This window comes from Pristiophorus japonicus, chromosome 9 (assembly GCF_044704955.1).
Source record: "Pristiophorus japonicus isolate sPriJap1 chromosome 9, sPriJap1.hap1, whole genome shotgun sequence".
Taxonomy (NCBI): Eukaryota; Metazoa; Chordata; class Chondrichthyes; family Pristiophoridae; genus Pristiophorus; species Pristiophorus japonicus.
This window is the reverse complement of record NC_091985.1, coordinates 111406051-111550229: the sequence shown is the minus strand read 5'-3', so window position 1 is coordinate 111550229 and position 144179 is coordinate 111406051. Positions and strand designations below refer to the sequence as shown.

At 45.7% G+C, this 144179-nt stretch overlaps 1 protein-coding gene across 2 annotated transcripts; it reads left to right on the top strand.

The window, feature by feature from the left end:
- Positions 1 to 44897: 44897 nt before the first annotated feature.
- LOC139272659 (radial spoke head protein 3 homolog) lies at positions 44898 to 141579 on the top strand. 2 transcript variants are annotated; one of them, XM_070888742.1, is made up of 9 exons: positions 44898 to 45143; positions 61230 to 61314; positions 65877 to 66018; positions 71558 to 71703; positions 81963 to 82166; positions 94359 to 94521; positions 97539 to 97625; positions 99398 to 99470; positions 141273 to 141579. In XM_070888742.1, exons 1-8 carry the CDS (start codon positions 45037 to 45039, stop codon positions 99454 to 99456), a joined length of 993 nt encoding a protein of 330 aa, XP_070744843.1. In that variant the 5' UTR covers positions 44898 to 45036; the 3' UTR covers positions 99457 to 99470; positions 141273 to 141579. The 2 variants fall into 2 exon arrangements, with proteins under 2 accessions (XP_070744843.1, XP_070744842.1); XM_070888741.1 differs by having other exon boundaries at positions 99398 to 99494.
- The last annotated feature ends 2600 nt before the right edge of the window (positions 141580 to 144179 follow it).

The window sequence follows — 144179 nt, the reverse complement described above, 5'->3', positions numbered from 1 at the left end:
ACATGCTAGTACCAAATGCTTACATGGATCAGACAACACAAGCAATTTGAGCATAACAAATTTCTAGCTTTTACAAAGGCATTTTCTTGGCTTTTACCCCATACCCATTCATCTCCTTTACACAGTAAATAGTGCAGTGGTTCTAACAATGTGCTAAGACCCGGTAAGAAGTTACCAAAGTAGGTCAGAAGTCCTAGAAACGACCGCAGCTCCGTCACCTGAACTCCACTTCAGGTGCCAGGAAAACACATTTCGAGCGTTTTAACCTGAGCTCCACACGATTTAGCCAATTAAGAACCTCCTCCAGGTTCTGCAGGTGCTCGATGGCTGAATGTAACAAAGATGTTATCCTGGAAGACCAAGGTGCACCAGACCGACTTCATTTAGCTTTCCATGTTCCTCTGGAATATCGCTGCGGCTGATCAAATCACAAACGGGCATCTGTTGTAAATGAAGAGACCTTTGTGTGTGTTGATGCAGATGAGGCCCTTCGATGATTCCTCCAGCTCCTGCGTCATGTAGGCCGAGGTCAAGTCCAGCTGCATGAACGTTTTTCCTCCCGCCAACGTTGCAAATAGGTCATCTGCCTTTGGTAGCGGGTATTTTGATCCTGCAGGGAGAAATGATTGATAGTTACTTTGTAATCACCACAGATTCTGACTGTGCCGTCTTCCTTGAGGACTGGAACAATCAGGCTGGCCCACTCGTTGAATTCGATCGGCGAAACGATGCCCTCTCGTTGCAGCCGGTCCAGCTCGATCTCCACCCTCTCTCTCATCATGTACAGTACTGCTCTCGCCTTGTGATGGATGGGTCGCGCCCCGGAATCGTGGATCTGCACTTTTGCTCCTTGGAACTTCCCGATGCCCGGTTCGAACAGCGAGGGGAACTTGTTTAGGATCTGGGCACATGAAGTGTTGTCGATGGATGAGAGTGCTCGGATGTCGTCCCAGTTCTAGCGTATCTTTCCCAGCCAGCTACTGTCGAGCAGCATGGGGCCATCGCCTGGTACCACCCAGAGTGGTAAATTGTGCACCGCTCCATTGTAGGAGACCTTTATGGTAGCACTGCCGATTACGGGAATCAGTTCCTTTGTGTACCTTCTCAGTTTAGTAGAATGGGAGTCAGGACTGGCCTTAAGGCCTTGCTGCACCACAATTTATCGAAAGCCTTTTTGCTCTATATGAACTGGCTTGTGCCCATGTCCAGCTCCATTGACACCGGGAGTCCATTTAATTCAACCTTCAGCATTATCGGGGGACACTTTGTGGTAAATGTGTATACCCCATATACCTCTGCCTCCTCAGCCTGAGGCTCTGGTTCGTCATGATCCGTCGTGGATCTGTCCTCCTCTGCAACATGGTGGTTTGCAGGATTAGCAGGGTTTGCAGCTTGCCTGCACATACGTTGGAGGTGTCCCATTGTTCCACAGCCCTTGCAAACCTTTGAAGCGGCATGAATGGAAACGATGATCACTCCTGCAGCACCGACAAGGTGTTAATGGCCTTGCATTCACCACCCTTGATGGTGGACTCTGAGACATCTGAGGCATGTGCTCCAAGTGTCCTTCAAATTCGCAATATCCTGCAAGGCGCCTTAGCTCGGCGACGTAGCTCGCCACTTCCTGGCCTTCAGACCTCTTGTACGTGTCGAACCTGTACCTCGCCATCAGAACGCTTTCATTCGGGTTTAGATGCTCCCAGACCATTGTGCACAAATCATCATACGACTTCTCTGTGGGTTTCGCTGGAGCGAGCAGATTTTTCATGAGGCCATATGTTGATGCCCCGCAAATGGTGAGGAGGATCGCCCTTCGTTTGGCAGTGTTCGCTTCTCCTTCCAGCTCGTTGGCCACGAAGTATTGGTTGAGTCGCTCCACGAAGGTTTCCCAATCATCTCCCTCCGAAAATTTCTCCAGGATGCCCACTGTTCTCTGCATCGTTGCAGTGGGGTTCATTATCTGTATCTCATCGCCAGTTGTTATGTCTTGAATAAAGAATCTGACCAGATACTGTGAGCTCAAAGTAAGGACTGTAGTCCTTTATTGCAGGTCTCTAAAGTGCCTCTCCAGCCTGTGTGGCCTCCTTATGTACAGGTGCTCCCACGGGATTGTGGGATCCCTTGGGACTCCAGGGGATGAGCCCTCTGGTGATTAAACAAGGTATTTACAGGTTTACATATATAACAGTAATGATGAAAGTTATAGCCAGATCCCATGTGTGGTGGCCCGGCATCGACTCAAATTTGGAGTGTTGCGTGCGCCAGTGCAACACTTGCTCTCAACTGAGCAATGCACCCAGGGAGGCACCGCTAAGTTTGTGGTCTTGGCCCTCCAAACCGTGGTCCAGGATCCACATTGACTTTGCTGGCCCGTTTCTAGGCAAAATGATTTTGGTTGTTTTTGATGCTTATTCAAAATGGATTGAATGTGTAATAATGTAATAATGTCTGTAAGCACGTCCAATACCACCATCGAAAGCCTACGAGCCATGTTTGCCACGTATGGCCTGCCTGATGTCCTTGTCAGCGACAATGGGCCGTGCTTTACCAGTACTGAATTCAAGGAATTCATGACCCGCAATGGGATCAAGCACATTACATCTGCCCTGTTCAAGCCCGCATCCAATGGCCAGGCAGAATGGGCAGTCCAAACCATCAAGCAAAGTTTGAAACATGTGTCGGAAGGCTCCCTGCAGATCTGCCTGTCCCGAGTCCTGCTCAGCTACCGCACCAGACCCCACTCGCTCACCGGGGTTCCCCCAGTCGAGCTACTCATGAAAAGGGCACTCAAAACAAGGCTCTCTCTAGTCCACCCTGATCTCCATGATCATGTCGAGGACAGATGGCGTCAACAAAGCATGTACCACGATCGCGCAAATTTGTCACGCGACATTGAAGTCAATGACCCTGTGTTTGTACTCAACTGTGGACATGGTCCCAAATGGCTTGCTGGCCAAAGAAGGGAGTAGGGTGTTTCAGGTCAAATTCACAAATGGACTAACGTGCAGAAAGCATTTGGACCAAACCAAACTGCGATTCACAGATAGCCACGAGCAACCCGAAGAGGACACCACCAGCTTTGACCCTCTCACACACACACAAGTGGCCACGGACATCACAGTTTACCACGAAGCTGAACTTACCATCCCCAGCAGTCCAGCTGCACATGCAACCCAGCGAAGAACCAACCAACTCACCTACACCTGCATTTGTACCGAGATGATCGACTAGGGATCGAAAGGCCCTAGATCGTCTCATCCTGTAAATAAATGTACTATTGACTTTGGGAGGGAGTGATGTTATGTATGCAACCCTATGTAACCAGCATTCTACCGCCACCAGAGGGCGTACCAGCAACCCTTGGGAGCACTGTATATAAGCAGGTCTCCCATGCTGTACAGGCATTCTGGAGTAGAATAAAGGAACTAAGGTCACACTTACTCACGTCTACAGTACTCAGTTTCACCAATCTGTTATGAACATAACAGCTTTAATATACATTGATTAATAACAGTATGGTTCTCATATAAGCGTTCTGCAGATCACATTAAATGGTAAACAATTAATACAACCTGATTCCTAGACCCAGAGTGATCAGTCCGGCTTTTGAGGCTACAGTTAACATGAATGGACTTCCAATTGTTCCAAGAGCACTCTAACTTTTGGAGGGAACAGGTTCCATTCTTATACTATTTGGCTGCCTTGGGCTGCACTAACATATAACAGTATGCCTCAGTGCACATTTGATAACGACACATTTGAGGTGTTTATCCCAAGTTCTAATCTTTTTAGCCTCCAACTCTGCCTTACAATCTTTGTTAATTCTACTATAATGCATTGGCCAATCTTTATCTTTTACTATGGCATGTGTTGTCGTAGCAACTCGTCCATTAACTAGATATGGGCCATCTCTTGACCTGGGCGTTTAGCATTTGTCTTTTGAGTTTCCAAACTGTGTTTATTCATACACAGAGACAAGATTCAATTTTTCCTTACCTCCACATTTGCTCTCTGGCTAAAATGCTAAAGCAAAGCATGCTGTGATACTTTGATCACTTAAACCATTTTAAAATATTCTAACTCTACAACTTATCCTCCCTTCCCCCAATTCACAGGAGCACTCCTTCCCTCTCATCATTTCACAATTCACAGGGAGACTCCTTCCGTCTCACCATTTTACAATTCACAGGGCACTCCTTCCATCTCACTATTTTACAATTCACAGGGGGACTCCTTCCGTCTCACCATTTTACAATTCACAGGGGGACTCCTTCCATCTCACTATTTTACAATTCACAGGGCACTCCTTCCGTCTCACCATTTTACAATTCACAGGGCACTCCTTCCATTTCACTATTTTACAATTCACAGGGGGACTCCTTCCGTCTCACCATTTTACAATTCACAGGGGGACTCCTTCCATCTCACTATTTTACAATTCACAGGGCACTCCTTCCATCTCATCATTTTACAATTCACAGAGTACTCCTTCTGTCTCACCATTTTACAATTCACAGGGCACTCCTTCCATCTCACTATTTTACAATTCACAGAGTACTCCTTCCGTCTCACCATTTTACAATTCACAGGGGGACTCCTTCCGTCTCACCATTTTACAATTCACAGGGCACTCCTTCCATCTCATCATTTCACAATTCACAGGAGCACTCCTTCCCTCTCATCATTTCACAATTCACAGGAGCACTCCTTCCGTCTCATCATTTCACAATTCACAGGAGCACTCCTTCCGTCTCATCATTTCACAATTCACAGGGGGACTCCTTCCGTCTCACTATTTTACAATTCACAGGGCACTCCTTCCATCTCACTATTTTACAATTCACAGGAGCACTCCTTCCCTCTCATCATTTCACAATTCACAGGAGCACTCCTTCCGTCTCACCATTTTACAATTCACAGGGCACTCCTTCCATCTCACTATTTTACAATTCACAGGAGCACTCCTTCCCTCTCATCATTTCACAATTCACAGGAGCACTCCTTCCCTCTCATCATTTCACAATTCACAGGGGGACTCCTTCTGTCTCACCATTTTACAATTCACAGGGGGACTCCTTCTGTCTCACTATTTTACAATTCACAGGGCACTCCTTCCATCTCACTATTTTACAATTCACAGGAGCACTCCTTCCCTCTCATCATTTCACAATTCACAGGAGCACTCCTTCCCTCTCATCATTTCACAATTCACAGGGCACTCCTTCCGTCTCACCATTTTACAATTCACAGGGGGACTCCTTCCGTCTCACTATTTTACAATTCACAGGGCACTCCTTCCGTCTCACCATTTTACAATTCACAGGGGGACTCCTTCCGTCTCACCATTTTACAATTCACAGGGCACTCCTTCCGTCTCACCATTTTACAATTCACAGGAGCACTCCTTCCGTCTCACTATTTTACAATTCACAGGGCACTCCTTCCGTCTCACCATTTCCCCAGTTGACAGGGACATTCCACCCCTCTCACCATTTATCAGTCTCTATCCTACTCCTCTTAGTTCATTTTGGCACTTTTCTCTCCTCCTTCCTTCAATTAACAACAGCACTATCCTCCCCCTCCCAGTTCACACCAGCACTCTCTTTCCTCTGCCAATTCACATTGGCACTCCTCCCTCTTCCTCCCCATTCAATTCCTGTAAATATTCCGCCCCCACCCCCACTCCTCAGTTTATGCTCTTATATTTTACTCTCTTCCTCAGTTTGTAGGAACAACATCACCTCAAAAGTCCCCTCCAAGTCATACAGCATCCTGACTTACACATTCATCATCGTTCAATCATCGTTCCTTCACCCAGCTCTACCTCACCACCACTTCTCTCAGCCTCTCCACTGTCTTTAAATTGTCAGACTGCTTGTCCAACATCCAGTTCTGGATGAGCAGAAATTCCCTCCAATTAAATATTGGGAAGACCGAAGCCATTGCCTTCGGTCCTCACTACAAACTGCGTTCCCTAGCCATCGACTCCATCCCTCTCCCTAGCATCTGTCTGAGGCTAAACCACACTGTTCGCAGCCTTGGTGTGATATTTGACTCTGAAATGAGCTTTCGACCAGATATCCACTGTCTAACAAAGACCACCTATTTCTACCTCCATAACATCGTCTGTCTCCACCCCGTCCTCAGCTCATCAGCTGCTGAAGCCCTCATCCATGCCTTTGTTACCTCTAGACTTGACTACTCAATCGCACTCATGGCTGGTCTCTCACGTTCTACCCTACCTAAACTTGAGGTCATCCATAAATCGTCTGCCTATGTCTAACTTGCACCAAGTCCTGTTCATCCATCACCCCTGTGCTCGCTGACGTGCATTGGCTCCCAATGTTAAGCAACGCTTCAAATTTTAACATTCTCCTCCTTGTTTTCAATCCCTCCATGGCTTCACCCCTCCCTATCTTTGTAATCTCCTCCAGCCCCACAACCTCCGAATGATGTCTGCGCTCCTCTAATTCTGGCCTCTTGAACATCCCTGATTTTAATCACTCAACCATTGGTGGCCATGCCTTCAGCTGCCGAGGGCATAGAAACATAGAAACATAGAAAATAGGTGCAGGAGTAGGCCATTCAGCCCTTCGAGCCTGCACCGCCATTCAATATGATCATGGCTGATCATGCAACTTCAGTACCTCACTCCCGCCCTCTCTCCATACCCCCTGATCCCCTTAGCTGTAAGGGCCACATCTAACTTCCTCTTGAATATATCCAACGAATTGGACTCAACAACTTTCTGTGGGAGAGAATTCCACAGGTTCACCACTCTCTGGGTGAAAAAGTTTCTCCTCATCTCAGTCCTATATGGCTTACCCCTTATCCTTAGACTGTGACCCCTGGTTCTGGACTTCCCCAACATCGGGAACATTCTTCCTGTATCTAACCTGTCCAGTCCCATCATAATTTTATATGTTTCTATGAGATCCTCTCTCATTTTTCTAAATTCCAGTGAGTATAAGCCTAGCCGATCCAGTCTTTCTTCATATGTCAGTCCTGCCATCCCGGGAATCAGTGTCTGGTGAACCTTCGCTGCACTCCCTCAATAGCAAGCATGTCCTTCCTCAGGTTAGGGGACCAAACCTACACATAATACTCAAGGTGTGGTCTCACCAAGGCCCTGTACAACTGCTCCTATACTCAAATCATCTCAAAAGCTCCGGAATTCCCTCAATAAACCACTCCGCCTCTCTACCACTCCTCCTTTAAGACACTCCTTAAATCCTACCTCTTTAACCAAACTTTTGTTCATTTACTCCTTATGTGTCAAATTTTGTTTTATAATATGCCTGTGAAGTGCCTTGGGACGTTTTACTGCGTTAAAGGTGCTATATAAATCCACGTTTCTTTCTGCCTCGCTCTTCTCTCTCCCACCAGACTTCTGCCGTCCAATGTTTCACACCAACAACACTTTGTGCTGCCCCGGTCATGTGACCCTCGTCATGCCACACTGACCATGTAATGTTCACCTGCAACACGACTGCTGCACATGCCCACCGCCGCATGCCGTTCGCTACAGATCCCATTACTCTCTCTCACCAGACTCTAGAGCTGACTCCCATTACTCTCTCTCACCAGACACTAGAACTAGTTCCCATTACTCTCTCGCTCTCTCTCACCAGACACTAAAGCTAGTTCCCATTACTCTCTCTCACCAGACACTAGAGCTAGTTCCCATTACTCTCTCTCACCAGACACTAGAGCTGGCTCCCATTATTCTCTCTCACCAGACACTAGAGTTAGTTCCCATTACTCTCTCTCACCAGACACTAGAGCTGGCTCCCATTACTCTCTCTTACCAGACACTAGAGCTAGTTCCCATTACTCTCTCTCTCTCTCTCACCAGACACTAAAGCTAGTTCCCATTACTCTCTCTCACCAGACACTAGAGCTAGTTCCCATTACTCTCTCTCACCAGACACTAGAGCTAGTTCCCATTACTCTCTCTCTCTCTCTCACCAGACACTAAAGCTGGTTCCCATTACTCTCTCTCTCTCACCAGACACTAAAGCTAGTTCCCATTACTCTCTCTCTCCAGACACTAGAGCTAGTTCCCATTACTCTCTCTCACCAGACACTAGAGCTAGTTCCCATTACTCTCTCTCACGAGACACTAGAGCTAGTTCCCATTACTCTCTCTCACGAGACACTAGAGCTAGTTCCCATTACTCTCTCTCACGAGACACTAGAGCTAGTTCCCATTACTCTCTCTCACGAGACACTAGAGCTAGTTCCCATTACTCTCTCTCACGAGACACTAGAGCTAGTTCCCATTACTCTCTCTCACGAGACACTAGAGCTAGTTCCCATTACTCTCTCTCACGAGACACTAGTGCAATCTCCCATTACTCTCTCCGACCTGACTTTACAGTTGATTCATACTACTTTTTACACCCAGGCTTTTGAGGAGGCTCTAAAAATTAAGCTGGTTCTTTTGAATATAATTGTTTTAAGTTTACTAAGAAGCTGATTAATGTACCCCAATATAACTAGGAAATAGTTCTGGATATCGTTTTATGTCATTTTCAGCAATTTAAAATCGAGTTACTCACAGATGGCAAATTGACACTATGATTAAACATGATTTTTTTTTGATAAACCCATTTTCAGCTGTATTAATCAAACTTTACCTAGTTACCATTCTTAAATATATCAAGGAATATTTTTAAAGCAATTTTTTTAGATCACTTTTTAAAACGCTGCCCAATTGCACTGGTTCGGTGGTAGATTTTCTGTTCGGCGATATGCAAATAGACTCGAGAGAAAAAAAATAATTTACAAAACAGGCACAATTTTGGGCACAATTTGCACCTGTTTTGTTGATTGCGCCCAAAGTGGAAACTCTAACCCTGTAGAAATTCGCCTCCGCCAAAAACGCCGGAAACGGGGCGCACCTTCTGCTTGTTGTAATTTTTCTCCACTGCAGCAGAGGTGCTGGCAATATTCGGCACTTAAACATTTTTTTTTCTCAGGGTGGATGTAGTTGCGGCTGAGGGGCAGAAGTGCCCTTGCAGCAGGTCGGCCTCCCCGATCATTGGTGCCGCATAATGATGTCAACTCGTTGCTGATGACATCAAGGTGACAGGACGTGCTACGTAGCGCTGATGCGTCACAATGTCTCTCCCCTTCAATTAAAGGGGAGAGCTGCTGCGAGCTCTGCATATTTTTAAGTTAGGTTCACTGGGCCACCAGGGAGGGTTTCGGCCGGGCCAGCAGCCTGCCACCCAAAAGGAGATGCCAGGCTGCCTGTTGGTGGCCCGGCCAAACCGGGGGTGCATAATTGTAGGCCTGATCTGGCAGCCGGCCGATAATAAAAAATAAAATGGCATTGCCGACAGTGTCACCTCCCCTTTAAGGGCGGCCGCACCGCCAACCAACAAGGAGTGCACCAACACAGAAAGCTATCAGGGGCACCGGCCGGCAGCAAAAGGGATATTTCCCACGGAGCAATTTTGGGAAGCAGTCGCCACCGGTCAGTGCACGCCACGGCGAGTAAATGGATAGAGCGGTCCCCTGCACTGCTCCGCCCCGATGAAGGGAAATTTGTAAAATGGCAGCCCCTCCACGGAGAGTTAACGGCCATTCCGCGTCGCCCCATGGCCACTGCTTTCAGGCGGCCAGAGGCCTTATCGGGAGGAGCAATTTTGGCCCTAATGTTTAATCATAGTTCTTCTGGGCAAAATCAAGGTTGTATAAATGATCAGATGTGTCATGATATTGACAAGCCTAACTATAGGGAGCAATCTACACCTTAGTCAAGACTGCAGTGTATATTTTGGACACGTTAACATCAGCTTTATAGCAATAGTAAATGTATCTTGACAATGTTAATATTTTCAAACATTGTGGAAATATTTCACTGAGACAACACTGCTTTGTTTTTTCTTGTAATATCTTGTTCAGGGTTATTTTATTTGTGTAGTTACATATTATTTTTAAAAATTGTTTATACATATGGGGGCACAAAATATAATTATTGATTTATTTGAGACTATAATCTTTTATTTATTGTTTTCAATTATTTTCCATAAAAGTCCAAGTTAGAAAGTACCAGAATTTTTCAATGACATTTTTGAACAGGGGAATGAACAATGGAAACCCCCCCTCAGTCCCAACTCCACCTCACCTATGTGTGCAACCATGGTGAGTCTGTTTCAGAGTTGTTAAATGACTGAAGAACAAATCTCCAGCAAATTATGCATGTCGAAAACATGCAGTTCATGTCATTTGTGCAGCAAACTCATAAAAAGCTCTTCTGTATAAGTTAGACTAACTAGGACATGCATTAACCAACACATCATCCAACTGTTGATTATCTCTGAATAAATGAAGATTACTGTGGAATGCCAATTTTATTTAGTGAATGAGGATCACTTGCATCACTAGGTTATGTAGCTAATAAATTAAAGCTGGGTTTTCTAATGAGATGAAAATGGTTTCCTGTTTATGAGTCATGTTTATCCCAGAAGTTTATAGACTATACACTTTTACCATTTTATATTTTTCAATAAATGTTTATGTATAAAGCATGTGCAAATTTCAGTACCAGAGTCTATGGCACTGAAAATGCATTAGGCCATCCAGTCCTATGACAGTTCCACCAAGAGCACAGCAGGAGGCCTGGGACTCCAAAACGCTAGATCTGGCCTACAGGGGTATTTTCTGGGATCCTAGGCCCCAAACTTGGTGGAAAGGATCGTTGAGATATCTAACAGTACTTTTGGCCGGAGTTTCATGGAAAAGTCCTGGAAAGACCGCCCGGCGGCAAAAAAACGACTTATGCTATGAATCTGGGCGGCAGCAGACGGGACCTCCCAACCTCGGTGCTAAAAGCAATCCTCAGCAAAGTACCGTCGAGGATTGAGTCGGGCCCCTGGAGGGGGGAACATAGAAAATAAAAAATTTCAAAAAAAAAAACACTGTAAAACCTTCAGGGGACCCGATCCACCTGAATCACTGGGAAAAAAAAGAAGTTTACTAAGCTTTTTTTGAAGCTCTTCATACTTATCGTTGAGATTAGACCTGCCTCCACGCGACGGTCCTTCCCCTTGCTGCAGCGGACTCCCTCCCTGACCAAACTGATAGCTCGGCGGGCTGGAGGACACTTACGTGAGTCGCGCACCAGCGGGCAGTTCCCAGCGGTCTTCCCTCCCCGCTGGCGGGAGGCCTCCACCAAACTCGCTCGGAGGGGAGACCGCCCAGAAAACTTGGCGGCAGTCGGCGGCAGCAGGTGCAAGCGGGCAGTGAGTCCACCAAGTTCGGTCCCTTTGTCTTGTGTAAGATCTTATAGAAACATTTAAAATAATGAAGGGGATAGACAGGATAGAGGCAGAGAGGTTGTTTCCACTGGTCGGGGAGACTAGAACTAGGGGGCACAGCCTCAAAATACAGGGGAGCCAATTTAAAACCGAGTTGAGAAGGAATTTTTTCTCCCAGAGGGTTGTGAATCTGTGGAATTCTCTGCCCAAGGAAACAGTTGAGGCTAGCTCATTGAATGTATTCAAGTCACAGATAGATAGATTTTTAACCAATAAGGGAATTAAGGGTTTATGGGGAGCGGGCAGGTAAGTGGAGCTGAGTCCACGGCCAGATCAGCCGTGATCTTGTTGGGTGGCGGAGCAGGCTCGAGGGGCTAGATGGCCTACTCCTGTTCCTAATTCTTATGTTCTTATTAATGTTGGGGAAGTCCAGAACCAGGGGTCACAGTCTAGGGATGGGGGGTGGGCCATTTGGGACCGAGATGAGGGGGGACTTCTTCACCCAGAAAGTGGTGAGCCTGTGGAATTCTCTGCCATGGAGGGTTGTTGAGGCCAGTTCACTAGGTGCATTCAAGAAGGAGTTAGATGTAGTCCTTACTACTAGGGGGATCAAGGGGTATGGCGATAAAGCAGGAATGGGGTACTGAAGTTGCATGTTCAGCCATGAACTCATTGAATGGCAGTGCAGGCTCGAAGGGCCGAATGGCCTACTACTGCACCTATTTTCTATGTTTCTATTAAGACTTCTATCTGCCCAAACATGGTCCTCTGCATCAAAAGAGGCAGTGCTGGGGAGTTCCTGCATTTTTAGTATAAGTGCAAACTGGTGTACATTTGGAGGTTGTTATGCCCAGTGAGATGAGGCATATCTCCTGAAGGGCACAAGTCAGCTCCACCAGATGGGGTGTACAAGCTTGGGGTTGGGGCCTGGACCTCCGAAGATCGGTGCAGACTTTTTTATTACAAATTTATAATGCAACCCCCGACACAGGGGCCAAGATCCTCCACTTTCTGGGGGAGGGGGGAACCAGCATACACCTCTCCTCTCTGAAGAGGGGCCTCCACAGATGCAAACTCACACCATGAAAGGCCCAATCGCAGAGGACTCTGCCCATGACCCTGCAAGTTTTAGCAAGGTCAGCAGCGGAGTTCTACAGCACATGCGGTCTGGGTGTAACTGCCGTGATTGTACCATGTTCAGGGCCTATCAATTTATATTTTATGCCCGTGGACATATGGAAGTTCTGAGGGAGGGGGAAAAGTTGGAAAGGGGACAGGAGGGAGCCATGGTGACAATACCTTACCACTGTTTCTGAGGATCCAGAGAGATCACAAAATCAGCAGATTCTGATGGTCAGTAACACTGAAAGGCTTTTTTTTCGGCTTCTCCCAACAAGATTGTCTAACTAGCTCAAAGTACAGAAAACAATACTTTCCATCTTAGTTTCTTTTTGGTTAATTTTGTGCTCATCATAGTTGAGGATTGTCAGTAGAGGTGAAAGGAACAGTTTTTGCTCATTTAAGCACTCACTATCGGCCTGAAGCACTCACAGAGTTGGCGATGTGGAGAAAAAGACCTCAATGCAGCGTTAGCTATCAAGGGACTTCTGAGCAGAAAAACAGCACAAAAAAAACCCAGCAGGTTGATAAGGTGGTCTTTATAAATAGGGCAATTGAATACTGTACTGTATGGAGAAAGAGTCAGACTGAATGCTGTGAGCTCAAAGTGTGACCTTAGTTTTTTATTGCAGGTCTCCAGAGTGGCTCTCCAACCTGTGCTCCCAAGGGATTATGGGATCCCTTGGGACTCCAGGGGATGAGCCCTCTGATGGCTGTACAGAGTAAATACAAATCCACATTTATAACAACACTCCCCACCCTCAAAGTCAATAGTGTAACTATTTACAATGTGAGCCAATCTGCGGCCCTTCTTGCCCTGGTTGATCGTCTCGGTGTGAAAGCTGGTGTTGTTGAATCATTTGCTGGGCCTTCGCTGGGCTGCTGTGCAGCTGGCCTTGCTGGGCTGCCTGGTGTGTTGGGCCCTGCAGGGCTGCTGTGGATGATGGGTTCTGCTTTGTGGTCAACCGTGGTGCTGGTTGCCACTGGTGTGTATGTTGGGGGATCAAAAAAGGTAGGGTCCAAGGTGGGTTGCTGAGGATAGTCCATGAATCTGAGTTTGATTTGGTCCAAGTGTTTCCGGTGAATGAGTCCATTTGAAAGTTTGACCTGAAACACCCTGCTCCCTCTTTGGCCACGACAGTGCCGGGAAACCACTTGGGACCTTGTCCACAATTGAATACAAATACAGGATCATTGATTTCAATCTCGCGTGACACATTTGTGTTATCATGGTATGCACTTTGTTGAAGCTGCCTGCTCTCTACCTGTTCATGTAGCACAGGGTGAACTAACGACAGCCTTGTCTTAAGTGCTCTTTTCATGAGCAGTTCAGCAGGTAGGATCCCAGTGAGTGAGTGGGGCCTTGTGCGGTAGTTATGCAGGACTCGGGATAGGCGAGTCTGCAGTGAGCCTTCAGTTACGCTCTTCAAGCCTTGCTTGATGGTTTGCACTGCTCTCTCTGCCTGACCATTGGACGCTGGTTTAAACGGGGCAGATGTGACATGTTTGGTCCTGTTATGGGTCATGAATTCTTTGAACTCAGCACTGGTAAAACATGGCCATTGTCGCTCACCAGGACATCGGGGAAGCCGCGTGTGGTAAACATGGCCCGCAGGCTTTCAGTAGTGGCAGCGGACGTGCTAGCCGACATTATCTCACATTCAATCAACTTGGAGTACGCGTCGACAACCGCAAGGAACATTTTACCCAAGAACGGGCCTGCATAGTTGACGTGTACCCGAGACCACGGTTTGGAGGGCCAAGACCATAAACTTAACGGCGCCTCCCTGGGTACATTGCTTAACTGCGGGCATGTATTACATCTGTGACCGCAAGACTCTAAGTCTGCAACAATACCGGGCCACCACACGTGGGATCTGGCTATCGCTTTCATCATTATGATGCCTGGGTGGGTACTGTGGAGGTCATTGATGAAGGTGTCTCTGTCCTTCTTGGGGACCACTACTCGATTGCCCCACAGAAAGCAGTCTGCCTGTATAGATATTTCATCTTTGCGCCACTGGAACGGCTTTATCTCTTCCTGCATTTCCATATGGGACACTGGACCAGCTCACGTGAAGCACACAGCTTTTGACCAGAGATAATAAGGAGTCCTGGCTTGTCTAGATTTTGAGCTGCCGGGCAGTGACGGGTGATTGCTCACTCTCAAATGCTTCCATAACCATGGCTAGATCTGCGGGCTGCACCATTTCCACCCCCGTGGTGGGCAATGGCATCCTACTGAGAGCATCGGCGCAGTTTTCTGTGCCTGGCCTGTGGCATATGGCATAGTTGTATGCGGACAACGTGAGTGGCCATCTCTGGATGCTGGCCGATGCGTTGGTATTTATCCCTTTATTCTCGGAAAACAGGGATATAAATGGCTTATGGTCAGTTTCCAATCGAATTTTAGCCCAAACAGGTATTGATGCATTTTCTTCACCCCATAGACACATGTTAACGCTTCTTTTTCAATCATGCTGTAGGCTCTCTCAGCCTTAGACAGACTCCTAGATGCATAAGCAACCGGTTGCAGTTTCCAGAAATCATTAGCTTGTTGCAATACACACCCGACGCCATATGATGACGCATCACATGCTAGTACCAAACGCTTACATGGATCATACAACACAAGCAATTTGTTTGAGCATATCAATTTTCTCGCTTTTACAAAGGCATTTTCTTGGCTTTTGCCCCAAACCCATTCGCCCCCTTTTCGTATTAGGACATGTAGTGGTTCCAGCAGTGTGCTGAGACCCGGTAAGAAGCTACCAAAGTAGTTCAAGAATCCCAGAAACGACCGCAGCTCCGTCATGTTCTGTGGCCTCGGTGTGTTCTCGATTGCCTCCGTCTTCACGTTGGTGGGCCTGATGCCGTCCAACTCCTTCCCAAGAACTCCACTTCAGGCACCAGGAAAATGCACTTTGAGCGTTTTAACCTGAGCCCCCTCCTCCAGGTTCTGCAGGTGCTCGACTGTGTTCCGACCTGTGACCAAGATGTCGTCCTGGAAGACCACGGTGTGCAGGACCGACTTCAGTAAACTTTCCATGTTTCTCTGGAATATCGCCGCCGCTGATCAGATTCCAAACAGGCATCTGTTATAAACAAAAAGACCTTTGTGCGTGTTGATGCAGGTGAGGGCCTTCGATGATTCCTCCAGTTCCTGCGTCATGTAGGCTGAAGTCAGATCCAGCTTCGTGAATGTCTTTCCTCCCGCCAGCTTTGCAAAGAGGTCGTCGGCCTTTGGTAGCGGGTATTGGTCCTGCAGGGAGAAACGATTGATAGTTACTTTATAATTGCCACAGATTTTGACGGTGCCTTCTCCTTTGAGGACTGAGACAATAGGACTGGCCCAAACGCTGAAATCAATCGGTGAAATGATGCCCTCTCTTTGCAGCCAGTCTAGCTCGATCTCTACCCTTTCTCTCATCATGTACGGTACTGCTCTCACCTTGTGATGGATGGGTCGTGCACCTGGAATTAGGTGGATCTGCACTTTTGCTCCTTGGAATTTCATGATGCCTGGTTTGAACAGCAAAGGAAATTTGTTTAAGACCTGGGCACACGAGGTGTCGTCAGCGGGCGATAGCGCTTGGACGTCGTCCCAGTTCCAGAGTATCTTTCCCAGCCAGCTCCTGCCGAGCAGCGTGGGACCACTGCCTGGTACCACCCAGAGTGGTAGCTTGTGCACCGCTCTATCGTAGGAGACCTTTACAGTAGCACTGCCAATTACAGGAATCAGTTCTTTCGTATAAGTTCTTACTTTTGTGCGAACTGGAGTTAAGACTGACCTTGAGGCCTTGTTGCACCACAACCTTTCAAAATTCTTCTTGCCCATGATAGACTGGCTCGCGCCCATGTCCAGCTCCATTGACACCGTGAGTCCATTTAGTTCAACATTCAGCATTATTGGGGAACAATTTGTGGTGAATGTGTGCACCCCATGTACCTCTGCCTCCTCGACCTGAGGCTCTGGTTCGTCGTGATCCTCCATGAATCTGTCCTCCTCTGCAACATGGTGGTTTGCAGGTTTAACAGGCTTTGCAGCTCTCCTGCACACTCGTTGGAGGTGTCCCATTGTTCCACAGCCCTTGCAAACGTACTCTTTGAATCGGCATGAATGGAAACGATGAGCACCCCCGCAGCGCCAACAAGGTGTTAATGGCCTTGCATTCATCACCCTTAATGGTGGACTCTGAGTCATCTGCGGACATGGAGCTGCAGGTATGTGTGACCTACCCTATACGTTACGATTCGAAAACAACATCACTTTGTTCACAGTACTTGTAGCAGCACTTGTGTGCTAAGAGATTTGCTTTGTATTGTTACTGGTGGCAATGAACGCCTGGGCTATCGCTATGGCCTTACTCAAAGTTGGGTTCGCTACAGTCAAAAGTTTGCGAAGTATGATTTCGTGGCCAATGCCAAGTACATAAAAGTCTCTGAGCATGTGCTCCAAATGTACTTCAAATTCGCAATGTCCTGCAAGACATCTTAGCTCGGCGACTAACTCGCCACTTCCTGGCCTTCAGACCTTTTGTAGGTGTAGAACCGGTACCTCGCCATCAGAATGCTTTCCTTCGGATTCAAATGCTCTCGGACCAGTGTGCACAAATCGTCGTAAGATTTCTCCGTGGGTTTCGCTGGAGTGAGCAGATTCTTCATGAGGCCATACGTTGGTGCCCCACAGACAGTGAGGAGGATCGCCCTTCGTTTGGCAGCGCTCTCTTCCCCATCTAGCTTGTTGGCCACGAAGTATTCGTCGAGTCGCTCCACAAAAGTTTCCCAATCATCTCCCTCCGAAAATTTCTCCAGGATGCCCACTGTTCTCTGCATCTTTGGGTTCGCTATCTGTATCTCGTCGCCAGTTGTAGTGCATGGAGAAAGAGTCAGACTGAACGCTGTGAGCTCAAAGTAAAGTGTGACCGTAGTCTTTTATTGCAGGTCTCCAGAGTGCCTCTCCAACCTGTGAAGCCTCCTTAAATACCTGTGCTCCCAAGGGATTATGGGATCCCTTGGGAGTCCAGGGGATGAGCCCTCTGGTGGCAATGCAGAGTAAATACAAGTCCACATGTATAACAAATACAAAAACAAGGAAGTCATGCTAAACCTTTACAAATCTCTGGTTAGGCCCCAGCTGGAGTATTCTGGACACCAAACTTTAGGAAGGAAGTCAAGGCCTTGGAGAGGGTGGAGAGGAGGTTTACCAGGATGATACAAAGGGGCCAAAATTCAGCTCCTCAAAAAGGCCACTTGCAGCCAGAAAGCGGTGGCCAAGTGGCGGAGTCGAGCAGCCGCCAACTTCTGGTCCAATGGCCGCCACGATCGAAATTTAGCTTGTGGATTTTTCTGGTGGTCTCCACTTCCGCCTCGCTGCTGCCGATCATCCGAAGCACATCATCAGAGCGTGCACCGCCGCTCTCACGCACCTCCATGGCACCTCCCGCGAAATTTAGATGAAAAAAATCATACATCCGCCGTGCGATGCCCTTGACAGCTTTATCTGTCATTGCACCTTCCTTTCACTGTGTGAGCCATGGCAGCACGGCGGCCTTTCAAGAGGAGAACATACTGCTGTGGCCGCCATGTTTCTTTTGCCGGACGACTTCCCGATTGGCTGGACAATTATGCCCCCGGGTTCAGCCGAGCCGCCAACAGGCAGCCTGGCACCCCCTCTTGAATGCCAGGCCGCTAGCCTGACCGAAACCTTCCCTGCTGGCCCAGTGGCCGAGCCTAAATAATTGCTGCTTCTTTCCCCTTTAAATGAGGAGAGAGTGTGGTGACGCACACGCGCACTGATGTCAGCACCACTCCGCCGCTGACTGACAGCGGCGGAAACTCTGTCCCAGCCCACTTCTGTCCCTCTAGAGTACTTATCGCCGCACTTCCACCCCCATTATGACCAACTTCCAGTCCGCTCCAAAAGAATTACCAAAGAGCTGAAAATGGATCAAGATGACGCGACAGTAAAAACATTTAGAAAACGGTATGTGCGCCAGGTTTCCGGCAGTGGTGAATTTTGTACCCCAAGGGATGAGGACTTCAGTTATGTGGAGAGATTGGAGAAGCTGGGGTTGTTCTCCTTCGAGAGAGAAGGTTAAGGTGAGACTTAGTAGAGGTATTCAAATTTATGAGGGGTTTTGGTAGAGCAAGTAGGGAGAAACTGTTTCCTCTGGCAAGTGGATTACTAACCAGGGGTCATAAATGTAACATAATTGGCAAAAGAACTAGAGGGGAAATTAGGAGAATTTTTTTCACACAGAGGGTTAAGATTTAAAACGCACTGAAAGGCTGATGGAAGCAGATTCCATGGGAACTTTCAAAGGGTAATTGGACATGTGCTTGAAGCGGATTCATTTTCAGAGTTATGGGGAAAAAGATGGGTGTGGGATTAAATTGAACAGTTCTTTCAAAGAATCGTCATAAGCTCACTCTGTGCTGTAAGATGCTATGAGAAAATTATTTAAAGAAGAAAAACAATTTAAAATAATCCTCCACTGCTATGACTCAAAACCTGCTAACCACCACGTGGCAGAGGAAGATCGGTCCATGGTGAATCAAAGCAATTTCGGGCCTCAGAGAGAGGAGGCAGATGCTGAAGTACATGGGGTGCACATATTTTCGACAAAATGTCCACCTATAATGCTAAATATAAAATTGAATGGCTTACCCGCAGCCATGGAAGTGGACACTGGCGCTAGCCAATCCATCATGAGTAAAAAGATGTTTGAGAGACTGTGGTGCAACAAGGCACTCAGACCAGCCCTGAGCCCCATCCACACGAAATTGAGAACGTACACCAAAGAGCTCACCACTGTCCTGGGCAGCGCCATGGTCAAGGTCACCTACAAGGACACGGTGCATGAACTGCCACTCTGGATTGTCCCGGGCGATGGCCCCACACTGCTTGGAAGGAGCTGCCTGGGCAAAATCCGCTGGAACTGGGATAACATCCGAGCGCTATCACATGTCGATGAGGCCTCATGTACCCAGGTTCTCAACAAATTTCTTTCCCTTTTTGAGCCAGGCATTGGAAACTTTTCCGGGGCGAAGGTGCGGATCCACTTGGTCCCAGAGGCACGACCCATTCACCACAAGGCGCGAGCGGTACCTCACATGATGAGGGAGAGAGTGGAAATCGAGCTGGCAGGCTGCAACGCGAGGGCATCATCTCCCCAGTGGAATTCAGCGAGTGGGCCAGCCCGATTGTTCCAGTACTCAAAAGTGATGGCACGGTCAGGATTTGCGGCGATTATAAAGTAACTATTAATCATTTCTCGCTACAGGACCAATACCCACTACCTAAGGCAGACGACCTATTTGCGACGCTGGCAGGAGGCAAGACATTCACCAAGCTCGACCTGACTTCGGCCTACATGACGCAGGAGCTGGCGGAGTCTTCGAAGGGTCTCACCTGCATCAACACGCACAAAGGACTGTTCATCTACAACAGATGCCCGTTTGGAATTCGGTCGGCTGCAGCGATCTTCCAGAGAAACATGGAGAGCCTACTCAAGTCGATACCACGCACAGTGGTTTTTCAGGACGACATATTGGTCACGGGTCGGGACACCGTCGAGCACCTACAAAACCTAGAGGAGGTCCTCCAGCGACTGGATTGCGTAGGGCTGCGGCTGAAGAGGTCAAAATTTGTCTTCATGGCAACAGAATTGGAGTTTTTGGGGAGAAAGATCGCGGCAGATGGCATTCGGCCCATAGATGCCAAGACAGAGGCTATCAGGAACGCGCCCAGGCCACAGAACGTCACGGAGCTGCGGTCGTTCCTGGGACTCTTCAATTATTTTGGTAACTTCCTACCAGGGTTAAGCACCCTCTTAGAAGCCCTACATGTGTTATTGCATAAAGGTGAGAACTGGGTATGGGGAAAAAAACAAGTAATTGCTTTTGAGAAAGCCAGAAACATTTTATGCTCCAACAAGCTGCTTGTATTGTATAACCCGTGTAAAAGACTTGTGCTAGCATGTGATACGTCGTCGTACAGAGTCGGGTGTGTATTACAACAAGCTAATGTTGCGGGGAAGGTGCAACCTGTCGCCTATACTCCAGGAGCTTGTCTAAGGCCGAGAGGGCCGACAGCATGATTGAGAAAAAGGCGTTAGTGTGTGTGTTCGGGATAAAGAAAATGCATCAGTACCTGTTTGGCCTCAAACTTGAGCTGGAAACTGATCACAAGCCCCTCATATCCCTGTTCGCTGAAAACAAGGGGATAAATACTAATGCCTCAGCCCGCATACAAAGGTGGGCACTTGCACTATCAGCATATAACTATACCATCCACCACAGGCCAGGCACCGAGAACTGTGCGGATGCTCTCAGTCGGTTACCATTGCCCACCACGGGGGTGGAAATGGCGCAGCCTGCAAACTTGTTGATGGTGGCGCAGCCCGCAGACTTGTTGATGTTCATGGAAGTGTTTGAAAATGATAAATCACCTGTCACGGCCCGCCAGATTAGGACTTGGACCAGCCAAGATCCTCTGCTGTCCCTAGTAAAAAACTGTGCACTGCATGGGAGCTGGGCCAGCATCCCTGTTAAAATGCAAGTGTTATGTATTGATGTGTGTATCGTCCTGGTACCTTAAATGTAATGTAAGCACAATACTACACCACAGAGGGCGCTGTGGTGGGAAACCTGGAAGTGCCCGCAACAGGTGCTATAAAAGGCTGACCACCACATCTGAGAGGCACTCTGGAGCTGAACAATAAAGGACGAAGGTCACAGCAGTTAGATTTACACCAGACCGTATGGAGTCAGTGATTTGTGTGCTACATACACCACAGCAAGAGCTAATCAAGCCGTTCCAGCGGCGAAAGGACGAGCTGTCCATTCAGGCAGACCGCCTATTGTGGGATAACCGCATAGTGCTACCCAAAAAGGGCAGGGAGACATTCATCTCGGATCTCCACAGCACACACCCAGGTATAGTAATGATGAAAGCGATAGCCAGATCCCACGTGTGGTCGCCCGGTATCAACTCTGACTTAAGAGTCCTGTGTACGGCAATGCAGCGTGTGTGCTCAGTTGAGCAACGCGCCCAGAGAGGCACCTCAAGTTTGTGGTCCTGGCTCTCCAGACCATGGTCGAGGATCCATGTTGACTATGCGGGCCCGTTTCTCGGTAAAATGTTCCTGGTGATGGTGGGTGCTTTTTCAAAATGGATTGAATGTGAAATAATGTCGGGAAGCACTGCCACCACCACCATTGAAAGCCTGAGGGCCATGTTTGCCACCCACGGTCTGCGTGACATACTCTTCAGTGACAACGGGCCATGTTTCATCAGTGCCGAATTTAATGACCCGCAATGGGATCAAACATGTCACCTCGGCCCCGTTTAAACCAGCCTCCAATCACACACGCTGCATGTCTCCCTGCCCTTTTTGGGTAGCACTACACGGTTATCCCACAACAGGCAGTCTGCCTGAATGGACAGCTCGTACTTTCGCCGCTGGAACGGCTTGATTAGCTCTTGCTGTGGTGTATGTAGCACACAAATCACTGACTCCATACGGTCTGGTGTAAATCTAATTGCTGTGACCTTCGTCCTTTATTGTTCAGCTCCAGAGTGCCTCTCAGGTTGGTGGTCAGCCTTTTGTAACGAGTCCGGGGTCGGAGGCCTATAAAAGGCCCAGCAGCAGCGAGAGGCGGCGGCAGTTGGTGAGGCACGAGTCCGGGGTCGGAGGCCTATAAAAGGCCCAGCGGCAGCGAGAGGCATACTTGTGCAGCTACAAGGAGAAGGCAAAAAAGAAGTAAAAAAAAAACAGAAAGGTGACATCACAGCCAATGGGGTAAGTGATTGGCTGGTGATTGGTGAGTAGTTTTTCTTTTTTCTCTTCTATAACAGTGAGTAAACTTTAGCATTGTTGTTGCCAATCGAAGGGTTGAGTCATGACAGGATAGCTCGGTCGGGTGTTATGCTCCTCCTGTACCATGTGGAAACTCAGGGACGACTCCAGTGTTCCTGACGACTATGTGTGCGGGAAGTGTATCCGCCTCCAGCTCCTGACGGACCGCGTTGCGGAGTTGGAGCTGAGGGTGGATTCACTCTGCAGCATCCACGATGCTGAGAATGACGTGAGTAGCACATGTAGCGAGTTGGTCTTACCACAGGAGAAGGGTCCACAGCCAGATAGGGAATGGAAGACCAGCAGGAAGAGCAGTGCAAGGAAGGTAGTGCAGGGGTCCCCTGCGGTCATCCCCCTGCAAAACAGATACACTGCTTTGAGTGCTGTTGAGGGGGATGACTCATCAGGGGAGGGCAGCAGCAGCCAAGTTCATGGCACCGTGGCTGGTTCTGTTGCACAGGAGGGCAGGAAAAAAAGTGGGAGAGCGATAGTGATAGGGGATTCAATTGTAAGGGGAATAGATAGGCGTTTCTGCGGCCGCAACCGACACTCCAGGATGGCATGTTGCCTCCCTGGTGCAAGGGTCAAGGATGTCTCTGAGCGGGTGCAGGACATTCTAAAAAGGGAGGGAGAACAGCCAGTTGTCGTGGTGCACATTGGTACCAACGACATCGGTAAAATAAAGGGATGAGGTCCTACGAAACGAATTTAAGGAGCTAGGAGCTAAATTAAAAAGTAGGACCTCAAAAGTAGTAATCTCGGGATTGCTACCAGTGCCACGTGCTAGTCAGAGTAGGAATCACAGGATAGCGCAGATGAATACGTGGCTTGAGCAGTGGTGCAGCAGGGAGGGATTCAAATTCCTGGGGCACTGGAACCGGTTCTGGGGGAGGTGGGACCAGTACAAAGCGGACGGTCTGCACCTGGGCAGGACCGGAACCAATGTCCTAGGGGGAGTGTTTGCTAGTGCTGTTGGGGAGGAGTTAAACTAATATGGCAGGGGGATGGGAACCAATGCAGGGAGACAGAGGGAAACAAAAAGGAGACAAAAGCAAAAGACAGAAAGGAGATGAGGAAAAGTGGAAGGCAGAGAAACCCAAGACAAAAAACAAAAAGGGCCACTGTACAGCAAAATTCTAAAAGGACAAAGGGTGTTAAAAAAACAAGCCTGAAGGCTTTGTGTCTTAATGCAAGGAATATCCGTAATAAGGTGGATGAATTAACTGTGCAAATAAATGTTAACAAATATGATGTGATTGGGATTACGGAGACGTGGCTCCAGGATGATCAGGGCTGGGAACTCAACATCCAGGGGTATTCAACATTCAGGAAGGATAGAATAAAAGGAAAAGGAGGTGGGGTAGCATTGCTGGTTAAAGAGGAGATTAATGCAATAGTTAGAATGGACACTAGCTTGGATGATGTGGAATCTATATGGGTAGAGCTGCAGAACACCAAAGGGCAAAAAACGTTAGTGGGAGTTGTGTACAGACCTCCAAACAGTAGTAGTGATGTTGGGGAGGGCATCAAACAGGAAATTAGGGGTGCATGCAATAAGGGTGCAGCAGTTATAATGGGTGACTTTAATATGCACATAAATTGGGCTAACCAAACTGGAAGCAATACGGTGGAGGAGGATTTCCTGGAGTGCATAAGGGATGGTTTTCTAGACCAATATGTCGAGGAACCAACTAGGGGAGAGGCCATCTTAGACTGGGTGTTGTGTAATGAGAGAGGATTAATTAGCAATCTCGTTGTGCGAGGCCCCTTGGGGAAGAGTGACCATAATATGGTGGAATTCTGCATTAGGATGGAAAATGAAACAGTTAATTCAGAGACCATGGTCCAGAACTTAAAGAAGGGTAACTTTGAAGTATGAGTTGTGAATTGGCTAGGATAGATTGGCGAATGATACTTAACGGGTTGACAGTGGATGGGCAATGGCAGACATTTAGAGACTGCATGGATGAACTAGAACAATTGTACATTCCTGTCTGTCGTAAAAATAAAAAAGGGAAGGTGGCTCAACCGTGGCTATCAGGAGAAATCAGGGATAGTATTAAAGCAAAGGAAGTGGCATACAAATTGGCCAGAAATAGCAGTGAACCCGGAGACTGGGAGAAATTTAGAACTCAGCAGAGGAGGACAAAAGGTTTGATTAGGGCAGGGAAAATGGAGTACGAGAAGAAACTTGCAGGGAACATTAAGACGGATTGCAAAAGTTTCTATAGATATGTAAAGAGAAAAAGGTTAGTAAAGACAAACGTAGGTCCCCTGCAGTCAGAATCAGGGGAAGTCATAACGGGAAACAAAGAAATGGCGGACCAATTGAACAAGCACTTTGGTTCGGTATTCACTAAGGAGGACACGAACAACCTTCCGGATATAAGAGGGGTCAGAGGGTCTAGTAAGGAGGAGGAACTGAGGGAAATCCTTATTAGTCGGGAAATTGTGTTGGGGAAATTAATGGGACTGAAGGCCGATAAATCCCCAGGGCCTGATGGACTGCATCCCAGAGTACTTAAGGAGGTGGCCTTGGAAATAGCGGATGCATTGACAGTCATTTTCCAACATTCCATTGACTCTGGATCAGTTCCTATCGAGTGGAGGGTAGCAAATGTAACCCCACTTTTTAAAAAAGGAGGGAGAGAGAAAACAGGGAATTATAGACCGGTCAGCCTGACATCGGTAGTGGGTAAGATGATGGAATCAATTATTAAGGATGTCATAGCAGCGCATTTGGAAAGAGGTGACATGATCGGTCCAAGTCAGCATGGATTTGTGAAAGGGAAATCATGCCTGACAAATCTTCTGGAATTTTTTGAGGATGTTTCCAGTCGAGTGGACAAGGGAGAACCAGTTGATGTGGTATATTTGGACTTTCAGAAGGCTTTCGACAAGGTCCCTCACAAGAGATTAATGTGCAAAGTTAAAGCACATGGGATTGGGGGTAGTGTGCTGACATGGATTGAGAACTGGTTGTCAGACAGGAAGCAAAGAGTAGGAGTAAATGGGTACTTTTCAGAATGGCAGGCGGTGACTAGTGTGGATTCTTTTCTCTCAATCTGGTTCAGTAAAATTACTGAGTCGAATACCTCTTGTGCTTTGAACAAAGCAGTCTTTATTTTACCGGCCGGCAAGACTTATCAGACAGAGGATATACATTCTCGATCGAGCGTACACACTCCCTACGGATAAGTGTCCTTACATTGTCAAGGCACAATGGTTATACATTTTCGGCAAAAGATAACAAGATAGGGCTAGAGTGACATCCCAGCTCAGCCCATCTCGTTTGATCCCTCCTTCCCTTTGTCCATTCATAAGCCAACCCAAGCATGGTCCGATTTTAAACAAAGACCTTCTGTCAATGTTTCAGGTTAATAACATGATTTAATACGACCTTGAGGTTTTTCTGCAAGCTGTGGGTTTTGTTTCAATATGTGTTAGTGTTGTAACATTTCGCAGTCTCGAGTCTGAGATGTCATGGCTATTCCTCCATGAATTGTTTGTTAGCTTATACTGTCCCTATACAATTCCCACGTTCTCAACTTCAATGTCTCTATACATTTTTAAACATTCACATTGGGGCCCCAGCTGTTTACACTGTACATTAATGATTTAGACGAGGGAATTAAATGTAGTATCTCCAAATTTGCGGATGACACTAAGTTAGGTGGCAGTGTGAGTTGCGAGGAGGATGCTGCAGAGTGACTTGGATAGGTTAGGTGAGTGGGCAAATGCATGGCAGATGAAGTATAATGTGGATAAATGTGAGGTTATCCACTTTGGTGGTAAAAACAGAGTGACAGACTATTATCTGAATGGTCAGATTAAGAAAAGGGGAGGTGCAACGAGACCTGGGTGTCTTGGTCCATCAGTCATTGAAGGTTGGCATGCAGGTACAGCAGGCGGTTAAGAAAGCAAATGGGATGTTGGCCTTCATAGCGAGGGGATTTGAGTACAGGGGCAGGGAGGTGTTGCTACAGTTGTACAGGGCATTGGTGAGGCCACACCTGGAGTATTGTGTACAGTTTTGGTCTCCTAACCTGAGGAAGGACATTCTTGCTATTAAGGGAGTTCACCAGACTGACAGACTGATTCCCGGGATGGCGGGACTGACCTATCAGGAAAGATTGGATCAACTGGGCTTGTATTCACTGGAGTTCAGAAGAATGAGAGGGGATCTCATAGAAACGTTTAAAATTCTGATGGGTTTAGACAGGTTAGATGCAGGAAGAATGTTCCCAAAGTTGGGGAAGTCCAGAACCAGGGGTCACAGTCTAAGGATAAGGGGTAAGCCATTTAAGACCGAGATGAGGAGGAACTTCTTCACCCAGAGAGTGGTGAACCTGTGGAATTCTCTGCCACAGAAAGTTGTTGAGGCCAATTCACTAAATATATTCAAAAAGTAGTTAGATGTAGTCCTTACTACTAAGGGGATCAAGGGGTGTGGTGAGAAAGTAGGAATGGGGTACTGAAGTTGCATGTTCAGCCATGAACTCATTGAATGGCAGTGCAGGCTAGAAGGGCCGAATGGCCTACTCCTGCACCTATTTTCTATGTTTCTATGTTTCTAATAGGCAGGCAGAGCGGGCAGTACAAACAATCAAACAGAGCCTTAAACGAGTCACAGAAGGCTCACTCCAAACCCGCCTGTCCCGAGTACTGCTCAGCTACCGCACGAGACCCCACTCGCTCACAGGGGTGCCCCCGACTGAGCTACTCACGAAAAGGACACTTAAAACCAGATTCTTGCTGGTTCACCCCAACCTGCATGATCAGGTAGAGAGCAGGCGGCAGCAACAAAATGTAAACGATGATAGAGCAGATGAATGTGTGGCTGGAGAGATGGTGCAGGAGAGAGGGCTTTAGTTTCCTGAGACATTGGGATCAGTTTTGGGGGAGGTGGGACCTGAACAGGCTCACCAGAGCCGGGACCAATATCCTCGGGAGGGACCGGGGGGGTGGGGGGAGGTTTGCTAGCACTCTTGGGGAGAGTTTAAACTAATTTGGCCAGGGAATGGGCACCAGGATGTAACATTAGAAAGGAGAAACATGGTGCACAAAGGATTGGGAGAGACAGATAGCACTAGAGTAAGAAATATTACAGTATTAGGTAGGGACAGTTCAAGAGACAATACAATAAGGTCTAAGATAGGTTTACAGTGCATGTATGTGAATGCACGGAGTGTGGGAAATAAGGTTGGTGAGCTGCAGGCGCAAATAGACACATATGATGTTGTGGTGGTAACATAGACGTAGCTCAAAAAAAGGCAGGATTGGTTACTAAATATTCCTGGATATTAGGGGGCCGAAATTGCTGGAAATTAGGGGCGAGCATCACGGGTCGGTAAGGACTCACCGCTCGGACGACGCGGAGGGATGACATTTTGAAATATGCCCTTCATTATTTTTGCAGTATTTATGGGACTGCCTCCGCTGTCTTCCCGCCCCGTTCGACACATGGCGACCCCGTACCGACTGGCAGCGAACCCTTTTCCGTCCCACGTGGGAATTTGCCCCGTGGGAACAGATCGGCCGCCGTTCGGTGCCCTCGACAGCTTTCCCTGGAGGGAAGCTTCTTATGGCTGAGCGGCGCATCCGTCCTTAAAGGGGTGGGTGCACTGCCGTGGCCGCCATTTTATTTTAATTGTCGGCCGACTACCAGGTCGGCTCGACAATGCTGGCCACGGGTTCGGCCGGGCCTCCAATAGGCAGCCTTGCACTCCCTCTTGGGTACCAGTCTTTGCCACTAAAGTGGCTGCAGAGTTCGCAGCGGCCCTCCCGTTTAACTGAAGAGGACGGACGTCGTGACGCGTCAGCGCAGCGCTGATGACTCGGAGCGATGACCGTTCCGACCCGCTTGCACTTCCGCCCCGCTGACGACAGCAACACTGCTCCGACCAGAGAAAATCAACAAAATCTTGAATTTCACCGGATTCTCCATGCCATGCATTGTGGTGGAGAGAACACTAATAAAACGGTAAGTGTGCCCCATTTGGGGCAGAGGGCAATTTTGGCCCCCAGATGTTTAGGAAAGATAGGGAAGGAAAGAAAGGAGGTGGGGTGGTAATATTGATTAAGGAGAATATTACAGTGCTGGAGAGAAAGGATGTCCTGGAGGAGTCAAGAACAATATCTATTTGGTTAGAGTTGAGAAACAACATAGGTGTATTCTACAGGCTGACAACTAGTGGAAAGGATATAGAGGAGCAAATTTACAGGGAAATTACTGAGAGGTGTAAGAACTACAGAGCAGTGATAATGGAGGACTTCAACTATCCTAATATAGCCCAGGATAGTAATAGTGTAAAGGGCAGAGAGGGTGAAGAATTTTTGAAGTGTGTTCAGGAGAACTTTCTTGATCAGTACGTTTCCAGTCCAATGAGGAAGGAAGCATTGCTGGATCTGGTTCTGGGAATGAGGTGGGTCAAGTAGAGCAAGTGTCAGTAGGGGAACATTTAGGGAACAGTGATCATAGTATCATAAGGTTTAGACTAGTTATGGAAAAGGATAGGGTGCAACCTAAAGTAAAAATACTTAATTACAGGAAGGCCAATTTCAGTGGGTTGAGAATGGCCCGGGTAAATTGGAATCAAAAATTGTCAGGCAAAACTGTAATTGAACGATGGGCTGCCTTTAAAGAGATGGTTCGGGTACAGTCGAGGTACATTCCCACGAGGGGAAAAGGTAGGGCAATGAATGTCAGAGCTCTTTTCGATGACGAAAGAGATAGAATAAGATAAAGCAGAAAAAAAGGTGCATGTGATAGATGTCAGGTTGAGAATGCAAGTGAGAACTAGGCTGAATACAGAACGTTCAGAAGTAAAAAAGGAAATAAGAGGGGCAAAGAGAGAGTATGAGAATAGACTGGCAGCTAACATAAAAAGGAATCCAAAAGTATTTTATAGGCATATAAATAATAAATGCGCAGTAAGAGGAGGGGTTGGGCCGATTAGGGACCAAAAATGGAAACCTACACTTGGAGGCAGTGGGCATGGCTGAGGCACTAAATGAGTAATTTGCAACTGTCTTCACCAAGGAAGAAGATGCTGCCAAAGTCATAGTGACTGGATGGGATAAAAATTGATAAAGAGGAGGTTCTAGTTGGGCTGGCTGGACTTAAATTAGTTCGTTCACCAGGACCGGATGGGATGCATCCTAGGATGCTGAGGGAAGTAAAGGTGGAAATTGTGGAAGTACTGGCCATAATCCTCCAATCCTCCTTACATACAGGGCTGGTGCCAGTCTCGCAGAGACCTGGTCCTCTTTGTTCCCCTGGAGTGCTATATCCATTCTATGTTTCTAACAGGTTGCAAGCATTTTCAAAAAAACATTAGCCTTTCCATTGTCATATTTAAATCATCAAAAACTAACACCATTCTAGCAATGAATTACAAATATAATAAAATCAATATGAAAAATGAGTAGCAGGAGCCACCTCCCGCGGCAGCACACTCTGATGGGTGCTACCAGTACCGGCTGCATCAGTTTTACTCACTCTCAGCTGGTCTGTGCATTCCAGTAATCTATTGCTGGCCAATGTGATTCTATGCTGTTTGTGTTTCACATTCACTACATGTAATTCTGTTATAATTGTCTTTCACACTCATTGGGGTTGATTTTCAGTTTTGGCGACTGACCGGAGGAGGGCACCAGCCGATCGCCCATACTCACGGCGAAGGGCCAGCAAGAAGTTGAGGCATTAGCACCAGGCCTCCTAATATGGGAGGTAAGAGTGTCAACCCCATTTAGTGGCCGTTACCACCCGGTTAATACCAGGTGATAGAAGTGAATGTTGACCCCATTATATGTAATTCTGCGACATGTTTGTGTTATTCTCTGTAGGCAATTTTGTTTGTCATTTAAGCTTATGTATGTAATTCTGTTTGTATCTGTTACAGTCTTAAATTAAAAAATCTATTTCTGGAAAAAAGTCAGTAAGTAAATTGCAACCTCCCACCTATTATAAAGATACTTTTCATGTAGGAAAAACCCAATAGAAATGCTCACACAAGATAGCTTCGCCTTAATGTATCACCCACTACTGTAATATTATAAGAACATAAGAACATAAGAATTGGACCAGGAGTAGGCCATACGGCCCCTCGAGCCTGCTCCGCCATTCAATAAGATCATGGCTGATCTGATCATGGACTCAGCTCCACTTCCCTGCTCGCTCCCCATAACCCCTTATCCCCATATCGTTTAAGAAACTGTCTATTTCTGTCTTAAATTTATTCAATGTCCCAGCTTCCACAGCTCTCTGAGGCAGCGAATTCCACAGATTTACAACCCTCAGAGAAGAAATTTCTCCTCATCTCTGTTTTAAATGGGCGGCCTCTTATTTGTAAGATCATGCCCTCCAGTTCTTGTCTCCCCCATCAGTGGAAACATCCTCTCTGCATCCACCTTGTCAAGCCCCGTCATAATCTTACATGTTTTGATAAGATCACCTCTCATTCTTCTGAATTCCAATGAGTAGAGGCCCAACCTACTCAACCTTTCCTCATAAGTCAACCCCCTCATCTTCGGAATCAACCTAGTGAACCTTCTTTGAACTGCCTCCAAAGCAAGTATATCCTTTTGTAAATATGGAAACCAAAACTGCATGCAGTATTCCAGGTGTGACCTCACCAATACCCTGTGTAGCTGTAGCAAGACTTCCCTGCTTTTATACTCCATCCCCTTTGCAATAAAGGCCAAGATTCCATTGGCCTTCCTGATCACTTGCTGTACCTGCATACTATCCTTTTGTGTTTCATGCACAAGTACCCCTAGGTCCTGCTTTACTGCAGCACTTTGCAATTTTTCTCCATTTAAATAATAACTTGCTCTTTGTTTTTTTCTGCCAAAGTGCATGACCTCACACTTTCCAACATTATACTCCATCTGCCAAATTTTTGCCCACTCACTTAGCCTGTCTATGTCCTTTTGCAGATTTTTTGTGTCCTCCTCACACATTGCTTTTCCTCCCATCTTTGTAATGTCAGCAAACTTGGCTACGTTACACTCGGTCCCTTCTTCGAAGTTATTTTTTATATTTATATTTATATTTATCATCTGTTTCTGCAGTAAATATTAATCCTATTTACTGAATGAAGAGTACAAATACAATTCATTTTCTAGATTGTAGCTTCAATTCTAGTTTTTTAATATTTATGTCTGTGGTTTATTCAGCTCTGGGTACATCCTGTACATTTCCCACAGTTGTTTTGCATCACATATTTCCATTAGTCAGAGGGGAAGGGGGCGAGAGACAAGTTACAGCTCACTTGGGGTATACAACTTCTTACTGTGAGTAATGCAAATTGTGAAAGCTTGCATGACTGCAGATGATTGTGTACATGCTACAGGGTCTGGATGGTCACAACTCTTTTTGGGGAGTACAAAATAAACATTAAATCAAGTGCCCCCCGATCTGGGGGACACTCCAAACATTTTTCGAGGCCCTTTTTTGTGTGTTTTTTTTTGTTTTTATTTTTATTTTTCTGGATGGTCACAGCTTTTGTGATGTCCATGATCTGTGCCAATTAATTCTGTTCTAATGCCGGTTAAGACTGCCCACGTATGCAAATTACTAGGTTTACAGATCTAATGTAGGTGGTTTTGAAAAGGACAGAAATAAGAGTACTGTTGCTTTTCAAATGCGTTGTCCAGTCATAGTAATTCCCCTTAATTATTCCCCACTGCACACTTCTCCTCAATTAGTTTGTGACAGAAAGAGCAAACACACTCACTACTCCATCTCATACTCTGGTTAACCACACCTGAGTGTTGAATTACTATGTTCATAAACATTGCCTCAGACATACAAGACGAGATACTTTCACTAAAGAGTTCAGCATTATGCTTTCCTCTGCATTGATTTCATAACAAGAACAGCAGTAATTTACTTGTGGCATTGTTTGGCAGTGAAGAGCTCCAGAACTCAATCAAAGGCCATTCTCCATCACCAAATGAGCAATGTCTCTTGTAGTTAGTAACAAGACTTATGTTTTTGCAAGAGTAAATATAACTCAGCCATTACAGCAGCTTATTGACTATAATTAATCCATTTATTATTTACAAGTATTGGTGCTTTTAGTAGATTTGGATTTATATAATGCCTTTCACGACCACCGGACGTCTCAAAGTGCTTTACAGCAAATTAAGTACTTTTAAAGTGTAGTCACTGTTGTAATGTAGGAAACGCGGCAGCCAATTTGCACACAGCAAGCTCCCACAAATAGCAATATGATAATGACCAGATAATCTGTTTTTTTTAAGTTGATTAGCTGCCTTCCTCTTCAGAGAACTTGATTTGATGGGTCGAATGGCCGGTTTGCATACTGTAACATTGCATGATTTTATGAAAACCATTATTTTAATGTGATCAGACTTTCATTTATGTAGAACATCATCGCCTCAAAACAACCAAGGTGGTTCAGTGTGTTTCAGCCAATGTCCCACGCTCCTTCATCACCATCCCTGGGTATGGCCTGTCCCACTGGCAGGGCAGACCCAACAGAAGGGGAGGCACTGTGGTATACAGTCGGGAGGCAGTGGCTCTGCGAGTCCTCAACATTGACTCCGGATCCCATGAAGTCTCATGGCTTCTGGTCAAGCATAGGCAAGGAAACCTCCTGCAGATTACCATCTATCACACTCCCACAGCTGATGAATCAGTACTCCTCCATGTTGAACACCACTTGGAAGAAACACTGGGGATAGCAAGGGCACAAAATGTACTCTGGGTGGGAGACTTCACTGTCCATCACCGAGTGGCTTGGTAGCACCACTACTGATCAACCTGGCCGAGTCCTGAAGGACATAGCTGCCAGACTGGGCCTGCAGCAGGTGATGAGAGAACCAACATGAGGGGAAAAACCTACTTAAACTCGTCCTCACTAATCTACATTTCGCAGATGAATCTGTCCATGACAGCATTGGTAGCAGTGACCACCAGAAAGAACTTGTGGAGACGAAGTCCCGTCTTCACACTGAGGATACCCTCCATCGTGATGTGCGGCACTCCCACCGTGCTAAATGGGATAGATTCAGAACAGATCTAGCAGCTCAAAATTGGGCATCCATGAGGTGCTGTGGGCCATCAGCAACAGAGAATTGTATTCCACCACAATCTGTAACCTCATGGCCTGGCATATCCCTCACTCTACCACTACCATCAAGCCAGGGGACCAATCCTGGTTCAATGAGGATTGCAAAAGAGCATGCCAGGAGCATCACCAGGCGTCCCTAAAAATGAGGTACCAACCTGGGGAAGCTGCAACACAGAACTATATGCAAGCTAAAAAGCTGAAGCAGCATGCTATAGACAGAGCTAAGCGATCCCACAATCAATTGATCAGATCAAAGCTCTGCAATCCTGCCACATCCAGTCGTGAATGGTGGTGAACAATTAAACAACTAACGGGAGGAGGAGGCTCCATGAACATCCCCATCCTCAATGACGGCAGAGCCCAGCATGTGAGTGCAAAAGACAAGGCTGAAGCATTTGCAACCATCTTCAGCTAGAAGTGGTCCCCACCATCACAGAAGTCAGTCTTCAGCCAATTCGATATACTCCACATGATATCAAGAAATGTTTCCACACGATATCAAGAAACGGCTGAACGCACTGGATACAGAAAAGACTATGGGCCCCAACACCATCCCGGCTGTCGTGCTGAAACCTTCTGCTCCAGAACTAGCCACGCCTCTAGCCAAGTTGTTCCAGTAGAGCTACAACTCTGGCATCTACCTGACAATGTGGAAAACTGCCCAGGTATGTCCTGTCCACAAAAAGCAGGACAAATCCAATATGTCCAATTACCGCCCCATCAATCTACTCTCAAACATCAGCAGAGTGATGGAAGGTGTCGTCAACCGTGCTATCAAGCAGCACTTACCAATAACCTGCTCACCGATGCTGCGCTAGGAGCACTCGGCTCCAGATCTCATTGCAGCTTTGGTCCAAACATGGACAAAAGAGCTGAATCCAGAGGTGACGTGAGAGTGACTGCCTTCGACATCAAGGCAGCATTTGACCGAATGTGGCATCAAGGAGCCCAAGTAAAATTGAAGTCAATGGAAATCAGGGGAAAAACTCTTCACTGGCTGGAGTCATACATAGCACAAAGAAAGATAGTTGTGGTTGTTGGAAGTCAATCATCTCAGTCCAGGACATCACTGCAGGAGTTCGTCTGAGCAGTATCCTAACTAGGCCCAACCATCTTCAACTGCTTCATCAATGACCTTCCCTCCATCATAAGGTCAGAAGTGGGGCTGTTTGCTGATGTTTGCACAGTGGTCAGTTCCATTTGCAACTCCTCAGATAATGAAGCAGTCTATGCCTGCACACAACAAAATCTGGACGACATTCAGGCTTGGGCTGATAAGTGGCAAGTGACATTCGCACCACACAAGTGCCAGACAATGTCTATCTCCAACAAGTGAGAGTCTAACCATCGCTGAATCCCCCATCATCAACATCCTGGGGGTCACCATTGAAACTTAACTGGACCAACCACATAAATACTGTGGCAACAAGAGCAGGTCAGAGGCTAGGTATTCTGTGGCGAGTGTCTCACCTCCTGACTCCCCAAAGCCTTTCCAACATCTACAAGGCACAAGTCAGGAGTGTGATGGAATACTCTCCACTTGCCTAGACGAGTACAGCTCCAACAACACTGAAGAAGCTCATTACCATCCAGGACAAATCAGCCTGGTTGATTGGCACCCCATCCACCACCTTCAACATTCACTCACTCCACCACCGGTGCACCGTGGCTGCAGTGTGTACCATCTACAAGATGCACTGCAGCAACTCACCAAGGGAGCATCTCCCAAACCTGCGACGTCTACCACCTAGAAGGACATGGGCAGCATGTGCATGGGAACAGCATCATCTCCACATTCCCCTCCAAGTCACACACCATCCTGACTTGGAAGTATATCGCCATTCCTTCAACGCCACTGGATCAAAATCCTGGAACTCCCTCCCTAACAGCACTGTGGGAGTACCTTCACTGCACGGAATCCAGCGATTCAAGAGGGCAGCTCACCACCACCTTCTTAAGGCCTTGCCAGCAACACACCCATCCCAGGAATGACTAAAATACATTTGTCCACCCCCTCCCCCAGTGTTTAACTGAGTCATGAAGATGAGGCTAGTCTCACGTTCAATATTCCAGCTCTGCTGAGATAGCTATCTCAACCAGGATGCATCCATATTGTTACAATTCATATAAGAACTCTAAGCAAAAGATGGAGAAAGAAAATCAGCCATGATTCCAGATCCTGATCGCTTCCAGTGACCCTCTGCATGTGCAGTAGCATCTGTGTAGATTATTGCTTATATTTTAAAGAAATGTGCAAAGATTTCCTCTGGTCAATATTTGTACAGAAATTGCAAAGGAGCTATTGACTATGTTTGAATTGAATGGAAACACAGACCTTTGCACATTGGTTTACGACATAGCTACAGGAAATCACCTGCCTGTGAGAACAGGACCAGGCTTGGCTGCAATGCCCTCCTTGAGTGAGTACCATGCCAAAACTCATTGACTAAGCTCAAACATGGACAATGGCCAGTTGACAAGATACTAGAGGATGGCCGGCACCCATGGGGCAGTAATCCCAAAAAACAGCATCACTTTCAGGAGTAAGAGTACACAACAGAAAATAATCTGCCTTTATTACTCGCAGCTCCTTTTCTCCAAGTCTCCCTCTGTGAATTCTATTGTTCATCACATTCACACCACAGGGTGAGTCAAGGTGTGAGCTGGGGGCAGGTGGCATCGGGTGCTAAAGGCCAGCTAGCTGTTGTACAGGGGTCCAGCATTGTTCCTGCTTCTGCTGCAGTGTCCGCAAATTCAGACCTTACAAGGCCTGCTGGCAAATGCAGATTGCTGTCTGAGAAGGACCATCCAACTGTGTCTGTGCAAATTACACTGCATGATCTGGGGAGTAGGGAGGAGTGTGGGCAGTTATATGTGGCCGATTGTCTCCACTGCTGCCTGCCATGGAGTTTATGGCAACTTCAGCAGCAACTCCAGTAATGCAGATCACAGGCACGGTAGGTAGAGCTCTGACAAATACTCGCAAGACTTGCTACAGAGGCTTTGGACATCAAACTTAAATATGCTCCCTTGCTTCAACATGTTGGGAGTTCAAATCAACGATTTCATAGCTGCCTTAAATTGTGTTCTCAGACAGATTGAGGACAAGTTGAGGGAGTGCCATGCCACAGTGGCAGGCCTGTAGTATGACTGGACCAGGCAGCTGGCTCTGAAGTCAACATCACATCTGGGACATGAAGCAAGTCTACACAAGTGACAGCAGAAATGCCAGAAAGCTGGTAGGACCAAAGAGCCATGAGAGCCTCAGACATGGCCGCCTCGATGCAGGGCACACTACACGGTGACTGTTGTGCCACAAGATTCCAAGCTGGCTGACAGTGAAGTCCTGCAGCCAACCAGCATATATACTCATTCCAAAAGAGAATCACTTGGAAGACGTGGTCATTTGAGTGTTACATAACATCCACAACCCACAAGCAAAAAGGGGAATGGCCATTGCAAAACACACTGACAACAGTCACGTACCACACAGTCAGTTGAATAAATCCACCACATGTGACTTCAAAAGTGTCTGTATCATTCAACTGAAAAAACTACGGATTGCAGGAAAAGATGGCACTTGAGGAATTGTCCAATAAACTATGTGGAAGATAGTGGTCTGGAAAAGTTAAGTTTGCGGATGTGGACTACCTGGCAACTGTGGCATTCAATGAGCTGGTGCTCCCTCATTATTTGAGACATCTTAAGTGCTATGTTTGAGATCCAGCCTAGTTGTGACATGAGCCTTACTGTTTCTGCACTCTGCTCCTGTCTGTGGTTAGCACAAGAATATCATTGAACATTGCTGCAGAGGATAACCTTGATCTCCCAGGAGACAGATTCCATTCCCTTTCAATAAAGCCGGGATAGACAATTGCCTTAGAATGAGGGCATCATGGACACTCCTGGGAAGCATGCATTCACCTGCATTGCTCTTCACTGGTGGTCACGTACCAGCTGGACAGAGAGATTAAAATCCTTTACAGTTCTTTGTTTTTATTCGTTCATGGGATATGGATATTGCTGGCAAGGCCAGCATTTATTGCCCATCCCTAATTGCCCTTGAGAAAATGGTGGTGAGCCGCCTTCTTGAACCGCTGCAGTCAGTGTGGTAAAGGTACTCCCACAGCTTTGTTAGGGAGGGAGTTCCAGGATTTTGACCCAGCGACAATGAAGAAATGGTGATATACTTACAAGTCAGGATGGTGTGTGACTTGGAGTGGAATATGGAGGTGATGGTGTTCTCATGCACCTGCTGCTCATGTCCTTCTAGGTGATGGAGGGCGTGGGTTTATTGAGGTGCTGCCGAAAAAGCCTTAGCGAGTTGCTACAGTGCATCTCCTCAGCTCCACTCAGCTCAGCCCCCTCCTCGCCCTCTCCGTTGAAACAAACGTCCCCTACAACTACTGACAGTCAATATTTGAATCTGAAGTACCTTGTTTATTTTGAGGCAATTTTCCGACTAGCAGGAAGACGAGCCAGGCGAGAGCCCATACTGCAAATCGCAGCATGTGCTGCGATGAATTTTCTGACCATTATTTTAAACAGTCAGAAAATCGGGTGCATCTAGAACTTCTGATATTCGCTTTCAGGGCCAATACCCTCACCAAGAGCACAATGTTAGAAAAAGGCCCCTTTAAAATCATCCTTTCCAATGTCTGTAGAAACAATTTCAGTACAGAAAATTAAGGGGTGATCTAATTGAGATGATTGGGTAGATAGAGAGAAATGATTTCCTCTGTTGGGGCACTCTAAAACAGAGGAGTCCAAAACAGGGAATCTTAAAATTGGAGCGAGGCCATTCAGGGGTGATGTCAGAAAGCACTTCTTCACACAAAGTACAGTGGAAGTCTGGAACTCTCTCCTCCAAAAAGCTGTTGAGGTCATTTTAAATTTCAAAACTGAGATTGATAGATTGTTGTTAGGCAAGAGTAATAAGTGTTGCAGAACCAAGATGGGTAGGTGGAGTTAAGATACAGATCAGCCATAATCTAATTGAATGTCAGAACAGGCTCGAGAGGCTGAATGGCCTACTTCTGTTCCTATATTCCTATGTTTTACATCAGTCACTCAATAGTAAATGCCATCTACAATGAGAACAGTGAACAAGCAGGGACTATTAATCATCTTTCAGGTGCGAGATTAAAGTGGTGTTATATCTGCCCTCTCAGATAGATGTGAGAGATCCAATATTTATCTTACAACCATTCATTTCAATGCTGTTTCTGAGAACATGCTGAGCACAGATTGGCTACCATAATTCCCTGCATTACATCAGTGACTACACTACAAAAGTATTTTTGTCTCCAGTTCTGACGAAGAGTCATCGACCTAAAACGTTAACTCTGCCTCCTCTCCACAAATGTTGCCTGACCTGCTGAGATTTCCAGCATTTTCTGTTTTTACTACAAAAGTACTTTATTGGTTGTGAAGCTCTTTGGGACGTCCTGAGGTCATGAAAGGCTTATATAAATGCAAGTTTGTTTGTTTATGTTACTGTTTCTAACTATCTCAGTCTGTGAAGATAACAGATTCATTCCTATTTTGAACCATTCCTGTAAGGGTTAATTCAGCAAACCTGTACACCCAGTGGAGAGTCACACTGAAGTGTTGTAGCCCTATCTCTGACTTGTTCTAAATGATTTAAATACAATCTATTGATTTTGTATTGCAGTTTTTGTATTAGACATTTTTTTTCAAGGAGCTACCAACCTTATTAAAATATATGTAAAGTTAACAATTTTAACCATGCTCACATTCTCCCCTCTGCTGGCAGAATGCAGTACTGTGACATAAGATATTTTAGCGAGGAACACAATCCCAAACAGTTTGAAGACTGATTTCAAGAACACTGGAGTTCACTGCGCTGCAGATTGGAAAGGTGGTTGTATACATGAGATTTCACACATAACGAGATGGATCAATGCCTGTCTATATGCAAATAAATTTCTGCATTTCATTTTCATAAAACACCAACAAATCATAACTGTTATAATATGTAGGGAATATACCAATCAGCAAGAAAGAAGCACCAATAAAAACCAATGTTTGTGAAGTTCAAAAAAACCATAGGGCCGATTTCAACTGCTGACGAATTTTCAGCCCATTGGCTCATTTCAGTGAGTTGAAAAGAGATCTGGCTCAGGTGGATTGCAAACAAAGATTGGCAGGTAAAACAGTTAGTGAGCAATGGCAGGCCATCAATAGTCTGATACAGACTAAACGTATTCCCATGAGAGAGAAAGGAAAGGCATCCAAAACTGGAGCTCCCTGGATGACAAAAGAAGTTGGACATTAACATCAAACAGAAAAAGGAAACTTATGATAAATGTCAGCTTCATAATACAGTAGAAAATCAAGCGGAATACAGACAGGCCGATTAGGGACCAAAAAGGAAATCTTCTTGGAAGGCACTTTGCTAAGTTACTAAATGAGTACTTTGCATCTGTCTTCACAAAAGAAGAGGATGCTGCCAATGTCCCAGTAAAGGAGGAGGGGCTAGAGAAATTTGATAGGTTTAAAAATAGCTAAAGAGGAGGTAGGCATTGCTCAAAGTAGAAAAATCACTCAGTCCGGATAAGATGCATCCTAGCTTGCTGAGGGAAGTAATGGTGGAAATAGCAAATGCTCTGGCCACAATCTTTCAATTCTCCTTGGATGTGGGAGTTGTGTTCATACTCTATTTGTTGGTTACACGAATCCTCATGAAACAGACATTTGGACCCTGTGGGGGCTATTCACGCCTGCTGTAAACATGCTGGTTTTGGATGCCATTTTGGGAGTTGCTATAAAGGACACAGTTAGTTACACTGCGCCCAAGTTTCCCCAGGAGTTGCTCCTTTTTTTTGGAGCAACTTGATTTTTCTGGACTATCTTTTAAGTTGCATTTCTAGCCATTTAATTTGCGCCAGTGTAAGTGAGTTAGTTAGTTTTTTTTTATATATATCATTTTTTTTTCCAAAAGAGGGCATTCCCACCCACTTACCCCTGATTTAGGCATTTGGCCAGCAAGTAGTTGCTCCAAACTAACTTAGGCCAGCGTATGTTGCCACTTCTGTCCGCACAGAAAAACCTTACCTAGAGTTAAGGAATCAGTGCAAGTAACTACATTTAAAGCACCACCAAGCACCAAACAAAGCACAAAAAGTAATAAGCAATTAATTAACAAATAAAATAGAAGGAACTCTGCACTTAAAGCACCAAGACCAAAGTAATAAGCAATCAATCAATCAATAAATAACAAATAAAAAAATAGAAAGAACCCTACACCTAAAGGACCAAGACCAAAGTAATAAGCAATAAATAACAAATAAAAAAATAGAAGGAACCCTGCACCTAAAGCACCAAAATCTATCAGTAAATAACAAATAAAAAATAGAAGTCCTACCTTAGGGGACGCAGTGGGCCACCGATGAGGGAGCCCATTTGGTCAGAGCTAGGGGCGGCGTGCTTCTGGCCCCTCCCACACAGCCTGCAGCGCACGTTTGCAGAAACGGCCTGCCAGGAGCTACTGCACATGCGTGCAGACTCTAGCGCGCATGTGCAGAGGTCCCGGCACTGTTTTCAGCGCCGGGACCTGGCTCCGCCCCCAATCCATTGGGCCATGCTGCGCCACGACTGAGGAGAGGCTGGGGAGTGGCCAGAATATGGACGTCTTTTTTCGGCGCGCTTGGAGGCGGACAAAAGCGGCGCGCCTCGAGTGAGGGCGCCAAAAAAACAGGTTAGGGAAACTCTAGCCCATTACTGCTGTTTCAGTTAGTCTGTTTATTTACGTACACAACAGGAGTGGTGCCAAAGGAAGAGTTTGCACATGTTACACACCTGTTGAAAAAGAATTACTGGCTAGTCAGTTTAACGTCAGTGGTGGGAATGCTTCTAGAGACCATCATCCGGAAAAAAAAGAATTTTCACTTTGAAACACATGGGTTAACAAATGATAGCCAACACAGATTTGTTAAAGGCAAATCATGTCTTATAACTTGATTGAGTTGTTCAATGGAATTGATGAAGGTATTGCACTTGATGTTGTGGTATAGAACTTTCAAAGGGCATTTGATAAAGTGCCACATAATAGACTTGTTAGCATAACTGAAACCCATGGGATTAAAGGGGCAGTGGCGGATTGGATTCAAAATTGGTTAAATGACAGAAAGCAGAGAGTAATGGTGAATGGTTCTGTTTCAGACTGGAGGGAAGTATTAGGACCACTGCTCTTTTTGATGTATATTAATGACCTGGACTTGGGTATACAACAGCAACAACTTGCATTTATACTTTATGTCTTTAACATAGTAAAATGTCCTAAGGCGCTTCACAGGAGCGATAATCAAACAAAATCTGACACCGAGCCACATAAGGAGATATTAGGACAGGTGGTCAAAGAGGTAGGTTTTAAGGAGCATCTAACAGGAGGAAGGAGTGGTAGAGAGGCAGATAGGTTTAGGGAATGAATTCCAGAGCTTTGGGCCTCTGAATACACAGCCAACAATGGTGAAGCGATAAAAATCAGGGGTATAATTTCAAATTTTCAGTTGACACAAAACTTGGAAATGAAGTAAACAGTGAGGATAGTAGCAGACTTGAGGAGGACATAGAGGTTGGTGAAATGGACAGACACATGGCAGATGAAATTTAACGCAGAGAATTGTGAAGTGCTGCATTTTGGGAGGAAGAATTAGGAGAGGCAATAGAAGTGATACCATTTTAAAGGGGGTGCAGGAACAAAGAGACCATGGGGTTCACATACACAAACCTTTGAAGGTGGCAGGACAAGTTGATATAGTTGTTAAAAAAGCATATTGGATCCTTGCTTTTATAAATAGAGGTATAGAGTATAAAGGCAAGAAAGTTATGCTAAACATTTTAAATCACTGGTTAGGCCCCAGCTGGAGAATCGTGTCCAATTCTGGGCACGGCACTTTAGGAAGGATGTCAACACCTTGGTAAGGGTGCAGAGGAGATTGACTAGAATTATAGCAGGGATGAGAGATTCAGTTATGTGTAGAGATGAGAGAAGCTGGGATTTTTCTCCTTAAAGCAGAGAAGTTTAAAAAGAGATTTACTAGAGGTGCTCAAAATTATGAGGGGTTTTGATAGAGTAAACAAGGAGAAACTGTTTCAACTGGCAGGAGGGTCGGTAGCCAGAGGATACAGATTTAAGGTAATTACAAAAGAACCAGAGGGGAGATGAAGAGATTTATCTTTTTATGTAGCAAGTTGTTATAATCTGGATTGCAGTTTAAACGGGTGGTGGAAGCAGATTCAATAATAACTTTCAAAATGGAATTGGCTATACACTTAAAAAGGAAAAATATGGTGGGCTATGAGGAAAAAGCAGTAGAGTGGGATAAATTCGAAAGCTCTTTCAAAGAGCCAGCACAGACACGATGGGCCAAATGGCTTCCTTCTATGCTGTATGATTCTATGAGGAAACAAACCTCTAGAAAATGTGGGGCAGGGACATGAATTATAGTGGTCTAATCGGGCTGGTGCATGTGAGATGTAGCACCCCCAGATGCACCTTATTGGGAAATACTGGGCGATGGCCTTATTAGCACAGTGCCCCCCCCCCCCCTGATGCGCTGCACTGCCCCCTATATTCCTGTCAGTTATGTACAAACTAACACAAGTAGCCTGCTGTGTGGGCAGGAGTTCACCTTGAAGATGAAGGCCCTGAAATACCCTGGAGGATCTCCCAATCATGTGCTGTAACTATGGTGCCGGGATCCCCCAAAAGATGGTAGGAAACTGGCATAACCAATTACGCTGGAAAATTGGGAGAATCCCCGCAGAACTTAAGGACCAACATTTATTTTATCGAGAATTCCAGGCAGGAATGGCAATGCGGGATTCAGCTGGATATCCCACAGCATACCATCCCCACCAGAGCCAGGAGATTCTACCATATTGGTTAACAAGGTAGAGCTGACACATAGTGCAATTAATCTTTCAAACCTAGAAATTACCATGAGCAATGTTATTATACTTCAGGGGAGCGTCTTAACTAGAAAAGATACATAGATGAATATAAAGATAAACAGATAAATAACAGAGGTTGATCAAAGTAGTGCAGTAGATGGACTTTTGGAAGGCATTTGACAAAGTGCCACACAGGAGGCTTATTAAGAAGATGGAAGCCCATGAAAGTAAGGAGAAATTGGCAGTATGAATACAAAGTTGGCTCAGTGGCAGGAAGCAAAGGGTGGTGGTGAATGGATGCTTTTCAGACTGGGAGGAGGTTTGCAGTGCTGTTCCCCAAGGGTCAATTTTGGGACCATTACACTTTGCAATTTTTATAAACGGCCGAGACTCAAGTATAGGGAGCAGCATTATAAAGTTTGCAGTGTGATACAAAACTTGGCAAAGTAATAGTTATTGATGAGGATAGCTATAGGTATCAGGATGACATAGGCAGGATGGTGAAATGGGCAGAAGCATGGCAGATGGAGTTCAAAGTGTGAAGTGATGCACTTTGGAAGGACTAATATAGGACAGTATATAAAATGATACGATTTTGAAAAATGTAGATGAGCAGAGATTGCCCCTTATAGTTATAGCTCCGTTAGCGACTCCGAGGGGATGTCAACAGGCGGATGTCAACGCCAACTTCGTGGGTCGCAAAGCTGGCGGACATCCACCGCCGAGGCGCCCCTTAAAGGGGAGCTCTTTAGCGCCCCGGCTGCCATCTTTATTTGTCGACCACCGGACATCCCAAAGCGCATTACAGCAAATGAAGTACTATTGGAGTGTAGTCATTGTAGTAATGTAGGAAATGTGGCAACCAATTTACACACAGCAAGCTCCCACAAACAGCAATGTGATAATGACCAGATAATCTGTTTTCGTTATGTTGAACTGAGGGATAAATATTGGCCAGGATCCCCTGTTCTTCGAAATAATGCTATGGGATATTTTACCCACCCAAAGAGGGCAGACAGGGCCTCGGTTTAACGTCTTATCCAAATGACAGCACCTCTGACAGTGCAACAATTCCCTCAACACTGCAGTGTCAGCCTAGATGTTTTTGTACTCAAGTCTCTGGATTAGACTTGAACCCACAACCTTCTAACTCAGAGGCGAGGGTGCTGCCCACTGAGCCACGGCTGACACCATTTTAAAAAGTAGATGCAGCAATGGGGGTTGGAGGATTGTTCTGGATGAATGAATTAAGATATGCCGAACGGCCTTCCTCATCATTATGTATCTTGTGCCATTGAAAATAGCCTGTGAATACCAAGGGAGGAGCGCTCTTTGAATCCAGCAACAACGGCTCAATGGTAAAGGGGAAAGGCCGCTGACATCCGGGAGATGGGCCGCAACCAACACAACAGTTGCTAGGGGCAACCAACACTTTACACCTCGAATGATTACATCACTGAGCCGGAAACTGAGGAGAACGAGCGAGGAAACCTGCCGCCAGCAACAAAACAGATGCACTGGGTGCCAAAGACCGGCGCGCGGGAGGCCGGGCGCCCTAGGGTGCCGGGGAGTGAAGGCCAGGACCGCGGGGTCATGCTGCTCTTACTTCTTTCTGTCCGCGGAAAATGGGAGGCCAGTGTGGGGTTCACGGGCGGAAGTGACGCGAGTGTGCATTAGCAACCGTTGCCAAGGCGCCGCGCGCGTGGCGGTTACTGTGGTTACGTGCGCGGGCGCCGCTGTCCAGCTCACTTCACTCCAGACTGCAAGATGGCCACCGTGTTACCGCAGCACGACACCAGCGACACCTACACCTTCTCCAGCCGCCCGAGAGCCCTGCAGGAGAGGAAGAAATACCGGCAGGAGCAGAATCAGCAGTGAGTAGGCCGGGGGAGAGGCAGGTGCAGTGTGGGGATGGAGATGGAAGAGGGGGGTGGTGCAGGAAGCTGATGGTGAGAGAGGGTGGTGGGGTGGGGGAGGAGGTGTGTGAGGAGGGGGTGAGGAGGAGATGGGGTGAGGAGTGGGAGAAGGAGGGGTCGCTGCGCACACTGATGATATCGCCGGGTGCGCAGTGGCCCGGGGCGTTCCCTCTGCCCCCTTCGGTCTTCCAAAGTTTAATGGGAATTTTGGCTTCTCCACAAGCAGTCTGACAACACAGGCAGTGGAGGGGTCAAAGGAGGTGGTGGTGAGGTAAAGTTGGGTGTCATCAGTGTACATGCATCTGGGTCCCTCATAAATTTTATACACCTCAATTAAACCCCTCCTCTGCTCCAAAGAAAACAACCCCAGCCTAACTAATCTTTCCTCATTGCTCATAATTCTCCAGTCCAGACAACATCCTCGTGAATCACCTCTGTATCCTCTTGCAATCACACATTTTCTGTAATGTGGTGACCAGAACTGTACGCAATACTCTAGCTGTGGCCTAGCTAGTGGTTTATACAGTTCTAGCTTAACCACCCTGCTCTATGCCTCTGTTAATAAAGGAAAACATTCAATGTGATTTCTTATCCACCTTATTTACCTGTCCTGCTACCTTCAGGGATCTGTGGACCTGCATTCCAAGGTCCCTCTGTTCCTCTACACTTAGAATCATAGAACAGTTACAGCACAGAAGGTGGCCATTTGGTCCATCGAGCCCGTGCTGACTTTCAGCTTGTCCCACTCCCCTGTCCTTTCCCCGTAGTCCTTTATTATTTTTCCTTCAGATACTTATCCAATTCCCTTTTGAAAGATGAGCTTAAATCTGTCTCCACTACTCTTTTCGGCAGTGATTCCAGATCTTAACAACTCGCTGCGTAAAAAAAAAATTTTCTTGCATCGCCTTTGGTTCTTTTGCCATCACCTTAAATCTGTAACCTCTGGTTCTCAACCCTTCTGCTAATGGGAACAGTTTCTACTCTGTCCAGACCCCTCATGATTTTGAACACCTCAATCAAATCTTCTCTACTCCAAGGAGAACAACCCCAGCTTCTCCAGTCTAACAATGTAACTGAAGTCCTTCATTCCTGGAATAATTCTCGTAAATCTTTTCTGCCCCTTCTCTAAGGCCTTCATATCCTTTCTGAAGTGTGGTGCTCAGAATTGGACTCAGTATTCCAGTTGGGGCTGAACCAGTGTTTTATACAGGTTCATCATAATTTCCACACTTTTGTACTCTATACCTCTATTTATGAAGCCTGGGATCCCGTAAGCCTGTTCAACTGCTTTCTCAACCTGCTCGGCCACCTTCAACGATTTATGCAAACATACACACAGGTCTCTCTGTTCGTGCATCCTCTTTAGGATTGCAACATTTAGTTTAAATGTCCTCTCCTCATTCTTTCACAAAAATGCATCACGTCACATTTTTTTTGAGTTAAATTTCATCTGCCACGTGTCCGATCATTTCACCAGCCTGTCTATGTCTTCCTGAAGTCTATCACTATCCTCCTCACTGTTCACTATACTTCCAAGTTTTATGTTATTTGCAAATTTTGAAATTGTGCCCTGTAAACCCATGTCCAAGTCATTAATATATATTAAGAAAAGCAGTGGTCCTAGAACCGACCCCTGGGGAACACCACTGTATACCTTCCTCCAGTCTGAAAAACAACCGTTCACCACTATTCTGTTTCCTGCCACTGTCCCTTTTATTCCATGGGCTTCAACTTTGCTGGCAAGCCTATTCTGTGGCACTTTGTTGAACATCTTTTGGAAATCCATGTACACTACATCAACCGCATTATCCTCATCAACTCTCTCTGCTACCTCATCAATAAACTCAATCAAGTTGGTTAAACACAATTTGCTTTTAACAAATCACTGTGACTATTTGCACTGTGGTTTTTCTGCGCCTGCGTCCTCTGGACTCCGCCCCTGAAGCCTCTCACACATGCACAGACTCCTTGGAACCGGAAGTGGGGCCCCGACGAGTCCACTGCTGCTAGATTTGTTTCCAGCCTTTGCATTATTGCAGCCTTCTGTGGGGAGAGAGAGAGAGAGAGAGAGAGGGTGGCAGGCTGGTGGGGGAAAGAGAGGGAGACATGGGGGTGGGGTGGGGGGCTGGGTGGGAAGAGACACCGGGCCGGGGGGGGGGGGGGGGGGGAGAGAGAGAGAGTGCCTTCTGAGTGTGGCTTATCCTCCAAGGGAACCAATCAGCAGTCAGGTCATGTGATAATGGCGAACCAATTAGCCAGAAACACAGTGCAAATAACTGGGTCCTTAACAAATCCATGCTGGCTTTCCTTAATTAATCCACCCCTAGCCAAGTGACTGTTAATTTTGTCCTTGATTACTGTTTCTAAAAGCTTCCCCACTATCTATGTTAAACTGACTGTCCTGTAGTTGCTGGGTTTATCATTACACCCTTTTTTGAGCAATGGTATAACATTTGCAATTCTCCAGTCCTCTGGCACCACCTCTGTATCTATGCAGGATTGGAATATTATGGTCAGTACCTCTGCGATTTCCGCCCTCAATTCCTTCAGCATCCTAGGATACATCCCATTCGATCCTGGTGATTTATCTACTTTAAGCACAGCCAGCCTTTCTTAATACCTGTTTATCAATTTTTATCCTTTCAAGTATCTCTACTACCACCTCCTTCACTATGTCTATGGCAGCATCCTCTTCCTTGGTGAAGACAGATGCAAAGTACTCGTTTAGATCTCCTTTTTGGTCCCTAATCGGCCTCACCCCATCTCTTACTACCCTTTTACTATTTATATGCATATAAAAGACTTTGGATTACCTTTTATGTTGGATGCCATTCTTTTCTCATACCCTCTCTTTGCCTCTCATTTTCTTTTTCACTTTTCCTCTGCCCTTTCTATATATAGGCTGATTCTCAGACGTATTTGCAACTTGACATCTGTCATATGCGTTCTTTTTTTGCTTCCTGTTGGTCAAACACTCGTCTACAATGACATCCAATATCTGCTGCTGTCAGACTGCACCTCCCCTGAAGAGTTGTAGACTGGCTTTAAGAACTGCAGGTTAGCTTTAATTGGTGCTAGACTCACACAAACGTGGACCCCCTGCTGAGCGTGCAGCCACTCAGCAGCACCTTTAGCGCTGGACTGCCGCCACCATCATTATAATTAGCGAGCAGCATATTGAACACATGTGGGTTCGTCGCGATTCCAGCGCCCATTTTTGGGGCCTTTCCAATTTTCTGGGGCCAAAATTGCCCCTTTCCTGAAGGTGGAAAGCGGCGGCCATGCTGCGGAGTGTAATGGTCGCCAGTATCAAAATTCCGCTCCCATGTTATCCCGCCGGTAACCCGCTCTCTTTCTCCCCCCCCCCCCCCGCCCCCACCACTGCCCTGTAGCTGCCAATCCGTGCTAAATGCACCTTGAGCGCTGCTGATGTACCCCCCTCCCAATGGCGAGATTCCGCCGTGAAAATCTTCGGCCTGCCGGATGATGCCAAAACAAGCTTTTTCATAAGAAATAGAAGCAGGAGTAGGCCATACGTCCCCTCGAGCCTGCTCCACCATTTAATACGATCATGGCTGATCTGATCATGGACTCTGGTCCACTTCCCTGCCCGCTCCCCATAACTCCTTATTCCCTTATTGGTTAAGAAACTGTCTATCTCTGTCTTAAATTTATTTAATGACCCAGCTTCCACAGCTCTCTGAGGCAGCAAATTCCACATATTTACAACCCTCTCAGAGAAGAAATTCCTCCTCATCTCAGTTTTAAATGGGCGGCCCCTTATTCTAAGATTATGCCCCTTAGTTCTAATCTCCCCTATCAGTGGAAACGTCCTCTCTGCATCCACCTTGTCAAGCCCCCTCATCTCGTTTCGATAAGATCATCTCTCATTCTTCTGAATTCCAATGAGTAGAGGCCCAACCTACTCAAGCTTTCCTCATAAGTCAACCGGAATCAACCGAGTGATTCTTCTCTGAACTGCCTCTAAAGCAAGTATATCCTTTCTTAAATATGGAGACATAAGCTGTATGCAGTATTCCAGGTGTGGCCTCACCAGTATCCTGTATAACTGTAGCAAGACTTCCCTGCTTTTATACTCCATCCCCTTTGCAATAAAGGCCAAAATTCCATTGGCATTCCTGATCACTTGCTGTACCTACATACTAACGTTTTGTGTTTCATGCACCAGGACCCTCAGGTCCCGCTGCACTGCAGCACTTTGCAATTTTTCTCCTTTTAAATAATAACTTTCTCTTCGATTTCTTTTTTCTGCCAAAGTGCATAACCTCACACTTTCCAACATTATACTCCATCTGCCAAATTTTTGCCCACTCACTTAGCCTGTATGTCCTTTTGCAGGTTTTTTGTGTCCTCCTCACACATTGCTTTTCCTCCCATCTTTGTATCGTCAGCAAACTTGGCTACGTTACACTTGGTCCCTTCAGCCAAGTTGTTAATATAGATTGTAAATAGTTGGGGTCCCAGCACTGATTCCGACAGCTCCCCACTAGTTACTGATTGCCAACCCGAGAATGAACCATTTATCCTGACTCTCTGCTTTCTGTTAGTGAGCCAATCCTCTGTCCATGCTAATATATTACCCCCAATCCCGTGAACTTTTATCTTATGCAATAACCTTTTATGTGGCACCTTGTCAAATGCCTTCTGGAAGTCCAAATACACCACATCCACTGGTTCCCCTTTATCCACCCTGTTCATTACATTCACAAAGAATTCCAGCAAATTTGTCAAACATAACTTGCTTTTCATAAATCCATGCTGATTCTGCCTGACTGAATTATGTTTTTCCAAATGTCTTGCTACTGCTTCTTTAATAATGGACTTCAACATTTTCCCAACCACAGATGTTAGGTTAACTGGTCTATAGTTTCCTGCTTTTCGTCTGCCTCCTTTTTTAAATAGGGGCATTACATTTGCAGTTTTCCAATCTGCTGGGACCTCCCCAGAATCAAGGGAAATTTAGTAAATTACAACCAATGCATCCACTATCCCTGCCACTACTTCTCTTAAGACCCTAGGGTGCAAGCCATCAGGTCATAGGGATTTATCCGCCTTTAACATAGAAACATAGGGCTCAAGTCTCGGCCTGAGTTGCTCCTATTTTTTTGGAGCAACTAGTTTAGAATGGAGCATCTTAGAAACTACAATTCTCAGCATTTAGTTTGCTTCAGTTCTAGTGAGTTAGAATAGTTTCATTTTAGAAGAGATTTTTTTTTCAAAAGAGGGCGTGTCCAGCAACTTACGCCTGTTTTGCAAGTTTAGGCAGTGAAAACTTACTCCAAACTAACTTAGAATGGAGTAAGTGTAGATTTTTGGACGCTCAGAAAAACCTTGCCTACACTTATAAATCAGGCGTAGGGAATGAAAGATGGGGGGGGGTGGCGGGGGCAGGGGGGAGGGAAGTTTACAAACAATAAACACTTCACTTTTACAAATAGAGAGCCATTATCAATAATAAATGATAAATAAATCAACCAATAAATCAATCCAAAAAAAAAATGAAATACAAAAAAAATAAATCAATAAATATAAGATTATTTCTACTCACCTACTGCAGCACCGGAAGCCCTCAAACAGTGTGCTGGGACGCCCCCCCCCAAAAGTGTGTGTCTCTCTGTCTCTGTCAGTGTCTCTCTCTCTGTCTCTGTGTTTCTGACAGTGGGGGGAGAGGGTGGGAGAGAGGGAGAGAAGGAGGGAGGGTGCGGGCGTGAAAGAGAGGCTGGCGAGAGGTGGTGGGGGGGGTGGGAAGAGAGGCTGGCCAGGTCGCCGAGGTTGATTGGGCCAGTTCGGGCCGCTGCTGCCGACACTTCGGGTGGGGCCCGCCCCCACAGAGATGCCGGGCGGGCGGGCAGATCCCGCCGATGACGGGATGAGGGGGGGAAGGCTGAACGGGAGGGAGCTGAACGGGAGGGAGGTCCAGTCCGATCTTCACCCGGTGAGCTCATTCGGCCAGGGCAAGGGTCGGGCCCCTCCCACGCAGCCTCGGGGGCCTGGAGCTACTGCACATGTGCGCACACTGTAGGGTGCACGTGCAGAGGTCCGGCACTGTTTTCAGCGCCGGGACCTGGCTCCGCCCCCAACCCCTTGTACTGCGCCACGCCAAGCACAAAGACGTCCTGAGGAGACCGGAGAATCACAAGGTAAGTTTTCGCGCCCTTTTTCTTCCAGAAAGTCGGTGCGTCTTATCGAGATGCGCCGTTTTTCCAGAGGGCGGAAACTTGGGCTCATAGAAACATAGAAAGTAGGTGCAGGAGTAGGCCATTTGGCACTTCGAGCCTGCACCACCATTCAATATGATCGTGGCTGATCATGCAACTTAAGTACACCATTCCTGCTTTCTCTCCAAACCCCTTGATCCCTTTAGCCGTAAGGGCCACATCGAGCTCCCCTTTGAATATATCTAACGAACTAGCCTCAACAACTTTCTGCGGTAGAGAATTCCCACAGGTTCACAATTCTCTGAGTGAAGCAGTTTCTCCTCATCTCGTTCCTAAATGGCTTATCCCTTATCCTTAGACTGTGACCCCTGGCTCTGGACTTCCCTAATATCGGGAACATTCTTCCTGCATCTAACCTGTCCAATCCCGTCAGAAATTTTTATGTTTCCATGAGATCCCCTCTCATTCTTCTAAATTCCAGTGAATGTAAGCCTAATCGATCCAGTCTTTCTTCATATGTCAGTCCTGCCATCCCGGGAATCAGTCTGATGAACCTTCGCTGCACACCCTCAATAGCAAGAATGTCATTCCTCAGATTAGGAGACCAAAACTGCACACACTATTCAAGGTGTGGTCTCACCAAGGCCCTGTACAGCTGCAGTAAGACCTCCCTGCTCCTATACTCAAATCCCCTCGCTATGAAGGCCAGCATGCCATTTGCTTTCTTTACTGCCCAGGTCTCGTTGCACCTCCCCTTTTCCTAATCTGTCACCATTCAGATAATAATCTGCCTTCCTGTTTTTGCCACCAAAGTGGATAACCTCACACTTATCCACATTATACTGCATCTGCCATGCATTTGCGCATTCACCTAACCCGTCCAAGTCCCCTTGCAGCCTCCTAGCATCCTCCTCGCAGCTCGCACTGCCGCCCAGCTTAGTGTCATCTGCAAACCTGGACTGAGTACCACCTCCATTGTGATTGTGTTAAGTTCCTCCCCCCCTTTAGCTCCTTGACTATCCACTGTTGGGATATTTTTAGTGTCCTCTACCGTAAAGACTGATACAAAATATTTGTTCAGAGTTTCTGCCATCTCCATGTTCCCCATTACTTATTCCCCGGTCTCGTACTCTAAGGGACCAACATTTACTTTGGACATTCTTTTCCTTTTTATATACCTGGTTTTATATTTCGTGCTAGTTTACTGTCATGTATGTAACCTTTATGTAACAACACTGCAATACTGCATATACGTAAGAATTGCACACCTTGAGCACAGCGGATGAACTAATGGGAGACACTCCTCACCTGGTCATCCAGGTATATAAAGGGAGGTCCCACGCAGGGTCATCACTTCTTGGTCCTGTGAATAAAGGTTCAGGTCATGGAGTGACCTTGTTCATAGAATGTGCCTTGTGTGGATTTGTTGTATTGTGTAAGGACTTTACATTGGTGACGAGAAACGGGAATCAGCGACGCACGAGAATGGCCACTGGTAGCACAGATGAACGGTACGGTGTTGGTGAGGACTGGGACGATTTCATTGAGAGGTTCCAGCAGAGTTTTGGCATGAAGGACTGGCTGGGAGACGCAGCGGCCGACAAGCGAAGGGCTCATCTGCTGACCAGCTGTGGACCTAAGACGTACGCGCTCATGAAAGACCTGCTTGCACCCGAGAAGCCAGCGGACAAAACCTTTGAAGAGCTCAGCAAACTAATCGATGAGCACCTCAAACCAGCGAGCAGCGTACACATGGCCCGACACAGATTCTATACCCACCGACGTTGGGAAGGACAGAGCATACCGGATTTCGTTGCGGACCTCTGGCGCTTGGCCAGCCTCTAAGTTAACAGACCCCTGCAGGGGGAGATGCTAAGGGATTTCTTTATTGAGGGCATCGGTCATACTGAGATTTTCAGAAAGCTAATTGAGACCAAGGACTTGACCTTGGAAGCGGCGACGTTGATGGCTCAGACTTTTATGGCGGGGGAGGAGGAAACCCAAGATAATATACACACGCAATTCTGCCTCCGACGTGGCGATGGATCAGGGAGTCAATATCATAAACGCGACACAGAGCTCCGCAGGCAGGCAAGGGCAGTTCGACACACCCCAGGCAGCAATAGACCCAAGAGTAAGTCTCCAACAGAGACAATGGCAGGCTGAACGGACATTTACGCCCCCCCAGTGGACAATTCGGCCCGGGATAGGGCTATTGACACCCACTAACAGGGTGCTCAAGAGCAGTCAAAGGACAATCAGCGAGGAATGCCTTGTAACAGCTCTTTTGTTCACAACAATGGAAATCTCAGTTCATGCTGGAGCTGTGGTGGCAGACATACTGCCAGGTCTTGCAGGTTTCAACAGTTCGTCTGCAGTAACTGTAACCTCAGTGGCCATTTAGCCAGAATGTGCAGAAAGCCTGTAACCAGGCTAATATACGAGGCGTATGAACCAGATGAGGGGTCTGCGAGGCAGGATGACGTTTGGGGCAAATCAATGGGTGCTGAAGTTCAGCGGGTTCATGTGGCAAACATTCACAGCTCATATAACAAAACGCCACCCGTGATGATGAAAGTCCTATTAAACGGCATCCCTGTACGCATGGAGCTGGACACGGGGGCCAGCCAGTCACTCATGAGTGTTCAACAATTCAAAAAGCCGTGGCCACTCAGCCTGCAGACCCAAACTAGAACGCATTGAGACGCAATTACGGACGTACACCAAATAAATCATTCCAGTGCTAGGCAGTGCAATGTTGGCGGTCACACACAATGGATCGGTGAACCGGCTGCCGCTCTGGATTGTCCCGGGCAATGGTCCCGCACTGTTGGGGAGGAACTGGTTAGCGGAGATGAACTGGAAATGGGGGGATGTGCACGCCATGTCATCTGTGGAGCGAAGTTCATGCTCTCAGGTCCTACAGCAAATTGAGTCACTATTTCAATCTGGCGTCTGGACGTTCAAAGGTACCAAAGTAGTGATACGCATCACCCCGGACGCCAGACCAGTGCACCACAAAGCCAGAGCTGTGCTGTATGTGATGCGGGAGAAAATTGAGAGCGAGTTGGACCAGTTGCTGAGAGAGGGCATCATCTCGCCCGTTGAATTCAGCGACTGGACGAGCCCCATCGTTCCCGTCCTAAAAGCAGATGGCTCGGTCAGGATCTGTGGCAACTACAAGGCCACCATCAACCGGATGTCCCTACAAGACCAATACCCGCTCCCGAGAGCGGAGAACCTTTTTGACATGCTGGCAGGCGACAAGCTGTTCACCAAGTTGGACCTCACTTCAGCCTACATGACCCAAGAACTGGCCGACAAATCTAAACTACTGACCACCATCACCACGCACAAGGGACTGTTTGTTTACAACAGGTGTCCGTTTGGCATTCGGTCAGCAGCCGCGATTTTTCAAAGAAACATGGAAAGCCTGCTCAAATCCATTCCCGGAATGATCGTATTTCAGGACGACATCCTCATCACTGGTCGTGACACAGAGGAACGCCTCCACAACCTGGAAGAGGTGCTACGCCGACTGGACCGGGTAGGCCTGCGACTCAAGAAGTCTAAGTGTGTGTTTTTGGCTCCCGAGGTCGAGTTTCTGGGCAGGAGGGTTGCTGCAGACGGGATTCGGCCTACCGAATCGAAAACGGAGGCGATTCGACAAGCGCCCAGGCCTTGCAACACATCGGAGTTGCGTTCATTTCTGGGACTCTTGAACTATTTCGGGAACTTTCTGCCGAACTTAAGCACATTGTTGGAGCCGCTACACGTGTTCCTGCGTAAGGGTTGCGATTGGTTTTGCGGGAACTGTCAGGAACGGGCTTTCAATCGGGCGCGGAACCTACTTTGTTCAAATAAGTTGTTGACCCTGTACGACCCCCGTAAGAAATTGGTTCTGACATGTGATGCATCGTCCTATGGGGTTGGGTGCGTGTTGCAGCAGGGTAACGCTGAGGGCCAACTACAACCTGTGGCTTATGCCTCTAGGTTGCTTGCTCAAGCTGAACGGGGATATGGGATGGTTGAGAAGGAAGCACTCGCATGTGTCTCTGGGGTGAAAAAGATGCATCAGTACTTTTTTGGCAGGAGGTACGAATTAGAAACGGGCCATAAGCCATTAACATCCCTGCTGTCAGACAGCAAGGCTATCAATGCCAATGCGTCAGCTCGCATACAGCACCGAAAACTGCACTGACGCGCTCAGCAGGCTTCCACTGGCCACCACTGAGGGGGCAGCGGAGCAAAGCGCTGAGATGGTCATGGCTGTCGATGCCTTTGACAGCGCAGGCTCCCCCATCACGGCCCGCCAGATCAAGATCTGGACCAACAGAGATCCCCTCCTATCCTTGATTAAGACTGGGGATTGGGCGCCCGCACATGGAGCATGCCCTGAGGAGGTCAGACCGTTTCACAGACGGATGGATGAGCTCTCCATCCAAGCCGACTGCCTACTATGGGGCAGCCGAGTAGTCATGCCCCAGAGGGGCAGGGAAGCATCCATCAGGAAACTCCACAGCGAGCACCCAGGCATCGTGCTGATGAAGGCCATTACCCGGTCACATATGTGGTCGCTGGGAATTGATTCAGACCTGGAACACTGTTCGCAGGTGCACGACGTGTGTCCAGCTAGGTAATGCCCCCAGGGATGCCCCGCTCAGCTCGTGGCCCTGGCCCACCAGGCCATGGTCACGTATTCATGTAGACTACGCGGGCCCGTTCATGGGAAAAATGTTTTTCATTGTGGTTGATGCGTAATCCAAATGGATCGAGTGCATCATTTTGAATTCGTGCATGACATTCACCCCCGTGGAGAGTCTGCGTGCGGTCTTTGCAACCCACGGCTTGCCGGACATCCTTGTTAGCGATAATGGCCCATGTTTTACAAGCTCCGAATTCTGGGAGTTCATGTCGGTTAATGGCATTAACCATGTCAAGACTGCACCGTTCAAGCCGACCTCCAACGGCCAGGTGGAACGTGCGGTCCAAATCATAAAACAAGGCATGCTCCGGATTCAAGGACCCTCCCTTCAATGCCGCCTATCACGCTTCCTACTGGCCTATAGGTCCTGACCGCACTCGCTCACGGGGGTCCCGCCCGCGGAGCTATTCATGAAATGAACAATCAAAACTCGACTGTCCCTCATTCATCCAATCCTGTCCAACATTGTTGAGGGCAAGTGCCAGTCCCAAAACGAGTACCATGACCGAAATTCAGGGGGAGATATATAGAACTTGATGACCCCATATTTGTTCTCAATCACACTTTGGGGCCCAAATGGCTTGAGGGTACTGTAATAGACAAAGAGGGGAATAGGGTCATAGTGGTTAAACTTAATAATGGGCAGATATGCCGCAAGCATCTGGACCAAGTTTTAAAAAAAAAGGTTCAGCATGGACACTGAGGAACCTGAGGAAGATCATGAGATGGTATTCACACCACCGCCAGTGAACGAGCAACAAGAACATTCAGCAGCATGCACAGTCCCTGCGGTCAGCCCAGACGGGCCGGAATCACCACAGGTGACAGACGCACATACCAAGGCTCAACAACCAGAGCTCCAACTGCGGCACTCCACGAGAGAGCGCAGACCACCCGAGAGGCTTAACTTATGATCCCAATAAGATGTTGAGGGGAAGGTGATGTCATGTATGTAACCTTTATGTAACAACACTGCAATACTGTATATAGAAACATAGAAAATAGGTGCAGGAGCAGCCCTTCTAGCCTGCACCGCCATTCAATGAGTTCATGGCTGAACATGAAACTTCAGTACCCCCTTCCTGCTTTCTCGCCATACCCCTTGATCCCCCGAGTAGTAAGGACTTCATCTAACTCCCTTTTGAATATATTTAGTGAATTGGCCTCAACTACTTTCTGTGGTAGAGAATTCCACAGGTTCACCACTCTCTGGGTGAAGAAGTTTCTCCTCATCTCGGTCCTAAATGGCTTACCCCTTATCCTTAGACTGTGACCCCTGGTTCTGGACTTCCCCAACATTGGGAACATTCTTCCTGCATCCAACCTGTCCAAACCCGTCAGAATTTTAAATGTTTCTATGAGGTCCCCTCTCACTCTTCTGAACTCCAGTGAATACAAGCCCAGTTGATCCAGTCTTTCTTGATAGGTCAGTCCCACCATCCCGGGAATCAGTCCGGTGAATCTTCGCTGCACTCCCTCAATAGCAAGAATGTCCTTCCTCAGGTTAGGAGACCAAAACTGTACACAATACTCCAGGTGTGGCCTCACCAAGGCCCTGTACAACTGTAGCAACACCTCCCTGCCCCTGTACTCAAATCCCCTCGCTATGAAGGCCAACATGCCATTTGCTTTCTTAACCGCCTGCTGTACCTGCATGCCAACCTTCAATGACTGATGTACCATGACACCCAGGTCTCGTTGCACCTTCCCTTTTCCTAATCTGTCACCATTCAGATAATAGTCTGTCTCTCTGTTTTTACCACCAAAGTGGATAACCTCATATATGTAAGAAATGCACACCTTGACCACAGGGAGTGAACTTATGGGAGACACTCCTCACCTGGTCATCCAGGTATATAAAGGGAGGTCCCACGCAGAGTCATCACTTCTTGGTCCTGTGAATAAAGGTTCAGGTCATGGAGTGACCTTGTCCATAGAATGTGCCACGTGTGGATTTGTGGCATTGTGTAAGGTCTTTACATTTACTTTCATAGTCTATCTTCCCTTAATTATTTTTTTTAGTCGTTCTTTGCTGGCTTTTAAAAACTTCCCAATCTTCTGTCCTCGCACTAGTTTTGGCCACTTTGTATGCCCTTGTTTTTAATTGGATACCATCTTTTATTTCTTTAGTTAGCCACGGATGGCTATCATTTCTTTTACACCCTTTCCGCCTCACTGGAATCTATTTTACTTGAGAGTTATGAAATATCTCCTTAAGTGTACACCATTGTTCATCAACTGTCCTACACTTTAATCTATTTTCCCAGTCCACTTTAGCCAACTCTGCCCTCATACCTTTGTAGCCTCCTTTATTTAAGCTTAATTCGCTGGTTCTGAGATCCAACTTTCTCGTCCTGCAACTGAATTTGAAATTCAACCATGCTATGATCACTCACTCCAAGGGATCGTTTACTAGGAGATTGTTTATTAATCATATCTCATTACACAGGATGGTCCAGTGAGGCTGAGGTCTTCTGCAATGACGGCGGGGCTCCCCTTAAAGGGGAGGACCTACTACCGCTGCTGCCATGTGTTTTTATGTCAGCTGACTGCCATGTCGGCCCGACAATTATGCTCCCGGGTTTGACCAGGCCGCCAACAGGCAGCCTGGCACCCCTTGTTGAACGCCAAGCCATTAGCACGGTCGAAACCCTCCCTGGTGGCTCAGTGGATCGAAGTCTAAACATTGCGCAGGTTCTCCCCTTTAAGTGAAAGGGAGCGTCGTGGAGATGCGGTGCCGTGATAATATCGTCGCGGCTGTCACTGCACTTTCCCCTCCCCGCCACCAACTTCAGCCCCTCAAGTGCACTCACCGCCCTAACTTCTGCCCCCATTACGAGCAACTTCCAGATCGAGTGGGGAAAAAAAGAAATAGCAGGATTTCACTCAAGAGGCCACCTCCGCCACCGCGGCGGTGAAAGCACTCAAAACTGGTTGCGTGTGCCCCGATTCGGGCGGTGGGGGAATGCATGTCAGCCCTTGGATTCCAGGGTTATTAAGGGATATGGAGATTGGGTGGGAAAATGGAGTTGAGGTCGATGAGCAGCCATGATCTTATTGAATGGCAGAGCATGCTCGACGGGCCATATGGCCTCCTCCTGCTCCTATTTCTTATGTTCTTGTATTACTCACACATTTCCCATTTCTCTCTCCTGGTTTAATTACTTTACATCTTTTAGTATTGCCTTTACCTGTAGAGCCTAAAGCACAATTTACATAGGATATACAGCACAGAAACAGGCCATTCGGCCCAGTCAGTCCATGCTGGTGCTTGTGTTCCACTCTAGCCTCCTGCCATCTTTCCTCATCTAACCCTATCAACATAACCGTCCAGTCCCTTCTCTCTCGCTTATCTAACTGCCCCTTAAATGTATCTATACTATTCGCTTCATGCACTCCCTGTGGTAGCAAGTTCCACATTCTCACCACTCTCTTGGTAAAGACGTTTCTTCTGAATTTCCTATTTGATTTCTTGGTGACTACCTTATATTGATGGCATCTAGTTGAGTCCTTCCCCACAAGTGGAAACACTGGGGACGAAATTGCCCCTTTTTGCGACCTGTTAGTGCCTCCGAAAGGCGCTAACTGGGTGCAATGGCCTTTTCGCCTGGGGGCGGAGCGCCTGAGACAATTTTGGCCCCACTGTCTCTGTATCTACTCTATCAAAATCTTTCATAATTTTAAAGACCTCTATTCAGTTACCTCTCAGCCTTCTCTTTTCAAGAGAAAAGAGACCCAGCCTGTTCATCCTTTCCTGATCGGTGTACCCTCACATTTCTGGTATCATCCTTATCAATCTTCTCTGCACACTCTCCAGTGTCTCTATATTCTTTTTATAATATGGCAACCAGAATTGCACACACTACTTCAAATGTGGTCTATCCAAGATTCGATACAAGTTTAGCATAGCTTCACTATTTTTCAATTCTATCCCTCTAAAAATTAACCCTAATGCTTGGTTGCTTTTTTTATGGCCTTGTTAACCTGTATCAATACTTTGTGATTTGTGTATTTGTACTCCGAGAACCCTTTGCCCTATTTAGATTCGTATTTTCCAAGTAATATGTGACCTTCCTATTTTTCTTACCAAAATGTAATATTTCATATTTATCTGTATTGAATTTCATTTGCTAATTATATGCCCATTCTGCAAGTTTATTGATGTCTTCTTGTCTACTCTACTCTCTCCCCTTTCATTTGGTTTATAATTATTATTTATACTATATTTACCACCTGAGCTTCTTTCCCCCCGCCCCCACCCCCCACCCTCTTACTAGTTTAAAGTCCTTGTGACTGCCCTATTTATTCTTTCCGCAGGACCCTGGTCCCAGCCCGGTTCAAGTGGAGCCTGTCCAACAGTACAGTTCCTTCCTGTCCCTGTATGGGTGCCAGTGTCCCATGAAATGGAACACCTCTTTCCCACAACATTCCTTCAGCCATGTGTTCACCTCCCTAATCTGCTTATTCCTATGCCAATTTGCACATGACTTGGTGTGACATGGCAGGATGATCTGTGAGTAGTGAGTGGTTTTGGGAGAGGAGAGTGCTTGGTGTGGTCCAACCAGATCTGAAGATGGATAGCTAAACCAGTTGTGCGCCAGATACACACAAGTCTGCGCCCTTGGACTTGAGGGAGTGAATGGAACCAAGCAGAGAGATGACCAGGATGGTAGAGAATAAAGATTTTTCTGCGGACAAGTGCATCAAAGATGGACATGAGGGAGTAGTTGAGCAGAAGTATCATGACAAATGGAGGGCCAAAGGCTAGGCTGTACTACATGTCCTTCTTTCTCTTGTATTTGCACTTTATTGAAATAAGACTCTTTACTTAGACTCCTGCTCTAATTTAATTTTTCCCTGGGGTTCGAGACTCTGAAACATCTCACCCTTTCTCAATCTTCAGACTTTTAAAACACAAGCTTGGTGTCAACTTAAAAAAAACTAACACTAAAGAGACTTTTAGCCCATTGGTGGGATATGTAATAACACTTGGAATACATAGGCAATATAAGTACCTGATTTGTGTCCCAGGTGTTTAGCAGCACTCATGTGGGGTTTTACTTAATGAATTATGAATTAATGAACATGAATAATGGAACAGGCTAAACTAGTAAAATATGTCATAGTGCCACAGTTACAACTCAATCCTTTGTATTTCAGATGCCCAACAGGATATTATGGAAACATTATGTATGACAGAAGAGTAGTACGAGGAAATACATATGCACAGAGTACCCTCCCAGTGGTAAGTATACAGAGCATAAAGCCAACTTGACTAAGTTACCCAAGGTTATAACAGTCAATTTAACAAAATAGTAGGGACTGATTTTCTTATACTTGCAGTGCATTCATTGAATCAAAGGATAAATTCTGTTACAGCTAACTATAGACAATTCCAGGTGTAATCTTCTCCATGTTCCATAGATAGTGCTTAAGGCCATGCTCCGACCCAACCGGCCTGTGTGAGCATTTGGGGGCATGCTCAGACCCGTGTGTAATCTTGTATGAGCCTTTAAGGGATCTGGAGGAGAATATTGACAAAGAGGTAGAACAACAGTGAGACGATATTTAAAAGAGAAATCAATAGAGTACAAAAGAAATGTATTTCACTAAAAGGTAAGAACAAACGAGCCAAGCATGAGATGCCATGGATAAATAGAGGTGAGCATAAAATTGAATCTCAAGGAAAAAGGCATACACAAAGCAAAGCACAAACAATAAAGGAGAGGATGACAAAGGGGAATAAAATGAGTTTAGGAAAGAAGTTAAAAAGACGATTAGGAAGGAAAAGAGAAAATATGAAAGGAAGTATCAGAATATAAAAAGAAATATCAAAGGATTCCATAGGCACATAAGTAACTTAAGAAAAATTGGGATAGGGATAGGGGCACTAAGGGATGAGCAAGATAAACTCTCAGGAGATTATACTGAAATGGCAGGGATACAGAATAAATGTTTTCACTGAGGGGGCTAAAAAACAGGAATATTACAACAATTAAGATAGAAAGAAAGGAGATACAAGACAAACTTAAGGACAAAGCCTGGCTTCAGGTGGATTGCACTTGCAGATACTTAAAGAAACTAGCAGAGCAGAGACACTAGAATCCATATATAAAAATTCAGCAGAAAAAGGAATAATGCCAAAGGACTGGCGAACAGCAAATATAATTCCTATCTTCCAAAAGGGAGATAGAACTAATCCAGGAAATGATAGACCAGTTAGATAAACATCAGTGGCAGGCAGTATACTGGAATCTTTGCTAAACGATCAGATAATAAAACATCTAGAGATGGAGAATATAATTTTAAAAAACGTCAGTATAGATTTCTAAAAGGTCGGTCATGTTTAACTAATCTTACAGAATTCTTTGAAGAAATAACAGCAATAGTAGATAAGAGTAATGCAGTTGTGGTAAACGTAGACTTTCAAAAGGCCTTTGATCAGGTTCCACGTAGGAGACTTGACAAAAGTCAGGCATGTGCAATTTGGGGCCAGGTCGCAGAATGGATAAAGGATGGCTACAAAACAAAAAAACAGTGTAGAAGTTGAAAGAAGTTCCTCGACTGGCAGAAAGTGGGAAATGGTGTGCTGGAGCCACTGTTGTTCACCATATACATAAATGATTTGGACTCAGAAATTGGAGTTATGGTGTCGACTTTTGCAGCTGATACTAAATTCGGGATTAAAGTTAATAATAGCGCAAAATATATAAACAAATAGCAAGAGTTTCTATAGGTATAGGAAAAGGATGGCTAAAGTAAATGTTGGTCCCTTAGAGGACGAGACCGGGGAATTAGTAATGGGAAACATGGAGAAGACAGAAACTCTGAACAAATATTTTGTATCACTCTTTACGGTAGAGGATACCAATAATATTCCAACAGTGGATAGTCTAGGGGCTATGGGGGGAGGAACTTACCACAATCACAATCACGAAGGAGGTGGAACTCAGTAAGATAATGGGACTAAAGGCAGATAAATCCCCTGGACCTGATGGCGTACATCCTAGGGTCTTAAGAGAAATAGCGACAGATTGTGGATGCATTGGTTGTAATTTATCAAAATTCCCTGTATTCTGGGGAAGTCCCAGCAGATTGGAAAACTGCAAATGTAACGCCCCTATTTAAAAAAGGAGGCAGACAAAAAGCAGGAAACTATAGACCAGTTAGCCTAACATCTGTGGTTGGGAAAATGTTGCAATCCATTATTAAAGAAGCAGTCGCAGGACATTTGGAAAAGCAAAATTCGGTCAGGCAGAGTCAGCATGGATTTATGAAAGGGAAATCATGTTTGACAAAATTGCTGGAGTTCTTTGAGGATGTAACGAACAGGGTGGATGAAGGGGAACCAGTAGATGTAGTGTACTTGGACTTCCAGAAGGCATTTGACAAGGTGCCACATAAAAGGTTACTGCACAAGATAAAAGTTCACAGGGTTGGGGGTAATATATTAGCATGGACAGAGGATTAGCTAACTAACAGAGAACAGAGAGCTGGGATAAATGGTTCATTCTCTGGTTGGCAACCAGTAACTAGTGGGGTGCCGCAGGGATCAGTGCTGGGACACCAACTATTTACAATCTATATTAACGACTTGGAAAAAGGGACTGAGTGTAACGTAGTCAAGTTTGCTGATGATACAAAGATGGGAGGAAAAGCAATGTGTGAGGAGGACACAAAAAAAATCTGCAAAAGGACAGACAGGCTAAGTGGGCAAAAATTTGGCAGATGGAGTATAATGTTGGAAAGTGTGAGGTCATGCACTTTGGTAGAAAAAATCAAACAGCAAGTTATTATTTAAATGGAGAAAAATTGCAAAGTGCCGCAGTACAGCGGGACCTGGGGGTACTTGTGCATGAAACACAAAAGGATAGTATGTGGGTACATCAAGTAATCAGGAAGGCCAATGGTATCTTGGCCTTTATTGCAAAGGGGATGGAGTATAAAAGCAGGGAAGTCTTGCTACAGCTATATAAGGTATTGTTGAGGCCACACCTGGAATACTGCGTGCAATTTTGGTTTCCATATTTACGAAAGGATATACTTGCTTTGGAGGCAGTTCAGAAAAAGTTCACTAGGTTGATTCCGGGGCCGAGGGGGTTGACTTATGAGGAAAGCTTGAGTAGGTTGGGCCTCTTCTCATTGGAATTCAGAAGAATGAGAGGTCATCTTATCGAAACGAATAAGATTATGAGGGGGCTTGACAAGGTAAATGCAGAGAGGATGTTTCCACTGATTGAGGAGACTAGAACTAGAGGGCACGATCTTAGAATAAGGGGCCACCCATTTAAAACAGAGATGAGGAGGAATTTCTTCTTTGAGAGTTGTCAATCTGTGGAATTTTCTGCCTCAGAGAGCTGTGGAAGCTGGGACATTGAATAAATTTAAGACCGAAATAGACAGTTTCTTAAACGATAAGGGGATAAGGGGTTATGGAGAGTGGGCGGGGAAGTGGAGCTGAGTCCATGATCAGATCAGCCATGATCTTATTGAATGGCGGAGCAGGCTCGAGGGGCCATATGGCCTACTCCTGTTCCTATTTCTTATGTTTTTATATGGAGGACTGCACCAAAATACAGGAAGAGATAAACAGGCTTGCAGAGTGGGCGGATAAATAGCAAACAGAATTCAATATAGTGAAGTGAGAGGTAGTTCATTTTGGTAAGGGGAATAGGATGCCACTTATTAATTTGGAAGGTAAAAAATGAAATGGGGAAGAGGAGCATAAATATCTGGGAATAACATAAATCACTAAAAGTAGCAACACGGAAGAGATGATAAGGCCATAAAGAGTGCAAAGTTTTGGGGTTAATTTCTAGAGGAAAAGAATGCAAAATCAGGAAAGTAATTTTTTTTAATGGAACCTTGGTTCGACCACATTTGGAATACAGTTTGCAGTTCTGGTCTCAATGCTGCAAAAAGGATATTGAAGTACTGAAAGTACAGAAAAAAATTACAAAGATTGAGAAGATGCAACTATCAAGAAAGATTCAGCAGAACTTTATGATGGAGTTCAATAGGGTGGATGTGGAGAACCATTTCCACTTGTGGGCGAGACTAGAACAATGGGGCATAAATATAAGATGGTCACTTAGCGAATAAGTAAAGAATTTATGAGGAACTTCTTTACACAGTGCTGAGAATGTGCAGCTCGCGGCCACAAGGGTTGGGTGGAGCAGGCAGCATTGATGCATTTCAGGGGAGACTTGATGCATACATGAAGGAGCTGGATATAGAGGGATGTGGGGGAAGGATGGGAAGCGGTAATTAGAGTGGGAGGAGGCTCGTGTGGTGTATAATTACCAGCATAGACCAATTGAACCAAATGGCCTGTTTCTGCATGTATATTCGATGTAATTTTATGTATGTATGTTTTTGACTGAGTTGAGTTCATTATAGAAAGGATATAAAATCAATGGAAAAGATACACCATAGATTCACCGAATGTTACATGGGATAATCCGTTCCAGTTATGAAAGAAGACTTGAGAAGGTGATCTGATGGGGGTCTTCAAGATTATGAAGGGTCATTATAAGATAAATAGTGATAGTTTCCACTGGTCAGTAAGTCAATACTAAGGTATAAATTTAAAATGATCACAAAAAGAATTAAAAAACGGGCTAGAAAATAAAATGGCACAGATGGTGGTTAGAATGTACAATTCTCTCGCACACACTCCAATTAAGATCGTATACAAGATCAGCATCACCCCCTTGTGCTTGTTTTCAATGCTTTTTTGGCAGCATTTTTTTTAAAATGGAATACACAGCTTAAAAATGTGTTTTTCACATCATACCAAACCCATAGACAGCCCAGCCTGACCCTATTGAGATCCAGCGACAGCAAGAAATTCATAGGAGGGCAGTTGCCCGAAGACGAGCCAAAGCACAGCTGCGAACCACAACACCACATCCTGTGGAGGGCAGGCTACACACCGAGGTGCAAACAGGTATGATTAGTCGGGATCAGTGTTCAGAATGGCATTCAAGCCTACTGCTTTCAGTTTCAATGCTACCATAATTGTAAAATGCTAGATTTCACACTGAGGTGTAGAATATAGTTTCTTGAGTAAAGTTTGTTACTTCTGGCAGTCAGGAGATCTTCTGTTCTTCAGTGTTATGGAAGACTTGTGTGGAATGCTGATGGTCCAAGTAGAATATATTTGCGCCTGTTTCTGAATGTTTCAATCTTGTAGCACACAGGAAAAAAAATACTTCTAAATGTTAAATCTCTATGAGGACGAGAAGGCCTCCCAAGCTCAATGTGAGTCGGAAGTTTTATAAGAACAGTAACAACACCAATTTATCAGCATTGGGGATGGTCCTGACATCTGGGAACACTGAAAAGAGGATGATGTCTCAGTGTTGTATGTGGTCCTGGAAGCAGTTGGATGGGAGAGGGCAGATTTGGAGACCATTGGAAAGGGAAATTTAAAAACACTGGAATGGATCTTGGGATTTGAGGTCACTGGAATAGAAATCCTGAAATCACATAGGGAGAGAAATGTCACAGTCTGGGAGCATTGGGTATTCTGATCTAGGACCATTAGGAATGTTATCCAAGGGTTTGTGAGCACCAAGAATCTGAGAGTTAGGGGTAGAGAATCTGCAAAGGATAGTCCTGAGGATCAGCAAAACTAGGGAAGGGGTCTCCAAGCATTGGGAAATAAAATCTGACAGTATTGAAGGAGTTGTTGGGATCTAGCAGTCGTGACAAACTTGATGGCCCTTAATTTACAGTCAGCAGCGATGCAAGGACATGAGAACATAAGAAATAGGAGCAAGCCATTTGGCCTCTCAAGCCTGCTCTGCCATTCAATTAGATCATAGCTGATCTGATCCTGGCTTCAACTCCACTTCCCTGCCCACTCTCCATAAGCCTTGACTCCCTTATCATTCAAAAACCTGTCTACCTTCACCTTAAATATATTCAATGACACAGCCTCCACAGCACTCTGGGGCAGAGAATTCCAAAGATTCACAACCCTCAGAAGAAATTCCTCTACATTTCCATTTTAAATGGGCAACCCCTTATTCTGAAACTGTGCCCGCTAGTTCTAGATTCCCCCACAAGGAGAAACATGCTCTCTGCATCTACCCCTGTCAAGCCCCCTCAGATTCTTATATGTTTTAATAAGCTCACCTCTCATTCTTCTAAACTCCAATGAGTATAGGCCCAACCTGCTCAACCTTTCATAGAAAATAGGTGCAGGAGTAGGCCATTCAGCCCTTCGAGCCTGCACCACCATTCAATATGATCATGGCTGATCATGCAACTTTAGTACCCCATTCCTGCTTTCTCTCCATACCCCTTGATCCCTTTAGCCGTAAGGGCCATATCTAACTCCCTTTTGAATATATCGAACGAACTGGCCTCAACAACTTTCAGCGGTAGAGAATTCCACAGCTTCACAATTCTCTGAGTGAAGAAGTTTCTCCTCATCTCGGTCCTAAATGGCTTACCCCTTATCCTTAGACTGTGACCCCTGGTTCTGGACATCCCCAACATCGGGAACATTCTTCCTGCATCTAACCTGTCCAATCCCGTCAGAATTTTAAATGTTTCTATGAGATCCCCTCTCATTCTTCTAAATTCCAGTAAATATAAACCTAGTCAATCTAATCTTTCTTCATATGTCAGTCCTGCCATCCTGGGAATCAGTCTGGTGAACCTTCGCTGCACTCCCTCAATAGCAAGAATGTCCTTCCTCAGATTAGGAGACCAAAACTGTGTACAATATTCAAGGTGTGGCCTCACCTAGGCCCTGTACAACTGCAGTACGACCTCCCTGCTCCTATACTCAAATCCTCTCGCTATGAAGGCCAACATGCCATTTGCATTCTTCACTGCCTGCAGTATCTGCATGCCAACTTTCAATGACTGGTGCACCATTACACCCAGGTCTCGTTGCACCTCCCCTTTTCCTAATCTGTCACCATTCAGATAATATTCTGTCTTCCTGTTTTTTCCACCAAAGTGGATAACCTCACATTTATCTACATTATACTGCATCTGCCATGCATTTGCGCATTCACCTAACCTGTCCAAGTCACCCTGCAGCCTCTTAGCATACTCCTCACAGCTCACACTGCCACCCAACTTAGTGTCATCTGCAAACTTGGAGATATTACATTCAATTCCTTCGTCTAAATCATTCATGTATATCCTAAATAGCTGGGGTCCCAGCACTGAACCTTGCGGTACACCACTAGTCATTGCCTGCCATTCTGAAAAGAACCTGTTTATTCCTACTATTTGCTTCCTGTCTGCCAACCAGTTCTCTATCCATGTCAATACATTACCCCTAATACCATGTGCTTTAATTTTGCACACTAATCTCTTGTGTGGGACCTTGTCAAAAGCCTTTTGAAAGTCCAAATTCACCACATCCACTGGTTCTCTCTTGTCCACTCTACCAGTTGCATCCTCACAAAATTCTAGATTTGTCGAGCATGATTTCCCTTTCATAAATCCATGTTGACTTGGACCGATCCTGTCAGTGCTTTCCAAATGCGCTGCTATTACATCTTTAATAATTCATTCCAACATTTTTTCCATTACCGATGTCAGGCTAACCGGTCTATAATTCCCTGTTTTCTCTCTCCCTCCTTTTTTAAAAAGTGGGGTTACATTAGTTACCCTCCAATCCATAGGAACTGTTCCAGAGTCTATAGAATGTTGGAAAATGACCACCAATGCATCCACTATTTCCAGGGCCACTTTCTTAGTCTGCATCCCAGAGTACTTATCAGACCCTGGGGATTTATCGGCCTTCAATCCCATCAATTTCCCTAACACAATTTCCTGACAAATAAGGATTTCCTTCAGTTCCTCCTTCTCGCTAGACCCTCGGACCTCTAGTCTTTCTGGAAGGTTATTTGTGTCTTCCTTACTCTTTTCCCCTTCACATAGCTATAGAAGTCAGTTTTTATGTTCCCTGCAAGCTTACTCTCACACTCTATTCTCCCCCTCCTAATTAAACCCTTTGTCCTCCTGCTGAATTCTGGTGAGATGCAGCAGTGACATCATCAAGCTATCTAAGCAGCCAATCACATTGAAAAGTTCTCAGACTGCACACCATGATATAAAAAGCAGCTTTTATCCCCACTAAAAAAAATTTAGAGAACAAAATAAAGTTTGGGACATGCACATGGGGTTAAGCTAGAAGCTGAAATATCATGAACAAACTTTAAAAAAATATATTTATTTTTTTAAATTGTAATTTTTTTTATCAGAAGAGAAATTTGACTTTCCAACAATATAAAAATTAGTTTTTCAGGGGCAGAATGGTTGTCTCGCAGTCAATATGCTGTTAAAACCCCAATTACACCTATTCCAACAAAGCTTAACATGTAATGGGGTATTTAAGTGATATTAGCGTGGAAAAGCTCACACTTTCGTCAGTTCTACTGATTGCCAGTTATGTGGTGGGGTGGGAGGTGGGGCAGAGGTGGGCGGGCGGAGAGGCTGTCCACAGCGCAACTTGTGTTAGAGCAGTTAATGACTGACCGCAACTTCAGGATTTCTGCATTTAGATGCCCATGCGCTAAATCCTGAATTTGGAGTCCGTTTCAGAAAGGTAATGATCGTGAACGCTGAGAGTTCGTCCTCATTACCCACCACAAAATCCAGGCCAATATATTGTAGATACATTTATTGTGATGAGCCTGAGGCAGAGACTTACAGTAAAGTGGTTGGGTGGGCAAGTGGGGAGGTGGTACAGTGCCATCTAGTATTACAAGTCCCGCAGTTACACGGTGATCGGCATTTGTTGACAGGGTTTTTTCTATTGTAAGTTTTGACATGGGAAATAAGGGTAATGTATATCGGAAATGTGTACCATGATTATGCTATGTTTATTTTTTTTTTGTCTTTAAAAACTCCATTCCTTGCACCCTATTCTCACATGGGTACTTTCATCCACCAGCATCTGAAATATTGTTTAGAGTATTGTTTACTCACATTGATTGAACTTTTGTAATAAGAATGTTTTCAGAGCTGGAATAATGATGTTAAAAAGGGCTTGTAGTCCTAATCGTTCCCTCCCACCCACTCCCACATTTTTCTCCTCTCCTTTTCCTCCGCTACTCCTCTTCAAGATGTTGACAATATGCAAGCCAAGAGAATGAGCTTGAATAGACTTATTCCATCATGGGGGCATCACAGCAAACTCAGTCATGTTTTGACCAATATCCACACCTATGTTTGCCAGTCACTGAATAGAGCTTGGAAGTGGGAACTCTTTATTTTCCCCCTCACTTGGCCCCTGTAATCCTGGGCTAGGGTGGCGGCATCATCATCATCATCATAGCAGTCTCTTGAGTCGAGGATGACTTGCTTCCATGCCAAAAAGTTCACCGGTGTTTCAATGAAGGACCTAATATTCCAGGTCCCAAACTAAATCTTGACAGGTGGAAGATGCCTGTGCGTGGATTTTTTTAACGTGTGGTGGCCGTTGCACATCAGTCACCACATGGGCTTGACAGAGCTAGGTTTTGGTCCAGTGGCAAGGGTTAACCAAGACGACTGGAGATCAGCTCTGCTGCACGAACCTAGTACGCACACATATCACAGTGTGGGCTGGCCTGTGCAGCCCCTGGGCCCTCGCCACTTCTGGGCCCCGAACGCACGCCTCTCCTTGGCCCCGATCACGTCCCTCTACAATCTCTTGCCGCTCCTTCGCTCTGACCTTGCCGCTCCTGCCGTACCTGCCCACGCTCCAATCAGCGACCTGGATCTTGGTGTTGTCCAATCCAGTTGCCCTCTTCGCTGCTGTTGCTCTCCTGCTCCAGCACGTGCTGCACCCTGGAGTGGTATGCCTCCACGCTGTTCCTTCCGTTCCCCGGCTTGCTCCAATGGTGCTCACAGGCCAGGGGCCACGCGGACTGCTGGGCCAGGCTGCCACGCTGCGCCTTCCGCTCCCCGGCCTGCTCCAATGGTGCATACATACCTAGAAACAGTCCAGCTAACTTAGCATAATTATTGAACACCCTAAATGGTTTCTGAAGTATGCAAATCTTCTATCCCACAACCTCCTCAAAGATTACTTAATGCTGTTTTAATCTAGCAGTAAAGGTTCTGTGGGTTTATGCAATGTGTGTGTAACCAGGAAGGTCCAGGCCCTAGTTTCAATCCCCTGTCTGGGATGATTTAGCTAATCTTAGCCAGAGTTGCAACATGGACATTACAACTGACCTCAAGTACCCGTGGTTAGAAATGGGGAAATTGGCCGGGGTTTTTGCACCTGGTTGCTATCCAGCAACCCCCGCTGGATATGCATGTGTATTGATGTCATGCGAGGACAGGGACAGGCTCGGCTATAGTCAAAAAGCCTGATGACACATGAATAATTGCGTAACTTTTACCCGAATAGATGAAAAAATTGGTATGAGGAGACTGATACAAAACTTAGTATGAATGCTAAGTTTTCAACAATATTGGCATTAATAAAAAGGTTCCAAGTTAATTTTCATATCTGTGTTGATTAGAATTGTATCTGGAAGAACTTCGTGATCGAATAGAGGAAGTTGATGTTGATACTCAAACAGATGCATTTTTGGATAAACCACAAACACCCCTCTTTATCCCTGCAAAAACCGGCAAGGACGTGACTACACAGATTGAAGAAGGAGAGGTATATTTTACATAGAACGTAGAGTGTATGTCTACACTCATTGTTTAAGGGACAAGAAGGTAAAGACCTTGATTGGGTAAAATTGTTTGACAAGTGGGTCTCATGCTTGCATTATTTTCTGTTGGGATATAAGTGGTCCTATTTAAAATTTAAAAAAAAATGTTTCCAGTAGGCATTGGCCGAGAAATTCATGGCCGTCATAAAAGCTGCTGGTGCCACCAAGGCCAGGTGTTAACGGCCAGCGAAAATGTTGCCGCCGGCAGGACCAAAACTTGCCGCTGGAGACTAATTATCATTAGCCCAGTGCTTAACTCACCGTTGAACGCCGTCCTGTTGGCGTTGGTCCTAGCAGGACGCTCCAATGTGGCGTGCCCAAGCTACTAGAACAGCCTCTGAAAGCAAGGCTGTGATTTCACAAAGTATTGTGGGATTCTCAAAAAGGCAATGATGTAAAATTATGCCATTTTTAGGCCTTACAGCTCAACTGCCTTCTGGGGTGAAAAAAACATTAAAAATAATTCCTCAATGGGAGTCTTCAGCTCTTAATGCTGAATTCCCTTCAGCACTACATAAATGGCTCAGCAAGTGAAAGGAAGGTGCACCCAGGATCTCGTATACAGCACTCCAGCTTTGTACAGGGGTCAACACTGCAAGAGAGATCCTCTACCCACAGGGGCCAGGAGGCCTTCCTGAAAGAACAATGTGGGACCAGAGGCTGTCACTGCTTGCAGTGTTTCCTACACCACAGGACTCCAGTAGCCAAAGAAACTTCATGACCTCAGACCAGTGGTCAAGGTCAATTAATGCATCTTCCAAAGCCGTCTCCTACCAACTGCATCACTAGCCTCAGACATTTCTCAATCCACGATTCTTCCCACCCCCCCCCCACGCCCCAGTCACTCACCTACCAACAATCTGTACCAATCACGAGACACACCTCCCATTCCTGGCCTCACTTCACCCCCATGGAGGCGACAGTGCTGCCATTCTGGATGGGCATGGCTGAGCTCTTGGCCAGTGGCGGGGCTGAAAGGATACAAGATGCTTGTATCCTCATACATTATCCTCCTTCTCGCATGCACCTCTTGCTTTCCCACTCTCCTCTCACCACAACTCTATCCTCATTTCATACACCCAAGAACTGCAGCCTGCCCAGCCAATGGTTGACCAAGAAGAGGGAGAGGAGAGTGAAGAAGAAACAGTGTCACTCAAGTTCACACTCCCAGTTCCTTAAGGTCAATATGCAAGGCCATTTGCAGTGTCTCCCACTGAATGTCAGCAGCCTTCCACAAGCCATGCTGCAGCCAATGGGGTATCACTACGTGACATCAGTAGGATAGGCAAAGGCACACACAAGACAGTCACTAAGAGAATGCATAAGGACGATGAGTTGATTTCTTGATGTCATATTGGATGGAGAGATGTATAAAGTTGGTTTGGAAAGTTTGCTTTGTAGTGACTTTTATTTCAGCATTGTAGCCAAGAGGATGTTGTGATGGTCAGTAACTCAGGGAAGGTAAGATGTAGGTCAAATGTTGAAAGGGGAATTGGGGTTGTGGTCACTGGTACCGCAGGTGGATCATTCCATCCGAATGTCCCAGCCAGAATAGGGCTGTCTGAGTTGCATCCTTCCTTCTGCTTCCTCCTATTCTATTCTGCTTCTTCCTCTTCTGCGTCTTCCTCTTCCCTCTGTGAGTGGAAGCTGTAAATCTACAATAAAAGCATAAAATGCTGCAAATACTCAGCAGGTCAGGCAGCATCTCGACCTGAGACGTGAACTCTGTTTCTCTTTCCACAGATGTTGCCTGACCTGCCGAGTATTTCCAACATTTTCTGTCTCCTCAGAGGCCTTCCTTCCGAGGCCTTGCAAGCGTCCAGCAGTACACCCTGCACACTTCAAAAAAAGACTTTTACCATGTATTGCACCAAGTCCCACCAAATAATTTTTTTTTAAATCCAGTCCAAAAGCTTACTTGAAAGATGTGTGTGACCCTTTAAGAGGTGCTGACAGCTTCTCTGTCAGTCTGCTAAAACACTGGGTTTTCATAGTGAGCTTAGGACCCAGCGCTGAACTCAAAGCAAAGGTCCAAGTTTGCTGAGGTGACATTAAATAATGTCACCCTCTCTTAATTTACATTTCCAGGGCCAGCACTGCTATTGGCAGCGCTAAGGCCCTCACCAAAATGGTGGCCGGCAAGTCTCACGCCAGAGAAGGACGCTAGAATGTCGGGCGCAAATTTTCGACCGGATCGTGGCAAAAACTCATGGTGGTAAGTGGGCCAATTTCTTGGCCATTATGATCAGCAAGCAAGATCTGCCGTATGAAGACCAATTTCAATGTCTACAGAATTGCACCATGCCTCACTTAAGGTCCAAAAATAAGCTACAAAATAGTTTGAAAAGTTTGCTGGATCGCACTATTGGCAACATATACGGTAATACTGACACTTTTTATATAACATGTTGCCATGAAACCCATGTACAACTTGTTGATTTCTTTAACTATTCATGGGATCCAGAAAATAAATTAGTATGATCGCCTAAAGACTTCTCACAACTGATAAGTTCATTCTGCGCCATTCTGAGCTGCAACTTGCCAATTTCTCAGTCATGTATATTGTAACACCTGGGTGTTCACTTCACCCAAGGAAAGACTGAGGCTCTAGTTTATCGCACTTTGTGCTAAGTGCTCCACAGTGTAAACTCTTGTCTGCTGCGATTGCATTTGATAGCTGCAAAAACTACAAAAGGGCAGCAAAATGTGCCAGCACGTACCGAATGGTGTCCAACTTTCAACCTATAATCACAAGCCCTGACTGCCCAACCCTATTTATACTTTTCTGGTTTGCCCTATTTAAATTCTGTAAGCCTGGAGGCTTGGAAAGGGCTGTTCTTAGTACTGTTACCTCTTTCAAAGAAAAATCCAAAATCAGAACACCAAGATCTGTTAGTATTAGCAACTTGAGATATATGTAAAGGAAAGCATAGATTTTAAACTTGATATGTGGCCTTCAAAGCTCCATACCTATGTGGCCCATGAACACCAAGTTTGGAGTCATTCTGAAAGATGAATGTCATTGTTCACTTGAATAGGAACATAAAAATGATGAGGAAAAGTCAATTTTCTTTTCATAGATCTACTTTAGAGATCTTTTCAATACATCTCTGAATTTCTTCTCTCCAGCAATGCATCTAATTGTCTCAAATTTATTTGAATTGTTTGCTTCGTTGGCCCTTCCTGGTAACTTAGTCCACCATTCTGTTGCTCTTTGGATAAAAATGTTCCATCTGACTTCCCTTCCCTAACTTCCAAATGTTTTACTTGAGATTCTAATTCCTGGGCCTTCTCTGCATTCTTCCTGCCCGAACACAACGGGAAGAGCTAGCTAGCTGGCAGGCGGGCTGAAGCGGGACTTTTGGTGGCAAGAGACTAGTGCCCAGGACACAAAGCAACAATCCCCAGCAGTATGATTGGAATGGGTCACATGGGCATTGTGGTCAGGGAAAAGGGAAGAAAGTCTGGGGCAGGGTAGACCCAAGGTTCCCTTATGGAGCTGTTACTCCTGGCCCACATGAAAACTAAATAAAAAATGATAATAAATATAACTTTCTGGGCCTCTTCTTGCCCTGGCTCCCCTTTCTGGCAGCTTTGGTCTGGTGGGGAAGCCAATACAGCTTCCCCATGCAGGCCTTGGGTTAAAATTATAATTGATGTTATCGGAGCCTGATCAGCATATTTAAAGAAGAATCTGACGATTTCTGGCAGGCGTTCTGCTCACCTTCCAAAAAGAGCAGGGTATTACCAGGACCCATGGGAGGCTCAGGATCAGAGTATGTAAGTTGCACGGGCATTTTAACTGTCCAATTGCCTGGTTTCCACCAGGCCGGGAATTAAAACTCCCCCCCTATGAATGCAAAAGCACCCACCCCAGTGGGTTAGCAGTGGTAACTAATCAGATCACATTATTTGGGAGTATTTCTGTCCATGACACACAGTGTACATTTTGTTTTTAACTTTACTCCATTGAGAAGTTAACAAGAAGTTGGCACAATTGTCAAACATTGCATTCCTGTTGCAGTTGTCAAACCCAGTAGGGTGTGCAATGAATATCTTATTGTCTCAGCACAACTTGCCAATGAGAAATGCAAGGCCTATTTTAACCCACTTATCTCCCCTCTCCCCCGCCCTTCCAATGGGGACGAGCAGTCAAGGGGTTAAAATTGCGTCTCTGGCCACACCACCTCCTCGGCCACACCACCTCCGCACCCCCCCCCTCCCACCCACCATTTCAACTGATCGGTTTGTGGCTGAGATTCAACAGGCAACCTGGGACCTAATTGAAAGGTGAAAGTCATACTCCACTGACATCATACCTGGCTCCACTGACACCATACCTGACTCCACTGCATTTAATTCAATTTTGCAGATGTTCTGCTCACTTTTGGACTTGCCAGCAAAACCTAGCAGGATTAGTGCCTTGAGAGCACCTGAAGCTGTATAAAAGGGGGCTCTCAACTGCAAATCACTGGATCCTTTGCTGTTTGGATTGCCAAGTTTAGTAAGCAAGATCTGCTATCGGAAGATCAATTTCAGTGACAGTGGATTGCATCTTGCCTCATTGAAGATTCAATAATAAACTACAATGGCTTTTCTTCTCACTCTTACATCGTTCTATCTGGTGTCTCCCAAGTATCTATCCTTGGCCCCCTCCTATTTCTCATCTATATGCTGCCCCTCGGCGACATCATCCGAAAACATCATCATCATAGGCAATCCCTCGAAATCGAGGAAGACTTGCTTCCACTCTAAAAAAATCAGTTCTTAGGTGACTGAACAGTCCAATATGGGAATTACAATCTCTATCACAGGTGGGACAGACAGTCATTGAAGGAAAGGGTGGGTGGGACTGGTTTGCCGCACGCTCCTTCCGCTGCCTGCGCTTAGTTTCTGCAAGCTCTCGGCGATGAGACTCGAGGTGCTCGGCGCCCTCCCAGAAGCACTTCCTCCACTTAGGGTGGTCTTTGGCCAGGAACTCCCAGGTGTCGGTTGGAAATGTTGCATTTTATCAAGGATGCTTTGAGAATGTCCTTGAAACGTTTCCTCTGCCCACCTGGGGCTCGCTTGCCATGTAGGATTTCCGAGTAGAGCATTTGCTTTGGAAGTCTTGTGTCAGGCATGCAAACAATGTGGCCCATCCAGTGGAGCTGGTCAAGTGTGGTCAGTGCTTCGATGCTGGGGACGTTGGCCTGGTCAAGGACGCTAGCGTTGGTGCATCTGTCCTCCCAGGGGATTTGCAGGATCTTGCGGAGACATCGTTGGTGGCATTTCTCCAGCGATTTGAGGTGTCTGCTGTACGTGGTCCATGTCTCTGAGCCATACAGGAGAGCGGGTATCACTACAGCCCCGTAGACCATGAGCTTGGCGGCAGATTTGAAGGCCATATCTTCGAACACTCTTCTGAAGGCTGCGCTGGCGCACTGGAGACGGTGTTGAATCTCGTCGTTAATAATAGGCTCCCGAGGTATGGAAAGTGGTCCACGTTGTCCAGGGCCGCAGGATGACTGGGGGGTAGTGCTGTGTGGCGGGGACAGGCTGGTGGAGGACCTTTGTCTTACGGATGTTTAGTGTAAGGTCCATGCTTTCGTACGCCTCAGTGAAGATGCTGACTATGAATTGGAGTTCAGTCTCTGAATGTGTGCAGATGCATGCGTCGTCCACGTACTGTAGCTCGACGACAGAGGTTGGGAAGGTCTTGGATCTGGCCTGGAGACGACGAAGGTTGAACAGGTTCCCACTGGTTCTGTAGTTTAGTTCCACTCCAGCGGGGAGCTTGTTGTGTGAGGTGGAGCATTGCTGCGAGGAAGATTGAGAAGAGGGTTGGCGCAATGACGCAGCCCTGCTTGATCCCTGTCCGGACATGAATTGGGTCTGTAATGGATCCATTGGTCAGCATCACGGCTTGCATGACGTCGTGGAGCAGGCGGAAAATGGTGACGAACTTTTGGGGGCAGCCGAAACAGGAGAGGACGCTCCATAGCCCCAATTGGTTGACCGTGTCAAAGGCCGTTGTAAGGTCAAAGAAGGCCATGTACAAGGGTTGGTGCTGTTCCCTGTATTTTTCTTGCAGCTGTCGCGCTGTAATAATCATGTCTGTTGTACCCCAAAGAGGACGAAATCCGCACTGTGACTCCGGGAGGAGCTCCTCAACCACAGGGAGAAGACGGTTGAGGAGGATTCTTGCGACGACTTTCCCAGTGGCTGATAACAGGGCGATCCCTCTGTAGTTGCCGCAATCGGACGTCCCCGTTTTTAAAGATGGTCACGATTGCTGCATCTCTGAGATCTCCCGGCATGCTCTCCTCCCTCCAGATGAGAGAGAATGAGGTCATGTATTCATGCCAATAGTGCCTCGCCGCCATACTTTAGTTCCTCAGCGGAAATTGCATCCGCTCCTGTTGCCTTGTTCTTAAGCTGGCGGATGGCCTTTTCTACCTCGTGCAGAGCTGGGAAAACACAGCATCAGTTTCCACATGTACGCTGGCGATGCCCACCTCTATCACCACCACGTCTCTCGACCCCTCCACGGTCTCTAAATTGTCAGACTATTTGTCTGACATCCAGGACTGCATAAGCAGAAATTTCCTCCAATATTGGGAAGACCGAAGCCATTGTCTTCGGTCCCTGCCACAAACGCCTTTCCCTAGTCACCGACTCCATTCCTCTGCCTAGCATCTGTCTGAGGCTGATCCAGACTGTTCGCAACCTTGGTGTCATATTTGACCCTGAAATAAACTTCCAACAGCATATGTGAGCCATAACTAAGACCGCCTACTCCAACGCACTCTTAGCTGGCCACCCACATTCTATCCTACGTAAACATGAGGTCATCCCAAACTTATCTGCCTGTGTCCTAACTCGCACCAAGTCCCATTCACCCATTACCCCTGTGCTTGCTGACCTACATTGGCTCCCGGTTAAGCAACGCCTCAATTTTAAAATTCTCATCCTTTTCAAATCCCTCCATGGCCTCGCCCCTCCCTAGCTCTGTCATCTCTTTCAGCCCCACAACCCCTTGAGATATCTCTGCTCTTCTAACTCTCACCTCTTGAGCAGCCCTGATTATAATCGCTCATCCATTAGTGGCTGTACCTTCAGCTGCTGAGGGCATTGCTCTGGAATTCCCTCCCTAACCTGTCAGCCTCTTGACCTCTCATTCTGTAACATGCTCCTTAAAACCTACCTCTTTGACCAAGCTTTAAGTCATCAGCCCTAATTTCTCCTTTTGTGGCTCGGTGTCAAATTTTGTTTGATAACGCCTTGGGATGTTTTACCACTTAAAGGTGCTCTATAAATACAAGTTGTTAGATTCTTGCACATTCCTTTCATCCTACATTGAAGAACATTCAAACCATTCAGACGATTTTTATATCAATTGCATTCTGACCATGCAGACTCCAAAGCTGCTCAAACTACTCTGCAGACCAAATTCCCAAAGACGATCAGTTAAATGCCAAACATAATAAAAGCCTTCCATTAACCCAGGTAATCAATCTATCGTTATTTTCTTTAAAGAAGGTTTCCTGACTCTATTACCCTTACAAGGACAAAAGCAAAATACTGCGGATGCTGGAATCTGAAATTAAAACAGAAAATGCTGGAAATCTCAGCGGGTCAGGCAGCATCTGTGGAGAGAAACAGTCAATGTTTCGGGTCAATGACCCTTCGTCAGAACTTTACTCTTACAAGGTGCTCCCCTAGCGAGCTGAGCAGAGCTGGTTGAAGGCTCTAGACCCTCGATGTCTGTGGCTGGAGACTTTTGGGTGCTTGAGCCTGTGAGGGAGGAGGGTGAATGTGTAGATGTACTGACATTCTGAGCGGCCAGCAGATGCTGCTCCCATCACACCACTGCCATTCCACTGTGGCTAGGGCTCATCATTTCCAGTAATCTGTGGGAGAGCTGATTAGTAGATGACCAATCACTGGATCACAGGATCCTTTACTGTTTGGATTGCCAAGTTTAGTAAGCAAGATCTGCTGTATGAAGATCTATTTCAGTGACTGGATCGCATCTTGCCTCATTGAAGATCCAATAATAAGCTACAAATATTGAGTGTTTGCAGCTTTCAGATCATGACTTTTACACTGTTATTGCTTTACTACCATTTAGTCAAGCGTCTCTTATTATTGGAGCCATTCTTACTGCTTTTTTCTGCATGGAGAAAGACCTTGAGCAGCAGCAATCTCTGCATTCACCACCAGCGTCTGGGTGTCGCAAAATACATCAACTGAAGGGGTTGCGTGCAGCAGGCCGTACCCAGCACACAAGGTCTGTAGGCCAAGATTCATCTTCTCGGAAATAACTGCACAGCAGTGCAAGAGGAGGGTGCGTTTTTCCACTCCATCCTCCACCAACGCCTCTCCATCTCCATCCACCTGGTTCCATTCTTATCTATCTAATCATAGCCAGAGAATCACTGCAATAACTTCTCTTCTCACTCCTGCATCGTTATATCTGGTGTCCCCCAAGTATCTATACTTGGCCCTCTCCTATTTCTCATCTACAAGCTGTCCCTCGGCGATATCACAGAGTTAACGTTTCGGGTCGATGACCCTTCGTCAGAACTTTACTCTTACAAGGTGCTCCCCTAGCGAGCTGAGCAGAGCAGGTTGAAGGCTCTCGACCCTCGATGTCCATGGCCGGTAACTTCTTGGTGCTTGAGCCTGAGAGAGTTTGGCCACCGGCTGCTGCTGGAGCGATCTGGCCCAGCTGACCAGCTGGAGCGATCTGGCCCAGCTGACCAGCTGGCACCATGGGGGGGGGGGGGGCGGTGAATGTGTAGATCTACTGACATTCTAAGAGAGGCCAGCAGATGCTGCTCCCATCACACCACTGCCATTCCACTGTGGCAAGAGCTCATCATTTCCAGTAATCTGTGGGAGAGCTGATTAGTAGATGATCAATCCCTCCATTCGATCCAATATTCTCTCCATTGTGGAGCCCAGAGTCTGCATGGCAACCATTTGAACTTCCTCCAAAGCTGAAAATCGTGCTACCGTGGAATCCCTAGCATGAAGGCTCTGCTGCAGCATCCCTGGAGGTGGCCTCATTATCCAGGGTAGACCGCAGAGTGGTGATGCCATGCGGACTTGCACGCTCATCATTGTAGTCAAACACCTTTACCTCCTTCCAATACCTTGTATCTCGTCTGTATGGGGCCAACAATTTTCTTCCCATGGCTAGTTAGTGGAAGTCCTCATCTCTCATCCTCAGCAGAGTGGAAGGCTTCTCCCTCCGGTGAGGCCAATCCTGTAGTAACTCTGCCATTAGTTTACTGCTATAGCCCACTGATGTTGCGTGTTTCGCCACGTGCAGACCTCTCTTGCGTGCGTGTGTACATGTTGAGAGGTGGAGAAGGAAATTGGAATCCAAACGGGGAGGTGTTGAACGTAAAGGAAGCATGTGTGATGTGAAGTGAGTAAGGAGTGGCAAGTGAGAAGAGAATGGTGCTGGTGTGTGGCGTGGAGAGGAAGATGTGTATGTGTTTGGAATGAGCAAGAGACATCTTGGTGTGTCTTTGTGATTGCGACCTTTGATTATATGTTGAAGGATGTGATGGAGGGGACTGGTGGGGGAGGTGTTGAACTGTGTGTTGTCAAGTAGTATTGATAAATGAAGCGGTGTACTCAACCTTACTGCTCTTGTACAATCAGTGAACCTCTTCCTACATTGCCCCAGGTCCTGGGGATGATGCTGGTGGCACTGACCCTCTCAGCCACTTCTGTCCAAGCCTGCTTGACAGTGGCCTTGGCGATGCTCCTGCGAGTGCTGGGGAACAGTACTTCCCTCCTGGCCCTCATTTCCTCCACGAGGACCGCTAAGGATGCATCAGAAAAGAGTGGGGGGGTGAAGCCCTTTGAATTATCTCTGCAGCCAACAATGATTCAATTAAAAATGTAAGCAGGGAGTGCAGTCTCGAAGTGAGTCAGGGAGTGCGCTTGAAATTGTGTGGGTCACGTGATCGGGAAGGCATTCTTCAAATGTTAATGAGTCCTGGAAGTTAAAATGGACTGGATCGTGTTCTGACGACGTCACGAGAGCTTGCTGCCTGCATGCATGGTACTCATCCTGAGTCAAAATCGGATAAGCTGGAGTAAGCTAATGTTTTGTATATGACAAGTACCAGACTCAATATTGAGGCTTCATGCTGTCACAACTGCTACTCAAATGATTCAGTTCCCTTTATTTGTTTTTTTCCAGCTCTTTAACTTTGACATTGAAGTGAAACCAATGTTGGAGGTGCTGGTGGGGAAAACTATTGAACAAGCTCTACTAGAGGTTATGGAGGAGGAGGAGCTGGCTAACTTGCGTGCTCTGCAACGTGACTTTGAGGAGCTTCGCAACGCGGAACTTGCAGAAGTACAGCGCGTGGAAGAGAGGGAGAGACGGCACAGAGAGGAAAAGGTATGGTTCACCCCAACTTAAGATGTATTATGCAAAATGCAATTTCTTACATTGATGTACAAGATAGGTACAAAGACTTTGAAGAGTTTGAGAAAAAAATTAAATATCTTTACAATTAAAAGATAAAGCTCTTAAGTCAATGCAGTTATTATGAATTTGCATTTAATTCTAATTAATTTCTGGCAAGCCTGAGCTGAACACAGACTTATAGCTGTGACTATACCTTGGCTGTACTTGGCTTGAATAGTCTTTGAATATGTTGTCACCTTCCAAATCTGCGCCAATCCTTCCTTCAATTCCATGTTTGAATCTCTCCAATCAAGTTTCTGCCCTTGCCACTGAAATGACACGAAACAAAATCATAAAATGACATCCTCTTTGACTCTCCATCCTTGTCCTTCTTGACCTTTTTGCAGTCTTTGATACAGTTGACCACAACATCCTCTTCCAATGACTCCTCTGTTGTCCAGCTCAGTGAGAGTCTTAACCATCCAATCGTAGCCAGAGTATCTCCAGCAATGACTTCTCTACCCACCTGCACACTGTTACATCTGGAGTCCCCCAAGGATCTGTTTTGGGCCCTTATCTTCCTCACCTACATGCAACCACAGAAGACATGGGGTTAGATTCCACATGTACACTAACGACACCCAGCTCTACCTTTCTACCACCTTGTTCAACCTCTCCATTGCCTCTGTGTTGTCAGACTGCTTGTCCAATATCCAGTCCTGGATGAGCTGCAATTTTCTCCACTTAAACATCGGAAGACCAAAGTCATTGTCTTTGGCCCTGCCACAAATTCTGTCCCCTCTGCACCAAATCTATCCCACTCCTGGCCACTGTCTTGGGTTGAACCAAACTGTTCGCGACCACTGTGTCCTAATTGGCCCTGAGCTGAGTTTCCAACCCCATACTCCACATCACTAAGACAGCCTACCTCCGTAAGTTTGCCTGTCTCCATAACTACAGAGGTGGGAAGAATAGAAAAGGAGAATATTTTTTTAAATGGTCAGAAACCACTAAATGTTGGGTGTTCAGAGAGAGTTAGGTGTCCTAGTACAAGAAATACAGCGAGTTAGCATCTACGTACAGCAATCAATTAGGAAGGCAAATGACATGTTGGCCTTTATTGCGAGAAGATTGGAGTACAAAAGTAAGGAAGTCTTGCTACAATTGTACAGGGCTTTGGTGAAACCACACCTGGAGTACTGTGCACAGTTTTAAACTCCATATCTAAGGAAAGATATATTTTTCCTTTGGGTCAGAGGCGTTCGTACAAAGGAAGCCTCTGACCGCAATTTTGCAGCCCATTAATTCCTCAGACAATGAATGGTGCCTCATCTTTGTTTGACATACTCAACTGGTAACTCCATTGTCTCAATTTTGTCCAGTTATCTGCTCCATTTTTTGGCGTGCGCTGCTTTTTTTGGCGTAAATTAAAATCTCCCAGTTTCCCCAAAGTTTCTGCGGCAGCATAACTCGGTTAGGCACGATTTGTTTTCGGTTAGTATTTTTTTGCATCCTGATGTAACCTGATGTCTGCGCCAGTTTTTCACATTTACGCAAGTTTAGCCAACGTACATTTTTTTGAGGACGGCGTATGTGACCACTCCCGAAAAACCTTCTGGGCACTTAAGAAACAACAGCGACATTAAAAAATCGGCGCAGAAAGATTTTTAGGCAAAATTTTGGAAGGAGTCAAGAAGGCAAAGAATATGCATCCATATTCATGTCCAACCAAAGCTCTGTTAAAGGACACTGAAGGGAAAAAAAAGCTCCAAAATCTATAATAGTTTCTGTTGCTCTTAGAAAACAGTTTAAAGTATCAAAAACAGTAGCAAAATACTGCAGATGCTGAAATCTGAAATAAAAACAGAAAATGCTGGAAATGCTCAGCAGGTCAGGTAGCATCTGTGGAGAGAGAAACAGAGTTAACGACAAACATCCACTCATCATCATAGGCAGTCCCTCGGAAGACTTGCTTCCACTCTTAGCATGAGTTCTTAGGTGGCTGTACAATCCAATACGAGGACCACAGTCTCTGTCACAGGTGGGACTGATAGTCGTTGAGGGAAAGGGTGGGCAGGGAGCCTGGTTTGCTGCATGCTCCTTCCGCTGCCTGCGCTTGATTTCTGCATGCTCTCGGCGATGATACTCGAGGAGCTCAGCGCCCTCCCGAATGCACTTCTTCCACTTAGGGCGGTCTATGGCCAAGGACTCCCAGGTGTCAATGGGGATGTCGCACTTTATCAGGGAGGCTTTGAGGGCGTCCTTGTAACGATTCCTCTGCCCGCCTTTGGCTCGTTTGCCGTGGATAAGTTCCGAGTAGAGTGCTTGCTTTGGGAGTCTCGTGTCTGGCATGCAAACTATGTGGCCTGCCCAGTGGAGCTGATCAAGTGTGGTCAGTGCTGGGGATGTTGGCCTGGATGAGGAAACTAATGTTTGTGCGTCTGTCCTCCCTGGGGGTTTGCAGGATCTTGCGGAGACATCGCTGCTGGTATTTCTCCAGCGACTTGTGTCTACTGTACATGGTCCACGTCTCTAAGCCATACAGGAGGGCGGGTGTTACTACAGCCCTGTAGACCATAAGCTTGGTGACAGTTTTGAGGGCCTGGTCTTCAAACATTCTTTTCCTCAGGCGGCCGAAGGCTGCACTGGCGCACTGGAGGCGATGTTGGATCTCATCGTCAATGCCTGTTCTTGTTGATAGGAGGCTCCCGAGATATGGGAAGTGGTCCACGTTGTCCAGGGCCATGCCATGGATCTTGATTCTGGGGGCAGTGCTGTGCAGCGAGGACAGGCTGCTGGAAGACCTTTGTCTTACTAATGTTTAGTGTAAGGCCCATGCTTTCATACGCCTTGGTAAATACGTCGACTATGTCCTGGAGTTCAGCCTCTGTGTGTGCAAGGACACAGGCGTCGTATGCATCCATGTTCATGTCCAACCAAACATCTGTTAGGGAAAATGGAGTATGAGAAGAAGCTTGCAGGGAACATTAAGACGGATTGCAAAAGTTTCTATAGATATGTAAAGAGAAAAAGGTTAGTAAAGACAAACGTAGGTCCCCTGCAGTCAGAATCAGGGGAAGTCATAACGGGGAACAAAGAAATGGCGGACCAATTGAACAAGTACTTTGGTTCGGTATTCACGAAGGAGGACACGAACAACCTTCGGGTTATAAAAGGGGTCGGGGGGTCTAGTAAGGAGGAGGAACTGAGGGAAATCCTTATTAGCCGGGAAATTGTGTTGGGGAAATTGATGGGATTGAAGGCCGATAAATCCCCAGGGCCTGATGGACTGCATCCCAGAGTACTTAAGGAGGTGGCCTTGGAAATAGTGGATGCGTTGACAGTCATTTTCCAACATTCCATTGACTCTGGATCAGTTCCTATGGAGTGGAGGGTAGCCAATGTAACCCCACTTTTTAAAAAAGGAGGGAGAGAGAAAACCGGGAATTATAGACCGGTCAGCCTGACATCGGTAGTGGGTAAAATGATGGAATCAATTATTAAAGATGTCATAGCAGTGCATTTGGAAAGAGGTGACATGATAGGTCCAAGTCAGCATGGATTTGTGAAAGGGAAATCATGCTTGACAAATCTTCTGGAATTTTTTGAGGATGTTTCCAGTAGAGTGGATAAGGGAGAACCAGTTGATGTGGTATATTTGGACTTTCAGAAGGCGTTCGACAAGGTCCCACACAAGAGATTGATGTGCAAAGTTAGAGCACATGGAATTGGGGGTAGTGTACTGACATGGATTGAGAACTGGTTGTCAGACAGGAAGCAAAGAGTAGGAGTAAATGGGTACTTTTCAGAATGGCAGGCAGTGACTAGTGGGGTACCGCAAGGTTCTGTGCTGGGGCCTCAGCTGTTTACACTGTACATTAATGATTTAGATGAGGGGATTAAATGTAGTATCTCCAAATTTGCGGATGACACTAAGTTGGGTGGCAGTGTGAGCTGCGAGGAGGATGCTGTGAGGCTGCAGAGCGACTTGGATAGGTTAGGTGAGTGGGCAAATGCATGGCAGATGAAGTATAATGTGGATAAATGTGAGGTTATCCACTTTGGTGGTAAAAACAGAGAGACAGACTATTATCTGAATGGTGACAGATTAGGAAAAGGGGAGGTGCAAAGAGACCTGGGTGTCATGGTACATCAGTCATTGAAGGTTGGCATGCAGGTACAGCAGGCGGTTAAGAAAGCGAATGGCATGTTGGCCTTCATAGCAAGGGGATTTGAGTACAGGGGCAGGGAGGTGTTGCTACAGTTGTACAGGGCATTGGTGAGGCCACACCTGGAGTATTGTGTACAGTTTTGGTCTCCTAACCTGAGGAAGGACATTCTTGCTATTGAGGGAGTGCAGCGAAGGTTCACCAGACTGATTCCCGGGATGGCGGGACTGACCTATCAAGAAAGACTGGATCAACTGGGCTTGTATTCACTGGAGTTCAGAAGAATGAGAGGGGACCTCATAGAAACATATAAAATTCTGACGGGGTTAGACAGGTTAGATGCAGGAAGAATGTTCCCAATGTTGGGGAAGTCCAGAACCAGGGGTCACAGTCTAAGGATAAGGGGTAAGCCATTTAGGACCGAGATGCGGAGGAACTTCTTCACCCAGAGAGTGGTGAACCTGTGGAATTCTCTACCACAGAAAGTTGTTGAGGCCAATTCACTAAATATATTCAAAAAGGAGTTAGATGAGGTCCTTACTGCTAGGGGGATCAAGGGGTATGGCGAGAAAGCAGGAATGGGGTACTGAAGTTGAATGTTCAGCCATGAACTCATTGAATGGCGGTGCAGGCTAGAAGGGCCGAATGGCCTACTCCTGCACCTATTTTCTATGTTTCTATGTTTCTATCTATAATGGTTTCTGCTGCTCTTAGAAAACAGTTTAAAGTATCCAAAACAATAGCAAAATACTGCAGATACTGAAATCTGAAATAAAAACAGAAAATGCTGGAAATACTCAGCAGGTCAGGCAGCATCTGTGGAGAGAGAAACAGAGTTAATGACAAACATCCACTATAAGCCCACTGACTCCCACAGCTACCTGGACTACACTTTGTCCCAACCCACTTCCTGTAAGCACTCTATTCCATTCTCCCAGTCTCTCCGTCTCCGCTGCATTTGTTCGGACCTTCTATACTAGCACTTCCGATCTCTCTTTCTTTTTCCTCAACCGAGGATTCCCCTCTACTGTGGTTGACGTGGCCCTCGACCGTGTCCATTCTATTTCCCACGCCTCTACTCTCACCCCGTCCCTTCCCTAACAGGACCATAATAGGGTTCCCATTGTCCTCACCTTTCACCCCACCAGGCTCCACAATCAACGGATCATCCTCCGCCATTTCCGCCACCTCCAACGTGATCCCACCACCAAACACATCCTCCCCTCCTCTCCCTTTCAGCATTCCAAAGGGACCGCTCCCTCCGCGACACCCTAGTCCTCTCCCCAATCACCTCCAACAGCCCGGCACCTTCCCTTACAAGTGCAGAAGATGCAACACCTGCCCTTTTACCTCCTCTCTTCCCACTGTCCAAGGGGCTCCAAACACTCCATCCAGGTGAAACAGGGATTTACATGTACTTCTTGCAATTTAGTATATTGTATTCGCTGCTCACGATGCAGTCTGTTCTACTTTGGGGTGACCAAACGCAGATTGGGTGACTGCTTTGCAGAGCACCACCGTTCCTTCAGTCATGAGGGTGACCTCGAGCTTCCAATCTGACCTCTCCATCCTCGGACTCCTACACTGTTCCAATGAATCACAAAGGTAATAATCTCTGGATTACTACCTGAGCGGGAGCAAATTAGCATAGAGTAAATAAGACCAGAGAGTTAAACACGTGGCTCAAAGACTGGTGTAGGAGAAATGGGTTTTGGTTCGTGGGATATTGGTACCAGTACTGGGGTAACGGGGAGCTTTTCCGTTGGGATGGGCTCCACTTAGTCCATGCTGGGACTAGGGTCCCGGCGAATTAAATAACGAGGGCTGTAGAGAGGGCTTTAAACTAATTAGTGTGGAGGGGGCGCGGCGGGCGGGGGGGTAGGTGGGGGGTACAGGTGAGCGAAAATTTAAAAAGTTAAAGAGTAAGGAGAAGCCAATAGAGCAGGGTAGCACTGGGGGAAATGAAAACCAGAGGGTGCTAGGAAGGGACAGAATGTATAAACATAAAGGTGAATCAGAAAGTGGGGTCACAGCAGGAAAAAAAGGTTTTAAAAAAAAAAACAATTTTAAAAGCTCTTTATCTGAATGTACGCAGCATTCGTAACAAAATAGTTCACGGCACAAATAGATACAATTGGGTGTGATTTGATAGCCATTACAGAGACGTGGTTGCATAGTGACCAAGGCTAGGAACTAAATATTCAGGGTTATTTGACATTTCAGAAGGACAGACAGAAAGGAAAAAATAGGTGGTGCAGCTCTGTTAATAAAGGTTGAGATCAGTGCATTAGTGAGAAACGATATTGGCTCAGAAGATCAAGATGTTGAATCGGTTTGGGGGAGATAAGGAATAATAAGGAGAAAAAGTCACTGGTGGGCATAGTCTATTGGTCCCCTAACGATAGCTACACTGTTGGACGGAGTATAAATCAAGAAATAATGGAGGCTTGTAAAAAAGGAACGGCAATAATCATGGGCAATTTTAACCTTCATAATGATTGGACAAAGCAAATTGGCTAGGGTAGCCTTGAGGAAGAGTTCATAGTGTATCTGGGATAGTTTCCTTGAACAGTATGTTGCGGAACCAACTAGGGAGTACGCTATCTTAGATCTAGTACTGTGTAATGAGACAGGATTAATAAACGATCTAGTAAAGGGTCCTCTAGGAATCAGTGACCATAACATGGTTGAATTTCAAATTCAGTTGGAGGGTGAGTAAGTTGGATCTCAAACCAGTGTCCTAAGCTTAAATAAAGGAGACTACAAAGGTATGAACGCAGAGTTGGCTGAAGTGGATTGGGATAATAGATTAAAGTATGGGACAGTTGATGAGCAGTGGCAGGCATTTATGGAGATATTTCATAACTCTCAACAAAAATATATCCCAATGAGAAGGAAAGACTGAGAAGGGATAACCATCCGTGGCTAACTAAGGAAATAAGGGACGGTATCAAATTGAAAACAAGGGCATATAATGTGGCCAAGACTAGTGGGAGGCCAGAGGATTGGGAAACTTTTAAAAGCCAGCAAAGAACAACTTAAAAAAAAATAGAGAGGGAAGATAGATTATGAAAGTAAACTAGCACGAAATATAAAAACAGAGTAAGAGTTTCTACAGGTACATAAAAAGGAAAGGAGTGGCTAAAGTAAATGTTAGTCTCCTTGAGGATGAGACTGGGGAATTAATAATGGGGAACAGAGAAATGGCAGAGACTTTGAATAAATATTTTGTATCGGTCTTCACGGTAGAATACACTAAAAACATCCCAATAATGGATAATCAAGGGGCTATAGGGAGAGAGGAACTTAATACAATTACTATCACTAAAGAAGTAGTACTTGGTAAAATAATGGGACTAAAGGCAGACCAGTCCCCTGGACCTGATGGCTTGCATCCTAGGGTCCCAAAAGAAGTGGCTGCAGAGATAGTGGGTGCATTGGCTGTAATCTAACAAAATTCCCTGGATTCTGGGGAGGTGCCAGCGGATTGGAAAATCACAAATGTCAAGTCCCTATTTAAAAAAAGGAGGAAACTATAGACTGGTTAGTCTAACATCTGTCGGGAAAATGCTGAAGTCCATTATTAAGGAAGCAGTAGCAGGACATTTGGAAAAGCATAATTCAATCAAGCAGTGTCAGCATGGTTTTATGAAAGGGAAATCATGTTTGACAAATTTGCTGGAGTTCTTTGAGGATGTAACGAACAGGGTGGATAAGGGGGAACCAGTGGATGTGGTGTATTTGGATTTCCTGAAGGCATTCGATAAGGTGCCACATAAAAGGTTACTGCACAAGATAAAAGTTCACGGGGTTGGGGTAATATATTAGCGTGGATAGAGGATTGGCTAACTAACAGAAAACAGAGAGTCGGGATAAATGGGTCATTTTCCGGTTGGCAAACAGTAACTAGTGGAGTGCCGCAGGGACCGGTTCCGGGGCCCCAACTATATACAATCTATATTAACAACTTGGGCGAAGGGATTGAATGTAACATAGCCAAGTTTGCTGACGATATAAAGCTGGGAGGAAAAGCAATGTGTGAGGAAAAGCAATGTGTGAGGAGGACACAAAAAATCTGCAAAAGGACAAAGACAGGCTAAGTGAGTGGGCAAAAATTTGGCAGATGGAGTATAATGTTGGAAAGTGTGAAGTCATGCACTTTGGCAGAAAAAAATCAAAGAGCAAGTTATTATTTAAATGGAAACAGATTGCAAAGTGCTGCAGTGCAGCAGGACCTGGGAGTACTTGTGCTTGAAATACAAAAGGATAATATGCAGGTATAGCAAATGATCAGGCTTGACAAGGTGGATGCAGAGAGGATGTTTCCACTCATGGGGGTAACTAAAACTAGGAGACCTCCTGTTCCTATTTCTTATGTTCTTATGAGGGGGTTGACTTATGAAGATAGGTTGAACCTATACTCATTGGAGTTCAGAAGAATAAGAGGTGATCTTATAGAAACATATGATAATGAGAGGATATTTCCACTCATGGGGTTAACTAAAACTAGGGGGCATAGTCTCAGAATAAGGTGCCGCCCATTTAAAACTGAGATGAGGAGGAATTTCTTCTGAGGGTTGTAAATCTGTGGAATTCTCCGCCCCAGAGAGCTGTGGAGGTTGAGTCATTGAATATAATTAAGGCGGAGGTAGACAGTTTTTTGAGCGATAAGGGAATAAAGGGTTATGGGGAGCGGGCAGGGAAGTGGAACGGAGTCCATGATCAGATCAGCCATAATCTTATTAAATGGCAGAGCATGCTCGAGGAGTGAAATGGCCTCCTGCTCCTATTTCTTATGTTCTTGTGTAAGCCCGAGGAACAGCACCTCATCTTTCAATTGGGCACTTTACAGCCTTCTGGCTCAACATCGAGTTGAACAATTTCGGACCATAACCTCTGCCCCAATGTTTTCAAATGGCAGCTGTTGATGATTCTGCCATTCCCATTTGCCGCATTTAACCACTCCTGCCTTCCATCCTATCACAGACCGTTCCTCTTGTTCTTTCCTCCCCTTCCCTTTCCCTGTCTCTGCACCTGGTTAAAATCTGTTACATCGCTAACTTTTTCAAGTTCTGACAAAAGGTCACAGACCTGAAATGTTAACTATGATTCTCCCTCCACAGATGCTTCCTGTACTGCTGAGTATTTCCAGCTTTTTCTGTTTTTATTCAAGTATCAGAGAGATGCATTGAATTACGATTTAATCTACAATTTATTTATCATCTGTATAATGTGATATTTTGCACAAAGGTTTAGGTCACGGGAGGCATAGGTCTGCTGATTAATGCTGTCTTTATGGCGAGAACAAGTTAAATTGTTGGGAGAGGGCCTGAATTGTAATTTTATGCTTATTGAAAGAGTTGAGATAACCTGCATGACCTATATCTCTCCTTGTGCTTCTAATATTGTGCAAAATATCAAAAATCTAAACATAAAATATTATACATTTAAATTATGTACCTAGGCACGTAATTCATGGCATAATTCTAGGTATTTCCTGTATTTAATCACACAGCATTTTTCCCTCTGCCCCCCGCCCCCCCCCCCTCCCCCTCCCATCCGCTATGTTTTGTGATGGTGTAATTACATCAATAAATAAAAAGAACAGCTTGCCTCTTATTCAACAGCTTTAATGTAGAAAAACATCCCACGGCATTTCACAGGGACAGAATTTGAGAAAAATTGACAACAAGCCAAGGAAGGAGATATTAGGAGGGGTGACTAAAAGCTTGGTCAAATAAATGGGCTTCAAGGATGGCCTTAAAGGAGGAGGGAGAGTTGGAGAGGTTTAGGGAGGAAATTGTAAAGCTTAGTACCTAGACAGCTGAAGGCACAGCGGCCAATGTTGAGGCAAAGTGAGTGGTGGATGCACAAGAGGCCAGAATTGGAGGAACTGAGTTCTCAGTGGTTTGTCAGGCTGGAGGAGATTACAGAGAAAAAGGGAGTGGCGAGGGATTTAAACTCAAGGAAGAGAATTTTAAATAGGAGGCACTGGGGGACCAGGAGCCAATGTAAATCATTGAGCACAGAGAAAGAAAGAAAGCCTTGCATTTATATAGCCCCTTTCACTACCACCGGATGTCTCAAAGCACTTTGCAGCCAATGAAGTACTTTTGAAGTGCAGTCACTGTTGTAATGCAAGAAACGCGACAGCCAATTTGCACACAGCAAGCTCCCATAAACAGCAATGTGACAATGACCAGATAATCTGTTTTAGTAATGTTGATTGAGGGATAAATATTGCCCAGGACACCAGGGATAACTCCCCTGCTCTTCTTCAAAATAGTGTCATGAGATCTTTTACGTTCACCTGAGAGAGCAGATGGAGCCTCGTTTAATGTCTCATCCGAAAGACTGCACCTCTGACAGTGCAGCACTCCTTCAGTACTGCACTGGAATGTCAGCCTAGATTTTTGTGCTCAAGTCTCTGGAGTGGGACGTGAGCACAAAAGGTGATAGATCAGCAGGACTTGTTAAAGTTTATGGTGGGTTAAGATTGGGAGGTCGGCCAGGAGAGCATTGCAATAGGGGCGGAGATGGGCAATGTTGCGAAAGTGGAAATAGATGGTATTCGTGATGGAGAGCACTTAGTTTGGGGTAAAATAAGACACCAAAATTGTGAACGGTTGACTTCAACCTGAGGCATGGCCATGAAGGGGGATAGAATTGTTGGCGAGGGTACAGAGCTTGTGGCTGGTGCCAAAGACTGTGGCTTTGGTCTTCCCAATGTTTAACTGGAGAAAATTGTGGCTCATCCAGGACTGGATGTTGGACAGACAATCAGCCAACACAGTTGCAGTGGAGGGAATCAAGAGAGGTTGTGGAGAGAGAGAGCAAAGTATCGTCAGCATACATGTGAAAACTGATATCATGTCTGAAGATGATGTCGGATGTAGATAAGGAAGTGTGGAGGGAACCAAGGAAAGATTTCTGGGAGACTCCAAAGGTAACAGTGTGGGTAGAGAAGCTATTGTTGGAGAGACTGGATCAACTGGGCTTGTATTCACTGGAGTTCAGAAGAATGAGAGGGGACCTCATAGAAACATTTAAAATTCTGACGGGGTTAGACAGGTTAGATGCAGGAAGAATGTTCCCAATGTTGGGGAAGTCCAGAACCAGAGGTCACAGTCTAAGGATAAGGGGTAAGCCATTTAGGACCGAGATGCGGAGGAACTTCTTCACCCAGAGAGTGGTGAACCTGTGGAATTCTCTACCACAGAAAGTTGTTGAGGCCAATTCACTAAATATATTCAAAAAGGAGTTAGATGAGGTCCTTACTACTAGGGGGATCAAGGGGTATGGCGAGAAAGCAAGAATGGGGTACTGAAGTTGAATGTTCAGCCATGAACTCATTGAATGGCGGTGCAGGCTAGAAGGGCCGAATGGCCTACTCCTGCACCTATTTTCTATGTTTCTATGTTTCTATAATTCGATTAGTAAGAGTGGAACCAAGTAAGGGCAGTCCCACTCAGCTGGGCAAGGAAGGAGAGGCATTGGAGGAGGATGGCGTAGTTGACTGTGTCAAAGGCTGCAGAAAGGTCAAGACTGACGACCAAGGGTACGACACCTCGGTCACAGTCACAGGATGTAATTTGTGATTTTGTTTAGGGCCATTGCTGTGGCAGGGGCAAAACCCTGATCCATGTCTTGTATCATCATAGCTGCAGCCCCCTTCTGTGCAGCATATTTCATCCGAGCGTGGGTGAGGTAAGCATCCTGCTGCCAGCCTTCAACCAGCGAGGCTCTAACTTGATGCTGAGAATTATGAGAGAGTAATCCTACTCTGCTGGTTTTACCATTGCTCAGTTTCTCCCAATGGCATGGCCGAGATCACAGAATGATGATGTCAATCTATGTCCTCCCCTACTGTGAGCTACACAATGTTACTCCACTGATGTTATTGAAATGGTTGTGAAACTTCAGATACAATCCTTGCATTCCTGTCACAGTTATCAGCAAGTACAGCATTACAGTTTCACCATGTAATATTGGAGCCCTATGTGGTATTTTACAGAAACGTCGCATGGCACAACAGCAGGAAGTGCTAACGAAGGAAAAGGAATCTTCAGATAAGATTGCAGCCCGTGCATTTGCCCAAAATTATTTAGCTGATCTAATTCCTACAGTCTTCTCTACTCTTCGGGATAATGGCTACTTCTATGACCCTGTGGAGAGAGGTTTGCCTTTTTATAACTACACAAATCTTTGCAATAAAATATTACCAAAATTTGGTTTACTAATGAATGGATTAGGTTTGTGCATTAGTTTATCCCTTTGGTCTGTCCCCCTACCCCCCCCGACTCCACCCCTGCCTCAGCCCATCTGCTGCTGAAACCCTCATCCATGCCTTTGTTATCTCTAGACTTCACTATTCCAGCACTCGCCTGGCCGGCGGCCTCCCAGTTTCCACCCTACATAAACTTGAGCTCATCTCAAACTCTGCTGCCCACGTCCCAAGTCTTGTTCACCCATCACCCCTGTGCTCGCTGACTTAGTGACTCCCAGTCCGGCAATGCCTCAATTTTAATATTCAACCTTGTTTTCAAATCCCTCCATGGCCTCACCCCTCCCTATCGCTGTAACCTTCACCAGCCCTACAAGTCTTCCAGGTCTCTGTGCTCTTCCAATTCTGGCCTCTTTTAATTGCTCCACCATTGGTGGCCGTTCAGCTGCCAAGACCCTAAGCTCTGGAATTCCCTCCCGAAACCTCTCTGCCTTCCTACCTCTCTCCTCCCTTAAGACACTGTTTAAAACCTACCTCTTTAATCAAGCTTTTGATCACCTGCCCTAATTTCTCCTTATGAGGCTCAGTATCAGTTTTTTTTTTGGTAACGTTCTTGTGAAGTGCCTCAGAACGTTTTACAACATTAAAGGCGCTATATAAATGCAAGATGTTGTTTGCCTATTTACTTTTATTTAACATCTGAAAACTGTATAATACTAACATGAATGATGCATCTCACTAGCTTGCTTTTTGTTCACTATTTCTCAACTATTGTATTTTATTACCTTCCTACTTGTCTCATTGATGAGCAGAGCAAATTCCACCATTTATTCATTGAATTTCCATCCTTACTGATTCTCATCCTGACTGTATCAATTCACACTGAGGTACAGATCCTGAGGCTGACATCAGGCACGCCAACCATGTTGCCATTGTTCACCTATGAACTTAGACATTAGGTTATTTGCTGAACCGCTCACCAATGTGCAATTCCCACAAGAAGTTGCTGTCTGAATAATTATATTTTCCTCTGTTTTCCCGGCCCAAGGTTGAAGGCTAATTGTAGTGACCCCAGTGAAATCAGCGAATGCTCCATGGACCAGGGGTCGAAATGGTCATGGCTCAGTGTCACACTACATTGTGAATTTACCCACAGAACAATCAAGGAAGGCAAGAGGAAATGGGACTAAGTTCTATGGTTACCCCCACTGGGTTGACATTCCTTTCATTTGTATTTGAAAGTTGATTTACTTAAAGATAATTAATAAGATTATTGATTCATCCAGCCCCTTATCTTTGTTATGTGGATGCAAAGAGTGTTTTGGTCTTTTATGTTAATGAGACTGGGCCCATTTGTAGATCTAGACAGTTGTTTAGTGTGCTATCGGACACAATCATGGGACGCTGAATGTTCCTGGTACACTGCAAATGAAGAGGAAATTGCTAGAAAATGGGTACGGGACAGTCAATTCCCAGGCCACATGTTGAGCTTAACTCAAGAAGGTAAATTTAGGGATCATCCGTAATGCTGCCACTTGGATAAAGTCTCATTGTTTTATCACACGGTGCCATTTATTAAAGAGCTTTAGGTTTTGATCGAACTGTTTTCAATGCAGGTGTTCAATCACACCCCAAGTGTGCAACTTTTCTCCCTTGATTTGAGCTACTTGTATAAACAGGAAAATAAGATTACCTGTTGTAGGACCTCCTGCATTTCTAAAACCGAAATATCCTTCACATACTACTCACTTGACTATTCATTTATGTATGTTCGCAATGTGATTTTGATTTGTATTCATTACTACCTGTTTTGTGGGTTGAGTTATGAGACTCTTCACTCCACCTCGGAAAAGTACTGATAAGCCTGCGGGAAGACCCCTTGTGTGCAGCCTAGGAAGTGGAGCATTCTGTGCCCTTGTGTCAAAAATGTCATAAAGGGTTACATCCCTCACAATTCTTGCCAGTGCTGACCTGAACTTACAACTAGTGATACATCTCGGGTTGAAGAATGCCGTTGACCCTATAGATAGGTCATCCACTTTTTTACTTGGCATTGATCTTGATTTGTATTTTTTTTTTAATTATTGTACATTCTTTAGTTCAAACTTATTCTGCTTTGTCAACTAACATAGTGGACTAGAAATTGCCCTCTGGCCCAAACGGGGCGGGCAATTCGAATTTAAATGAATAATCTCTGCCCAAATCCATGAGACGAAGAATAGAGCGAAATTGGCCTCTCTGACTTTTTTAATTTGTCCGGGCCGTGTTGGGGGGCGTTGAGGGGCGGCAGTGCTTTGGGAGCGGGGAGAAAGGCGGCTGGTGTCATCAGTGCCGCCCTGAGCACATCAGCACAATGCTGATGATGTCAGCGAGACGAGGACGTGCTGCGTCGCGATGAGGCGTAGCAACATCCCTCCCTTTCAGTTATAGGGGAAGGCAGCTGCGAGCTCTGCAGCCACTTTAATGGCATCCACTGGGCCACCGGGGAGGTCTTCAGCCAGGCCAGCGGCCCGGTACCCAAGTGGGGTTGCCGGGCTGCCAATAACCCGTCGCTGCCATTGTCGGGCCGACTTCAGAGTCGGCCGACAATTAAAATAAAATGGCGGTGCGCCCTCCCCTTTAAGGGCAGATGTACCGCCCAGCCACTGGCAGCTTCCCACCGGGAGAAGCTGTTGGGGGCACCGAGCAGTGGTGGCTCCGCTCCCGCTGGGGCAATTTCTCACGCGGGGTGGTAAGGGGTTGGCGTGTGCCCGACAGGGCGGGAACATGGGTGGGTCAGGAAACCCGTTTCTGCTGCCCCGGCCCGGGGGCAATTTCGGATAGGTCGGCCCATCTGCTTGGTCCCTGGAAAGGCCTTACGTGGTAATGGACCTTAAGGAGGGAGGCAATTTTGGCCCCATTGAGTATTAGGGCGGTAAGAAAATTGAGCTGTTGGTGCACCTTTTCATGGCTGGTCATTTTCCCCATTAGATGTGGAGAACGTATTCATGCCTTGGCTGATGGGAGCCGTAAGGAAATCGATAGAGAAGAGAATTTTGGGAAGGACAATGTTGGATGGTAAGTAGCTGACCTATCCAAACAATTCTGTTTAATTTCTATGTATAAACTCAATTATTTCATGTGCAACAAACAAAGACAGAAATTTTATTTTCCCCTCCAGCTTTTCGCCCTTCCTCACCTGAAGTTACTAGAGGGAGGATTTTAACTCCTTCCGCTTGGTAGAAACCAAGCGAAACCCAGATAGTTGAGGCATCCACCTCAGTGGAACAGATGCCTCATTAATATTAGCCAATCAGAGTTCTGTTCCTCAGATAGGACCCGAGGAAATGTTACCAACCTACTGGCTGGAGCTGGTGAGCTCCTCTGGGTCCCACCAGCAAAATCTGGGCCCTCTGCTACCCTGGTCACCCCCTTCCCATCTTGGAAACCCTTTCAAACTCTCTCCCTTTGTTCCCAGCAGGTGCAGAGCACTGATTATAACACTCTTAACTGTTGCTTTGACTGGGATCAACTAACTCAGTACAGATTGAGAATCCCCTCTGGGATCAACTAGTCTGTATGGCCTAGGCTATACCAAACAGTGCCTTTGCCCACAAGGTTATTGGTGAGCCAAGCAGTACATTTTCGCACACATCTTTTTCAGCTATACAAATCTCTGGTTAGACCACACTTGGACTAATGTGTTCAGTTCTGGGTACCACAAGTTAGAAAGTATATATTGGCCTTTGAGAGAGTGCAGCGTAGATTTACCAGAATTATGCCTGGATTCCATGGGTTAAATTACGAGGAGAGATTACACAAACTAGGGTTGTATTCCTGAACGCCTCGAGTCTCGTCGCCAAGAGCATGCAGAAAACGAGCACGGGCTGCGGAAGGAGTGTGTGGCAAACCAGACTCCCCACCCACCCTTTCCTCCAAATACTGTCTGTCCCACCTGTGACAGAGACTGTAATTCGCATATCGGACTGTTCAGTCACCTGAGAACTCACTTTTAGAATGGAAGCAAGTCTTCCTCGATTTCAAGGGACTTCCTATGATGATGATTCCTGGAATTCCAATGGCAGTTGATGCTAAGTCAATTAATTTTAAATCTGAGATTGATAGATTTTTGTTAACCAAAGGTATTAAGGGATATGGGGCAAAGGCGAGTTAGATCACAGATCAGCTATGATCTCATTGAATGTGGAACAGGCTCGAGGGGCTAACTGGCCTACTCCAGTTCCTACGTGTTTGCCGATTTTACCAGTCTGTCTGTACTGAAGTCTGCTACTATCATGCTTACTGTTTACTACGTTGCAAAATTTTGTATCATCTGCAAACTTTGAAATTGTACTCCCTATACCCATTTATATATAACAAGAAAAGCCATGATCCTAATACCGACCAATAGGAGACCACACTGCATCCTCCTTTCCCGTTAGAACAACATCCGTTCATCACTACTATCTGCCTCCTATCCCTTGGCCTCTACAAGAAGATTTTCTTTATTATCCCTGATCGGCCCCACCATTCCTTTTACTATCCTTTTACTTTTTATATGTATATAGAAGATTTTTAGGTTCCCTTTTATGTTACCCGCTATTCTCTTTTTCATAATCTCTTTGATCAATAAAAAAATTGTCAAATGAATAGAAGGGCAGAAACCCACCAAAGGGCTTTATAACAATGCATTTTTCTTGAGTGTTTGTTAGCTGACATCCAGCATTGAAGAAAAAACAGCCTGAAGCAATCATCAAAGTCAGGCCTTTCATGGAAAAAAAGATAGTGAGCTGGTGTGGATACTGTGTAACTTCTAATAATTACAAGTGTGTGTGTTCCTTGTTTTGCAGTAATACTTCGTGATGTGGCTAAGAGCAGAAACCAGGCTTTCGCACAGATGGAATCTTAGAGACCAATAATGAGGTGATGGGACGAGCACATATTCGGGTAAAGGAATGCCAGAAATTTGTATCTTGCTGTTCACTCACCAGTTTGCTTTGGTTAATAAATTATCAATCTGTGATGAAAATGGTAGTGCGACACTTTGGTATTGATATTTGTTTCATATCCTCACATTCTGCTCGGAGCAGCGCGAGTCCGGGGTCGGCGAGAGGCCTATAAAGGCCAGCGGGAGTCGAGCAGTTCGAGCAGTCAGTTGAGGAGGCGGGAGCTCGGAGCAGCGCGAGTCCGGGGTCGGCGAGAGGCCTATAAAGGCCAGCGGGAGTCGAGCAGTTCGAGCAGTCAGTCGAGGAGGCGGGAGCTCGGAGCAGCGCGAGTCCGGGGTCGGCGAGAGGCCTATAAAGGCCAGCGGGAGTCGAGCAGTCAGTCGAGGAGGCGGGAGCTCGGAGCAGCGCGAGTCCGGGGTCGGCGAGAGGCCTATAAAGGCAAGCGGGAGTTAGGCAGTTCGCGCAGTCAGTCGAGGAGGCGGGAGCTCGGAGCAGCGCGAGTCCGGGGTCGGCGAGAGGCCTATAAAGGCCAGCGGGAGTCGAGCAGTTCGAGCAGTCAGTCGAGGAGGCGGGAGCTCGGAGCAGCGCGAGTACGGGGTCGGCGAGAGGCGTGCCGGTGCAGCTACAGGGAGAAGGCAAAGAAAGAAACAAAGGTGACGTCACAGCCTAGGGGGTAAGTGATTGGCTGGTGATTGGTGAGTAGTTTTTCTTTTTCTTCTTATATCAGTCAGTAACTTTTAACATTGTTGTTGCCAATTTAAGTGTATCTAAGGGTTAAGTCATGGCAGGAGAGCTCGGTCGGCTGTTATGCTCCTCCTGTACCATGTGGGAACTCAGGGACACTTCCGGTGTCCCTGACGACTACGTGTGCAGGAAGTGTATCCACCTCCAGCTCCTGACGGTCCGCGTTACGGAATTGGAGCTGAGGGTGGATTCACTCTGGAGCATCCACGATGCTGAGAATGACGTGAGTATCACGTGTAGTGAGTTGGTCTTACCGCAGGGAAAGGGTCCACAGCCAGCTAGGGAATGGAAGACCAGCAGGAAGAGTAGTGCAAGGAAGGTAGTGCAGGGGTCCCCTGTGGTCATCCCCCTGCAAAACAGATACACTGTTTTGAGTACTGTTGAGGGGGATGACTCATCAGGGGAGGGCAGCAGCAGCCAAGTTCATGGCACCGTGGCTGGCTCTGCTGCACAGGAGGGTAAGAAAAAGAGTGGGACAGCAATAGTGATAGGGGATTCAATGGTGAGGGGAATAGATAGACGTTTCTGCGGCCGCGACCGAGACTCCAGGATGGTATGTTGCCTCCCTGGTGCAAGGGTCAAGGATGTCTCGGAACGGGTGCAGGACATTCTGAAATGGGAGGGAGAACAGCCAGTTGTCGTGGTGCACATTGGTACCAACGACATAGGTTAAAAAAAGGGATGAGGTCCTACGAAACGAATTTAAGGAGCTAGGAGCTAAATTTAAAAAGTAGGACCTCAAAAGTAGTAATCTCGGGATTGCTACCAGTGCCACTTGATAGTCAGAGTAGGAATCGCAGGATAGCGCAGATAAATACGTGGCTTGAGCAGTGGTGCAGCAGGGAGGGATTCAAATTCCTGGGGCATTGGGACTGGTTCTGGGGGAGGTGGGACCAGTACAAACCGGACGGTCTGCACCTGGGCAGGACCGGAACCAATGTCCTAGGGGGAGTGTTTGCTAGTGCTGTTGGGGAGGATTTAAACTAATATGGCAGGGGGATGGGAACCAATGCAGGGAGACAGAGGGAAACAAAAAGGAGGCAAAAGCAAAAGACAGAAAGGAGATGAGGAAAAGTGGAGGGCGGAGAAACCCAAGGCAAAGAACAAAAAGGGCCACTGTACAGCAAAATTCTAAAAGGACAAAGGGTGTTAAAAAAACAAGCCTGAAGGCTTTATGTCTTAATGCAAGGAGTATCCGCAATAAGGTGGATGAATTAATTGTGCAAATAGATGTTAATAAATATGATGTGATTGGGATTACGGAGACGTGGCTCCAGGATGATCAGGGCTGGGAACTCAACATTCAGGGGTATTCAACATTCAGGAAGGATAGAATAAAAGGAAAAGGAGGTGGGGTAGCATTGTTGGTTAAAGAGGAGATTAATGCAATAGTTAGGAAAGACATTAGCTTGGATGATGTGGAATCTATATGGGTAGAGCTGCAGAACACCAAAGGGCAAAAAACGTTAGTAGGAGTTGTGTACAGACCTCCAAACAGTAATAGGGATATTGGGGAGGGCATCAAACAGGAAATTAGGGGTGCATGCAATAAAGGTGTAGCAGTTATAATGGGTGACTTTAATATGCACATAGATTGGGCTAGCCAAACTGGAAGCAATACGGTGGAGGAGGATTTCCTGGAGTGCATAAGGGATGGTTTTCTAGACCAATATGTTGAGGAACCAACTAGGGGGGAGGCCATCTTAGACTGGGTGTTGTGTAATGAGAGAGGATTAATTAGCAATCTCATTGTGCGAGGCCCCTTGGGGAAGAGTGACCATAATATGGTGGAATTCTGCATTAGGATGGAGAATGAAACAGTAAATTCAGAGACCATGGTCCAGAACTTAAAGAAGGGTAACTTTGAAGGTATGAGGCGTGAATTGGCTAGGATAGATTGGCGAATGATACTTAGGGGGTTGACTGTGGATGGGCAATGGCAGACATTTAGAGACCGCATGGATGAATTACAACAATTGTACATTCCTGTCTGGCGTAAAAATAAAAAAGGGAAGGTGGCTCAACCGTGGCTATCTAGGGAAATCAGGGATAGTATTAAAGTCAAGGAAGTGGCATACAAATTGGCCAGAAATAGCAGCGAACCTGGGGACTGGGAGAAATTTAGAACTCAGCAGAGGAGGACAAAGGGCTTGATTAGGGCAGGGAAAATGGAGTACGAGAAGAAGCTTGCAGGGAACATTAAGGTGGATTGCAAAAGTTTCTATAGGTATGTAAAGAGAAAAAGGTTAGTAAAGACAAACGTAGGTCCCCTGCAGTCAGAATCAGGGGAAGTCATAACGGGGAACAAAGAAATGGCGGACCAATTGAACAAGTACTTTGGTTCGGTATTCACTAAGGAGGATACAAACAACCTTCCGGATATAAAAGGGGTCAGAGGGTCTAGTAAGGAGGGGGAACTGAAGGAAATCTTTATTAATCGGGAAATTGTGTTGGGGAAATTGATGGGATTGAAGGCCGATAAATCCCCAGGGCCTGATGGACTGCATCCCAGAGTACTTAAGGAGGTGGCCTTGGAAATAGCGGATGCATTGACAGTCATTTTCCAACATTCCATTGACTCTGGATCAGTTCCTATCGAGTGGAGGGTAGCCAATGTAACCCCACTTTTTAAAAAAGGAGGGAGAGAGAAAACAGGGAATTATAGACCGGTCAGCCTGACCTCAGTAGTGGGTAAAATGATGGAATCAATTATTAAGGATGTCATAGCAGTGCATCTTGAAAATGGTGACATGATAGGTCCAAGTCAGCATGGATTTGTGAAAGGGAAATCATGCTTGACAAATCTTCTGGAATTTTTTGAGGATGTTTCCAGTAAAGTGGACAAAGGAGAACCAGTTGATGTGGTATATTTGGACTTTCAGAAGGCTTTCGACAAGGTCCCACACAAGAGATTAATGTGCAAAGTTAAAGCACATGGGATTGGGGGTAGTGTGCTGACGTGGATTGAGAACTGGTTGTCAGACAGGAAGCAAAGAGTAGGAGTAAACGGGTACTTTTCAGAATGGCAGGCAATGACTAGTGGGGTGCCGCAAGGTTCTGTGCTGGGGCCCCAGCTGTTTACATTGTACATTAATGATTTAGACGAGGGGATTAAATGCAGTATCTCCAAATTTGCGGATAACACTAAGTTGGGTGGCAGTGTGAGCTGCGAGGAGGATGCTATGAGGCTGCAGAGTGACTTGGATAGGTTAGGTGAGTGGGCAAATGCATGGCAGATGAAGTATAATGTGGATAAATGTGAGGTTATCCACTTTGGTGGTAAAAACAGAGAGACAGACTATTATTTGAATGGTGACAGATTAGGAAAAGGGAAGGTGCAACGAGACCTGGGTGTCATGGTACATCAGTCATTGAAGGTTAGCATGCAGGTACAGCAGGCGGTTAAGAAAGCAAATGGCATGTTGGCCTTCATAGCGAGGGGATTTGAATACAGGGGCAGGGAGGTGTTGCTGCAGTTGTACAGGGCCTTGGTGAGGCCACACCTGGAGTATTGTGTACAGTTTTGGTCTCCTAACTTGAGGAAGGACATTCTTGCTATTGAGGGAGTGCAGCGAAGATTCACCAGACTGATTCCCGGGATGGCGGGACTGACCTATCAAGAAAGACTGGATCAACTGGGCTTGTATTCACTGGAGTTCAGAAGAATGAGAGGGGACCTCATAGAAACGTTTAAAATTCTGACGGGTTTAGACAGGTTAGATGCAGGAAGAATGTTCCCAATGTTGGGGAAGTCCAGAACCAGGGGTCACAGTCTGAGGATAAGGGGTAAGCCATTTAGGACCGAGATGAGGAGAAACTTCTTCACCCAGAGAGTGGTGAACCTGTGGAATTCTCTACCACAGAAAGTAGTTGAGGCCAATTCACTAAATATATTCAAAAGGGAGTTAGATGAAGTCCTTACTACTCAAGGGATCAAAGGTTATGGCGAGAAAGCAGGAATGGGGTACTGAAGTTTCATGTTCAGCCATGAACTCATTGAATGGCGGTGCAGGCTAGAAGGGCTGAATGGCCTGCTCCTGCACTTATTTTCTATGTTTCTATGTTTCTATGTTTCTCTACTGACTGGCAAGTATTTTAGTTTAAGCCTTGAAACCTCAGACAAGATCAGGTCTCTTATTTAAGAAATTGACTTTGGAGATGGAAGATTAATAGAACTGTTTCTAGCTGATCAGTCCAACTTTCAAAAGTATAGTACATCAAAATGTCCTCTCTCTTCTCTAAGAGACAAAGTTTTGTAGTTGTGTTGCGATGTAGGTTTATATGAAAGTAAAACAAATGTATCAAAAATGGATTTCTGCCAAGTGTCCACTTGAGCTTTTTTTGTAATGTGTAGTGCCACTAGATGTCATCTTTGTATAATTTCTTCAAATATGTTTAGATGAAAAAATTCGCACAGGTCTCCTGAATTGACTGCAGGTTTTGGTTCTTTGTTTTGCTTCTCTCAGGAGATTGCCTGGTAGGGTGTGGGTCAGTGGGTGTACATGGTTGTACCTTATCTGAACGGACCTGATGTGCTTTTCATTTTTTTATGTACTGGCTCTGAAAATTAGCCAGTGTGCCATCCATCCATTTTCAAAGACCTTCTCTCCCCCTCCTTTGGCAAGATTTACTAGCCAGCTGTTTGTCCGACGTACCTCTTGCCGTTAGCTGCTGAATTGCTTTTCAGAACGTTGTCATTGAATACTAACTTATCTAACGTTTATTTGGATATGCATCAAACCTGATGAAGGTAGTGGGTAAAATGATGGAATCAATTATTAAGGATGTCATAGCAGCGCATTTGGAAAGAGGTGACATGATAGGTCCAAGTCAACATGGATTTGTGAAAGGGAAATCATGCTTGACAAATCTTCTGGAATTTTTTGAGGATGTTTCCAGTAGAGTGGACAAGGGAGAACCAGTTGATGTGGTGTATTTGGACTTTCAGAAGGCTTTCGACAAGGTCCCACACAAGAGATTAATGTGCAAAGTTAAAGCACATGGGATTGGGGGTAGTGTGCTGACGTGGATTGAGAACTGGTTGTCAGACAGGAAGCAAAGAGTAGGAGTAAATGGGTACTTTTCAGAATGGCAGGCAGTGACTAGTGGGGTACCGCAAGGTTCTGTGCTGGGGCCCCAGCTGTTTACATTGTACATTAATGATTTAGACGAGGGGATTAAATGTAGTATCTCCAAATTTGCGGATGACACTAAGTTGGGTGGCAGTGTGAGCTGCGAGGAGGATGCTGTGAGGCTGCAGAGTGACTTGGATAGGTTAGGTGAGTGGGCAGATGCATGGCAGATGAAGTATAATGTGGATAAATGTGAGGTTATCCACTTTGGTGGTAAAAACAGAGAGACAGACTATTATCTGAATGGTGACAGATTAGGAAAAGGGGAGGTGCAACAAGACCTGGGTGTCATGGTACATCAGTCATTGAAGGTTGGCATGCAGGTACAGCAGGTGGTTAAGAAAGCAAATGGCATGTTGGCCTTCATAGCGAGGGGATTTGAGTACAGGGGCAGGGAGGTGTTAATACAGTTGTACAGGGCCTTGGTGAGGCCACACCTGGAGTATTGTGTACAGTTTTGGTCTCCTAACTTGAGGAAGGACATTCTTGCTATTGAGGGAGTGCAGCGAAGATTCACCAGACTGATTCCCAGGATGGCGGGACTGACATATCAAGAAAGACTGGATCAAGTGGGCTTGTATTCACTGGAGTTCAGAAGAATGAGAGGGGATCTCATAGAAACGTTTAAAATTCTGATGGGTTTAGACAGATTAGATGCAGGAAGAATGTTCACAATGTTGGGGAAGTCCAGAACCAGGGGACACAGTCTAAGGATAAGGGGGAAGCCATTTAGGACCGAGATGAGGAGGAATTTCTTCACCCAGAGAATGGTGAACCTGTGGAATTCTCTACCACAGAAAGTTGTTGAGGCCAATTCACTAAATATATTCAAAAAGGAGTTAGATGTAGTCCTTACTACTCGGGGGATCAAGGGGTATGGTGAGAAAGCAGGAATGGGGTACTGAAGTTGCATGTTCAGCCATGAACTCATTGAATGGCGGTGCAGGCTCGAAGGGCCGAATGGCCTACTCCTGCACCTATTTTCTATGTTTCTAAGGCTTTCCTTAGTGAAATAGCTACATCCTTTTGATATTGAATGAGCTGAAAACTAATGCATGTATTTGGTGCCATTATAAATGAACCTGTAACTTCAGGAAGCTGAAGACTTTGTTCTAATGCAACCAAAATTACAAGCAATTTCTCACCTCTATCTGATATTAGTTTTAAAACATTGACACAATGGAGTTTCTGATTGTATGTGCATAATTACTGACTTATATTTCATGCCAAACATGCTTATAAATCAATCCAAAAGGTTGAACATAGTGCATTTCCAATGACACCAACTTTTTCTTTGCATCGAGTCCTTTTATTTGCAGGAAGAAGGAGAAATATTAGTCAGTATTGCTAAATGTTATCTCTTTCATCTCCCTGCTGCATTCAGGTTTATGTAGTATGTCCTCCATAAACCTCTCAACCTCTCCTCCTTTAATAAGACCCTTCTTAAAACTCACCATTTTGATCAAGCATATCCCCTTCTGAATCCATATTTTTTTGCTTATGCCTTTGTGAAGCCCCTTGGGAATATTTCTATATTAAAGGTGCTATGTAAATTCAAGTTGTTCTGTATGTGGCGAGGATACACAGTGAAAAACAGGAAACGTCCAAAGGACTAAAATCTGATCATTTGTATTTGATGAAATGAGGAAATGGTGAAGCACTTCTATGTAATTGAGAAAATAAGGATAGCCTTTCTGCTCTGTTGTGCTGGTTTTTGGCGTATTTCGCCCAAAATCGATGTAACCCGTGCAAAAGATTGGAATTTTAAACACACATTGAAATTCCACAAAGTTTTGTGCTATTTTAAAAACAATTGCGCTAGAAACTGGCTCCGCTCATAAAGCTGACCACACCCCCAGGATGAATTAATCACCATTGGGAGTTTGTGCTAATTTCACTCGTTTGTAGGTCTTTGAGGAGGCTCCAAAAATTAAGCTGGTTCTTTTGGGGGCAAGGACATTAATAGGCTGTTTTAAAAGTTTTTCAATGTAGTTTTAAAAAAAAATTTGCCAAGAAACTGACTACTGTAACCCAATATAATTAGCAAATGGTTCTGTATATATTTTTTTAAGTAATTTAAAATCAGGTTACTTATTTTTTTGTGATAACTCATTTTCAGCTGTATTAATCAAACTGCACCAAATTGCCACTCTTGAATATAGCAAGGATTTTTTTTTTAAAGCAAATTTTTTCTTTAAGTTTTAAAACGTTGCCCGATTGTGCTGGTTCATGGTAGATTTTGCGTTCGGCGATATGCAAATGAGTTTGAGTGGAAACAGTGAAAAAAACGCTTCTGAAAATGAATGCAATTTGCTCCCAAAGCAGAAACTCTATCCATGAATATTTTTCTGGGACTTGTGTCTATGCAATCAGTGTGGAGGCTGCTCTTTGGTGTGTTTTTCTTGCATTGAAAAAATAGCTTTATTTTAATCATTAGACGAACAGAAGGCACCTTAAGTCTTCCTTTTATGTTGAGTGAGCTGCCTCTGATCTCTCTCCAAATGAGATTGTTCAGCATCATATTTAAAACAGTCTAATAAAGGGCATAGCCTGTGTGCCCACATACTTGTTTCACAGGTGAGTCAGCTCCACAACTGCTTGATCTAAACTCAAAAGATTGAAATAGCCCTTAAATTCTTTACTTACAACTGGTAAGGCGGGAGGAAACTGAGCTTTGTCTTCTGTCATTCAGAAGTGAAGAAGTGAGTGCAGTACTGTCTTAGTAAAATGTTTTAGTGCAACTACTTTGTGGTGGTGCTTCCAGCCATGGCAGTCAGAATGGTGCAATCCCTTGGTAATATTACCTCTCAAATTCCACTTGCGTGCCGGGATGAGTGCCAAAAAAATTTATCAACCACCTGCTTTACATTAAACCCTTTCACCTGACATTAACAACCAGGAAATAAACTTCATCTATTATTATTTTAAGACCCTGAAAATCTTGTTCTTTGCTAACTTTTGGTCTGTTTCTAATTGATTTCCTAAATATCTGTTTATCGACTGCTCTAGTTTTAAATCTCATTTTTTTCGGTTCTCCCTAAATTATCGTGACACCAGCTGTTTACATGCTGGGTGCATGTGCAATATTAAAACCTTCCTCCCTCTCTACTCATTGATGAGATTAACTCCTTTTATCATATCTTCCTACCTGAACTTCTGACAGGTTACATCATCCGGTGCTTCATTGAGTCAGCAGAACAATCAAAAAAATGTAACCAATTTGAACAGTCACTGCGACACATTACATCAAACTGCACTATTCAGTCATCTGAATGGCTAATGAAACAGACCTTGAAATTGGTTTTCAGCCAATTAGAGACGGACATTCCATAAGGTTATAAAGGCTTCAGAAATGGACAAGTAGGATGGTGGTGGCAAAGCAAAATGGGTAAGCTTAATAAATATAGATAAAAACGAAACAATAAGGTAGATAACAGATAAAGAAGCTGAGAGAATAAGAAAGGAAAAGATTTTTTGCATGGTTGCTAGAGTTTTTTTTAAATGTTGTAGTAAGGAAACAACTCTTCATGTCTCCGTTATATTATTTTATTATTAACTCTTGGGGCACCATGATGAGTTTACTCATCCCACTGTGCTGTTGCTCTGGGATTTATCAATAAGTGAACAAGTTTATCAGTAGCCCTTTCCCGTTTCGATGTGGCCCAAGTGACTGACAGGCAGGGTGGGACTTATAGTCAAACCGTGAATTTGTGAGAACACATTCCTTCTTGTTTTGGCTTTTAATTGGCTAAAATGGCTCCATGCACACTTTTTTGACTAATCAAAAAACATTTTTTTTAATTGCTCCCATATCTAAAATGGACATTGAGAGTCAAAGATAGGAAAGAAGGTAAGTAAAACATTTTATAGTTGAATGTGTGAAAAAAAGTATTCGGAAGAAATGTAAAATTAAAGTTAAAATTAGGTCAGATAAAGAATAACACAAAAGTGAGGATGCAAGGATGAAATGTCGGGGCTAGCAGAATGTATGGTGGGAAAGGGGCAGGGGGCCTTGAAAATAGACCATTCAGTCTTGCCACCCCATTCCCACTGGATTTCCACTGGTACCATTTTAACTACTCACGGCAGTTAGGTGGCTGAAGAACTTGCTGGAATTCGGCAAGAGCCTTTCTAATTTATGCAAATCAGTCCTATTACGCCAATGAGACCCCGCATGTATTTTAACCTGGGCTTAAGTGGGGAAGCCATTACAGCTTTCCCGCCAGGTGAAGGCAGGTCGTGTGAAAAGGTGAAGAGGTCCTTCCAAGGTAAGTGGAGAATTTTCCTTTGTGGGGCCAGGAGGAGCTGGAATACTCATCAGACTGGGCCCCAAAAGAAAGTCACAGCCTCCGCTGCCCTGGACTCAGCTGTGTTTATTTGCAACACAATTAGGTTGGACCAGATTTCTGATCGGTCCCCTTGGAGGACAAGACACACCCAGCTGTTTGTCTGGAATGTGTAATTTGATCCTGCCTGCTGTAGACAACCCTGCAATGTGTAATTTGAACCAGTTTTGTCAAGCAACCTACAGAAAGTGGAGCTGTAGTTAGCTTTGTTAAGATCCTCTGTTATCGTTCTGCAATTGTAATTATAGTTGTCTTTGGCTGGTAAAATAAAAGTCTTTGGCCTAGAAATTCAGGGGTATAGTGCTGGCTGTGAAGGCCGGTTCTGATGAAAAAATGGCAGCCGATGCACTTGCACCTGCTTCTGGTGGGTCCTGTGGCGACTGCAATTTTGCGCAGGTCGGCAGCACTGCCAATGCCAGCGCTTGCTAGAGAAATGGAAATGAGGCAGATCGTGATGTCAATGAGTGTGCAACTATGATTTAACGCACGATCTGCCGTTTTCATCGTTGCCACTCCACTTACCGCCCTCTCTTAATCACGATCAGCTGATCAAACTTCCAGGAGCAGGAAGGAGCCCCCAGCAGTGCTATTTAAAGGGATCATCAACAACATCTTTCAGCTGACATGGTTTGCTCTGTCTATGTTTCTGCAACTCTTGCAGCTTTCTAAACTTGTTTAAAGTTGCTGAGGTGAGGGAGTGGAGTTACAATTGGAGAACGCCTTGATTCTCATTTAAAGGCTTCTGCTCACACTTGCTCACAGTCATGCGGGCTCTACTTGCACTCCTCCTCTCGCTCGAGTACCTTCGGGGGCAGGAGCAGAGGCAGTGGAGGAGGAGTGCTCTCAGCAGGAGGCCTTACCCATCTCGGTCTTCCGAGAGCACTTCGCTTACATCCACTTAGTGTATTAGGAGACACCACTTCACCAAAGGGATGGTCACGGAACTCTGCCACCTCCTGCAGCCTCAGAACAGGGCAATCACGGTTCTCCCAGTGGCCCTCAAGGTTATCATGGCCCTCAATTTCTTCACCAGCGGATCCTTCTAGTCTACAGCAGGAGATATAGCTAACATTTCTCCTTTCACCATCATCGTTGCATCTGGGAGGTCACCGAGGATCACTCGGAGAAGGGACTTCATTAGCTTACGAGCACGCATGTGGCTTTGCCAGGATAAAAACATAGAAACATAGAAAATAGGTGCAGGAGTAGGCCATTCGGCCCTTCAAGCCTGCACCACCATTCAATAAGATCATGGTTGATCATTCACATCAGTACCCCTTTCCTGCTTTCTCTCCATACCCCTTGATCCCTTTAGCAGTCAGGGCCATATCTAACTCTCTCTTGAATATATCTAACGAACTGGCATCAACTCTCTGCGGTAGAGAATTCCACAGGTTAACAACTCTCTGAGTAAAGAAGTTTCTCCTCATCTCGGTCCTAAATGGCTTACCCCTTATCCTTAGACTGTGACTCCTGGTTCTGGACTTCCCCAACATCAGGAACATTCTTCCTGCATCTAACCTGTCCAGTCCCGTCAGAATTGTATATGTTTCAATGAGACCCCCTCTCATTCTTCTAAACTCCAGTGAATACAGGCCCAGTCGATCCAGTCTCTCCTCATACGACAGTCATGCCATCCCGGGAATCAGTCTGGTGAACCTTTTCTGCACTCCCTCAATAGCAAGAACTTCCTTCCTCAGATTAGGAGACCAAAACTGAACACAATATTCCAGGTGAGGCCTCACCAAGACTCTGTACAACTGCATTAAGACCTACCTGCTCCTATACTCAAATCGCCTAGCTATGAAGGCCAACATGCCATTTACCTTCTTCACCGCCTGCTGTACCTACTTTCCAACTTTCAATGACTGATTTCATGACACCCAGGTCTCGTTGCACCTCCCCTTTTCCTAATCTGCCGCCATTCAAATAATATTCTGCCTTCCATGTTTTTGCCGCCAAAGTGGATAACGTCACATTTATCCCATGGTGCAGAGTGCCATTGACTGCACACGTGGCTTTGCGGGCAGCATATACCAATCCTGAGATGTTCTGTAATCACACAGGCTACCACTCCCTTAATCTACAGTTGAGGTGCGACTACGCCCAGCGCATCATGGTGAATGCCTACTACCCTGGCAGCAGCCATGATTCCTTCATCTTGTGCCAGTCCGCTGTGCCAGCAATCTCCCAGCCATCCCATCAAACCTGAGGATGGCTATTTAGAGACGAGGGCTATGTGCTCTGCACCTGGCTGTAACTCCTCTCCGCAACCCCACCACTTATGGCCTGCATTCATATAATGACTGCCACCAGGAACATCATCAAGCAGACCATCAGGGTGCTGAAGCAATGGTTCTGCTGCCTTGATCACTTGGGATGAACCATAAAATGGGACACTCACACTGTACAGGAGGGCTCCTCCCAAATGGTCAAGACAGTGGAACCATTGCTTTAGCATTCTGATGGTCTGCTTGACAGCTTGGCCATCATAAGGGCACAGCCTTTGCCACCAGGGATTGCGGGACCGCCTGAGGAGGAGGCAGGCAACAAATCCCTGTTCCGGACAGGCGGTCCATGAATGCCACATCAGATTTTGATTTCAGTGAATGAAACCCCAGATCCCCATTGCTCACCACTTCCCCTTCATACCATCCCTTGTCACGAACATGACCGCGTCCTCCTGGGGGAAAAACTGAAATGAAAGCCACCACAAAACACATTCTTCCCATATCGCCCCCAACCTCGAGTCCCTGATGCGCTGCTCCACCCATCCTTCCCCCCCCCCCCCCCCCGAGTTCCTGACCTAATTTCCACCCCCCACCCTTCTCTTCCCCCCACCCTTCTCTTCCCCCCACCCTTCTCTCCCCCCATCCTTCTCTCCCCCCACCCTGCACCACCATTCAATAAGATCATGGCTGATCATTCGCTCAGTGCCCCTTTCCTGCTTTCTCTCCATACCCTTTGATCCCCTCAGCCGTAAAGGCCATATCTAACTCCCTCTTGAATATATCCAATGAACTGGCATCAACAACTCTCTGCGACAGGGAATTCCACAGGTTAACAACTCTCTCAGTGAAGAAGTTTCTCCTCATCTCAGTCCTAAATGGCCTACCTCTTATCCTAAGACTATGTCCCCTGGTTCTGAAATTCCCCAACATCAGGAACATTCTTCCCGCATCTAACTTGTCCAGTCCTGTCAGAATCTTCTACGTTTCTATGAGATCCCCTCCCATCCTTCTAAACTCCAGTGAATAAAGACCAAGTTGATCCAGTCTCTCCTCATTATGACAGTCCAGCCATCCCTGGAATCAGTCTGGTGAACCTTTGCTGCACTCCCTCAATAGCAAGAACATCCTTAGATTAGGAGACCAAAACTGAACACAATATTCCAGGTGAGGCCTCACTAAGGCCCTGTACAACTGCAGTAAGACATCCCTGCTCCTATACTCAAATCCCCTAGCTATAAAGGCCAACATACCATTTGCCTTCTTCACTGCCTGCTGTACCTGCATGCCAACTTTCGATGACTGATGAACCCAGGTCTTGTTGCACCTCCCCTTTTCCTAATCTGCCGCCATTCAGATAATATTCTGCCTTCGTGTTTTTGCCCCCAAAATGGATAACCTCACATTTATCCACATTATACCACATCTGTCATGTATTTGCCCACTCATCTAACCTGTCCAAATCACCCTGCAGCTTCTTAGCGTCCTCCTCACAGCTCACACTGCCACCCAGTTTAGTGTCATCTGCAAACTTGGAGATATTGCACTCAATTCCTTCATCTAAATCATTAATGTATATTGTAAAGAGCTGGGGTCCCAGCACTGAGCCCTGCGGCACTCCACTAGTCACTGCCTGCCTTTCTGAAAAGGACCCGTTTATCCCGACTCTCTTCTTCCTATCTGCCAACCAGTTCTCTATCCACCTCAGTACATTACGCCCAATATCATGATTTTGCACACTAATCTCTTGTCCGGGACTTTGTCAAAAGCCTTTTCAATGTCCAAATACACCACATCCACTGGTTCTCCCTTGTCCACTCTGCTAGTTACATCCTCAAAAAAATTCCAGAAGATTTGTCAAGCATGATTTCCCTTTCATAAATCCATGCCTACTTGGACTGATCCTGTCACTGCCTTGCAAATGCGCTGCTATTTCATCCTTAATGATTGATTCCAACATTTTCCCCACTACTGATGTCAGGCTAACCAGTCTATAATTCCCTGTTTTCTCTCCCTCCCTCTTTAAAAAGTGGTGTTACATTAGCTACCCTCCAGTTCATAGGAACTGATCTAGAGTCAATAGACTGTTGGAAAATGATCACCAATGCGTCCACTATTTCTAGGGCCACTTCCTTAAGTACTCTGGGATGCAGACCTTCAAACCCATCAATTTCCCTAACACAATTTCCTGCCTAACAAGGATATCCTTCAGTTCCTCCTGCTCACTAGACCCACTGTCCACTAGTACATTCGGAAGGTTATTTGTGTCTTCCTTCATGAAGACAGAACCTCAGTATTTGTTCAATTGGTCTGCCATTTCTTTGTTCCCCATTATAAATTCACCTGAATCCGACTGCAAGGGACCTACGTTTGTCTTTACTAATCTTTTTCTTTTCACATATTTATAGAAGCTTTTGCAGTCAGTTTTTATGTTCCATGCAAGCTTCCTCTCATACTCTCTTTTCCCCCTTTTAATTAAACCCTTAGTCCTCCTCTGTTGAATTCTAAATTTCTCCCAGTTCTCCAGTCTGTTGCTTTTTCTAGCCAATTTATATGCCTCTTCCTTGGTTTTCACACTATCCTTAATTTCCTTTGTTAGCCACGGTTGAGCCACCTTCCCCATTTTATTTTTACTCCAGACAGAAATGTACAATTGCTGAAGTTCATCCATGTGACCTGTAAATGTTTGCCATTGCTTATCCACCGTCAACCCTTTAAGTATCCTTTGTCAGTCTATTCTAACAAATTCATGCCTCATACCGTCGAAGTTACCTTTCCTTCAGTTCAGGACCCTCGTTTCCGAATTAACTGTGTCACTCTCCATCTTAATAAGGAAATCTACCATATTATGGTCACTCTTCCCCAAGGGGCCTCGCACAACAAGATTGCTAATTAGTCCCTTCTCATTACACATCACTCAGACTAGGATGGCCAGCTCCCTGGTTGGTTCCTCGACATATTGGTCCAGAAAACCATCCCTAATACACTCCAGGAAATCCTCCTCCACCGCATTGCTACCAATTTGGTTAGCCCAATCAGCATGTAGATTAAAGTCGCCCATGATAACTGCTGTACCTTTATTGCACACATCCCTTATTTCTTGTTTGATGCTATCCCCAACCTCACTGCTACTGTTTGGTGGCCTGTACACAATTCCCAATAGCGTTTTCTGCCCTTTGGTATTCCGCAGCTCCACGCATACCGATTCAACATCGTCCAGGATAATGTCCGTCCTTACTATTGCATTAATTTCCTCTTTAACCAGCAGCGCCACCCCGCCTCCTTTTCCACTCTGCCTATCCTTCCTAAATGTTGAATATCCCTGGATATTGAATTCCCAGCCTTGATCACCCTGAAGCCATGTCTCCGTGATGCCAATTACGTCATACCTGTTAACTGCTGTCTGCGCAGTTAATTCGTCAACCTTATTCCGAATACTCCTTGCATTGAGGCACAGAGCCTTCAGGTTTGTCTTTTTAGAATTTTGCTGTAATGTGGCCCTTTTTGTTTTTTGCCTTGGGTTTCTCTGCCCTCCACTTTTACTATTCACCTTTCTATCTTTTGCTTCTGCCTCCATTTTATTTTCCTCTGTCTCCCTGCATAGGTTCCCATCCCCCTGCCATGTTAGTTTAACTCCTCCCAACAGCACTAGCAAACACTCCCCCTAGGACATTGGTTCCGGTCCTGCCCAGGTGCAGACCGTCCGGTTTGTTCTGGTCCCACCTCTCCCAGAACCGGTTCCAATGTCCCAGGAATTTGAATCCCTCCCTTTTGCACCACTCCTCAAGCCACGTATTCATCTGAGCTATCCTACGATTCCTGCTCTGACTAGCATGTGGCACTGGCAGAAATCCTGAGATTACTACTTTTGAGATTCTACTTTTTAATTTAGCTCCTAGCTCCCTAAATTCGTCTCGTAGGACCTCATCCCGTTTTTTTACCTATGTCGTTGGTACCTATATGCATCATGACAACTGGCTGTTCACCCTCCCTTTTCACAATGTCCTGCACCTGCTCCGAGACATCCTTGACCCTTGTACCGGGGCGGCAACATACCATCCTGGAGTCTCGGTTGCGCCGCAGAAACATCAATCTATTCCCCTTACAATCGAATACCCTATCACTATAGCTCTCCCACTCTTTTTCCTGTCCTCCTGTGCAGCAGAGCTACCCAAGGTGCCATGAACTTGGCTGCTGCTGCTCCCCCCTGATGAGTCATCCCCGTCAACAGTACCCAAAGCGGTGTATCTGTTTTGCAGGAGGATGACCGCAGGGGACCCCTGCACTACCTTCATTGCACTGCTCTTCCTGTTGGTCACCCATTTACTATCTGGCTGTGTACCCTTTACCTGCGGTGTGACCAAGTCGCTAAACGTGCTATACACGTCATTCTCAGCATCCAGAGATGGGTGCTCACGTCCGCATACAACTACGCCATCCGCAACAGGCCAGACACACAAAACTGCGCCGATGCTCTCAGTAGGCTGCCATTGCCCACCACGGGGGTAGAAATGGCGCAGCCCGTAGATTTAGCCATGGTTATGGAAGCATTTGAGAGTGAGCAATCACCCGTCACTGCCCGGCAGATCAAAACCTGGATAAACCAGGATCCCTTATTATCTCTAGTCAAAAGCTGTGTGCTTCACGGGAGCTGGTCCAGTGTCCCAGTGGAAATGCAGGAAGCCATAAAGCCATTGCAGCGGCGCAAAGATGAAATGTCTTTACAGGCAGACTACCTTCTGTGGGGCAATCGAGTAGTGGTACCCAAGAAGGGCAGAGACTCCTTCATCAATGACCTCCACAGTACTCACCCAGGCATTGTAATGATGAAAGCGATAGCCAGATCCCACGTGTTGTGCCCCAGTATTGATGCGGACTTAGTCCTGCGTTCACAGATGTAATACATGCTCGCAGTTAAGCAATGTACCCAGGGAGGCGCGCTAAGTTTATGGTCTTGGCCTCCAAACCGTGGTCTAGGGTATGTCGACTATGCAGGCCCGTTCTTGGGTAAAATGTTCCTTGTGGTTGTAGACGCGTACTCCAAGTGGATTGAATGTGAGATAATGACGACTAGCATGTCCGCTGCCACGACTGAAAGCCTGCGGGCCATGTTTGCCACACACGGCTTACCTGATGTCCTGGTGAGCGACAACGGGTCATGTTTTACCAGTGCTGAGTTCAAAGAATTCATGACCCGTAACGGGATCAAACTTGTCACATCTGCCCTGTTTAAACCAGCATCCAATGATCAGGCAGAGAGAGCAGTGCAAACCATCAAGCAAGACTTGAAGAGGGTAACTTAAGGCTCACTGCAGACTCACCTATCCCAAGTCCTGCTTAGCTGCAGCACGAGACCCCACTCACTCACTGGGATCCCACCTGCTGAACTGCTCATGAAAAGAGCATTTACGACAAGGCTCTCGTTTAGTTCACCCTGATCTACATGAACAGATAAAGAGCAGGTAGCTTCAACAAAGTGCATACCATGATAGCGCAAATGTGTCATGCGAGATTGAAATCAATAATTCTGTATTTGTATTAAATTGTGGAGAAGGTCCCAAGTGGCTTCCCGGCACTGTCGATGCCAAAGAGGGGAGCCGGGTGTTTCGGGTCAAACTTTCAAATGGACTCATTCAGTGGAAACACTTGGACCAAATCAAACTCTGATTCACGGACTATCCTGAGCAACCCATCTTGGACCCTACCTTTTTTGATCCCCCAACATATACACCAGTGGCAACCGGCATCACGGTTGACCACGAAGCAGAACCCATCATCCAAAGCAGCCCTGCAGGGCCCAACACATTAGGCAGCCCAGCAAGGCCAGCTGTACAGCAGCCCAGCAAGGGTCCAACAAATGATTCAACAACACCAGCTTTCACACGGAGACGATCAACCAGGACAAGAAGGGCCCCAGATCAACTCACATTGTAAATAGTTACAACTATTGACTTTGCGGGGGAAGTGTTGTTATATATGTGGACTTGTATTTACTCTGTACAGTCATCAGAGGGCTCATCCCCTGGAGTCGCAAGGGATCCCATAATCCCTTGGGAGCACAGGTATTTAAGGAGGCTTCACAGGTTGGAGGGGCACTCTGGAGACTTGCAATAAAAACCTACGGTCACACTTTGAGCTCAGTGTTCAGTCTGACTCTTTCTCCATGCACAACAAACGATATCTAGCCAACATTTTCTCGTGTTCGAATTATGCCCTGCCTGGGGTTTCCTCTGTTTCTTCAATTTTCCTGATCTTCCCTCACCTGGGGTCTTCTCTATGTTGCTTCGGATATTCTCTTTCATTGTGTTCAATTCACTCGGATTTATTCCTCATTCAGTTCGGGTATCGGTTTTCCTTGCATCCCGATGGCCTTCTCCATACCCTTCTTGGATAGTGTCTATCATTGTCCCATTGATGGTTTTTTCCCTTTAGTTCAGGGTTTATAATGTATCCCTTTTAAACCTGCGGGGTAAAGCAGAAGTCCGTATCCATTGATGGTGCATGAGGTATCTCCTCCCTTATTTGTGACCGTCATCTCAGTCGCCGGGGTGCTCACACACCATTCCCCATTTGGCCATATCCACAGTCGTCTTTGATCATTCCTAGTGGATCTCGACATAAAACAACTTGGTTATTTTTATAACAATCATCTGTGCTGACTCTTGGAACTATTGCTCTCTTCAATTACATATCTGGATTGTCACGGTACCATACGCGAGTTTAATTTCTTTTATCCTCTATATTTGTTTGGTATTGGGGATCTCCCTTTGTCACATCATATTGTGGTATAGATTTTAAAGTCCGGTTACACATCTGACCTTTGGGACCCAAGCATGACTGTTTCTCCGCACTTCACAGGCATGAGTCATGTTTTTGTCCAAGGTTCAGTGAAACAGAAAATAGGTGCAGGAGTAGGCCATTCAGCCCTTCGAGCATGAACATAAGAATTAGGAACAGGAGTAGGCCATCTAGCCCCTCGAGCCTGCTCCGCCATTCAACAAGATCATGGCTGACCTGACCGTGGACTCGGCTCCACTTACCCGCCCGCTCCTCATAACTCTTAATTCCTTTATTAGTTAAAAATCTATCTGTGATTTGAATACATTCAATGAGCTAGCCTCATCTGCTTCCTTGGGCAGAGAATTCCACAGATTCACAACCCTCTAGGAGAAGAAATTCCTTCTCAACTCGGTTTTTTAAATTGGCTCCCCTGTATTTTGAGGCTGTTCTAGTCTCCCCGACCAGTGGAAACAACCTCTCTGCCTCTATCTTGTCTATCCCTTTCATTATTTTAATGTTTCTATAAGATCACCCCTCATCCTTCTGAACTCCAACGAGTAAAGACCCAGTCTACTCAATCTATCATCATAAGGTAACCCCCTCATCTCCGGAATCAGCCTAGTGAATCATCTCTGTACCCCCTCCAAAGCTAATATATCCTTCCTTAAGTAAGGTGACCAAAATTGCACGCATACTCCAGGCGCAGCCTCACCAATACCCTATACAGTTGCAGCAGGACCTCCCTGCTTTTGTGCTCCATCCCTCTCGCAATGAAGGCCAACATTCCATTCGCCTTCCTGATTACCTGCTGCACCTGCAAACTAACTTTTTTTTTGGATTCATGCACAAGTGCTTTTAGTGTCCCCCTTCCCTTTTATAGGGGGCACTGGGGAAAATTGTGATTTTAGTGCCCAAAAAAAAACCAAAAAAAGAAAAACACAAAAAAAAACACAAAAAAGGGGGGAAAAAAAAAAGGGCCTTGTAAATGTCTGGAGTGTCACCCAGGTCGGGTGGCACCGTTTAATGTTTTATGTTTTCGCAGGTAAACTCAAAAGAGTTTCATGCACAAGGACCGCCAGGTCCCTCTGCACTGCAGCATGTTGTAATTTCTCCCCATTCAAATAATCTCTTTTACTGTTTTTTTTTCCAAGGTGGATGACCTCACACTTTCCGACATTGTATTCCATCTGCCAAATCTTAGCCCGTTCGCTTAATCTATCTAACTCTCTGCAGTCTCTCTGTGTCCTCTACACAACCGACTTTCCCACTAATCTTTGTGTCATCTGCAAATTTTGTTACACTACACTCTATCCCCTCTTCCAGGTCATCTATGTATATTGTAAACAGTTGTGGTCCCAGCACCGATCCCTGTGGCACACCACTAACCACCAATTTCCAACCCGAAAAGAACCCATTTATCCCGACTCTCTGCTTTCTGTTAACCAGCCAATTCTCGATCCATGCTAATACATTCCCTCTGACTCCGCGTACCTTTATCTTCTGCAGTAACCTTTTGTGTGGCACCTTATCGAATGCCTTTTGGAAATCTAAATACACCACATCCATCGGTACACCTCTATCCACCATGCTCGTTATATCCTCAAAGAATTCCAGTAAATTAGTTAAACATGATTTCCCCTTCATGAATCCATGCACCACCATTCCATAAGATCATGGCTGATCGTTCAGCTCAGTACCCCTTTCCTGCTTTCTCTCCATACCCCTTGACTCCTTTAGCCGTAAGGGCCATATCTAACTCTCTTGAATATATGCAATGAACTGGCATCAACAACTCTCTACGGTAGGGAATTCCACAGGTTAACAACTCTGAGTGAAGAAGTTTCTCCTCATCTCAGTCCTAAATGGCCTACCCCTTATCCTTAGACTATGTACCCTGGGTCTTCGGGAACATTTTTCCTGCATCTAACCTGTCCAGTCCCATCAGAATTTTATGTTTCTATGAGATCCTCTCTCATCCTTCTAAACGCCAGTGAATACAGGTCCAGTTGATCCAGTCTCTCCTCATATGTCAGTTCTGCCATCCCGGGAATCAGTCTGGTGAACCTTCGCTGCACTCCCTCAATAGCAAGAGCGTCCTTCCTCAGATTAGGAGACCAAAACTGAACACACTATTCCAGGTGAGGCCTCACCAAGGCCCTGTACAACTGCAGTAAGACCTCCCTGCTCCTATACTCAAATCCCCTAGCTATGAAGGCCAACATACCATTTGCCTTCTTCACCGCCTGCTGTACCTGCATGCCAACTTTCAATGACTGATGTACCATGACACCCAGGCCTCGTTGCTGTTGAGTCCTTAATTCTTAAACATAATCACACGAGGCACGTACTGCAGACACAGTCACTCTGTGACCTTCACCTTTATTACCTGGACCAAGGAGTGCTGGCCCTGCGAGGGACCTCCCCTTATATACCTGAATCTCCAGGTAAGCAGTGTCTCCCACAAGTACACCCCCTGTGGTCAATGTGTGCATTTCTAGTAAGTATGTACAGTATGTAGTGGTTTCATGAGGGTTACAATTGTATAAGGGTTACAGTAGTATGCTGGTTACATACATGACATCACCTCCCCCCTCACGTCTTTTTGACTCAAAGGTTAAGTCTTTCAGGTGGTCGACACTCTCTCGTGGAGCGCCGCAGTTGAGGCTCTGGTTGCAGAAACGCATGCCAAGACTCAGTCACATGAGGTGATTCCGGGCTGGCCGCAGGGACTGTGCATGCTGCTGATTGTCCTTGTTGCTCATCCACTGGCAGTGGTGTGGTTGACATCTCATGCTCTTCATGTTCATCGGTGTCTATGCTGAACCTTTTCTTTACTTGGTCCAAGTGTTTGCGGCATTGCTGCCCATTATTGAGTCTGACCACTATGACCCTGTTTCCCTCTTTACCAATTACGGTGCCCTCCAGCCACTTGGGTCCCAATGCATGGTTAAATACAAATACCGGATCATCTACTTCTATACACCTCTCCCTTGAGCTACGATCATGGCACTCGGTTTGGGACTGGTGCTTGCCCTCAACAATGTCTGCCAGGGTTGGGTGGATGAGGGACAGCCGCGTTTTGAGCGTACGTTTCATGAGGCGTTCCGCTGACGGAACTCCCGTGAGCGAGTGCGGCCGGGACCTATAGGCCAGTAGGAGGCGCGATAGGCGGTACTGCAGAGAGGGTCCTTGGATGCAGAGCATGCCTTGCTTTATGACTTGGACCGCACATTCCGCCTGGCCATTGGAAGCCGGCTTGAACTGCGCCGTCTGGACATGTTTGATGCCATTACCCGACATAAACTCCTGGAATGTTCTTATGCTCTAATTCATGGTTGGTGAAACACAGACCATTGTCGCTGACCAGAATGTCTGGTAAGCCGTGGGTCGTGAAAACAGTGCGCAGGCTCTCCACGGTGATGGATGCCGTGCATGAGTTTAATATGATGCACTCGATCCATTTCGAGTATGCATCGACAATTATCAAGAACATTTTCCCGTGAACGGGCCCGCATAGTCCACGTGAATGTGTGACCAAGACTTGGTGGGCCAGGGCCACGGGCTTTGCCCAGCTGGGCACACGTCGTGCACCTGTGAACCCAGTGTTGCAGGTCTGAGTCAATCCTGGGCCACCATACATGTGACCGGGCAATGGCCTTCATTAACGTGCTCGCTGTGGAGTTCCCTGATGAATGCTTCCCTCCCCTTCTGGGGCATGACCACTCGACTGCCCTATAGCAGGCTGTCGGCTTGGATGGAGAGCTCATCCATCCGTCTCTGAAACAGTCTGACCTCCTCGGGGCACGCTCCGTGCATGGGCGCCCAATCCCCCGTCAGGACACATTTCTTTATCATGGATAGGCGGATGTCCCTGTTGGTCCAGAGTGGTGGTAACACACAACGGGTCACAGAACCGGCTGCCACTCTGGATTGTTCTGGGAAATGGCCCCGCGCTTTTTGGAAGGAGCTGGCTAGCTGAGATGAACTGGAAATGGGGGGGATGTGCACGCCATTTCATCTGTGGAGCGAAGCTCATGCTCACAGGTACGACAAAAATTCGGGTCACTGTTTCAACCCGGTGTCGGAACGTTCAAGGGCACAAAAGTAGTTATACACATGACCCCTACGCCAGACCAGTGCACCACAAAGCGGTGCCGTACGTGATGCGTGAGAAAATTGAAAGTGAACTGGACAGGCTGCTCAGAGAGGGCATAATTTTGCCTGTGGAATTCAGTGACTGGGCAAGTCCCATTGTTCCTGTCCTTAAAGCGGATGGCTCGGTTAGGATCTGCGGTGACTACAAAGCCACCATCAACCGGGTGTCCCTGCAGAACCAATACCTGCTCCCGAGGGCGGAGGACCTTTTTGCCACGTTGGCAGGTGGCAAGCTATTCACTAAATTGGACCTCACTTCGGCCTACATGAATCAGGAACTGGCTGAAGAATCCAAGCTTCTGACCACTATCACAACGCACAAGGGTTTATTCATCTACAACAGGTGTCCTTTTGGCATCCGTTTGGCGGCTGCCATCTTTCAGAGAAACATGGAAAGCTTGCCGAAATCCATTCCCGGCACAATCGTATTCCAGGACGACATCCTAATAACTGGTCGAGACACCGAGGAACACCTCCAAAACCTGGAGGAGGTGCTACGCCGACTGGACTGGGTACTGGACTGGGACTGGTGTTTTTGGCCCCAGAGGTCGAGTTTTTGGGCAGGAGGGTTGCCGCAGACGGGATCCGGCCAACCGAACCCAAAACAGAGGCGATCCGTCGTGCGCCCCGGCCTGGCATCGGAGTTGCGATCGTTCCTGGGACTTTTGAACTATTTCGGGAACTTCCTGCCGAACTTAAGCATATTGTTGGAGCCGTTACATGTGCTCCTGCATAAGGGTTGCGAATGGTTTTGGGGGGACTGTCAAAAACAGGCTTTCAACAGGACGCGGAACCTGGTTTGTTCTAACAAACTGTTAACGTATGACCCCTGTAAAAAAAAAAAACTAGTTTTAACATGCGATGCATCATCATATGGGATTGGGTGTGTGTTGCAGCAGGCTAATGGAGACGGACAACTACAACCGGTGGCGTATGCCTCCAGGTCGCTCTCCCAGGCAGAGCGTGGGTATGGCATGGTCGAAAAGGAAGCACTCGCTTGCGTTTATGGTGTGAAAAAAATGCACCAATACCTTTTCGGCAGACCGTTCGAGTTAGAAATGGACCACAAGCCGTTAACTTCTCTGTTGTCCGACAGCAAGGCGGTCAATGCAAATGCGTCAGCTCGCATACAGCGCTGGGCTCTCACACTGGCTGCGTATGACTACACCATACGGCGCCGGCCAGGCACCGAAAACTGCGCTGATGAACTGCTGAAATTTGCAGCTTTTCGCATAATGTCTGCATCTCCAGCATTGGCTGAGATCGTTGTTCACAAAAGGACTGTTAGCAGGCATTCCTCTCTGATTGTTCCCTTGGTTGTTTCTAAACACTCTGATGGTGGGTGTTAATGGTCCCCTTGATGGCGTGAATTGCCGCTCCCCTCTCTATTGTCCCTGTCGGGGGTCCACCTTAGGGTCGGTTTCAGCTTGGGCAGTTTCAAAATGCCTTTGTCTGACTTGCTGCAGTTTCAAAATGCCTTTGCCTGACTGCGAGATCTTGAGCCGCGTTTATCACGTTAATTCCTTGGTCCGTTGCCACGTTGGACCCAGGACTACTCGCGTAAATTAGTTTGGTCTCTTCCCCTGCTATGAAAGTTTGAGCTATCAATGCTGCCCCTTCGAGAGTTAAGTCCTTGGTCTCTATGAGCTTCCTGAAGATCCCGGCATGGCTAATGCCCTCAATGAAAAAATCCCTTAACATCTCCCCCCTGCAGGCGTCTGAGAACTTAGAGGCTGGCCAAGCGTCGCAAGTCTGCCACGAAGTCCGAGATGTTTTGCCCTTCCCGACGTCGGTGTTTGTAGAACCGGTGCCGGGCCATGTGTATGCTGCTCATCGGTTTTAAGTGTTCGCTGATCAGCTGGCTGAGCTCTTCAAAAGACTTGTCGGCCGGTTTGTGGGGTGCGAGCAGGTCCTTCATCAGTGCATACGTTTTTGTCCCGCAGCTTGTTAGTAGATGCGCCCTCCGCTTGTCAGCCGCATCCTCTCCCAGCCAGTCTTTCGTGACAACGGTCTGCTGGAGTATCTCCACAAAATCATCCCAGTCTTCACCCACACAGTAACGTTCCTCTGAGCTACCGGTGGCCATCCTCTGGGTTCAGTGATTCCCGTTTCCCGTCGCCAGGTGTTGAATCCTTAACTCTTGAAACATAATCACACGAGGCACATATTGCAGACACAGTCATTCTGTGACCTTCACCTTTATTACCTGGACCAAGGAGTGCTGGCCCTGCGAGGGACCTCCCCTTATATATCTGAATCTCCAGGTAAGGAGTATCTCCCACAAGTACACCCGCTGTGGTCAAGGTGTGCATTTCTAGTAAGTATGTACAGTATGTGGTGGTTACATGAGGGTACAATTATATAAGGGTTACAGTAGTATGCTGGTTACATACATGACAGTTGCACCTCCCCTTTTCCTAATCTGCCGCCATTCAGATAATATTCTGCCTTCGTGTTTTTGCCAAAAAAGTGGATAACCTCACATTTATCCACATTATACTGCATCTGCCATGCGTTTGCCCATTCACCTAACCTGTCCAAGTCACCCTGCAGCCTCTTAGCGTCCTCCTCACAGCTCACACTGCCACCCAGCTTAGTGTCATCTGCAAACTTGGCGATATTAAACTCAATTCCTTCATCTAAATCACGAATATATATTGTAAATAGCTGGGGTCCCAGCAATGAACCCTGCGGCACTCCACTAGTCACTGCCTGCCATTCTGAAAAGGACCCGTTTATCCCAACTCTCTGCTTCCTGTCTGCCAACCAGTTCTCTATCCATGTCATACATTACCTCCAATACCATGTGCTTTAATTTTGCATACCAATCTCTTGTGTGGGACCTTGTCAAAAGCCTTTTGAAAGTCCAAATACACCACATCCACTGGTTCTCCCTTGTCCACTCTACCAGTTACATCCTCAAAAAATTCAAGATTTGTCAAGCATGATTTCCCTTTCATAAATCCATGCTGACTTGAACCGATCCTGTCACTACTTTCCAAATGCTGCTATTTCATCTTTAATAATTGATTCCAACATTTTCCCCACTACTGATGTCAGTCTAACAGGTGTATAATTGCCCGTTTTCTCTCTCCCTCCTTTCTTAAAAAGTGGTGTTACATTAGCTACCCTCCAGTCCATAGGAACTGATCCAGAGTCGATAGACTGTTGGAAAATGATCACCAATGCATCCACTATTTTTAGGGCCACTTCCTTAAGTACTCTGGGATGCAGACTATCAGGCCCCGGAGATTTATCGGCCTTCAATCCCATCAATTTCCCTAACACAATTTCCTGACTAATAAGGATTTCCTTCAGTTCCTCCTTCTCATTAGACCCTCGGTCCCCTCGTATTTCCGGAAGGTTATTTGTGTCTTCCTTCATGAAGACAGAACCAAAGTATTTGTTCAACTGGTCTGCCATTTCTTTGTTCCCCATTATAAATTCACCTGAATCGGACTGCAAGGGACCTACATTTGTCTTCACTAATCTTTTTCTCTTCATCTATCTATAGAAGCTTTTGCAGTCAGTTTTTATGTTCCCAGCAAGTTTCCTCCCATACTCTATTTTCCCCCTCCTAATTAAACCCTTTCTCCTCCTGCTGAATTATAAATTTCTCCCAGTCCTCTGGTTTTCTGCTTTTTCTGGCCAATTTATATGCCTCTTCCTTGGATTTAACACACTCCTTGTGTTATCCAATCCGGCACCTTTCCATTTTGAAGTTGCTCGAGGTTATGTTGTATACCACTGAGTAACCATGCTCCATACCCTGCACATACTATTTCTGTCTGGTTCTATTCAAGTTTCTTTCCGCTCTATTTATTTATCAAATTTATCGTTCTGGCGTGGTCTCTCAATGTGTGACAATTCCCTCTCCAACAATCCCTATAAGGTTCGGGTTAGGATGTTGACCCGATCATCTATCGTGTGCAGGCCTATAGGGTTTACCGTCTTAACTCCCGCCGCATATCCCGCGCCTACCACTTCTAGTATCCCTCTTTTTTCCCCGGTCCTGCTTTTTTACCTGACCCTCTTTCCACATTAAACCTCATGGGTTTTGATTCAGGGCCTGCAAGTGCTCGCAAGGTCAGGTTTTTATACAGGCTTCTAGTTTGACCCGCAGACGCTGGGGATGGTTAAGTCTGTTAAATTATTTGTTGACGTATTCCGAAGTGTATCTTATCCTTGGTCTGCCTTATTACCAATCCCCCCTTTTGCCCCAGCGTTCATAGTTGGACACGTTGGTGGAGCTGGGGGTTTGGTGGTCGGGGCCCTGGCAGTGCTCACTGTTGCTAAAGTAGTGGATGGAGCCATATTTGTGAATCTATCTCTGGAGATAACCCTCCACCACCATTCATAGATGTTGAGACAAATCTGCACCTCCTTCCCCCGAGTGCAGTATCTTTGTTCCCCCCCCCTCCTGGTTATAAAACACACCGTGGTCTTATTCACGCTAATTATTAGTCCCGTATTACTGGCCCATCCCCAAAGTCGTTTAATTTCCTCGTTACGATGCTTTATGCCCGTTATTGACGTCCGTCACCGTCAGCATTTTTGATTCCTTATCACACTATTGTAGTCCGTGTCCCTGTAATACAGGCCTTGCCGTCCCTCAGCCTGTTATCCTTGATATGAGGATGAGTTACCCCACGTTATTCCCACGAGCACCAAAATCCTGCAAAAAAAACAATATTTCCCGGTCATCACCGGTTAGTTAGTGACTATGTTTTTTCAACTGGGTCCAGTGTTTCCACTTGCCGATACCCCTTATAACTACGCAGGCGCAAGTGTCACTTACCATTCTCACCATCAACTGACTGACTACTTGGGGTATTTGGACCTTCTGTTCTTTACTGTGTTCTCTAAGTCCTTGATTACTGGTTGATCTCTAGCCTGTGCATTTGTCATGTAACTGCTTTCAGAGTTCCATCATAAACCTCCGTATCCTGCCTTTATAAGGTCCGACGTCCTCGCTTCTTGTAACCAAGACTTCTGGCAGTCTCAATAGTTCAAAGGGTGTCAGTCCTGTTGTCCGACTAGGGATTTCCCTGAGTTTCATCAGTACTCTGGGTAACCTGTCTACCCATCCCTTTCCAATCTCTTTGATTGCCTTGGCTAGGGCTGCTTTTATGGTCCTATTCATTCATTCCACTAATCCAGAAGATTCCAGATAGTATGGCATATTTTTGCCTGATCCCTAGTAAAGCACATGACTGTTTCATTATCTTCCCTGTGAAGTGTATACCTTGATCTGAGTCCAGTTGTAGTGGCATTCCCCATCGGGGTATTATAACTAGGCAGTATGTCTTCCCCTTGTTGCTGGGCAATGGTCCAGTAAAATCTATTTGTAAGTTTTCCCAGGGTCCTTTCAGTTGGGGCTGATGTCCCATTCTGACCTTTACTTTCCCCTCTGGGTTATATTTTGCACATGGCACGCACCTTCTACAATGGTTCTCTATTCCTCTACCCATTCTCTTCCACCACCACCATCTGGACATCGAGCTTATCATGTTAGTTCTCATCATCATCATAGGCAGTCCCTCGGAATCGAGGAGGACTTGCTTCCACTCTTAACATGAATTCTTAGGTGGCTGTACAATCCAATACGAGAAGCACAGTCTCTGTCACAGGTGGGACAGATAGTCGTTGAGGGAAAGAGTGGGTGGGACTGGTTTGTCGCACATTCTTTCCGCTGCCTGCGCTTGATTTCTACACGCTCTCGGCGACGAGACTTGAGGTACTCAGTGCCTTCCCGGATGCACTTCCTCCACTTAGGGCGGTCTTTGGCTAGGGACTCCCAGGTGTCAGTGGGGATGTTGTACTTTATCAAGGAGGCTTTGAGGGTGTCCTTGTAACGTTTCCGCTGTCCACCTTTGGCTTGTTTGCCTTGAAGGAGTTCCGAGTAGAGCACTTGGTTTGGGAGTCTCGTATCTAGCATGCAAACGATGTGGCCTGCCCAGCGGAGCTGATCAAGTGTGGTCAGTGCTTCAATGCTGGGGATGTTGGCCTGGTCGAGAACGCTAACGTTGGTGCGTCTGTCCTCCCAGGGCATTTGTAGGATCTTGCGGAGACATCGTTGGTGGTATTTCTCTAGCGATTTGAGGTGTCTACTGCACATGGTCCAGGTTCTACCTGTACTGTACAGGTTCTACTTGTATGGACATACCCGTGGTATAAATTCCCATCTTTCCTCCATAACCTGTCGGTCCCTTGTTGGGCTCCTCTCTGCTTCCACCCCTCCTTTTCCTGTGAAGTGGCTTCTCCCTGTACCTTAAGCATGTTTCCTTCCTCAGGCCCGATTGTACATGCTCCGACCTAGGTTTCCCCGGCCAGTTTCCTGTCTCGGCCATCTCCTTGGCTGCCTCGTCTGCCCATCGCACACTCTTGGGGTAGGAGGAAGGCTTCCACTAATTTCTTAACAATATCCTCGTGTTTTATTGGCCCTCCTCCTGAAGTCATGTAGCCCCATCTACTCCAGGCTATGATATAATCATGTACTACTCCAAAAGCATACCGACTGTCTGTATAGATGTTTTACTCTTTTACCCTTACCCATCCTTAGAGTCACCAATTCAGCCACTTTATCCGATAGGCCGCCTTCTAGCCGTCCTTCCCCTCTAATCTGTCCGTTCCTATCTACTGCTGCTCATCCCGTCCGTGGTGTCCCGTTGATATAGTGCCGGGACCCATCTACATATAGATCTATGTCTGCCTCCTCAAGCGGGGTTTCACTAGCCTGACTACTTCCCTGTCTTCTCTTGTTGGGCTACATTGATGCTCCTCTCCCTCTGTAATGATCCACCCTGCAGGGTTGTTACAGTTGTCTTTTATTGTTACTGTCCCGTTGGAGGGGTAAGAGCATTGCTTCCCACTTAGCCCTTCGTATGTCGGATATTGTTTTTAGCCTTCCTGTGTTAAACACTTCTACTAAGGTATGCTGGATATGTAGGATAACGTGTCCCGACATTACTATGCCACTGGCCTATGCCTGTCCCCATGTAATTGAGTCACTACCGCGTTATGATCATTACTGTGGTAGGTATAGATATGGAAGGGCCTATTCTGGTCGGGTAATCCCAGGGCTGGAGCACTTGTTTTAACTATACAAACCCCGTTTCCTGATCTTGGGAGGGTTTTCCCCCTTTGACCGGGTTCTGTATAGGTTGGGCCATCTTGGCATATTCGTGAATAAAATTTTGGCAGTAGTGGAATAGCCTTAGTAGCTGCCTGACCCCTTTCACGGTCCCTGGCTTTGGTATCGATCTAATACCCTCCTTTCTGCCCTTGGGCATTTGTCTTTTCCCTTCTGTTATTCTATATATGTTTTTAAAAATTCTTTATAACCGTTACAATTGTATTTTCCTTCTGGCACATGGGAAAATATTCACTTCTAGTTAAGAAACCCAAATTAATAATGCCCAGTATTTTTTTAAATTCCATGCAGCGATGCTAAAGTTGTTTGGTGAACTAAATAAAACAGCTGTCAGTAGAAAGGGTTAACTCCTTTGCTGGTTTGTAAGAAGGCTTGACGTCATTACATGACTTCACGTAATTCTTTTTTTTTAAACCTTTCCCGATATCAGAATACGGCATCCATTTTAAAAAGGTTTTCAAACCCGAAATTTAAATTTCCTTTATTGACATAGAATTTCCTGTAATTTAAAATAGCATTTTCCAAACAACCAAACGGCAACTTTTATTTTGCCTCGCAAAAGTCATCAACATAGAGTGTCTTTTATGTCTTTTCCAATATGGTGAAGGTTTCACATTCATACTTTGAAAAGGAACCGGAATTTCACCATGGCCACGATGGAAGTCCGGTTTTCATTGGTTAATTACCCTCAATAATCCAATTAAACCAATATTATTTTCATAGCCAATATAAAATAGCATCCAGTAAGTTACGTCATTTTCCATTTTCTCCTTTCTTCAAATGCCTTTCCAATGAACTGTAAAAATACTGAATTAGTTTTTGTATCTAACAAACCTCTAATTAAACATTCAATTTGTTTTTCTTTTAGCAACTGTAGCTTCAAGGTTGCATGTTTTATCCATATCCGAAAAGTGGGGGATCTAGAACAAACATACAGACCCCCCCTTTGAATCCTAACGTAATAATATTTTGATGGCCTTCCTCCAACTTGTTGTAAGGCTGTCTTACTCTTTTCGCTTTGTTGCTTTAAACATCGACTTACGCACACAGTCAGTTGTAAAGGCAGGATCGGGTCTTTTATTCAGACATTCATATTAAACAAACTCTCTGCTTGCAAAGGCAGCTCTCCAAGAAGTGACGCACCTTTCGAGGTTCCAGTGTCACTGGTGTCCGTGTGTGTGTGTGTGAAAAGCCAGTTCCATCTCTTATACCTAAAAAGTCTTTTAACTCTTATTTCTTTGCATTTAGACAGTCATGGCTAACTGCTTTCTGAATAGTTTAACATACAGATGATGTCATCAAATAGTAACAAGGTACACTCAAATACAGACAATGTCATGAATTACTATTATTTGCATAGTAACAATGTACACTCAAATACTTAACATACAGACAATGACCAGCTACTCATTATCCCAAAGTCAAGTCTCACTGCCATAAATTGACTCCCACCATGAAGTACTGTAAACCTACAGATGATCAGAACGTCACATTTGAATGGCTAGGTGGCTCCAATCGTCTAGCAGCCTCTTTTGATCTTCCTGTTTTTTAATCCAAACTTCAATCTTCCAACTTTTAATCCTTTCGATCTCCAGATCGCGCTGAAGCAGAGTTCAGAAATGGAGGCTTGCGCTCCCACACAGTCCATTGTTAAACATCTTTGTTTTCTCTTGCAGCTTCTGTCGGTTTTAATTCGTAAGTTTTTAAAAATTATTTTCACATTATTTCTTCCTAGCATTTATACTCGAGACCCTTCTGGTCCATATCTCAGAGATTCCCCCCCCCGGTCTCCACTGGTCAATTATTCCTTAATATCCTGGGGTCAGCGCCCACCGCCCCTTTAGGTTGTATTCCCTCTTGTTTGCGCTGCGCATGATCAATATAGGCTTCTCCCTGTTATTACCATGTCATCCGTCACGCTTCAGGACATACACCTATCCTAGCTCGGTTTTCGTCCTTCCGTGGTTCGCTATAACTTAGTATACAGATTACCCCCTCTTAGTTTTTTATACAGATTATCTCCTTCCCTGTCAATGCTACAGCTCTGCAGGTGGTACAAAAAACATACTCACTGCAATATCAACTGCCACATCCTGGGGTCGGAGTGTCCGCACCCTGCTCGCAGCGCCAAATGTTGGGGTAAAAAGAAGACTTCTCTTCCTCAAGATGGACTCCCTGATATAAGGAATCAACACCCGCCCTCTTGTATAGCGACCACGGAATCACTCAGACGAAACCTTGGTTTAACCAGTTTATTCAAGCATGCTAGTGAAGGGTTCCCATGAACACTTCTCCGATCAGCGGTTTTACAATTACAATTATACAGTTTTTCGAGTTGTGCGACCCTCCTACAAAACCACTGATTGGCCTACTGCTATCAGTGAAGTTACATTGATTTGTTGACCCTTATCAGACTGGCTCTGAGTGGCTCTTCCCCACCTGTCCATCTCCCATCACACGTCTCCCTCCCGGAATGTGTTATTCAGTGGTGTCAACATTGCCTCAGTTCCTCATGACATGAAGTAACCTTGCTTCCCAGGGTTTGCTATGTTTCTAGACTGTTGACCCTCCTCTGCCCTTGGTGGATGCATTATTCAGTACTGAGAAGATGAAAACATACACTATCAGTCTGTGCTAAGGGTCAATGCATTGTTGGCTACTTATAAGCCCTACAATCTGAACCATATGCTAGATCAATTCACTACCTTCAGTATCCTTTTTAGTGACCATCTGTCTGTCTCCCACTTTAGTGACCAAATTTTATCCCCTTACAATCTAGTAATTAGTTAAAAAAACTAAACTATAACCTAAGTTTATTAAATATCTAAACTTTAATTAATTAAATAAAACAAGGTTCTATAAGGATGGCAGTGCAGATGGTGTGCCATGAGTGCAGCATCTGGGAGTTTGTGGAAAGTGTCATGGTCCCGGACGACCACGTCTGCATCTCAAGGAACTTCAGCTCAAAGTTGTTGAGCTGGAGACTGAGTGCAGACATTGCGGGGCATCAGGGAGGGGGAGAGTTACCTGGACATTTTGATACAGGAGGCAGTCACACCCCTTAGGTTAGGTAGTGGTACAGGTCTGGTTAGTGGTCAGCAACACAAGGGTGTGACTGAAACTCAGGCAGGTAAGGGGACCCCAGGAGGAGCCTCAGCCTTTGTCCTTCAACAGCTGCGAAGTTTTTGCTGCCTGTGTGGATGAGGGTAAAGTCTGCAGGGTGGATGAGCAAACTGGCCATGGTACCGTGGTAAAGGAGGCCAATCAAGTGGAGGAGGGAGGGGAGTGAAAAGGAATTTTGTAGTCGTAGGGGACAATATAATCAGGAGGATAGATACTGTTCTCTAGCCACGACCGAGTTCCGATGGCTGTGTTGCCTGCCCAGTGCCAGGGTTAACGATATCTCTTCACAGCTGGAGAAGAATTTGGAGTGGTCCACATAGGAACCAACGAGCTAGGTAGAACTGGGAATGAGGTTCTGCTGAGAGAGTTTGAGGAGCTAGGGTCCAAATTCAAATGTAAAACCTCAAAGGTAATAATCTCTGGATTGTTACCTGAGCTATGCACAAATTGGCATAGGAGTGGCTCAAAGTGTGGTGTAGAATAGAAACATAGAAATTAGGTGCAGGAGTGGGCCATTCGGCCCTTAGAGCCTGCACCACCATTCAATAAGATCATAGCTGATCATTCAACCTCAGAACCCTTTTCCTGCTTTCTCTCCATACCCTTTGATCCCTTTAGCCATAAGGGCCATATCTAATTCCCTTTTGAATATATCTAACGAATTGGTCTCAACAACTTTCTGCGGTAGAGAATTCCACAGGTTAACAACTCTCTGAGTGAAGACGTTTCTCCTCATCTCGGTCCTAAATGGCTTACCCCTTATCCTTAGACAGTGATCCCTGGTTCGGACTTCCCCAGCATTGGGAACATTCTTCCTGCCTCTAACCTGTCCAATCCCGTCAGAATGTTACATGTTTCTATGAGATCCCCTCTCATTCTTCTAAACTCCAGTGAATACAAGCCCTGTCGATCCAGTCTCTCCTCATATGTCAGTCCTGCCATCCCGGGAATCAGTCTGGTGAACCTTCATTGCACTTCCTCAATAGCAAGAACGTCCTTCCTCAGATTAGGAGACCAAAACTGAACACGCTATTCTAGGTGTGGCCTCACCAAGGCCCTGTGCAACTGCAGTAAGACCTCCCTGCTCCTATAATCAAATCCTCTGGCTATGAAGGCCAACATGCCATTTGCCTTCTTCACCGCCTGCTGTACCTGCTTGCCAACTTTCAATGACTGATGTACCATGACACCCAGGTCTCGTTGCACTTCCCCTTTTCCTAATCTGTCACCATTCAGATAATATTCTGCCTTACTGTTTTTGCCACCAAAGTGGATAATCTCACATTTATCCACATTATACTGTATCTGCCATGCATTTGCCCACTCACCTAACCTGTCCAAGTCACCTTGCAGCCTCTTAGCATCCTCCTCACAGCTCACACCGCCACCCAGCTTAGTGTCATCTGAAAACTTGGAGATATTACATCAAATTCCTTCATCTAAATCATTAATGTATATTGTAAATAGCTGGGGCCCCAGCACTGAACCCTGCGGCACCCCACTAGTCACTGCCTGCCATTCTGAAAAGGACCCATTTATTCCGACGCTCTGCTTCCTGTGTGCCAACCAGTTCTCTATCCACGTCAATACATTGTGTGGGACCTTGTCAAAGGCCTTTTGAAAGTCCAAATACACCACAGCCACTGGTTCTCCCTTGTCCATTCTACCAGTTACATCCTCAAAAAATTCTAGAAGATTTATCAAGCATGAGTTCCCTTTCATAAATCCATGCTGACTTGGAGCGATCCTGTCACTGCTTTCCAAATGCTCTATTTCATCTTTAATAATTGATTCCAACATTTTCCCCACCATCGAGGTCAGGCTAACCGGTCTATAATTCCCTGTTTTCTCTCTTCCCTCCTTTTATAAAAAGTGGTGTTACATTAGCTACCCTCCAGTCCATAGGAACTGATCCAGAGTCAATAGAATGTTGGGAATTGATCACCAATGCATCCACTATTTCTAGGGCCACTTCCTTAAGTACCCTGGGATTCAGCCTATCGGGCTCTGGGAATTTATCAGCCTTCAATCCCATCAATTTCCCTAACACAATTTCCTGACTAATAAGGATTCCCTTCAATTCCTCCTTCTCGCAAGACCCTCGGACCCCTAGTATTTCCAGAAGGTTTATTTGTGGCTTCCTTAGTGAAGACAGAATCAAAGTATTTGTTCAATTGGTCTGCCATTTCTTTGTTCCCCATTATAACTTCACCTGATTCTGACAGTAAGAATGCATCTGCGAATGAGGTGAAAGCAGGGAATAATGGTAAAAAGTTAAAATTAAAGGCTTTTTATCTGAACGCACAAAGCATTTGTAACACGATAGATGAATCTGTGGTACAAATAGAGATAAATGGGTTTTTGAACTAATAGCCATTACAGAGATGTGCGGGGCCAGAAAGCTGGCGCACCTATGAGTTTTTTAGTGGTACTTACCGCTGGGAGGTCCAATGCGGTCCAATCGATTTTCGTTGGGACTTTGAATTTTTTTCAAAGTCCCAATAGAAATTGATCATAGTGGGGGCGGGACTTAGGCAGGAAGGAGCTGAATTTGGGGCAGGATCAGGACTCCGCCGCTGTCAATCAGGTGGAGTAGTGGTGATGTCACAGCCCATTAAAGGGGAGAGATTCAGTCATTTTTTACCTTTGTCCACCAGGGAGGGTTTTGGCTGGGTCAAGAGGGGGTGCCAGACTGCCCATTGGCAGCCCGGCCAAACCCAGGGGCACTGTCTTGCCGATTGGGAAGTTGGCCGGCAAAAATTAATAGATGACGGCCGCGGCAGTGGGCCCTTCCCTTTTTAAGGGCTGCCAGGCCGCACTCAGTGCGGAGAAGGTGCACAGACAGAGAAAGCAGTCGGAGGCACCACCTGACGGGGGATTGACGGATGGAGGTGAATTTCGGTCACTAAATTTTTAAGTTAACTAAAAGCAGCGGTGCACGAACTGATGACGTGATTGTGGTGGTCATCAACATCGGGTGGTATGGGGTCCAGGCTGAAAAATCCCTGACTTGAATTTGGGCCACAGGATTCTGCCGCAAATGGGCATTATCGGGTCTCTGAGACCCTGAATTTCGGCCCCGTGGTTACAAGGTGACCAAGGTTGAGAACTAAATATTGCAGGATACTTGATGTTTAGAAAAGACAGGCAGAATGGAAAAGGAGAGGAAGTAGCCATGATAATAAAGGATGACATAAGGACAACAGTGAGAAAGGATCTTGGCTCAGAAGATCAGGAAGTAGAATTCGTATGGGTGCAGATAAGAAATAACAAGGGGCAGAAAACACTGTTGGGAGTAGTTTTAGGCTCCCTAACAGTAGCTATACCATTGGACAGAGTATTAATCAAGAAATAATCGGAGCTTGTAACAAAGTAAAACAATAATCATTGGGGACTTTAATTTTCATAGATTGGGCAAATCAAATTGCCAATGGTCATCTGGAGAATGTTCATGGAATGCATGTGAGACAGTTTCCTGGAGCAACAGGTTGTGCGACCAACAGGCTATTTTAGATTTTGTATTGTGTAATGAGACCGGGTTAATTAGTAATTTCCTAGTAAAGGATCCTCTAGGGAAGAGTGATGATAATATGATAGAATTTCACATTGACTTTGAGAGTGACGTACTTAAGTATGAAACTGGAGTCTTTAACTTAAATAAAGTAAATTACATAGGTATGAGGACCGAGTTGGCTAAGGTAGATTGGGAGACTTGTGCCATGTGGTGATTTGTGCCTGCAACTCACCCACCCTCATTACCATAACAACGTGCTTTTGCACTCAAAGCCATCTTAGACTGCCTCGCATTTGTCCCCCTATCTGATCCCTCTTATTTCTGAACTATTCTTTACCCTAGTGCTTTTCATCTCTCCCAGTCCGATGTGAACCTCGTTTCTCCCCTTTGGTGTTGTATCTGGTTCCCAACCCTTCCAAATTTGTTTAAACACTCCTGCAACACTCGTTAACCTTCATACGAGGACATTTGTGCAGTGCAACCCATCTGACTTGTACAAGTCCTTCCTGCCCCAGAACTGGTCCCAATGCCCCAGGAATATGAAGCCCTTCCTCCTGCACCATTTCTCTAACCACGTGTTAACCTGTCTTATCCTACAGTTCCTATACACAGTAGCATGTGACACTGGGAGTAATGCAGAGATTACTATGTTTTTTGAAGTCCTGTCCCTTCCTTGCTATGTCCTAAAACTCTGACTGCATGACCTCAACTCTTCCTTCCTATGGCATTGGTTTCCACAAGGATGCTCTGGGGCAGAGTGATCATTATATGATAGAATTTCACATTTAGTTTGAGAGTGACATTCTTAAATCCAAAACTACAGTCTTAAACTTAAAGCCAATTACATGAGTATGAGGGTGGTCATTCAGTGGCTAAGATTGATTGGGAAATTAAATTAAAAGGTATGACGGTAGATAAACCGTGACAAACATTAAAATAAATATTCCAAAATTATCAACGAATAAACATTCGAATTTAAAAACTATGGGAAAAGTGATCCACCCACAGCTAACTAAAGAAGTTAAGGATAGTATTAGATTTTTAAAAAGAGGCTTATAATGTTGCATAGAATAGTAGTAAACCTGAGGATTGGAGAGCTTTAGAAACCAGCAAAGGATGACCAAAAAATTGATAAAAAGGGAAAAAATAGACTGAGAGAAAACTAGCAAGAAATATAAAAACAGATTGTAAGAGCTTCTACAAGTATGTAAAAAGGAAGAACGTAGCAAAGGTAAACATTGGTCCCTTAGAGGCTGAGTCAGGAGAATTTATAATGGGAATAAGGAAATGGCAGAGACATTAAACAAATATTTTGTATCTGTCTTCACAGTAGAAGACACAAAAAGCATACCAAAAATAGTGGGGAACCAAGAATCTAATAAGTGTGAGGAGCTTAAAGTAATTAATATCAGTAGAGAAAAGTACTTGAGCAGCTAATGGAACTTCAAGGCGACAAATCCCCTGGACCCAATGGCCTATATGCTAGGATTCTAAAAGAGGTGGCTGTAGAGATAGTGGATGCATTGGTTGTGATCTTCCAAAATTCCCTAGATTCGAGAATGGTCCCTGTGGCTTGGAAAGTAGCAAATGTAATTCTGCTATTCAAGAAAGGAGGGAGAGAGAAAACAGGGAACTACAGGCCAGTTAGCCTGCCATCAGTCGTCACGATAATGCTGGAATACATTATTAAGGAAGTGGTAACAGGGCAGTCAGAAAATTATATGATAAGGCAGAGTCAACATGGTTTTATGAAAGGAAATAGTGTTTGACAAATTTATTTGTATTTTGAGGCTGTAACTAGCAGGGTAGATAAAGGGGAATGGATGGATGTAGTATATTTGGATTTCCAAAAGGCATTTGATAAGCTGCCACATAAAAGGTTGTTACGCAATATAAGGGCTTATGGATTTAAGGGTAATCTATTAGCATGGATCGAGGATTAGTTAACGGACAGAAAACAGAGTAGGGATACACGGGTCATTTTCAAGTTAGCTCAAGTATGCCGTTTACAATCTATTATTGACTTAGATGAAGGGCTCGAGTGTAATGTATCCAAGTTTACTGACTATACAAAGCTAGGTAGAAAAGTAAGCTGTGAGGAGGACAAAAAGAGCCTGCAAAAGGATATTATCAGGTAAAGTGAGTGGGCGCTAAGGTGGCAGACGGATTATAATGTGGGAAATGTGATGTTATTCACTTTGGTAGGAATAATAGAAAAACAGACTTTTTTTTAAATGGTGAGAGACTATTAGATGTTGGTGTTCAGAGAGATTTAGGTGTACTCGTACAGGAAAAACAAAGGGTTAGCATGTAGGTACAGCAAGAAATTAGGAAGGCAAATAGCATGTTGGCCTTTATTGCAAGGGGGTTGGAGTACAAGAGTAAGGAAGTCTTGCTAGAATTGTAAAGGGCTTTGGTGAGACCACACCTGGAGTACTGCGCACAGTTTTGGTCTCCTGATCTGAGGAAGGATTATAATTGCCTTAGAGGCTTTCAACAAAGGTTCACTAGATTGATTCCTGGGATGAAAGGATTGCCCTTCTAGGAGACATCGAGTAGATTGGGCCTATATTCTCTGGAGTTTAGAAGATTGAGAGGTGATCTCGTTGAAACATTAGATTCTGAGGCGGATTGACAGGGTAGATGCTGAGAGGTTGTCTCCCCTGGCTGGAGAGTTTATAATTAGGGGGTACAGTCTCAGGATAAGGAGTTTGGCCATTTAAGACTAGATGAGGAAGAATTTCTTCACTCAGAGGGTTTTGAATCTTCGGAATTCTCTACTCCAGAGCTCTCTGGATGCTAAACCATTGAGTATAATCAAGGCTGAGATAGATAGATTTTTGGACTCTAGGGGAATCGAGGGATATAGGGATCGGGCGGAAAAGTAAAGTTGAGTTCGAAGATCAGCCATGATCTTATTGAATGGCAATATGGCCAACTCCTACTTCTGCTAATATGTTTCTTGCATTTCTGATGCTCAGACCTGGAGTTACGGTGTTGACTTTCTTTCTCTAATGGCTTGATGTACAGAAACTATTATATTATGGTATTTGAGAGTCACTTGAACCTTTCATATAACGAGGGATAATTGAAAATCAATTGGTTTCAATTCTCTACTACTTTTGTGCTGTTTCTCCTATATAGTTTGTGTTACAATCTAAGATTAGTAATCCTGCTTTATTTTTTCTCCATTTTCTTTTTAAAGCTATGTTTTTTTTAAATTTCAATCAATTGTTAGCAAAAGCAGAATGTGACTGGGGCACAAGTATTTTTGTTTATGACCTTTACCTTTAGATATCAGAAGCATTTGATAACACACATGAATAGGAATACAGGATTGGATATGCTCCCTTCAGCAATCCTGCCAGGATCTTCTCAATACTAAAGCAACTCTTTAATGGGACAGTTACAGGCATAGGCAGTTAGCAACTGCAGATCCCTGTGTTCGGTTCGAACACAATACAACACAACAGCTGACATGTGTGGATAAGTGAGCTTGGAGCCTGTACTTGCTGACCATTTTGAGACAAAACTTTTAATAGAATTGGGGGGAAAAAAACTCCAATCCAACACAACAGTGAGACATGGATACTTGCTAATGATTCCCATGCAGCAGGTTCCCAGTCTGGGCTATACTGCTGGGAAAAAGTGGTGGAGGCGGCAAAATCGTAAGGCCAAAAGTTGTAGGCTGGTTTGGTGCATTAATGCCAGTGACAAAATTCCTTAATACAAAAGCAAAATACTGCGGATGCCGGGATCTGAAACAAAAACACAAAATGCTGGAAATCTCAGCGGGTCAGGCAGCATCTGTGGAGTGAGAAAATGAGTTAACGTTTCGGGTCGATGAAGCTTCGTCAGAGCAAAATGACTTGTTTTCCCTGTTGAATGGGGATTTGGGAGAGAGAGGTGGAGTTCTTTTTAAAGTAATCTATTCTGGTTACATTCAGCCACTTCCTCTTCTACATCTTCCATGTCTTTTTTGTTTGTTCTTACACTTCTGATCCAGTGCAATCGTTTCAGCCTATATAGCTATTGATATAAGTATTATTCAATTGAAAAAGTTAAATGTTGCTTTCAGGCGCTTTTGAGGCTTTATTTGTTTTTTTTAAACTGGACACCATTTTAATCAGCAGGGTTACAATTGATTGCAGCACACAAGCCTTTACATACTGTTGCCATTTGTTCTGTCTGCTCAATAACTGGAAGGCCTAATTTCTACTCTGTTTGATCTTAAAATGAATACAGTATTCTTTCTGTATTCTACTTCAGAACTCAACCCAATTTCCATAAGTTAATCACTCATCAGCTGTTGATTTTATATAATGGGGGCCACATTGCATTTAACGTGTTGCAATTAAATGTAAAAAGATTCAAGCAAGTTGAAAAGGTTCAAGTGAAATCAAAAGGAAAGTTATATTTCCATTGGTTGGAATGAAGCATTTATACGCAAGGTCGGGAATATAAATCCTGCTGTCCCACCATAAACTCTCAATCCTGTTGTCCTTATTCATAAACGTCCTTATATAGGTGAAACTTGCCTTGGTGCAAGCTTTAGTATATGTATTCAGTCTTAACTCAATAATCTACCTTTTGTTATTTTCTAGGAGGAAGAGCAACAAAAAAACACAATTGGATTGAAGTATCCAGGGTATGGACAGAATAGGAAGTGCTTTTATATTCATCATATTTTGAATAATATTTTAAAAATTGAACTCTTCAGATTCCAGTGACTCCTGGACTTGCGTAGAATGATATCAATGGCACATGACTTGAACAAGCAAATCATACATCTGTAAATAAGTTAGTGGACATTGAGGTTTCAGACAGTAAATGTGATCGAAGGATAATGCATTATTAAACTGTGTAAACATGTAATGAGCAAACTTAAAATAAATCTGCTTTTCAAATGAAGCTTTAGTACAGTTTGTCCTTAACCTCATTGTGTATTGGATTATAGATGCTTTCATCCTTTGAATCATATTTATTATTTAAGCACTTTTTCTCTCTAATTTGTCCTATTTTTGTTTTCTTTTCTGTGGTTTTGCATTACAGCAGTTCTGGCCTCAGCTGTTCTGGTCTTGTAGCTGGAAAAGTTTCCAAAGTCTGAGCTGTGCACATTGATATGACTTCTCTTCATCTGCTCGCAGGAGGAGTTGCTCCCCTGAGGGCAGATGTGGCTGTTGCATTCTTCCCACCCTTGAGTGGTGGAGAGTACATGAACCCACAGAAGACTGAGTGGATGCCTGAGCTGAGAGTTGAAAAGATGCTTAAATTCACACCAGTGAGCAGCAAGGTGAATTTTGAAGACCACACCCTGGAGATAAGATTACTGCCCTCCACTTTTATTCTGAGTACTTTGTCAAAATATCATACAACTAACCTGTTAAAGATCTTGACAAACTGGTTCCTCCACGTAATTGAGCCCTGGAACAATTCATCCCCTACTAACTAACCTGCCACCTGAATTCCTCAATCTTAGTGCTTAAAAAATCTTGTGATAACATGGAACTGACTAATCGTCTAACCTCTGAAAATATATTAAGATTGGTGGATACCTTATTTAAAACAAGAGCACCAAGGCATTTTGAATACATGAATCGTATAATGATTAAGCCTATTTTGAAGGGCCACAGTAGTTTATATTTGCGTTTAAAACACAATGCTGATTATTTGTTACATAATATTAGTAGAATTTGTAGGATTCTTCGCTAAAAAAACATCCTGAATTTATATAGCTCCCTATCATGACATCAGAACGTCCCAAAGAATTTTGCTTTAATTGAATTACTTTTATAGGACTCAATTTTCCCCAATGCTGCTTTTTGGCGTACTGCCAGAGTTACGCCCGTTTTGCTTGGCCCCAATTATTCCAAAAAAATGAGCAAGTTTCCCCGTTCTATTTTTGAATTTGGTGCTGCGCAGTCTGTCCTGTAGCTTCGGGGGTGGAACCTCATGTCTGCGCCAAAAAATCTATGCCCTCCCTTCTGCACATGCACAAAAGAAAAAGGACGTTTTGACATGATTGCTATGGGTGCGTATACTCAGTACAGTTCCTGGTCTGCATTCGGCCATTTTTAAAGAGCCAGTTGTGTGTGAGAACTTTAATTCTCATTGGAAAAATCGGAGCTGCAATACAATATGCAACGTGCTCAAGAACCAAGAATTTCTTACAGGATGAAGTGGAAGCACTAGTTACTGTGATTGCGGGCAGATGGCACAAGCTGGACACCAGCACAGGTCACATAAAAAGTTTCACCAAAAGAAATGAAGCAACACTGGAACCAACTTGCAGAAGATTACTGTGCAGTTGTGACTGCCCTGAGGTCTGGAGGTCAGTGCAAAAAGAAGTGGCAGGACCTTGGTCAAGTAGTTAGAGTAAGTAATATTTTCATTTAGTCAATGGAATTGCAATTGTAAATGTGACCATCTGTATATGTCCCACCCAGCAGAAAGATACCCTCGCTTAAAAAGTTATATTTTTATCTTTGCAGAGGAAGGTGGCACACAACAAACAGGAAAGATCTCGAACAGAAGGAGGCCTGGCAAATCTGCACCCACTGACACCCTTGGAAGAGAAGGTCGCTGCTTTGATGGGTCCTGTCTGGAGAAAAGCAACACCACTGCACAAGCTGGGCCCACACTCGAGGGAGAGGGTAAGTCCTGCAAATTCCAGTCTGGCTTTGCTAAAAGTCAAATACTGCGTGGGCTAGCCATGCTTCGCTTCATGGGGCTGTCTCCGTCAGCTACGCTTCGGTTGATGCAATGTGCTATCATTCATCGTGGTCCATCAAATGAGCCTGCTGCCTGCGCTGTGTGAGTCTATTCAAGCCACCCTGCCCCCTCCTCTGCTGCTAACCATTTGTCTGTTCTGTTATATTTTGCAGAACTTGAGGCCAACCCTGACGACGCAGTAGAAGATTCAGACAAGGATGAGCCTGAAGAGGAGAACATCTTCCAATCACACCTTCCAGACCAAGAGCATGGGGTGAGAGGGAGGTGATGGATGAAGCCCCCACTGTTGTACTCACTCTGGAGGAGGTGCTGGTGCCGCCCATTGAGGTGCCAGCCCCATTCCTGAGTGGTATGCGTGTTGTTGAGACATTCCCTGGTTTCCCACCTTCTGAGGTTGGGGATTCCAGTGGGGTGCAGCGAGGCACACCCCGGGCCCCACCGTCCGAGGCTGTGGGTCCCAATGGGATGTAGCGAGCCACACCCAGGGTGAGGAGGGGAAGGAGAGCTCGACAGCACTCTCCTGAGGTGCAGGATCTAACAGATGTGGTTCAGATGATGGCAATGAGTGCGGAGAGCATTGACCTTACACGATCACTCCTGGACACCGTCAGTGGGGTGGGTGATGAGGTATCGGGACTGTCGTGAGAAGTAACAACACTTTCACTGAAAATGGGAAAACTGTCCAGGAGCATGAGGGAGGGAATATCTCCGGCAGTGGATACAATGTCGGTGCACATGAGGGAGGGAATGTCGGAGTTAGCTGCTGCAATAAGGGAACA

What these genes read in the sequence shown, in the direction of transcription:
- LOC139272659 (XM_070888742.1), top strand. Translation starts at nt 45,037, where the DNA reads ATGGCCACCGTGTTACCGCAGCACGACACCAGCGACACCTACACCTTC. An exon ending in ACACACCGAGGTGCAAACAG is followed by an intron (nt 66,019 to 71,557) that starts GTATGATTAGTC and finishes TGTGTTGATTAG; the next exon opens with AATTGTATCTGGAAGAACTT. An exon ending in CTATGACCCTGTGGAGAGAG is followed by an intron (nt 94,522 to 97,538) that starts GTTTGCCTTTTT and finishes TTTCCCCATTAG; the next exon opens with ATGTGGAGAACGTATTCATG.